The sequence below is a fragment of the Ornithorhynchus anatinus genome, chromosome X1 (genome assembly GCF_004115215.2).
Source record: "Ornithorhynchus anatinus isolate Pmale09 chromosome X1, mOrnAna1.pri.v4, whole genome shotgun sequence".
NCBI lineage: Eukaryota > Metazoa > Chordata > Mammalia > Monotremata > Ornithorhynchidae > Ornithorhynchus > Ornithorhynchus anatinus.
Genome location: NC_041749.1, coordinates 31,807,696 through 31,951,874, shown reverse-complemented (window position 1 = coordinate 31,951,874; position 144,179 = coordinate 31,807,696). Strand labels below are relative to the sequence as shown.

At 42.9% G+C, this 144,179-nt stretch overlaps 1 long non-coding RNA gene across 1 annotated transcript; it reads left to right on the top strand.

The window, feature by feature from the left end:
- The first annotated feature begins 90,234 nt into the window (after positions 1 to 90,234).
- On the top strand, positions 90,235 to 110,911 carry LOC114806366. Its single transcript, XR_003754393.1, has 3 exons — positions 90,235 to 90,335; positions 90,732 to 90,846; positions 110,789 to 110,911. It is a non-coding gene; the product is annotated as an uncharacterized LOC114806366 (long non-coding RNA).
- The last annotated feature ends 33,268 nt before the right edge of the window (positions 110,912 to 144,179 follow it).

The following is a 144,179-nucleotide window of genomic DNA, read 5'->3' as shown; positions in this document are numbered from 1 at the left end:
TAAAATCAGGTGGAGGTGGGGGGGTGGGGGGGGCAGGAAAGTGAAAGCTCCCATATGAAATAACATTAATTGGGGACCCCAGGGAAGGAATCTCTTTGCTATACTGGCATTGTTTGCAAATAACCTTCAGGAAGTGAAATATAAATGAGTATATTAAAGGTCAGACAAAATCTCAGCCATCCAGCATCCCTCAGACTAACACTAAAGCGGTCTTACCACCCAGCCCCACAAGTTCAAGTGAGCAGTATGGTCAGAAATTGTGTTTGAGGAAGCTATTCTCTGGCATACCATTTCCCATTTGATCAGGCAACCCACTCTGAGGAAGCAGGGAGTCATATTCTGGAAAGGTTCAGGCCAGGAAGGCGTTGCCCAGGTGGGATCTGACAGAAGGTAGGGTTACATAGGTCAGTCCTGGAGGAGACTCCACCATGGTGGTAGTGAATGTACAATATATGAGAACCATGAGCCAATTTACCCTGGCAGTATGTCAGCAGGGTGGTGCTTTTTTTTTTAATAGTACTTGTTAAGTACTTACTATGTGCCAAACCAGTACTAAGCTCCAGTGTAGATACAAGATAATCAGTTTTTGTTGTTGTTGTTTTAATGGCATTTGTTAAGCACTTACTAAATGCCATGCACTGTACTAAGCTCTGGGGAGTAGATACAAGATAATCAGGTTGGACACAGTCCCTGTCCCAACTGGGGCTCACAGTCTCAGTTGTCACCCTTTGATAAATTACATGTGGCAAAATTACCATCATTCCCCGCAGCACTGCATTTGGACAGAAAAGGAGGTACAAATGAAGCTAATACCTTATTAAGGTCACATCCCCTCCAAGAAGCCTTCCCTAAGTCCTCTTTTCCCTGGCTCCCTCCCCTTCTGCATTACCTATGCACTTAGATCTGTGACTTTTGGGCATTTGATATTCGTCCAACCCTCAACCCCAGAGCACTTAGGCGCATGTATATAAGCTATATATTATAAAGTCTTTATGTTAATGTCTATCTCTCCATCTAGACTAAAATTTTTGTGGGCAGGGAACACGTCTATCAAGCTCTCCCAAACTCTGTGAATGCAATAAGTATTCAATAAATACCACTGATCCTGATAATGAGCTAAGAAAATACTCTTGAAAATCACCGTAAAGGCAAAAACATATGTCTTTAGGACTCAGTGAGTGCATCTTTTTGGTACTCAGATGGATGAGCACCAGTGAACCAGATGCAGCCATCTCCTGAATGGGCCTTTTGGACAGGTCCCCTCCGAGGAGGTAGGTAGCTCAATCAGGTGGCTGGGAGCCTGTACATCTGTGAATTGCATTTATCTGGCAACTGTTGTTCTTATTTGCACCTCTTCTCTTATGTTTATTCCTGCTGTATGTTTGCAGTTGGTGTGTCCTTGCCTATGCCATTCAGTTGCAAATTTCTCTAGAGCAGGGACAGTGTGTTTTACTTCTACTGAATGTGCCCAAAGTGAGTCCTCAGCTGTGAGGCACTCAGATATTGTTGGTGATAAAGCTGTTGCTGAAAGGCTGTAGGCTGGTACATTGAAAGGTAGGCGGGATGCTCCAAACTGTTTCTCTCAACACACTGCTCACCACCTAGTAAGCACTTAATAAAAACCATAATTGTCCTTCAATGAAATTACTGCAAGAGACTTTTAAAATCAAAGCACATCTGATCCCACAGATCTGTAGAGTTACTTTGAGAACCCAGGGTCTTCCTGGCTATAATCGAAGTTGTCCCTGAAAAGAGCTTATATCCGTGGGCTCAACACTGTGAGGGCTACACACAGTGCTTAGCGCTTACTAAGTGCTTAGTACAGTGCTCTTCACTCAGTAAGTGCTCAATAAATAGGATTGAATGAATGAATACACTGATAGGTTCAGTGTCTCTCCCCACACAGATTTTGGGGTAGCTCACCTTGCCCCTTGGGCATGGAAAGAAGTCAGAGGTAGAGCTAATATGTCCTGTTCTATGATATTTGTTAAGTTCTTACTATGTGTCAAACATGGCAACTGTAGTTCTTGTCCTTGTTGGCAAGACATGAGCTCTGACCCTGGGGACACATGAAGGTGAATCATGCATGTTGCTGCTCCCATAGGAGTGACCTCCCTGCCACAGCCCAACTGCCAGCAACAAGCAAGCAGGACCAGAAGCAGCTGATCAGGAGTCTCTGTGAGTGGGCAGGGCACCAGGAATGGTAGGGCTCTGACCTGGCCTGCGGGAATGAACTAAGGGGCAGAAGATGTAGCTGCTGCTTTTCTGGTTCTCGCTGGGTGTTAGCCACTGGGAGTCTGAGAGGAAAGGCTGTCTGACAGCTTTGGTCCCTGGCTGGGAGGACTTGGGGATCCAGTGAGAGTCCAGGGTCTCAGATTAAAAAACCATGATGGCGACACTGGCCTGTTTCCTCCCATAGCTGCAACCAAAAGCTGCACAGCCAACCGGTGCTGGTTCCGCTCGATGGGATCCATGCACCGCAGCCAGCGGCTTCTATCGCTCCCTCAGCAGGCCAACAGCCCTAACCCCAGGGAATTTGGACAAGGATAGCAAGAGTTGGTTGCTTTTTAACTTGCTAGGGCAGGACATCTCTGGAGTGTCATTCCCGGCTCCTTCTCCCTTGAGCCATTAATGTCCAGCCCAGGGTCACTGGCCAAGTTCCCAAGGTAGAAGTGGAAGAAAAAGAGAAACATGAGTAAATACCTTCCTTTTCCTCCCTCTCCCTGTTTTCCCTTTCCCTCTTTGTCTTTGCCTTCCCATAGATCTTTGCCCCCGATGTCTTGTCCCACAGTGCTCACCCCCAATTTTACCCCACTCTTACAATGAAATATAGGCAACTGGTTTCAGTGTGGGATAATGTATTGTACATTGGATATATTTAGTTGCATATTATGTGTTGAACTACTTTTATTATTTGTGTCTGGGTTCTCTTTTTCCTACTTTATTTTTGGCAGTGTGGGTCCCTTTTATTCACCCACTAGGCTGACACTCCGTGAACACCTAATACACACTAAGTACAGTGCTTAGCACATGGTAGACACTCAATGTTCATTCATTCAATTGCATTTATTGAGCGCTTACTGTGTGCAGAGCACTGTACTAAACCCTTAGAAAGTACAATTTGGCAACAGATAGGGACAATCCCTACCCAAAAATGGGCTCACAGTCTAGAAGGGGGAGACAGACAACAAAACAAGTAGAAAGGCATCAATGGCGTCAAAATAGATAACTAGAAGTATAGATCTATACGCATCATTAATAAAATGAATAGAAAAATAAATATGTACAAATATACACAAGTGCTGTGGGGCAGGGAAGGGGGTAGAGCAGAGGGAAGGAGTAGGGGCAATGGGAGGAAGGGACGCGCAGCGGAAAAGCGGGGCTCAGTCTGGGAAGGCCTCCTGGAGGAGGTAAGCTCTCAATAGGGCTTTGAAATGGGTAAGAGAGCTTGTATGGCAGATGTGAGGAGAGAGGGCATTCCAGGTCAGAGGCACCATGTGGGCCAAGGGTCGACAGCGGGACAGGTGAGAATGAGGCACAGTGAGAATGAGGCACAGTGAGGTTAGCAGCAGAGGAGTGGAGTGTGCAGGATGGGCTATAGAAGGAGAGAAGGAAGGTGAGGTAGGAAGGAGCAAGATAATGGAGAGCTTTGAAGCCAATAGTGAGGAGTTTTTGTCTGATGCAAAGGTTGATAGACACCCACTAGAGATTTTTGAGGAGGGGGGTGACGCCGCGTTGTTGGGTAGGGATTTTCTCTATCTGTTGCCGAATTGTGCATTCCAATTGCTTAGTACAATGCTCTGCACACAGTAAGCACTTAATAAATAAGATCGAATGAATGAATATGCCCCGAGCATTTTTGTAGAAAGATAATAATAATAATAGTAATGTTGGTATTTGTTAAGCGCTTACTATGTGCAGAGCACTGTTCTAAGTGCTGGGGTAAATAGTGGGTCATCAGGTTGTCCCATGTGAGGCTCACAGTTAATCCCCATTTTACAGGTGAGGTAATTGAGGCACAGAGAAGTTTAGTGACTTGCCCACAGTCACACAGCTGACAAATGGCAGAGCTGGGATTCGAACCCATGACCTTTGACTCCCAAGCCCAGGCTCTTTCCACTGAGCCACACTGCTTCTCTATTAAAGGTAATTAAAGAAAGATATCTATTAAAGATAATCTGGGCAGCAGAGTGAAGTAAAGACTAAAATGGGGAGAGACAGGAGGATGGGAAATCAGAAAGGATGCTGATGCAGTAATCCAGTCAGGATATGATGAGAGTTTGTACAAACAAGGTAGTGGTTTCGATGGAGAGGAAAGGGCGGATCTTGGCAATGTTGTGAAGGTGAGACTGGTAGGTTAAGTCTGATCGGGTAGGGTCGGCTCGTCCCCCGACCCTGGTCATCGCCTGCTTATTAACACTATTGTAGTGTGCCTTACTGTAGCATGTTGCTATATTTGCGATCTCGCTTTTTATTGTTTATTGTCGTCAGATTTTGAATTTGATCAGGTCGCCCCTTAATCGAGTCTACCCCCGACCCTGGTCATCACCCCTTTTATTAACACGACTATATTGTATCATACTGTATCATGTTGCTATATTAGCACCACTGTATTGTATCATATTGTATCATGTTGCTATATTACCGATTTTGTTTATTACTGTTTATTGTTGTCAGTGCTGCCACCCACCTCTCTGGCCTCGCCATGTCCCTCCTCCCCCCCTCCCCCCTCCCGCCCCTTCCTATCCTCCCCCTCCCCTTCCCCTTCCCCTCTCTCGCTCAGCTCTTTCCTGCTCTCTCCTCTGTCTCCTCCCCCCCTCCTCTCTCCCGCCCTAGAACCCCACTTTACCAGCGCTACCCCTCTTCCCCCTCCCCCTACTCTTCCCCCCACCTAACCCCCTCTTCACCCCCTCCCCCCTTCTCTCTTCCCCACCCATGCCCCATCCCAGTCCTCTTGTCCCACCGCCACCCCTCATCCCCCTCTCCTCGTCCAGGGCCCCGCCACCTCCTTCCCATCCAAACCCTCCCCTCCCCCGCCCTTCCCCCCCTCCTCCCCTTGCACCCACAGCTACTTTCAAGTGTGGCCTCTGGAACCCCCGCTCTGTTACAGGCAAGCTACCTTTCATCCATGACCTTTTCCTCTCCCGCTCTCTCCTCCTCCTCGCCCTTTCGGAAACGTGGCTCTCTCCCGAAGACACGGTCTCCGCCGCCGCTCTCTCCAGCGGAGGCCTCTCCTTCTCCCACTCCCCCAGACTCACCGGTAAGGGAGGAGGCGTCGGCTTCCTCCTCTCGCCCCGATGCCGCTTCCGCACTATCCCTCCTCCCCCCTCCCTCTCCTTCCCCTCCTTCGAAGCCCATATCATTCGCCTCTACCACCCACTCCAGTTACTTGTCGCCGTCATCTACCGCCCTCCCGGTCCCACCTCCGACTTCTTCAACCACCTTGACCCCTTTCTCACCTTCCTTCTCTCCTTCTCTCTGCCCACTCTGATCCTTGGAGACTTCAACATCCATACGGATGTACCCGACGACTCCTCTGCCGCCCGCCTGCTATCCCTCCTCGACTCTGCCGACCTCCTCCTCCACCATACCGCGCCCACTCACCGACTCGGTCACACCCTCGATCTTGTCATCTCCTACCGCTGCACTATCTCCTCACTCACCAACTCTGAAATCCCTCTCTCGGACCATAACCTTCTCACCTGCCTCATCTCTCACACTCCCTCCCCCTGCAAATCTTCGCTACTGCCCCACAGAGACCTCCGCTCTCTCGATCCTATCCGTCTTTCCAATAGCATCTCGCCTCACCTTGCCGCCCTGTCCTCTCTTCCCACTCTCGACGATCAGGTCTCCGCTCTCAACTCCACCCTCTCTACTCATCTCGACTCTCTCGCCCCCCTTTCCCTCCGCCGCTCTCGCGCCACTAACCCACAGCCCTGGATCACCTCCTCCGTCCGCCTCCTACGCTCCTATGCTCGAGCTGCTGAGCGCTGCTGGCGAAAGTCCAAGCACCAAGCCGACCTCACACACTTCAAATTTATCCTTTCCTGCCTTAACTCTGCCCTCTCCTCCGCCAGGCAAAGCTTCTTCTCCTCCCTCATCGACACCCATGCCCGTCACCCCCGCCGATTGTTCCGGACCTTTAACTCTCTCCTTAGGCCCCCTGTTCCTCCCCCTCCCCCATCTCTCACCCCTAATGATCTGGCCACCTATTTCCTCACGAAAATCAACACGATCAGGTCTGAGCTCCCCAAAGTCACCCCTCCGCCTCTCCCCTCCCCCCCAACAACCCCCTCCCCTACTTTCCCATCCTTCCCTGCAGTATCCTCAGAGGAGATCTCCTCCCTCCTCGCAAGTGCCACCCCCTCCACCTGCGCCTCGGACCCCATTCCCTCTCACCTTCTTAAAACCATCGCCCCTGCCCTCCTCCCTTCCTTAACTTCTATTTTTAACCACTCAATCTCCAAGGGCTCCTTCCCCTCTGCCTTCAAACACGCCCACGTCTCCCCCATCCTAAAAAAACCCGCTCTTGACCCCACTTCCCCCTCCAGTTATCGTCCTATCTCCCTACTACCCTTCCTTTCCAAAATCTTAGAACGAGTCGTCTACAATCGATGCCTAGAATTCCTTAACTCCCATTCTCTCCTAGACCCCCTCCAATCTGGCTTCCGTCCCCTCCACTCTACCGAGACTGCTCTCTCTAAGGTCACCCATGACCTCCTTCTTGCCAAATCCAATGGCTCCTACTCCATTCTGATCCTCCTTGACCTCTCTGCTGCCTTTGACACTGTCGACCATCCCCTCCTCCTCCGTACCTTATCTCACCTTGGCTTCACGGACTCTGTCCTCTCCTGGTTCTCCTCTTACCTCTCTGGCCGATCATTCTCGGTCTCCTACGCTGGAGCCTCCTCCCCCTCCCATCCTTTAACTGTTGGAGTTCCTCAAGGGTCAGTTCTTGGCCCTCTTCTGTTCTCCATTTACACTCACTCCCTCGGTGAACTCATCCGCTCTCACGGCTTTGACTACCATCTCTACGCAGATGACACGCAGATCTACATCTCCGCCCCTGTCCTCTCCCCCTCCCTTCAGGCTCGCATCTCCTCCTGCCTCCGGGACGTCTCCACCTGGATGTCAGCCCACCACCTAAAACTCAACATGAGCAAGACTGAGCTCCTCATCTTCCCTCCCAAGCCCGGTCCGCTCCCAGACTTCTCCATCACCGTGGATGGCACGACCATCCTTCCCGTCCCGCAGGTCCGCAATCTCGGTGTCATCCTTGACTCGTCCCTCTCGTTCACCCCACACATCCTATCCGTTACCAAGACCTGCCGGTTTCACCTCTACAATATCGCCAAGATCCGCCCTTTCCTCTCCACCCAAACGGCTACCTTACTATTACGGGCTCTCGTTATATCCCGGCTAGACTACTGTGTCAGCCTTCTCTCTGACCTCCCTTCCTCCTCTCTCGCCCCGCTCCGGTCTATTCTTCACTCCGCTGCCCGGCTCATCTTCCTGCAGAAACGATCTGGGCATGTCACTCCCCTTCTTAAACAACTCCAGTGGTTGCCTATCGACCTCCGCTCCAAACAAAAACTCCTCACTCTAGGCTTCAAGGCTCTCCATCACCTTGCCCCTTCCTACCTCTCCTCCCTTCTCTCTTTCTACCGCCCACCCCGCACGCTCCGCTCCTCTGCCGCCCACCTCCTCGCCGTCCCTCGGTCTCGCCTATCCCGCCGTCGACCCCTGGGTCACGTCCTCCCGCGGTCCTGGAACGCCCTCCCTCCTCACGTCCGCCAAACTGATTCTCTTTCCCTCTTCAAAACCTTACTTAAAAATCACCTCCTCCAAGAGGCCTTCCCAGACTGAGCTCCTCTTCCCCCTCTACTCCCTCTGCCATCCCCCCTTTACCTCTCCGCAGCTAAAGCCTCATTTTCCCCTTTTCCCTCTGCTCCTCCACCTCTCCCTTCCCATCCCCACAGCACTGTACCCGTCCGCTCAACTGTATATATTTTCGTTACCCTATTTATTTTGTTAATGAATTGTACATCGCCTTGATTCTATTTAGTTGCCATTGTTTTTACGAGATGTTCTTCCCCTTGACGCTGTTTAGTGCCATTGTTCTTGTCTGTCCGTCTCCCCCGATTAGACTGTAAGCCCGTCAAACGGCAGGGACTGTCTCTATCTGTTGCCGACTTGTTCATCCCAAGCGCTTAGTACAGTGCTCTGCACATAGTAAGCGCTCAATAAATACTATTGAATGAATGAAAGGTTTTGGTGAAAGATTGGATGTGTGGGGTGAATGAGGGAGTGGAGTCAAGGATGACACCAAGTTTGCAGGCTTGTGAGATGGGAAGGAGGGTATTGTCGTCCACAGTGATGGGAAATTCAGGGCGAGGACCGGGTTTGGGAGTGAAGATAAGGAGTTCAGTCTTGGACGTGTTGAGTTTTAGTTGGCGGGCGGACATCCAGGTGGGGAAGTTCTGAAGGCGGGAAGTTCTGAAGGCAGGAGGAGATACGAGCCTGGATGGAAGGAGAGAGAACAAGGGAGGAGATGTAGATTTGGGAGTCATCTGCGTAGAGATGATAGTTGAAGCCGTGGGAGCGAATGAGTTCACCAAGGAATTGAGTATAGATGTTGTTCAGGGTGATGATGAGGATGACGATGTGATTGGGTAGTGCCTTTGTGTTGAGTTGAATTTCCCTATTTATTTGTGTATCTTCCCATTTATAAAGATAATTATACCACCTAGGCCCCTGGGTACATGCACAGACTCAGAGTTCAGCTACAGTGAAACAATCCAGCCACAAGACACTGCAACAAAGCTCACAGTGCCATATGCTGCCTCCATGGACAATATTGGTAAAAGCTTCACAGACAGAAACATGTATCTTAGGTCAAGAAAGGTAAACAGGACCACTGTTTATGGTACTTCTGATTGCTAAACAGTGAAGCATCGTTGTCTAGTTGAAAGACCACAGGCCTTAGAAAGGACCTGGATTTGAATTCTGGCTCCACTGATTAGGGAAGCAGTATGGCCTAGTGGATAGAGAAATGGGTCTGGCAGTCAGAAGGACCTAAGTTCTAGTCCTGGCTGCACCACTTGTCTGCTGTGACCGTGGTTACACAGCAGAGAAATTACTTCCCTTCCTCTGTGCCTCAGCTACCTCACCTGTAAAATGGGGATCAAGACTGTGAGCCCCAAATGGGACAGGAATTATATCCAACCAGATTACCTTGTATTTACCCCAGCCTAGAACAATGCTTCACACATAATAAGTGCTTAACAAATACCATAAAACAGGTGTGTGACCTTAGACAAGACACTTAACTTCTCTCTGCTTCTGTTCAGTCATATGCAGAATGGCAATTCAATTCCTGTTCTCCCTTTTACTTAATGTGAGTCCCATGTGGGACCTGATTATCTTGTAACTGCCTCAGTGCTTAGTACCGTTCTGGGCACACAGTAAGCGCTTAGAATTACCACAATTATTAATTATCATTAGACTCATAGGAAAAGAATGGTTTCCATTTCTTACTTTGCAGTGACTTTTGTCATTGGAAAGAAAATGATCGTGTGCCGAAGCTCCTTGAAACAAGAGGTCTCAGCACTCAATAATGTCAGGACTATGATTTCTCCGATGGGGAAATTGGACATCAAGAAGGGATGAGTCAAGAGATTCCACACTCCCCACACCAAGTCTCACTATGGTTTCCAGGTACCCAGGAAGTAGGGACAAAAGGGAAAGTCAGTTACTCAGAAAAAAAATTGGCTGTTAGCTTGGATGCTAGTTTAAATAAAATACAAAGTATTGGCCTGTGCATAAATAAGGAGGTGGACGCAAGTAGTTATGCAACTGAAATGAGAAGGTGGCGGCCGGGGCATTCACAACTGGTAGTGCTCTTGAATTACATTGGTTTCTTCCTGCTTCTGGAAAAGAATCCATAAACTCAGCTTTAGAACATTTACAAATGTGAGTGGTTTTATTAGAGACAGAGATGTTGGAAAGAACAGCATTTCTTGTTCTTTGGTCCATGAGATAACATTCCTGTCACTTAGCACAGGCAATCACATACTATTGCACAAGAACTTTTTTTTTCCTATGCGTTCTGACAACTCATCTACTGTATCTAAAGTTCTTTTTGCTTCTAAATCGAATCTTGGTCTCCTGTGCCTGCCTTCTATGTATTCATTCAGTTCAGTCCATTCTATCCTATCCATATGGAAGACTTGGGCTAGTACAACCCATTGCTCACAATGAAAGGGCTGGGAACACTTACTGGAATGGAATAGACATCCTGGGAGCATTTCATTTATTTGTCGCATAACCGCATACCAGGCTTCATTTTCCTCTGTGCCTCAGTCATTCCCTGGTAGTTAGCAAGTTCAGTCATTAGAGAGGGACAGTCTGTCTTTCATTTAGTGCATCGCTGTCATAGTATCCCAGGGTAGAGTTCTGCACAGGCCAGATTTCTGAGCCAAACTAAACTGGCACCTGCAGACCAAGCCCTGCAGTGGGGCCCTGGGGTTTGATTCTAACCTTGGTCTAATCAGGAATGAAAGAGGTTCCAGGCCACGCTGATCAGTTAGTTCCCAGGATTGTAGAACCATTCCCCTAAGGAGACCACCAGGGGCGCATAAAAGCCCTGGGGCAGCGAATGTGTCTGTTTATTGTATTATTGTACTTAGCCAGGTACTTAATAAGCTGATTTGCACTCAGTAAGCACTCAATAAATAGGACTGAATGAATGATTGTGTAAGTACTCATCCCACTCCCAGCCCACAGGATTTATTTCCTTATCCTTACACTATGCTCTTTTTCCTGTCTGTAATTTATTTTAATGTCCATCTCCCTAACTAGATGGTGAAGTCCTTGAGGCCAGGGATTTACTGTAGTTTATTGTACTCTCCTAAGTGCTGAGTATGGTGTTGGGCACATAGGAAGGCACATAGGAAGTGCTGAATAAATAGTATCGATTGATTGCAGCTGTGGTTCTACTTTCAGCTGCAATTTTGCTGCTTTGTGGTCTGAATCAGATCCTAAGTTGCACTGATAGGTATCTGAGCCTGTGCAAAACTCATCGAAGTTACAAGGAAGCCTGGTCTGTACAAGTCCATAGGTTTGGAACCTGAGGGATAGGCCCAGACTGGTGGCCTGAAAGTCTTTTTTTTTTTTTAAATTGGTATTTGTAAAGTGCTTACTATGTGCCAGGCACTGTTCCAAGCGCAGAGGTAGATACAAGATAATCAGGCTGGTAAGGGCTTAACAGTGGGAGGGAGGCTACGACGGCTGGGGAAGGGCCTACCACTTATTTATAGAAAACTCTATCCTGAGCTCTGTTGCCCCCACCCCCACCCCCCAAGACTGTAAGCTCATTGTAGGCAGGAACTCTGTCTACTTATGGTTATATTGTACTCCCCCAAGCACTTACTACAGTGCTCGGCTCAAAGTTAGTCCTTAATAAATATGATTGAATGAATGAATGAGAAGTTCCATAACAATGGAATGAAATTTGCTCTTGCTCTTTTTTAGAGTTTGTGAGACATTTGCCTATCACTTATTTTACACATAAATTCACCTTCTGTAAGCCCAGCAGCCATCTTTGCGAGTGATATTAATGTGTGACTTAAAGCCTTTCACTGGCAGTTAAAATATTAAGTGTCACCATATCTTGACTCCCTTTCTACCTCTATATTTTTATGGCTAGTGGGTCTGAATTTAGGTGGCTAGGGGGTCTGAATTTAAGCCCTTAACAGATCACAACTGAGTCACAGGTAGAATGTGAGAATGCCATTCCAAAACCGTAAGTTGGTAGACTCACTTGGGTCTGGAAAAATTACACAAAGGTGCATTTACGGTGTACATTTCTTATCCTCCTCTGTCCAATTCACTGGGACCTGCCTCTTCCAAAGAGAAAGAATACTAAATGGAATTGCAAGCTACACCATGTTGACAAACAGTGGTATTGTGGTTGCTTCCTTCATCCCAGCAGGAACAGCCCGGAAAGCTGACACACTCTCTTTTTTCCTCCTGTTTAATCCAATTCCATTGTCTTGGGCAAAACAGCTGCCTCCTCTTACATATGCTACTAGTGCAATGCTAACAAAATGCCAACTTCTGAGATGACTTGAATTTGGGAAGCCCTTGTCAGTGAGCGGGTACTAACAAGTACCCCTGATACAGGAATTAGCTATCCCAACCAAAACCCATTCTGAAGGAAGAACACCATGTGTAAACAGTGTAGAGGAGAAGCATGGCATAGTAGAAGAGTAGCATGGCATATTGGATAGAGCATGGGCCTGGGAGTTAGAAAGTCATGGGTTCTGATCTGGGCTCTGCCACTTGTCTGCTGTGTGACCTGGAGCAAGCTACTTAACTTCTCTGGGCCTCAGTTCTCTCAGCTGTAAAATGGAGATTGAGATTGTAAGCCCCATGTCGGACAGAGACTGTGTCTGATCCGATTTACTTGTATCCACCCCAGGGCTTAGTACAGTGCCTGGCACGTATGTTTTATGCTTACCAAATAACACTATTATTATTATTATTAGATGTGTAAATTGGCAAGGGTGAGATCAAGTGGAGGAAAATGGATCAGTCCTGAGGGAAGCAGTCACATGACCCAGGAGCTCTCCCTGCAGTCATAAATGGCACATCTACTTCTCTGGAAACCATTGAGAATTTGTGCAATTGTTCAGATGGATTAAGATTTTGGATTGCTTATATTAGGGTTCCTCATTTCAAAAAAAATTCTTTTGATGAGGAAAAATCTGCAGAGAGGTCTCTGTTGTCCAAATCGTTTCAGTTTCCTACTGCTAGAAAATAGGGGAAAGACCCTTGGATGTCTTTCTCATGGAGAATAATAATCATGGCATTTGTTAAGCACTTATTAAGTGTCAAGAACTGTTCTAAGTCCTGGGGTGGATACAAGTAAATTGGGTTGTTATACACTTAACAAATACCATTAAAAAAAAGAAAGGAAGAAGAACATCTCATTATTTGGGCTTTTAATAGTACTAGTAATATTTGTGGTATGTCTTTTGCACTTTGTGCTAAGTAGTGCTTGACACATAGTAAATGCTTAACAAATAGCATTATTATTATTATCATTATTAGTTGCCAAAGGAGGTACAATACCATCAAATCAGACATGGTCCCTAACCTTCATGGGGCTTGCAGTCCGAGGGAGAGGGAGAACAGGTATTGAATCCCTATTTTACCGATGAGGAAACTGAGGCAAAGAGAGGTTAAGTGATTTACCCAAGGTCATACAGCAAGACTAGTTTTCACTCATTCAGTTAGCTTAAGTGGTTTGAGCACCGGCAGACTATCAATAACTCTTCAGCAAGCTATGAGATATAAAATGAACAGAGCCACAAAAAGATTCAGACATATTTTAAACAAAGTCAGCAAAATTAGAGCACTAAGAAAAGTGGTGAGGAGGAGTAAACTTGATCTCGAGGAATGTAAATCAAAAAAAATGGGGAAAAAAAGGAGATCATGCAATTCTTCGGCTGTTGATTAATTAGTCTGTGCAATGCTGAGCCGGTGTCTGTGTCTCCATTCGCAAGAACGACTACTCCATTTTTCTGCCTAAATTATATGGCCAATGCACAATGTCATTTTATTTCAACAATTCATTACCTACAGATTGGACAGGGGAGGCTGAATGAGTGGGATGGAATCTGGGAATTTCTTTGGTCTTTTAACTGGTACTACCTATAGGAACGTACCTAATTACTGTGTTTTGAGTGGATGCAAATAGAAATGAGAAAATCTTTGATTTTTTTCTATGGATTGGAGGATGGAACCTGCACAGAGGAATTGACTATAGGGAAGCAGCATGCCTTAATGGAAATAACATAAGCTGGGGTCTCAGTGGGCCTGAGTTCTAATATCGGTTCTTTCACTTGCCCGTTGGGTCTAGCCATTGCCGTTGCTTCTAGCTTCTCTAGGCCTCAGTTTCCTTATCTGTAAAATGGGGATTCCTGTCTACAACGTAAGCTCTATGGTACTCTCCCAAGCATGCTCTGCACACGATAAGTGCTTAATAAATGTCGTTGGTTGATTCGATTGTTCTTCTTCCCCCTTAGACTGTGAGCACTGGGTGAGACAGGGAGTGCATCAGACCCGATTGTCGTGTATCTATTTATCTCAGTTCTTAGTGTGGTGCTTGGCACATAGTAAGTGCTTTACAGATGATATTATTATTATTATTTCTTTATTATTATTATTGTTATAGTGCTAGTGGTTTGTGCAGGACCACTCACACTCCCTCATTTCTGCCAATCATATGGCCACTGAGACGTTGAGTGCAACAAGTGTGATATACTGAAGTGAGTCATTAAGACTGACTGAAAGCTCGTTGTAGGGAGGGAACGTGTTTATCAACTCACATTCTACTCGCTCAAGCACTTAGTACAGTGTGCGGTCACAGTAAGTACTCGCTAAATACCACTGCTGAATTGACTGATTAAAGCTTGTGCCTCATTTTTTCTCCAGCCTAGCAAAGCTGTGCACCCATTTTTCGCATCAGTCATTGTTAAATTTTTCCTGCCTGAAATTCTCTCTTACTTCATTTTTGTCTAACTTCATCCTTCCCCACCATCAAGATCCTGCTAAAGATCCATACTCCCTGAAGGCCTCTTCAGTTAACCTTCCCTTCTGGGACATTCCAGTCACTTTTAATGGACTCGACCAAGTGGCTTGCTACCTGGTAGTCTAGGTAGCAGATGGTCTGAAATCTTTTTGTTTTTCTGTTTTAATGGTATGGTTAAGTGCTTACCATGCTAGGCACTTTCTAAGCACTGGGATAGATACAAATTAATGAGGTTGGAAACTGTTCCTTTCCCACATGGATTTCACAGTCTAAATTGGAGGGAGTAGGATTTCATCCTCATTTTACAGATGAGGCAACTGAGGCACCAAGAAGTTAAGTGACTTGCCTAGGGTCACAAAGCAGATACATGGCAGAGCCTAGGATTAGAACCCAGTTCCTCTGACTCCCAGTCCCATGCTGTTTTCGCTAGACCACGCGGTTCTTGAAGTCAGAGCAGTAGTTGCAGATTTTGCTCCAGCAGTATGGAGGCAGATGCTACCAAGTCATCTTCTTATTTTTTTCATGTGCCTCTGGTGTCCAGACTTCCCGGGCGATTGATCTCATGCTTTAAAGAATATTAAATGGACCTTATTCAAGAAGACATTCCTCCCCAAGGCCAGTAAGATTGTTTTTCACTGGGAAAATTCTGTAGAACCAGGTCAGGCTTATTTCATGGTTGTGGAAATGTACTATCAGTTTACAATGGGCAGCCACTCAGATCTCCTTGCAGGGAAAAGCCCTCTATAGCCCCGCTCTTGTCCCGACCATCAGAATCATCCGTCAGTTCTGGGGAAATGTCAGGTGAGGAAGATATGACCTGTTCAAAAGGACTTAACTGCCAGAAACAGTAAAGCTTCTAAATATCTGACAAGCCAATATGAATTTCTTCCATCTGTGTTTTGCTTTCTCTCTGGCATTTTGGAGTTTGGCAGTGTTGCCTGAGGGAGAGATTTTGGGTGAGGTTTCCATAGAAACTCAGAATTTTTCTCCAGCTGTTCATGCAACTAATTGATTTATTAACAGATACACAGATTTTCCCAAATGGTATTTAGGGTTTTTTTTTTTTTCCCTATGCACTGATATGAACGAAACCAAAGACTTCAACCAGCAATCCTCACTTTGTTTCTTGCCTGCCTAGTCTATCCATCCATCCAAACTTCCATTCCAACTACGACTCATAATTCTGAAATGAAGATGGGTCTGGTTTTCCATCACCTCGGTTGATGAAGAACCAGGACTGCTACCTCCATTCTCCTCATCATTCAGTAGTTCATTGTTTTTTTAATAATATTTGTTATGTACTTACTATGTGCCAGGAACTATACTAAGCACTGGGATAGAGTCAAGCTAATCAGGTTGGACATAGTAAGTGCCTCTCATGGGACTCACAGTCTTAATCCCCATTGTACATATAATAATAATATATGATAATATGCATAATAATTGTTGTATTAAGTACTTTGTGCCAGACACTCTACTAAGTGCTGGGGTGGATACAAGCAAATCGAGTTGGACGCAGTCCCTGTTGCACATGGGGCTCACAGTCTTAATCCCCATTTTACAGATGAGATAACTAAGGCACAGGAAAGTGAAGTGACATGCCCAAGGTCAGATAGACAAATGGTGGAGCCTGGGATTAGAACCCAGGTCCTTCTGACTCTCAGGCCTGTGCTCTATGCACTAGGCCATGCTAATTCTCATAAGCTTCAGTCACATAAGATTTAAGATTGGATTCTTTCAAACAACTGCTTCTGCTTCTCTGGTCTTGAGATGTGCCCTGAGCCAGATATGGTTGGCAAAAAGAGGGGTAGGAGGACTTAAAATCAAGATGGTGTGAAAATTCAGTTTCAGAATGAGGTTTTATGTTATTGGATTTACATTTCTCCAAGGCAACAGGAATAGGTCTTCATGTTTCTAAAAGATTAGTGGGAAAATCTGTAAATTTCCATTTAAAGAAATACACATCCAATTTAGCCAAGAGATCAGTGAACGTGAGTTACTTTGTTAAGCTCCAATATGCTTTTCTGCCTCACCGCCATACTGAGCTGTGATGAAGAATCTAGTCCTAAACCATGGATAAAGGGGCCAGATAGGTGAGGTTCTTGGGTGTCATGATACGAGGGGAAAACTACATAGGGATCAGTTGAGCGAGGGACAAATCTCTGCCTGCAAAAATTAGACCAGAAAAATTAGTTCTGGTTTTTCAGTCTGCCCATTTCTAGCAAATATGAAATTCTAGGAATATGGGTTATTAAAAGGTCTGGTTTTTATGTTTTTATTAGGGTTGTAAATATTGTTTAATTTGTACTGGAAGGGATCCTGGGGCACTGAAAAGCCAGCGTCTTTCTTAATGCTTAGTTGAATTTGTTCTGACCTGAATGTTTGAGTGTGACTGTAGAAGGGAGGTTGAGAGGATGGGGGAGGGAAACAAATTAAGGAAAACAAAAAGTCACATAATCAGGAATAATATTCATGTCTTGCCTGATAAGGCAGACACCCTGGAATCCCTTCTGATATGAATTGAGAAGTAGTGTGGCTCAGTGGAAAGAGCAAGGGTTTAGGATTCAGCGGTCATGTGTTCGAATCTCGACTCTGCCACTTGTCAGCTGTGCGACTGTGGGCAAGTCACTTAACTTCTCTGTGCCTCATTTACCTCATCTGTAAAATGGGGATTAAGTGTGAGCCTCACGTGGGACAACCTGATTACCCTGTATCTCCCCCAGTGCTTAGAACAGTGCTCTGCACATAGTAAATGCTTAACAAATACCAACATTATTATTATTATTATTAATTCCAAATTTAAACTGGAATTCTACCCTGCATGCTCACTATGGGCAGGGAATGTGTTTATTTTTATAGTGTACTCTCCCAAGATCTTAGTACAGTGCTCTGCACACAGTAAGCGCTCAATAAATACGAATGACTGACTTAAAAAACACCACAGTAGGAGTGTACTATAAGACCACCTGGGCCAGGATGAGGAAAGTGATCAAAAATGTTAGTTGAGATGAGGAAAAATTCTAGAACATAGGATGGTACCAATAGTGGGCAAAGATTGACTCTATTGTTGAATTGTACTTTCCAACTGCATGGTACAATGCTCTGCACACTGTAAGTGCTCAATAAATATGAATGAATCAATCAATCAATTATCCTCACAGTGATTGGCTGAAGAACCTATCAGGAGAGGTGGAGCTAATGTTTTGGAAAGTACAAGGGGCTGTTTTTTGAGAGTGCAAATGGGTGGGAGAGCTCATCATAGAGACCACAAAGAAAGCTAATATCCTAGATTTAATGCAGAACAATGAACAAGACCTGCAGCAGGAGATAAAAATGGAGCAGCATGACTTCACCAAAAGGGATCCCTTTGATAAACATTAACATTCATGCTCACTAGGAGTGGCCATGTGGAGAGGGAAAGGCCAAAAAAGACCAACATAAGAACATCTGATTGTAGAAAAGATAAAGAAAAAATGCTCTCTGTTGGGAAAAAGGTGACGAAGGATATTTGAAAAGAAAATCAGGTGATGTATAGGAAAGATGTACAGTGCTGTGCAATTAGTGTATCTTTGAAAATAAAATTGCCACAGCCAAAAATCAAATCCACGTTTGTATTATTGGGTCCAGGACATAATGTACATGGTTAAGAGGCAATGGTACCACTTGATAACAATGTGGGCACTTGACAAAATATGTTAATAGCTCAATAAATACCACTGATTCGTTGATATATTATAACAATTATGTCAAGTACATATAGAATTTACATTATATATGTGTGTGTGTGTGTATCTCTGTATATATAGTCACCCTTCATACTGAAGGATACTATTGAGGACCCTACTGCCTAGACTAGAGGACAGAAATAGAAATAGATACAGAAAGGGGAAATGTGTGCTATGGGGCTGACAGTGACATGAATATCAAGTGATTAAAGTGTATACATCCAAGTTCAAAGTTGGTGCAGAAAGTAGAATGAGAGGGGAAATGAGGGTTTAGTATTCATTCACTCAATCATATTTATTGAGCACTTACTGTGCAGAGCACTGTACTAAGCACTTGGGATGTACAATTCGGCAACAGAGACGATCCCTGCCCAGCAACAGGCTCACAGTCTAAAAAGGGGAGACAGAGAGAAAAACAAGTAAAACAAAACAGTAGGGGAAGGCCTCTCGGAGATGTGATTTTAGGATGGCTTTGAAGGTGCAGAGAGTGGTGATCTGTCTGATATGAAGGAGTAGGGAGTTCCAAGCTAGAGAAAAGAGATGGGCTAGGGGTAGGTTGTGAGATAGATGAGATCAGGGTAGAGTAAGTAGGTTGGCATTAGGGGAGCTAACTGCGTGAGCTCAACTGCAGTAGGAAATCAGGGAGGTAAGTAAAGAAGGGGAGAGCTGATCGAATGCCTTAAAGCAGATGGTAAGGACTTTGGTGCAGAGATGGATGGGCAACCACTGGAAATATTCGAGGAGTGGAGAGACATGGGCTGAACTTTTTTTAGGAAATGATTCATGCAGCAGAGTGAAATATGGGCTAGACTAAGAAGAGACAAGAGGAAGGAAAGTCAGTAAGGAGGCTGATTTGCTGTCTTTATTCGGTCCCCCTCCTCCCTCTTTCTCCCCCCTTCCCCAGCACTTACGTACATATCCATAATTTATTAATTTACATTAACGTCTGAAAGCTAGACTGTAAGCTAGTTCTGGGCAGGGAATGTGTCTATCAACTCTGTTATTGTACTCTCCCAAGCTCGTAGTACAGTGTTCTGCCCACAGTAAGTGCTCAATGTATAGGATTGATTGATTCAAAAACAGAAGTAAATACTGCATGCACCATCACCAAGATGGACAGCAGTAAGAAATAGATGCTATAAGGATTTAGATAGAATCATTCCCTAAGTGATGTCATCTGACACCCCTAAAGATAGCTACACATGCGAGCACGCTTGTGCGCACATGCACACACAAACACACACACAGACACACACACACAGATCCCCGCTCTCCCTCCCTCCCCGCTGCACATATTTTGCTTTGGTAATGTACATTTCCTGGGCCTTGTTCTCTGTTCCTTGCGTTCAATTCTTCATTTCTCAGATCTGGCTGCAAATATTGAGCAATCAAGATCCCGCTTTTTCCTCTCCCCATAAAAATGAAATCAAAGTTCAATTGTTAAAAATATTTGCATGAAAACAGAATCTTTGTTTCAGCACTGTTTATCTGCTTTTGCCACTTATTCCCTACCTGTCAGAGTATCCCTATGTTTATCCTGCTCATTTCCACAACAAATGATTTTGACATCACTAACCCAAGATTATGACTTCAGGTAAGGGGCAGTGCTTTGGAACCTATGCAGGCTTGAACAAAGGTTCTGTTTTCATGCAAATCTTCTTGGCCTAAAGAAAGGAGGAAATGAAAGACAGAAAATAGACTGCACAATGCAGTCCAGAAAGGAAATAGATGGTTTCCCAAAGTTTTCAATGAGGTGTCAGCTGATCTTAAACAAAGGCTCTAATCGGATGGAAAGTATTTTAACAAATGATTTCACTTTCCTTTCCGGTTCCTGATCCAGAATGCGGTGAATGGATGCTGTGTAACAAAGAACAGCAGGTTCTTCTGGAAATTTTGCCTTGAATTTAGAACAGCTGAATCCACTGTTGCACATTTATAGAGTAATGATAACTGTGCTGATTGTTAAACACTTACTGTGTGCCGAGCACTGTGCTGAATCCTGGGGCAAGTACGGTACAATCAGGCCTGATACAATCTCTGTCTCATATGGGGCTTCCACTCTGAAGGGAAGGGAGAACAGGTATCTTATGCCCATTTTACAGATGAGGAAACTGAGGCACAGAGAAGTTTGATTTGTCCAAGGTCACACTGTAGGCAAGAGATAGAACCTTTGAATCCTTTGTCTAGACATGAAATAAAGAAGTCCTGTAGTCCATTAAGCTGCATCCAGGAAGCTCTGTTCTTAAAGAAACTTAAATAGTTTCTAGAGATTATCTTTATTCTATTTTCACAATGATTTTTAAGGAAGAGATTTACACGCCTGCTGATGACACTTGTGAGACATTAGTCAATAAGTTCCTTCCTTTACCTAATTTAAATCTCTGCTGTTGCAATTCAATTTACCCTTGCCACATCCTCAGTGAATGCTGATGAGAAGTCACAGTTCTTGGTATAACTAATGTCTTCAAATATGTGAATGGTTAGGTCATCAGTCAAGCTCTGTATTTGTGAGATAGAGAAGTAAAAACAACCCTAGGGTCTCCTACAGACATCCACTGACTGGCTAAACTGAAGACCAGGAGAATAGTAGAATTGGAAGAGGAGAAAGCTAGTAAATTCACATTTTAATATTTCCTTTGTCTTGGTTGCATCTCCTACTAAACACTCAGCAGAAAAAAAAACAGTAAAAAGAAGGTGAATGTTTTAAAATGTGCAGAGAACAGGTATGTCAATGCTTGTTAGGCCAGAGAGAGGCCAGGGAAGGTCAGGCCTCCAAAGGCTGTCTGACAGACCAGCTCAAAAAAGCTCAAAGAGGAGAGGGGGGAAAAACAACAACAACAAAAAAAATTCTAGGTCAGGTGGATAAAGGAATACGTGCATTTGGTATTTGTTGAGCTTTTACTCTCTGTAGAGCATTGTGCTAACTGCCTAGAGAGAGTACAGTACAGGAGATAGACACAAGGAGCCTACAAATTTACAGAAGCTATTTCACCATTTTCTGTAACTCTGACAAAACACTTTTGGTTATCACCGAAAGTAAATTCCCTCTACCTCTTCTCGGGCAAACCAAAAGCTTTATTTAAATTCCTGGGGATGACAGGAAGACTCTTTAGAACTGTGAGTTCCTTGTGGGCAGGGAACTCATCTAACAACTCTATTGTATTGTACTTTCCCAAGTGCTTAGTACAGTGCTCTGCACTGATTGAATGAGTGGGTTAAATTCCAGCATTCAGGTGGAACTCTTCTTACACTTTATATTGCATGGCCTAGTGAAAAGAGCACTCATCTGTTTTCTAAAGTCTGCTCCACCACATACCTGCTGGGTGACCTTGGACAAGTCATTTCACTTCTCAGTGCCTCAGTTTCCACATCCACAAAATGGAGATTCAATACCTGTTCTCCCTTCTACTTAGACTGTTAGCCCTATATGGGACCTGATTATTATGTATCTGGCCCAATGCTTAGTGCAGTGCTGGGTACATAGTAAGTGGTTATTCTTCTTACTATTATTAATGATGGTGGCCAGAGTGACCAGTCTCCACCCCCAGCTGTGCTTTTATTAGCCTTTCTGATTAGAGTGAACCATGGGCACCTGGGCTGAGGTCCTTGGGACAAAGGCAAAGTGGAGAAGCAGAACTCAGAATCACTTTATAAGGCATCAATCTCCACCTTTCCATGAACCCTTAGAAAAGCAGAAACAATTTTGATTAGAAATCTTATCTGATGCACGTATTTTCTCCTGATGGGCAAATTTTACCACTGGGTTTTTCCAGTGGAAAGAGCACAGGCCTGAGAGTCTAGAGACCTGTGTCCTAATTCCAGTCCTGCCACTTGACCGACCTTGGACAACTCATTTAACTTCTCTGGGGCTCAGTTACCTCACCTGTAAAATGGGGATAAAATATGTGTTCTCACTTCCCCTTAGACTGCGATCCCCTTGTGGGACAGGGACTATGTCCAATCTACTTCATTCAGTAGTATTTACTATGTGCAGAACACTGTATTAAGCGCTTGGAATGTACAATTCGGCAACAGAGACAATCCCTGCCCAATAACGGGCTCACAGTCTAAACAGGGGAGACAGACTGCAAAGCAAAACAGAACAAAACAAAACAAGACAACATTGTATTGACTCCAGTGCTTAGTATAGGGTAAATGCTTAAATGCGTTTTTTTAAGTAAATGCTTAAAAAAATACCCCTACTTCTATTGTTATTAGGGCCAAAGCCAAATGAATTCTAAGGTAGGCCTGTCCAAACAGCTTCCTTGTAAACAATGTGGGTCTAACTGTTTGTAATAGAGTTGCTTGATAGTGGCATCAAATTATTGTAGAAATAATTGTGCATGGGGACCCCTCAATGAGAAATTGCAATATTTCCATTTACCTTTTCAGTTGTACAGTAACCTAGAGGCCTCAGGGCAATGGGAGCATTTTGTATAAACAAATAAAAATAAAATCTCAATTTCTGCTGCCTTCAAGATTTTAGAGTTTCAAGACAGGATGAAAGAGCTACAGATAATTTTATGGCAAGTGCTTTTGGAAAACTAGTGCAAACTAGAACACAGTAATGATGTGTCATATAATGTATCTGGCATAATAAATAGAAAAAAAACGGTGTGGGAAATGGATTTTACAAAGAGGCTGCGATGGCAGTGGTGAGAATGGTGGAGTGGGGTGGGGTGGGAGGGTAAAGGAACCAAAGCAATCTCTATCCTTTTTCATTATGGCTATTATTGGAAAATCTCTCATCTGCGTCATGGAGAAATCACACGCACAACATTTCATGAATAGGAGTTGTCGTTTCACGTTAAATTGATGTTATGTATTTTTTAGTTTTTCATGGAGGGTGTTTTTAAAGCATTATGTTTTTTCATATGTTTGCCTGGGTGTCATATAAATGTTAAGAATTATAGGCCAGACAGAGATGCTTCTTTGAGGAGAAAAACAAAAAAAATCCTCAAAGACAGCCAGCCTTGGAGATGAGCTTGGAAAGGTGCAGCACATTTTCTGTTTGTTTACCTTGTGTAAGTAAATGTGAGGTGAGTTTCCGGAGAGGTCATTTGAGTAATTTCATTCTTCCAGACAAGATAGAGACGAATCCTCTTTACATTAGGAATAACCAGTTGTTTGAAAAAAGGATGCCACTTTGTTATTAGATGTCATTGAAGCACCAGTCTTGTTTTCAGTGCCCTGAAAGGAGGAATGCAGTTTTTTTTTATAGCATTTCAGCTTGGTCATAGCAGGCTAGATTTGTGGAGGTGAGGTACCAGTCCATGAGTTTGTGTGTGAACCACCTAAATGGCCAGGAATTTGTCAAGTGATACACAGCTGATGACCCTGTATCCTACCGAATTGATAGTGGGATTGGAAGATGGAATGGGGAGAATCAACTCTTAAAATAGTCCCTACAAATTAGGGCTACATGGTAACTTTGACATTACTGGGGAGGGCTAACGGTGAGTGCCTCCCTATGGAACAGTAGTGTCTGCCCAAACTAAACATCAGCATGACTCTGGGCATCAGGTTTGTCCTAGGCAGAATCATAGTGAAGTGGAAATTTCTCCTGGAAAACTCACATGGGCGTAGTACAAATCCTTGGGGTAGATTCACCCTCAGCTTCCAGATATACTTATTCTATCTACTTTCAAAGTCCCTGCAGAGATTCCGGCAAAATAAAATGGAGAGGAGAGTAAGTATTGAGTGAAACTTTTTAAGGTAGATGCAAGTTTTTGATGATTGAAGAAAAAACAAGCAAAACTTGTTTTCTGCAGTAAAATCTTTGTTCTTGATTCATTTAGATTAATTTCCTCTTCTCTCTACTATCAGAGGAAAGAGAATGGTTTTAGTCATATAGATACCAAGAAGAACAAGTAAACAATCTTAATTCCTTAATTATCAATGGAGACCTAGTGTATAGGGAACCTTGCTATTTTCAGGTTTAAGCTCATTGTGGGAGGGGATCGTCTATATGTACTCTTTTGTATTGTACCCTCGTAAGTGCTTAGCAGAGTGCTCTGCATTGCTCCTCTAGACTGTGAACTCAGCAGGAAATGTGTCTGTTGGTATCTCCCAAGCACTTCATACAGTGCTTTGCACACAGTAAGCACTCAATAAATATGATTGAATGAAGGGCTCAATAAATGCAATTGATTGGGTGCAGGACTGAGCACCTCACTGTAGAAACAACACCACAGAAGAGGAACAAAGTATTTAAACTTTCAGGGGGATGGAGCAGTATCCATATATAGATACATAGAAAAGATCAAGACTCTTCAGTTTACAAAGATGAAATTTCTAATTATAATTTACTTCTATGGCATATGTTAAGGGCTTACTATGTGCTAAGCACTAAAGTAAGTGCTGGGGTAGAAAAAACCTAATCAGGTTGGACACAGTATCAGTGAGCCCCATGTGGGACAACCTGATTACTTTGTATCTACCCCAGCACTTAGAACCGTGTTTGGCATATAGTAAGCGCTTAACAAATACCATTATCATTATTACTCTGGTCAGCACATACCCCTCTAAACATCAATTCATCAGTTAATTATGGTATTTACTGACTGCTTAATATTGGCTTAATGTGAGAGTAGAATATAATAGAGTAGGTAAACAGGATCTCTGTCCACAGGGATCTTTCAATCTATAGGGAGAGATAGACATTCAAATAAATTAAGGATATGTACATAAATGCTGTGGGATAGAAGGTGTGTTGGAATATCAAATGCTTCTAAGTGTATAGGAAAGGGAGTAGGGAAAACCGGGGCTTATTCAGGGAAAGGCTCTTGGAGGTAATGTGATTTTGATAAGGTTTTGATGGTAGGGAGAGGAATGGTAGGCGAAAAACAAACAAAAATAAACTTTTTACCCCATGGTTGGTAGTAAACCCATGGAATTTGTTAGCTCAAAGTTGGGCAGGCTGAAAACATCAGTAAATTCACAGATCAGAAGTCCACAATAGCCTAATAGAGGAAAAGTTTAGATATACAGAAGGTTGCAGGGACAACCATGATGATAAAGATGAGAAAGTCAAGCAAGGCAATCAGTACACTACATCCTGGAGACAGAATACTCGGAGGCAAATCTTTATCCAGGGCTTGGTAATGCAGAAATAAAAGATATCCATAAAACTAAACTATAACCATTAGGCCCAGATTTAACTGCAGGACCATACAGGCTGCAAGTGTGAAAAAAAATGATAGGGAAAGTACACTTCACTAATGCCACAGTACAGTCTTTATGGTTATACACATGAAAATAGTCTCTGCAAAATTAATTGAATTCCTCAGATATTCACTAAAAGAACAAAGTCTCTAGATAGAGATTTCACTAATTCCAACTCTGATTTGCCTGAGGAAGGCTGTGGTTGGGAATGTCACACTTACTTTACTGATAACATTATGGTGGAGCTTGTTCATTTAATCCCCTGGTTTCCCTAAGCATCGTGAACACTTTTGTTCACCATATCCCAAACCTATTTAGATGACTCAGAAGCAAAATACCCCTTCTATATTGTTTCTAAATATTTGAAATCAAATTTGGTGGCCTGTCAATCCAGCAGGCTTTGTAGTTTGCTTAACCTGATTTTCTTTTCTTGATGACAATACAGTTTAGTATTCACTGGTTACATTTGACATCAGGGAATGCTATATTACATTTAGTCAAATAATTTGAAACCTGCTAAGATGGTCCAATATCCCTAAATATGCAAAGTTTTTTTTTCCCTCTTTCATTATACTGAGTCTGTTTTCTAGCCAATTATAGAGTGTATCTACATTTGGAAGCTGTCAAATACAAAACCTCAAAATGGAGTCAATCTACATGTATAAAATAGGTTGAATTAAGGAGGCAGTCTTGTTTTCCTGATTACTAAAGAATGGGAAGTCTTTCTTCCATAGTTTGAGGCATTGTACGGGAATTTAGTAAAACATTGTAACACCTACCGATGTTTCTATGAATGGTTTTAAATTGTTTGATGTCCTGGATAGACCTCTATTTTCAAGTCTTCTTTTGGGCAAATGGCAATTAATTCAATCAATCGTATTTATTGAGCACTTACTATGTGCAGAGCACTGTACTAAGTGCTGGGGCAAGTACAATACAACAATAAGCAGACACATTCTCTGCCCATAAAGAGCTTAAAGTCTAGAGCGTCCATAATGCTAATTTAGTAAGCAGATAACTGACTTCCTAAAATCTTCTTCTTTTCCCACAATTCGACCCATTCATAACAAAGGCAATTCGGATTTGGGTATAGCTACACCGCTTTTGATTTAAAACCACACCACTTTAGATTTAACAAATATCTTTTCAACACACTGACCATCTTCAACATTCTCCTGGTAGTTGGATTTCATCTTCAGAGTTATCCAAGGAGTAGAAAACCAGCCATTTCAGTATAAATCTAGCCTCGATTTTAAGTGGCACAGTGAATGGCACTGAAGGGAGCTAAAAGCTTGGCACAGATTACCCTGGATCCAATTAATAAATCAGTGTAATTTATTGAGTGCTTACTATGTTCAGAACAATTCATTCATTCATATTTATTGAGCGCTTACTGTGTGCAGAGTGCGTTACTAAGCGTTTGAGAGAGTACAGTAAAACAATAAACAGACACATTCCCTGCCTACAATGAGGTTACAGTTTAGATGATGTATTAAGCACTTGGAAAAATACAATACAATAGAGTTGGTAGACATGAGATTGTCTCTGTTGCTGAATTGTACTTTCCAAGCACTTAGTACAGTGTTCTGCACACAGTAAGTTCTCAAATGCAAATAAATGAATGAATGATCCCTGCCAATAAGAGAATTTCAGTCTATAGGAGGAGACAAGCATTGGAATAAATTACTGGTAAGGGAAAATGTATAGTGTAAAGATATTCACAAGTGGAGGCATGAACTTTAGAATTCAGCTTAACCAAAGCTGGCTAATTTTTTTTTGTTTTGTCACCAAGGACTCATGTCACAACAGGTAGTCGTCTAGAAGGCCAAATAATTAGCCAACTACAGTGCAGTGGATTTTCAATGGACTGGAATTGAGTCTACACAGCCCAAAGTGAGATTGAGCCATGGCAATGATCCAATTAATTTGATTGATGAATACAGCCAAACTGGAAAATTGAAATTTGGGGAAAAAAAGGCAGTTGGGAGCCTGAATTCCAATCAGCTCTAAATGGTTGTTTTGAAGAATAAATTCTAATAGCAGGAAATTCAGCAGAGATTTTGGGCAGGCTAGTTTATAGGAATTCAATTCTTAATGGACTTGGAAATCATCACCATTATAATATTTCAATTATTATCTGAAATGGATTGCTAAAAGGAAGCTATATAATTTCCTTCCTTGGAAGACTTTAAGTGGAAGGAAAGGCCCATGTACAGCTGATGGTTTGGTTGTAGGGGGCTAAACTCCAAGGGCCCTCAAGGTCACTTTCCAGTACTCTGTAATAACATTTTTGACCAAGATAAGTAGAGTAGTTCCAACCCTTTCCAAACAGCAGGCAGTGAACCACAGTCAGAAATAAAGATTCCAGTAGCCTTACTAGCATTTCCCTTAACTAGCTTAACTGAAGAAAATCCTCCTGCCTTTTTCAAATGTTCCACTATTCCAAACAAACTTTTTTCTCTCAGTTCTTCATCAAGGGATTTACCTTCTTTTTTCTCTAAACTATAAACTTATTATGAGCACGGACTGTCTCTACCATCTCTGTTACATCATACTCTTCCAAGTCCTTAGTACAGAGCTCTACACAAAATAAGCACTCAATAAATATGATTGATTTTGTTCACCCCAGTTTCAACCTTTGTCTGTGTTCAGGAAATAAAAGGAACACTCACTATCTTTCCTAGAGCACTCGCAAATGCAAAACCGATCAGTCAAGTGGTATTTATTGAGCACTTAGTGTATGAGGAGCCCTGTAGTAAGCACTTGAGAGAGTTCAATATAACAGTTGGTAGACATGTTCCCTGCCCACAGGGGAGCAGAACTGCAAGATCCTAAACTATGATACCTACTCCAACTACCAGCCTCTGCAAAGTTTCCACACCTTGATTTTTATTTGTCAACATTTAAGTTCCAGGTAAGGTAATTAGAGGTGATTGCAGAGGTTGGAAACTGCAGGAACTCTCTCATAAAACCTGATTTGTATTTATGTTTGAGCTGCATCTGATTAGCGATTTCACAACAGAGACAGAGTGAGCCTCCACTGGGACACTTCCCAGTAACTGGAATGTCCCCCCTCCCCCCTCTCCTGCCTAATTTCCATTTGGGGAAAGGCACTGGTTGGCATCATTAACACATGTTCATTTGTTTTAATGGGAAGTTAAGGCTGATTTATATGGTAGCATTAGAATAAAATCATTCCAGCATTAACAAGCATAAGAATGTTTCAGATCCAGCCAATATACCTTCTAAGGAGGATTAATGGGAAGTTCTCCAGCTCTTAAAAATTCACTTTTAGTGGTTCACTAAGTAGGCCCATCAGCTATGGAAGGCAGTAAGAGGTATGTACAGGAATTGAGCTTGTAGTTTTATATTCCCTTTAAGAGACTGATGTGAACTTTCTCCAAGCAGGCCAGAAAGCAGGAAGAGGAGATTGGTCTTCTGGATTATCTCTGAACAGCCTAAAGAATTCTCCTTAATAAGAATAATTCTATCCCTAATTTCATTGGTAACACTCTAAGATAGTTGCCTAATCATTGTTAATTCTGTTAATATGCATCGTTAACAAAGAGCTGATCTAATTTGATGTTAATCTAGAATAGCAATAGGAAAAGGCAGCTTCAATGGGACCCCACATTTTCTAAACCTCAGGCCTCTTTAAATGTAACCTTTTTTCCATCCACCTTCCTCCACCCCCCACTTCCAAAGAGATATCAATCAGTCAGTGGCATTTGTTGAGTGCTTACAATTTGCAGAGCACTGTGCTAAGCACTTGGGAGAGTACACTGCAAGAGAGTTAGTAGACACGTTCCCTGCCCACAACAAACTTACAGTCTAGAGGGAGACAGACATTAAGTATCTAATTTATAGATATGTACATAAGTACTATGGGGCTAAAGGAGAGGTGAATACCAAAAGTCCAAAGCGTACAGATTCCAAGTGCATAGACAATGCAGAAGGGAAATGGAGCTGAGGATGAGGGCTTAGTCGGGAAAGGCCTCTTGGAGGAGTTATGGCCTTAATAAGGTTTTGAAAGTGCAGAGAGTGGTGGTCTGGCTTATATGGGAGGGAGATGTGAGATTCCAGGCCAGAGGGAGGAATGGACAGGGTACATGTCTATCAACTCTGTTATACTGTACTTTTTTCCCAATGCTTAGTACAGTACACTGCACATAGTAAATGCTCAATAAATATGACTGATTGAAGTGGAAAACAGGTCAGTAGTGAGGTAGACAAGATTGGGGCACAGTGCACAAACAATGTAATCAACCAACTTAGTCAACTATAGCCTATTCTCCAATCCCCGATCTACTTCATGGTGAGTCCAAGTTGAAGCTTTCTCCATTACCACTGAAATGAAGCAGGAATTCGTGGTAGATCCAGTCCAGTTCACCCACATATAAGACATCATGCTTAAAGATCCATCGAAAGAGCCAGAAGTTGGAGTTTGTTTCCAGTCCACTGGAAGATGCTTCTAGCGAGTTATGAACATCTCCAGAAGCCTTCAAAATAATCATCCCGGAACTACTAAATGCAGTTAACTGTGCTCTTGAGTTCTGTTCACACTGAAACATTTGGTACAAGGCTATGACTGACAAATAAAGAAAACAAGTTATGTAGCAGCCTATACTGGGAAACCCCCCACACAAGCAGAGGTCCTCAGTGACGACCATCATTTAATGCTGCTACCGACTTTTGTTACATATGCAGCTTAACTATTCACTAACAGTTGGACACTATGGGAGGCAGTGTGGTCTAATGAGAAGACCCCAGAAACTAGGAGTCAGGAGATTTGGATTCTAATCCCAGGCCTTCTAACAATGATAATAATAATGTTGGTATTTGTTAAGCATTTACTATGTGCAGAGCACTGTTCTAAGCGCTGGGGTAGATACAGGATAATCAGGTTGTCCCACGTGAGGCTCACGGTCTTAATCCCCACTTTACAGATGAGGTAACTGAGGCACAGAGAAGTTAAGTGACTTGCCCAGTCACACAACTGACAAGTGCCAGAGCAGGGATTTGAACCCATGACCTCTCACTCCCAAGCCCGTGCTCTTTCCACTGAGCCATGCTGCTTCTCTATGACCTGCTGTGTGACCTTGGGCAAATAATTTAACCCCTCCGAACTCCAGTTCCCTCACCTGTAAATAATAATGATGATGATAAACACTGGGGTGGATACAAGCAGATTGCGTTGTACATGGTCCTTGTCCCACATGAGCCCATTGTTGGGTAGGGATTGTCTCTATTTGCTGCCGAATTGTACTTTCCAAGCACTTAGTACAGTGCTCGGCACACAGTAAGCACTCAATAAATACGATTGAACGAATGAATGAGTGTGGGGCTCACAGTCTCAATCCCACTTTACAGATGAAGTAACTGAGGCACAGAGAAGTGTAGTGACATGCTCAAGGCCACCCAGCAGACAAGTGGGAGAGCCGGGACTAGAACCCATGACCTTCGGGCTCTCAGGCCTGTGCTCTATCCACTAGTCCATGCTGCTTATGATAACCTACCTCTTTCATCTTCTAAAATTGTCATCTCCATATGGAACAGGGATTGGGTCTGAGTATCTGTATCTATTCTAGTGCTTAGCACAGTGCTTCACGTTGTGGGGAGGGCTTAATATACAATTTAATTAAGTAGAAAACAGAATAAAAGGGTAGCTTGTCTTTGAGAAAATTGCATGACGACAAGGCAGCAGGCACTATACCAGGGTGGTCTGCAAAATGTTCAGGTGGCAGAAATGTAGGGCCAGGATCTACCCAGTGCCATCAGTGCTCACATGTCAGGGCAAGATTACCAACACTAATATCCTTCAATAGAATTGCCAGCATTGAGACATTGGGAAGAAGCATGGTCAAGTGAATAGAGCACGGGCCTGGGAGTCAGAAGGACCTGGGTTTTAATACCGGCTCTGCCACTTGTCTGCTGTGCAGCCTTGGATAAGTTACTTCACTTCTCAATATCTCAATTATCTGTAAAATGGGGCATAAGACTGTGAGCCCCACTGGACAGAGATTGTATCCAACCTCGTGATCTTGTAATCCCCAGTGCTTAATACAGTATCCGGCACCTCTTGTCTTATGCAGTTGAGTCTTTCCGACCCATAGCGATACCTCGGACACATCTGTCCCAGAACTCCCTGCTCTCCATCTGCAATCATTCTGGTAGTGGGTCCATAGAGTTTTCTGGGTAAAAATACAGAAGTGGTCTATCATTGCCGCCTTCCTTGCAGTAAACTTGAGTCTCAGCCCTCGACTCTCTCCCATGCCACTGCTGCCCAGCACAGGGGAGTTTTGACTTGTAGCAGATTGCCTTCCACTCTCTAGCCACTGCCCAAGCTAGGAATGGTCTGGGTGCGCATCTGCTTGACACTCCCTCCCATACCCTAGAGTGGTAGAGTACTGGAAACTCTACAGGTGTGACCTGAGAGGAGACCTGACACATAGTAAGCGCATAAATGCCTTAAAAAATTGCTCTCAGTAACACAGGTCCAAGGGTGGAAAAGGAAAGGAGGATGGAGGACTGGAGGACAGTGAAGCAACTGCTGTAAATTAAACTGAAAGAGGGAACAGTAGAAGCCAAGAGGGCCAAATTTAACATCATAGAGAAGAAAATATGCAAACATTGTGACTTAGTCAACTTCAGAGACAGTACTGCAGCAGACAAACCACTGACAGCCAGCAATCAGGAGAAGGTTCTGTGATTACCAATCTAAAAGGAGCTGGCTCAAAACAGACACAAGCCTTACTTACAAGGGACAAATGCAGCAGGACAGCAAGCTGTATTTATGTGCACACAAATCAAAAAGAATGTTGGTCAAGCATTATTTTTTTTAGTCACATTTGTATGCATGGATAGGGCCTCACTGTCAGGAGATTTTGTATTAAGCCTCCAATAGTCCCAGAAGGAGCAGAGTCCAGGATAGGAGGGTAAACTGAAATCATTCAAGGCATCTCCATTTTAGTCATTCTTGAAGGGTTTAGTGAGAAAGGAGATTGAAACGCTTGGCTACAATGAAAATTTCATGAAATTTCTTTCCTACTGCTCTCTCCACCCTCTGTTTAAGGAGAGAGGCTCAAAAGTTGAAGAAGAAAGGTCACTAACTTTCTGAGGTTGATTCAGGTGCAATACTGTCCAGACACAGATTTATAGATTGCTTGACCAATCATTGTCCCTTTTCGGCCCTGGGATCCTAAAATTCTAGTATCACTTTTGCAACATCTGAGCATTTTTCACCTGGAACACTTTCGATGCTCTGCTACTTAACCACTTGCTTTTCTTATTGAATATAATAAGTGCTTACTATATTGTCAGGCACTGTGCTGAGCCTTTGGGTAGTGTGGTGTAGTAGATAGAGCACGGGCCTGGTAGAAGGTCATGGTTTCCAATCCTGGCTTCACCATATGTCTGCTGTATGACCTTGGGCAAGTCACTTCACTTCTCTGGGCCACAGTTATCTCATTTGTAAAATGGGGATTGAGACTGAGAGCCCCATGTGGGACAGCGATCTTGTCCAACCCCATTTGCTTGTATCCACCCCGTTGTTTAGTACATGCCTGGCACATAGTAAGGGCTTAACAAATACCATGATTATTATTATTATTACCTAATTGGATTGGACACAGTCCATGTCCCTCATGAGGATCCCATCTTAATCCCCATGTTAAGGATGAGGTGACTGAGACACAGAGAAGTTAAGTGACTTTCCAAGGTTACACTGCAGACAAGCAATGGAGCTGAAATAAGAATCCATTTCTTTCTAACTCTCAGGCCTGTGCTCTGTCCACTAGACCATGCTGCATATCCATCTTTCCAATTTCTTCTTCCTTCTTCCTGTAAATTGTGTCCAGCTCCCCTGTTGAATTGATAATAATGTTAATAACAGTCATATTTGTTAAGCACTTACTATGTGTCAAGCACTGTGCTAAGCACTGTGGTAAATACACGTTAATCAAGTCGGAAACTGTCCCTGTCCAACACAGGGCTCACAGTCTAAGTACTGTAAGCTCTTTAATGGGAAGGATCCAGTTTTCTACTACTATTGTCCCATATGCTGTGTACACTGCTCTACTCAGAGAAGGTACTCAGTGAATACTATCAATCAATCATATCTATTAAGGGCTTACAGTTTGCGGATCACTATGCTAAGTGCTTAGGAGAGTCCAATAAAACAGAGTAGGTAGACACATTCCTTGCCCACAACGAGCTTACAGTCTAGATGGGGAGACAGACATTAATATAAATCAACTGTGGATCTTCCCGTAAGTGCTATAGGGCTTGGAGGGTGGGGAGGGTGAATGAAGGGACCAAATCAGAGCAACGCAAAGGGAAGGAGAAAAGAGAATATATCTTGTTATTTATATAATTTTTACATACATATATGAACAGCTTCTTATAGATATTGTTGTCCTAGTAGCTCAATGTTTGTGTATTTTTGTTTCATTCTTCCTTATATGTCACCTCTCCCCTCTCCCTTTCCTCATTTTTGAACTGCAAACCACCTTGAGGACCATGACTAATTTTCCCAACGCTTATTATATAAGTATTTAATAAGTGCGCAGCACTTCGAACAGTGCTTGGCACATAGTAAGCACTTAACAAATACCACCATTACTATTATTATTATTAATGATAAATGCCCCTGCTGCTACTACTAGGTCATGGATTGGTGAGCTGATTGCAAAAATTCATCAGGTTTGTCCCCTGAGCAGTGCTTAGAAGCGAGTCTCTCAGAAAACCCCTTTCCCAAATTCTGATCACTTTTAATCAAAACAAATTCCTTGAAAGGAATGGTAGAATTACACTAGCATTATACATAGCATTTGGGGAGGGCACTCTCCAGTGCTCTCTACCATATAGTGACATTTCTCAGGCAATCCATCACTTTACCCTCAGAGAAGAATCTGCTAGGTACAATCTGAAGATTCATATTTGTTTCTGCCCAGCTCGGTAGCCATGGCAACCATGATGCATATCTATACTGTAAATGGTAACTAATCACATCCTGTTAACTCCCTAGGAGTTAATTATGTGTGCATTGGCATAAGCATAAGGAAGAACTCTGTGGTCCCTTGATCATTCTTCTTTTCCTACAGACAACTCGATCTGGAAGGATATTTCATAAGCTCTGACTGTTTAAGGTTATAAAACGCCTGAGATATTTATGCTCTAATGAAATCTTCTTGGCCAGACAGCCATTTCTGTTGACCTACTTCTTTACCACGTGATTCATAGGGCCACTGTTTTGTCCTCTATCACCCACACAAGGGTAAAGATATCTAGTTCCCTAGAATCTCCAACACCTCAACAATAGCTCTGACTCTCATTAATAAAGTACCTACAACGTAATGATACCCACAGAACTACCAGAGGATATTGGAATAGTCAACCACAGCTTCTACTTCAAATCCTAGAAAAGACCTCAAGTTATAAGCAAAACTGATCCTTTTCACTGCTTTGAAACAGTCATAAACTGCTCTTCTGATCTCTCTAAATTAAGAAAGGATTTACATCTGTAGATATCCCCAAACAAGCACTTAATACAGTGTTATGCACAAAGTAAGCACTCAATAAATATGATTGAATAGTTAGTGTGAAGTAGAATTTATTTTCTCCTCTTTCTTTCAGTCTTGCACCATCAGTAATTTCTCATAAGAATCAGTATCATTGTGCTCCTAACTCATCAGGAAAAATAATGGCCCTGCCAACCGAATTTATTTCTTAGTATGTGATTCCTCACACTGAGGGAGATGATATTTGATGCACTGAAGATGGGGAGAAGATGCCAACTGACTTTCATAAATTTAATTGATCCTGCAAAACTGTTGGAATGATTGTTCTCACCGGTTGTGAAACATGGGATTTAATTTGTCTTTTTAAACTTTCTCCATGCTCCTTTCCATCCATCCTTCATCCTTCCAAACTCTGCCTGATCCTTCCAAGAAAGATCAGTACACTTCTAGAAATCTTTTGGTTCCTTCTTAGTAAGAAGAAAGATTCAGAGGGAGTAATCCAAATGGATGCTTTACTATTCACTATTCCAATTCAAGTTGAATTCCTACAGCAATATTTCCAGACAGGCCTTTAGACCTTTTGAGATAATCAAGATAAACTCATGATTCTGGTTATTCTTAAAGAAAACCTATCTCTTGTATAAGATTTAAAGCCAAATAATAAGTAGGAAATATAACGTTTACCTTAATAAAATATCAACAAAGCAAAGAGAGATATTTGAAACACATTCATTGAGATTCTGAAGCTCTCTCTCGGGAACACATCTAGAATATGAAAAAGACAGTTCTAACTTCCGATTCCACTATAAACCAAACTGTGTGCCAATTGTTGAAATTTTAATTCTGTTTTCAAAGATTGGATACACACACACACACTTACACATCCAGCAAAATACATGAAATTCTAAGCAGAGAGAATCTTTAAGATTCTTCAAAACAGAACAGAGAAGACTTCTAACTGCATGTAGGATTAGGAGCAGAAAGTTTAGCCAAAGCATTTCCTACAATATTCTCCCAGGGAGAACTTAGTAAAGTGAAAAAGGGAACAAACCCCAAAAGACAAATTAATGACCATAGAACAGAAATAGAAGGCTTGACTGATAATATAAAAGATCCAGTGGAGAAAAAGGTTTATGACTACAGGATATCAGGGCTAATAGAGGGATCGAATAGATGGAATAAAGACTTATTCACTGATTCACTGTGTTCTCCCTTAGAACTTGTATCTTTGAGTGTTCCCTTCTTTAAGTATAACAACTTTACCTCTTGTAGCCTCATGGTGGATTTGAAGGTAGTCTAAACCAGTGTGTTTCTTGTTTCTTAGAGGTGGTGCTCTCCAAAATGCTTAGTATGGTTCTCGGCCTTCAGTGGGTGCTTGGTAAATATGATTGATTGACTTATGGAGGTCACTGCCAGCAAACAGCTATTCATTGGTTTAACTCCATCTTTCAGCTAGTGGCCAAATTTCACTCTTGGTGAGTTTGTCACCATCCTTTTTTTATGGTACTTGTTAAGCACTTACTATATGCCAGGCACAGAACTAAGTGATGGAGTAGGTACAACATAATCCAGTAGGATACAGTCCCACATGGGGCTCACAGTTTAAGAAAAGAAGGAGGAGAATTTAACCCTCATTTTACAGAGGGTTTATTTGTAACTGAGGCACAGAGAAGTAAAGTGATTTGCCGAAGGTCACACAGCAGGTGAGTGTCAGAGCCAGGATTAAAACCCAGGTCCTCCAACTTTCACACCCATTCTCTGTCCAGTAGGCCACACTGCCTCTTGATCATACAACAGAGTTTCAAGGAATTTGGAGGTGTTAATGTTTCTGTACAGAAACCTACTAGTAAAATCTAACCATCCAAACAGAGAGTAGGTACAGTTGGGCACTTTTGGGTGAAAAGGATACATTAAGGATACAAAACTGTCATCACTCTTCTCATGGTCACATTTTCACCTGTGCACTTTATTTATTCCAAAGTTCTCTGTGGTCTCTGCATGCTCTTGCAATCATATCAGTAACTTCTGTAAAAGTTACCTTCACCGAGCAGTGGCAGTAATGAGGAAATGGAATTGGGGAAAAAAAACCCAGGTGCAAATTGAAGATTGTTAAAAAATGAACACCGTGCTGGGGAAATGACAAAGGATTTGACTTCCTTTTGCATCTCTCATCAGAAGAAAAGACTTGAGTTGAGCAAAGCACAGCCCAAATATGCATTTTAGACTATGCTTGAAATTCTTAAATTTCCTGTCAAACACTGCATTACAGACTCGGCATTTCCTCCATAATGGCTTATTGCAAGTTATCATCTTGAAGTCCAACCATGTGCCCATTATTCCTGAGCAATTTATATGTCACATTAGCATGGTATTTATGGATACATTTTTTTTTATGGTATAAGTACTTACTTTGTGCCGGGCACTGTACTAAGCATTGGAATAGATACAAGCTGATCAAGTTGGACACAGTCCATGCCCCACATGGTATTCACAGTTTTAATCCCAGTTGTACAGATAAGGGAATTGAGGCAGAGAAGTGACATGCTCAAGGTCACACAGCAGACAAGTGGCAGAGCCAGGATTAGAAACCAGATCCTTTTGACTCCCAGTCCTAGGCTATGATATGTGTAATGATAAACCTTTAGATTGCTTTAAAGGTTTTCTTCCTAGAACCCAAAGTACTTTTGCATATCATATTTATTCTCATTTATAACCCTGTGAGGTTAAGATGCTATTACTAGCCCTCTGAAGCCCAGAGAGGGCAGATAATTTACCCCAGGTCACATGGTTAGTCAGAGGCTAAGCTACTCTCAGTTTTGTCCCCTTCACTACACAAAAACTGCCCTCTGAAAGGTCACCAATAATCTCCTTCTTGCCAAATCCAATGACATCCACTCCATCCTAATCCTCCTTGTCCTCTAAGATGACTTTGACACTGTAGACCACCCCCTTGTCCTGGAAACTTTATCCAACCTTGGCTTCACTGACTCTGCCCTCTTGTTCTCCTTGTATCTCTCTGGCCGTTCATTCTCAGTCTCCTTCGCGGGCTCCTCCTCTGCCTCCCACCCCCTAACTGGAGAGGGTGGGGGTGTCCCTCAAGTTTCAATTCTGGGTCCACTTCTATTTTCCATCTAGACCCACTCCCTTGGAGAACTCATTTGCTCCCGTGGCTTCAACTACCATCTCTACGTGGATGATAACCAAATCTACATCTCCAGCCCTGATGTCTCTCCCTCTCTACAGTCTTGTATCTCATTCTGTGTTCAAGACATCCTTACTTGGATGTCCTTCCATCACCTCAAACTTAACCTGTCCAAAACAGAGCTCCTTATCTTCCCACACAAACCCTATTCTCCCCATGACTTTCCCATCACTGAAGATGGCACCACCATCCTTCCTGTCTCAAAAGCCCATAACCTTGGTGTTATCCTTGACTCCTCTCTGTCATTCAACCCACGTATTCAGTCCACCACTAAATCCTGTGAGTGCCACCTCCACAATATTACTCAAATCTGCCCTGCCCTCTCCAGTCAAACTGCTACCCCATCAATACACTCATCCTATCCCACCTGGATTACGGCATCAGCCTCCTTGCTGACCTCCCTGCCTCCTGTCTTTCCCCACTCCAGTCCATACTTCACTCTACTGCCTGGCTCATTTTTCTGCAAAAACATTCAGGACATGTCATCCTGCTTCTCAAAAAACTCCAGTTGTTGCCCATCCACCTCCGCATCAAAAAGATGTTCCTCACCACTGGCTTTAAAGCACTCCACCACCTTGCCCCCTCCTACCTCAGCTTGCTTCTCTCCTACAACCCAACCTGCACACTTCACTCCTCTAGAGCTAACTTTCCCACTGTGTCTCGATCTAGCCCATTTCGCCACCAACACCTAGCCCTCCTCACATTCAACAGAGAATTACTCTCCACCCCTTCAAAGCCTTATTGAAGGCACATTTCCTCCAAGAGGCCTTCCCAAACTAAGCCCCACTTTTCCTCATCTCCCATTCCCTCTGCTTACCCTGACTTGCTCCCTTCTCTCTTCCCCACTCCCAGTCCCACAGTTTATGCACATATCTATAATTTTATTTATTTGTATTGATGTCTGTCTGCCCCCCTCTAGACTGTAAGCGTGTTATGGTCAGGGAATGGGACTGTTTATTGTTGTAAGTAATAATAATAATAATTTTGGTATTTTTTAAGTGCTTACTATGTGCCGAGCACTGTTCTAAGCGCTGGGGTAGACAGAGGGGAATCAGGATGTCCCACGTGGGGCTCACAGTCAATCCCCATTTTCCAGATGAGGTAACTGAGGCACAGAGAAGTGAAGTGACTTGCCCACAGTCACACAGCTGACAAGTGGCAGAGCTGGGATTCGAACTCATGACCTCTGACTCCAAAGCCTGTGCTCTTTCCACTGAGCCACGCTGCTTCTCTGAGTACTCTAAGTACTTCACTAAGTACTCTCCCAAGCACTTAGTACAGTACTCTGCACACAGTAAGTACTCAATAAATACAATTGAATGAATGAATGGATGCCTCCTAATACTCCTCATTCACTACATTACCTTTCTTTTTGTTTTGTTATGCTCTCTCAGACATTTAGTTTGGGGTTCTGCACTTGTCCTTTCTAATTAATACCACCGATTGCTTTTCAGTTCAACTATCGTTTAGAAGCCATTTTCAGGCCGTGTTGGGTCTCATTATTAACTACCAAACTAAGAAGGATTCACCATTTGGGCCAAAGATAGGATTCATCTAAACCCTGGCTAATTGAAATTCCTGACTTTAGCAAGGAACTATGACAACCTCATGGTTTGGTCTACAAACCAACTGAAGGCACAGTCACTTTGCTTGGCATTTATAAGTTTGCAAGAGTGCAAAACTCAAAATAAAACTCCTAAGGTGGAAACTGAAACCAGGACCAAAATTGCATTTGACCCTGAAAGCTCAAATCAGTTCTGAGAGTTGCAGAAAGTTAAGCGACTCTCAAGCCTTAATGAAAGCATCCACGGAATCCTTATCCAGCACTTTGGTTGCAAAGGGAAAGTTCCATAAGGCATGTCTTCAAAGAGAATTTTAAATTAGTAAAATCCAAATGCTCAGAGAACCTATTATGGGGCAATACATTGAAGGGAGAAATCAGAAATCAAAAACTAAGTATCTGAGGATCACATGGTGGAGGCTGGTTGCTCTCCTGGAAATGCCAGTAATTAAGGATTTGAGCCCCTTCACCACCCAGTTCATGGCTTAGAGAAGCAGCATTGCCTAGTGATAGAGCTCGGACCTGGGAGTCAGAAGGACCTGGTTTCTAATCCCGGTTCCACCACTTGTCTGCTGTGTGACCTTGGGCAAGTCACTTCACTTTTCTGTACTTCAGTTACCTCATTTGTAAAATGGGGATTAAGACTGTGAGCCCCATGTGGGACAGGGACTGTATCCAACACGATTTGCTTGTATCGACTCTGGCACAAAGTACAGTGCCTAGCCCATAGTAAGTGCTTAACAAATATCATAATAATAATTACTATTACTAACAAAATTTAAATAATCTAGAAGACTTTGGCAGATCTCTTTTTTTTTCGGAAGATTCTGCTCTAGCATCACACCTCCTCACTCTCCAAGAATGAAACATTGAAAACTCTAAGAATGTGCAGTGTGAAAAAAGCTGTCCATTGCTTAGAGTAAAGATGAGGGAAAGGCACAGAACCAGCCTCTGGGAAGAAAATTAATCTTATTTCTGACTATACTGAATGTATCTAGAAAGTTCAAATGAGCAGAAAATTAAAACCAATATCCTAAAAGAAAAAAAGATGAAAAAATAATTAACCCAAATATTCCAAATGTGTTAACTGTGGTTTTCAAAGGGCTGCAGATAAATGCGGATGAAACAATTAGGTCCTTTCCCCTGAAGCTGGCCAGCCAAATTGACCACTTGGTCAAAAAGTTACAACCGAGAACAAGCTGCCTGATATATGAGAAAGACAAAACTAAGGAGAGACAAACCTACCAACAGAGAAAAGTTGCTTCCTTGCTCCAAGACAGCAGCAATTATGTAAATAGAAAACATAAATCTTAAGTGCTGAAAGATAATTCACCTAATTGTCCCCCAAGGGCACCCCTGCTGCAAATGAAAAAGCAAGACTACTGGGAATTGGGGGAGAATATATTCCTTTTCACAGCGGCAGGGTCTGGGCTCTTGGTTTGATTGTATTGTTGAATAAATGAAAAGAGGAAGTATCCTCGGGGCAATTGTGGCCAATTGATCCTGGGCCACAGACAAAGAAGCACAGACAATGCTCTCCAAAGAGAGCATTAAAATTAACCAGCTATTTCCTTGTGTGGTTTCGTTTATCCCTTCTCTGTCAATGTTTATCCTGTTTTCATCACTTGCATCACTTATGACAGCTTGGTCTTCCTACCCCAGCAAAGAGACTTTGGAGCTGGGCGGGAAAGGGGCAATAGGCAACAAAGTGAAAAACTGCCAGGATCCCAGATTTAATTCCACTTTTTGGTAGCTCTAGGTAGAAGAGGCTTAAGGGACTTCAGATGTAAATCAATTTAAACACTATCTGACAGGATATTCATTCGTTGCTTCAGCCTGAAATCCATAGCCTTGTTGGTAAGATCAATTGTCTTTTGTAAAACTCTCACAAAAAGTTCCCAACTCCCAATAAGATCATAAGATAAAGTAACTAAGCAAATGGAAGAAAGAGTAGTACAAGAGTTAAAGTCATTCTGCTGAACTCTTCTCTTTTGCCCTAGTTACTTGCCATTCTGAGTAGGGCTTCGATCCTTCCTCCTTCTCCAGTATTCATCCTTTCAATTGTCTTGAAGTGGTTCTTAGGAATATGTTTGATTTGGCTACTAATAGTCTATTCCAGTGAGACTATGCCATTAATGCTGAAAAGAGTTCAGTTCATCTCTTGGGGTAGACAGACTCAGCAAAGACTACACACAATCAGGGGAGTTTTCCTCAGAACCACTTGTTCTGAGAAGCAGCATGGTCTAGAGCACGGACCTGGGACTTAGAAGGCCTTTGGTTCTGATCCTGAATCTGCCAAGTGTCTGCTGTGTGATTATGGGCAAGTCAATTCACTTCTCTGTGCTTCAGTAAAATTCTCAGTAAAATGGAGATTAAGACTGTAAGCCCTATGTGGGATGTGGACTGTGTCCAACCTGATTAGCTTGTATCTACTAGTGCAGTGCCTGCATATAGTAAACACATAACAAATACCATAAAAAAAGCCCCTGGTTGGTGGTCTGTGGGATTGTAGCCCAGTGTTGAGACTCTACTGCGCTTACCTAGACATAAATGGGTTTTGTATGTGAAATTCTTGCAAATATCCCTTTCCATCAGTCTGTCAGTCAATCGCATATATTGAGTATTTAGTATTGAGTATTGAGTATTGAGTATTGAGTATATTGATACTCATATATTGAGTATTGAGACACGATCAGGTCTGAGCTCCCCAAAGTCACCCCTCCGCCTCTCCCCTTCCCCCCAGCAACCCCCTCCCCTACTTTCCCATCCTTCCCTGCAGTATCCTCAGAGGAGATCTCCTCCCTCCTCGCAAGTGCCACCCCCTCCACCTGCGCCTCGGACCCCATTCCCTCTCACCTTCTTAAAACCATCGCCCCTGCCCTCCTCCCTTCCTTAACTTCTATTTTTAACCACTCAATCTCCAAGGGCTCCTTCCCCTCTGCCTTCAAACATGCCCACGTCTCCCCCATCCTAAAAAAACCCGCTCTTGACCCCACTTCCCCCTCCAGTTATCGTCCTATCTCCCTACTACCCTTCCTTTCCAAAATCTTAGAATGAGTCATCTACAATCGATGCCTAGAATTCCTTAACTCCCATTCTCTCCTAGACCCCCTCCAATCTGGCTTCCGTCCCCTCCACTCTACCGAGACTGCTCACTCTAAGGTCACCCATGACCTCCTTCTTGCCAAATCCAATGGCTCCTACTCCATTCTGATCCTCCTTGACCTCTCTGCTGCCTTTGACACTGTCGACCATCCCCTCCTTCTCCATACCTTATCTCACCTTGGCTTCACGGACTCTGTCCTCTCCTGGTTCTCCTCTTACCTCTCTGGCCGATCATTCTCGGTCTCCTACGCTGGCGCCTCCTCCCCCTCCCATCCTTTAACTGTTGGAGTTCCTCAAGGGTCAGTTCTTGGCCCTCTTCTGTTCTCCATTTACACTCACTCCCTCGGTGAACTCATCCGCTCTCATGGCTTTGACTACCATCTCTACGCAGATGACACGCAGATCTATATCTCCGCCCCTGTCCTCTCCCCCTCCCTTCAGGCTCGCATCTCCTCCTGCCTCCGGGACGTCTCCACCTGGATGTCGGCCCGCCACCTAAAACTCAACGTGAGCGAGACTGAGCTCCTCATCTTCCCTCCCAAGCCCGGTCCGCTCCCAGACTTCTCCATCACCGTGGATGGCACGACCATCCTTCCCATCCCGCAGGCCCGCAATCTCGGTGTCATCCTTGACTCGTCCCTCTCGTTCACCCCACACATCCTATCCGTTACCAAGACCTGCCGGTTTCACCTCTACAATATCGCCAAGATCCGCCCTTTCCTCTCCACCCAAACGGCTACCTTACTATTACGGGCTCTCGTTATATCCCGGCTAGACTACTGTGTCAGCCTTCTCTCTGACCTCCCTTCCTCCTCTCTCGCCCCGCTCCGGTCTATTCTTCACTCCGCTGCCCGGCTCATCTTCCTGCAGAAACGATCTGGGCATGTCACTCCCCTTCTTAAACAACTCCAGTGGTTGCCTATCGACCTCCGCTCCAAACAAAAACTCCTCACTCTAGGCTTCAAGGCTCTCCATCACCTTGCCCCTTCCTACCTCTCCTCCCTTCTCTCTTTCTACCGCCCACCCCGCACGCTCCGCTCCTCTGCCGCCCACCTCCTCGCCGTCCCTCGGTCTCGCCTATCCCGCCGTCGACCCCTGGGTCACGTCCTCCCGCGGTCCTGGAACGCCCTCCCTCCTCACCTCCGCCAAACTGATTCTCTTTCCCTCTTCAAAACCTTACTTAAAAATCACCTCCTCCAAGAGGCCTTCCCAGACTGAGCTCCTCTTCCCCCTCTACTCCCTCTGCCATCCCCCCTTTACCTCTCCGCAGCTAAAGCCTCATTTTCCCCTTTTCCCTCTGCTCCTCCACCTCTCCCTTCCCATCCCCACAGCACTGTACTTGTCCGCTCAACTGTATATATTTTCGTTACCCTATTTATTTTGTTAATGAATTGTACATCGCCTTGATTCTATTTAGTTGCCATTGTTTTTACGAGATGTTCTTCCCCTTGACGCTGTTTAGTGCTATTGTTCTTGTCTGTCCGTCTCCCCCGATTAGACTGTAAGCCCGTCAAACGGCAGGGACTGTCTCTATCTGTTGCCGACTTGTTCATCCCAAGCGCTTAGTACAGTGCTCTGCACATAGTAAGCGCTCAATAAATACTATTGAATGAATGAATGAATGAGTATTTACTGTGTGCAGAGCACTATACTAAGTGTTGGGGAGAGTAGAATATAACAGACACATTCCCTGCCCACAAGGAGCTTACAGCCTAGAGGGTGAGACATTAATGTAAATAAATGAATTTCAGATATAAGAAATCAATACCAGATATAATTTAGTCATTATTTAGTCTAAATTTATAATTTAATTGAAAAAGTGAGAGTGATGCTGTGCAAATCACATGACTTCACGCCTGGCTTATCCATTGTTTATGACAGAACATAGAGTCCCGTGACTCGGGGTGAAGAGCACAAGTTGAAGAGGAGAAAAAATGATCAAACATAAAGAAAGACTCGTTTAATTTTTTAAAGTTAAATTTAAAAATTCTAGGCACTTGAAAGTAAACTGTAAATGGACATGTACGCTCTCAAGTTTAATTTTCCATCGCATTTTAAAAAGAGGTTATTTGTTAAACATTTTTACTACATGCCAGGCACTGTACTAAGTGCTGGATAGATACAAGCTAATCAGCTTGGAGAAAGGCCATGTTCCACATGAGGTTCCCTGTCTTAATCCCCATTTTACAGGTGACGGCACTGAGGCACAACAAAGTTAGTGACTAGTCTAAGGTCATACAGTAGGGAAGTGGCATAATGGGGATTTGAACCCAGGTCCTCTGCCTCTTGGGTCCATGCTCTATCCATGAGGCCTTGCTGCTTCCCAAGCCCCTTCCTACCTCTCCTCCCTTCTCTCTTTCTACCGCCCACCCCACACGCTCCGCTCCTCCGCCACCCACCTCCTCACCGTCCCTCGGTCTCGCCCATCCCACCGTCGACCCCTGGGCCACGTCCTCCCGCAGTCCTGGAACGCCCTCCCTCCTCACCTCCGCCAAACTGATTCTCTTCCCCTCTTCAAAACCCTACTTAAAACTCACCTCCTCCTAGAGGCCTTCCCAGACTGAGCTCCTCTTCTCCCTCTACTCCCTGTACCACCCCCCCTTCACCTCTCCACAGCTTAACCCTCTTTTCACCCCCATTTCCCTCTGCTCCTCCCCCTCTCCCTTCCCATCCCCTCAGCACTGTACTCGTCTGCTCAACTGTATATATTTTCATTACCCTATTTATTTTGTTAATGAAATGTACATCGCCTCGATTCTATTTAGTTGCCATTGTTTTTACGAGATGTTCTTCCCCTCGACTCTATTGCCATTGTTCTTGTCTGTCCGTCTCCCCCGATTAGACCGTAAGCCTGTCAAACGGCAGGGACTGTCTCTATCTGTTGCCGACTTGTTAATTCCAAGCGCTTAGTACAGTGCTCTGCACATAGTAAGCGCTCAATAAATACTATTGAATGAATGAATGAATTATATTTCATGAAAAACAAAAGCAAGAATTCAGGGTCACACAAATGGAAGTCATACCAATAAAATTTATTGAACTGGGGCAATGCATTGTTTTAAGCACTTGGGAAGAACAAAACCAAGAAGCGGTGTGGCTTAATGGATAGAGCACAGGCCTGGGAGTCAAAAAAACCTGGTTCTAATCCCAGCTCTGCCACTTGTCTACTGTATGACTTTGGGCAAGTAACTTCACTTCTCTGTGTCTCCTTTACCTCATCTATGAAGTGAGGATTAAGACTGTGAACCCCATGTGGGGACAGGCACTATGTCCAACCTGGTTGGCTTATATCTACCCCAGCACTTAGTACACTGCCTGGAACATAGTAAACACCTAACAAATGCCATAAAAAAGGGACAACGTTTCCTGCCCACAAAGAGGTTGCACTCACAGGGAAAAAGCTGGGAGCAGTTGTTTTTGTGCTAATTACCCAGATGAAATAAAGCCACACTGAATTTCCTGGGGACAGCAATAGATTTTAAGTAGCTCATCCAAAGTGATTGTTTCAGAGATCAATATTGGTCTTGAATCTATTTCAAGAACAAGAGCAGAGAGCATACTAGTGCTGACCAAAAACCTTCTCATGTTACATTATTGAAGTCATTCAGTAAACTCTAAAGTTTACTAGCTAATCATTCTAAAACCTGAGAATAAAATGTAGGAAGTACAAAATGGAAATATTTTGGATTCTTCGCCGTTGTTTTCATTATGGACAAATGTCATTCAGTTCTCTTGGATTATAAATTACTTCCTCCTCTTTCTGTATGTCTGCTTCTCCGTTCTCATAATTTAAGCACCATTATATGCACTCGGTTCTTGGAAAAGAAGAACAGTCTTTGAAGCAGCCAGATTCCGCAGCTGATTGGGTGTAATTAAGAGGCATTTTACTCTAAGAATGAATATGAAGTAATCACTCAAGTATGAAACAAAGAATAATAATTGCAGTATTTGTTAGATGCTTACTATGTGCCAGGCTCTGTACTAGGCTGTGTGGTAGGTAGAAGACAGTTATATCAGACACAGTTAGAGCCCACACGGTACTCCTAGTCTGAGTAGGAGTAAATTGAGGCACAGAAGATTTAGGTGATTTGCCCAAGGTCACACAACAAGCAGGTAGGGAAGACAGGATAATAATAGTAATAACAATAGTGGAATTCGTTAAGCACTTACTCTGTGCCAGGCACTGTACTAAAGGACTGGAGTGGATTCAAGCAGATCAGGTTGGACACAGTCCTTGTCCAATGTAGGGCTCCCAATCTCAATCCCCATTTTACAGGTGAGATAACTGAGGCACAGGGAAGTGAAATGACTTGCCCAGGCCACACAGCAGACAAGTGGTGAAGTTAGGATTAAAACCCAGTACCTTCTGACTCCCAGGCCCTTGCTCTAACTATTATGTCATGCTGCTTCTGGCCCGTGCTCTTTCCACAAGGAAGAAACTAAAGTTGATGTCCTTCTGGAGAAAGCTGATTTTTCACCATTTCTCATGTTAAAGACCTCATGACTTGTGTCATGTAATTGATGATTTTAGTTCGAGGTTCCTGGGCTAATTCCTCATTTGAGTGGGACTGTGCCCTCCATAAATATAATGTTTCTGGTTTGACTTGGCAGTAGTTTTCCCCCTTTTTTAAATTAGTTTTCCAAAAGGTAATAAGATGCATGTCTATTAGGTACTTCTCTTTGATTCAATTTTTTTAATCCTTCCTGAAGCAGAGGTGTCAATTACAGTTAGCTGTCCAGCTTCCAGTTTCACATCACCTCCAGCACTTCCATAAGGTTCTTTAAATTATATTTTGGCAATTGTACTCATAATTATGCATGCTGTTTTTTCAGATCTCCCAAACTTGCTTGTAAGTTCCTCAGAGACAGGAACCATGTTTTGCTCTTCCTCTGGAATATCTCTCATAGCCCCTATTTCCATGATCACATCAGATTTCAGTCCTGAGTAATGATCTTCCATGCTATCTTAGGCTGGGTGAGACTTACCCTGAGCTTGGATCACTTTTGATCCCAACAGCTCTCCTGAGAGATCAGAAGAGGCTCCTTTCCAGGATAGTATGTATTGAGAAGTTATTGAAAAGCTGAAGGTGCACAAACAAGACACATAAAACCATGCCAATATCTGGGGCATCAGTGGAACTGCCATGGTGGTGGAGAGGGCAGGTATTTCCATTAGCAATCAGACACATTCATACCACAAGGAGGGAGTCCCTCCAATCATCAGAACTTGCTCTTCCCCTCCCAGACTTTCCAGAAGTGTCTAGGTCAGAGATAGACCTCTGAGAAGCACTACAAAAATGTACTGGCAGTGGAGTCAAGGGGTCTAATATGTGTCCTACCTACAGTTAATATTGAATGTCATGGACAATCCACTCTACAACTTTGAGAATCAGCATGGCCCAGTGGATAGAATATGGACCAGGGAGTCAGAAGGACCTGGATTTTAATCCAGACTCTTCCATTTGTCTGCTGTGTAACCATGGATAAATCACTTAACTTCTCTGTTCCTTAGTCACCTCATCTGTAAAATGAGGAATAAGATTGTGAGCCCCATATGGAACAGGGACTGTGTCCAAGCTCATTACCTTGTACCTACCCCAGCTACCTACAGTACCTGGCACATAGTATGCGCTTAACAGATACCACAATTTTTATTATTATTATGATTATCTGATAATGGAACATTATTATCCATGTGGATGCATGCTGAACATCTCAGTTCGAATGTGACACTAATGAACTATTGTCCTGTAATTAATAATGACTATTTGTAATAATAATAATTATGGTGTTTAAGTACTTACTGTGTTCCAAGCACTGGAGTAGATAAAAGATGAACAGATCGAGCACAATCCCTGTCACACGTGGTGTTTCTATAGGGGTGAGGAAGAGCAGATATTATATCCATTTTTAAAGGTGAAAAAACTGAGGCACAGAAAACACAAGGGACATAGGCTTCAGGTCCGAGAACAGGCAAATGGAAGAGTCGGGATTAGATTAAAGAAGCAGTGTGTCCTAGTGGATAGAGCATGGGTTTGGGAGTCAAAAGGACATGGGTTCTCATCCTGGGTCTTCCACTTGTCTCCTGTCTACCTCAGATATCTCTAAAATGGGGATTAAGATTGTGAGCCCCAGTGTCCAACCTCGTATTTACCCCAGTGCTTAGTACAGTGTCTGGAACAAGGTGAGTACTTAACAAATACCATTAAAAAAAAAGGTCTCCTAATTCCAAGGCTTGGGCTCTTTCCACCAGGCCGTAGTATAGTGCTTGGCACATAGTAAGCACTTAACAAATACCATTACTACTTTCAAGACCAGAAGAAGAAGGGGGCAAACTAGGGGCATTGTTAGGTGGTGAGGTCACAGCCAAACAGTATTCTTTAAAAATCTTTCAAACAGGCCTGACCAAAAGGATGGCAAGGAAAATGCAGGGAAAGAAGGGCAAGTAAAACTACAGACCTGAAGATGTGAAGAGGCTAGTTTTGCCTACACTTCCTAGGAGCCACTGGGACTTTCTGGGAAGAGTTAGGCTTCTCTACATATACTGGTAGAGCTTAACTACCCAGTGGGGAGATCGGAGTTTTTCCTCAGCAGGAGCTAGGAAAAGAATCATCCATTAGTTTTCCTCTGGTGAGCTGTGCTGCTTTGGATCTGCTCCTGGTTGGTAATTTGGTTTGGCCATGATTACTGAGGCCTTCACAGAGCTCTCAACTGGATCTTGGCTGGGACTTCTAATTCCACATCTTGCTTGTATTGCTCCAGTTTGGTGATATATAGCTAGCAATCCCAATCTCAATCTTATAGAGAAAAAATTGGAGTCTGCTAAAACCAGAGCAGTGATTGGCCTGATTGAGTCAGAAAGGGGAAGACTGAAGAGAGTGCTATAGGGCAGAATTGAAGTGGGGAGGGGCAGGGGCACTTGCGCATCAGTTGAGAAGGGTTGCATGAGGAGACTAGGGCAAGGGCAAAGGGGACATGGAGGGAAGGCGAAAGTTGGAACAGGGAATACAGCAGGCTGATGCAACAGTAACTAAAAAATGACACTCTCTTCACTGGGTACTCCATAGCCATTAGGGAGAAACAGTAAAAGAAATAATAATAATAATAATGATGATATTTGTTAAATGCTTACTATGTGCCAAGCACTTTCTAAGTGCTGTGGGAGATACAAGGTAATCAGGTTGGACACAGTCCCAGTCCCACATAGTGCTCACAGTCTTAATCCCCAATTTACATATGAGACAACTGAAGCACAGAGAAGTTAAGTGACTTGCCCAAAGTCACTCAGCTGACAAGTGGTGGAGCTGGGATTAGAACCTACAGCCTCTGACTCCCAAGCCCATGCTCTTTCCACTAAGCCACACTACTTCCAGCATGGCTTCTTATTCATAACTCTGATTTGTTCATATATCTGAGTTGGTCATTCCAAAATGGGGTCACACTGATTCCACACTGTAATGGGGTCATATTTATTATTATTATCAGTAATAATAATAATTCATAATAGTACTTGTTAAGCACTTTCTGCTATACACTATATTAATTGTTGGATTAGATACAAAATAATCAGGTTGGACATAGTCCCTGATCCACATGAAGCTCACATTCTAAATAGGAAGAAGGACAGGAATTGAATCCCCTTTTTACAGATGAAGAAACTGAGGCAGAGAGAAGTGCAAGCCACACAGCAGACAGATGGTGGAGTTGGGATTAGAACCTAAGTCATCTGACTCCGAGGCCCATTCTCTTTCCACTAGGCCATGTTGCTTCCCCCATTTTGCCCCCATTTCTATTGTTTTTCACCAGACAGGCAGCCAGTTAATGGTCAAACATGTTTCTTCTGATATCCTCAAAATGTCATCCCAGAAGGCCAAAAATCAGGGTTTGGAAATCTCTGAAGGAAAGCTAGATTGAAATTCCTGACCTACTCTGGTAAAAGTTCTCATGAGATGTAGTCTACCTCAATTATTAAAAGCAACTTCTAGGAAATAGGTAATTAGCTGTAGAGTAAATTGACAGGTTGACAAGAGCCCCATGAGTCATTTGGTAGCTGGTTTTCCTGACACCATCTTTCCTTTTAGAAGGCAGCTTGTTAGTGATTCACCCAACAAATACCTTCTTCCCACTCCACCCAAAGACCCACAGAACTGTTTCATAATCCTTTTCAGGAACCCCAGTACTAGCACTATTAACTACTGTGACAAAATGTGATATTTTCTAGTAACTGTTACAAGTATCACTTCTTTTTCTCCCTTGTTATCCTGGAGAGCAGTAAAAATGAAGTGTTTTTCATAGCAACAGGGGCAAATCATTATATATGTTTTTAGCAAGAGGCTCTTTGCTTGAATGTGCTGACTGCAAACATTTGCATAGCTGATGCTGAGTGGCAAGTCTCATTTTTAATCAGCTCTTTTAATTGCAGGGGACGATGAAAACAAAATCAAAAATACACAAAATAACCCGCTTTGGATTCCAATTTAAAAGAAAGTTCCACCCATTTTTCCATCTGGTGCAGTAGTCCAACTTTTCACAGCATGAAGCCTATATCAAAACCAGGAAGCCTGAGTCCAAAGTAGGAAGCAGGCTGAGGAATCAATAGCACCATTTGATGATCGTGGAGCAAAAGGCGATTGCTGAGAATCTCAGTGAATTCTCTCCTTCAGTCTTTATTAAGAAAAAGAGCTAGGGAGATAGATTCATTCAGTCAAATTGTTTTCCATGGCAGACGAGTCTGGGGATATGGAATAGATTGTAGTGATGACACAGGATGCTTCTAGACTATACTGATAAATGTAAGCAAATCACTAGGACTGGGTGTAGCCACCCCAGTGTTCTGAGCCTCCAAAGCACAAGGCAGAAAAGCAGGCATGGTCTTTGCAGCAAGTCACATACAGAAACTAATCAGAGAATAATAATGATAATTGTGATATTAAGTGCTTGCAATATACAAAGCAACGGGTTAAACACTGGGGTCGATACATGATAATCAGAACTAGATTTGGATGTTAGACTAAGCTGCTGCTACTGTAGTCCTGGAAGGGGAAATTGTTTAACCTCTGTGGGTTTCTATTTTCCAGTCAGAAAACAAAAATGATAATAGCATTTTCTAAATATAGAGATGGGAGAATAAATTAAAAATATGACAAAATGATTTGGGAGAATTGTGCTATATTAGTTCCATTTAAACCCAAGTTATGTTCTTGCAAAACCCCAGGTTAAGGCAGTCTTCCACTGTGGTACTCACCCATTCCAATGATATAATGGACTCGCCTTGTCAGACAAATATTCCCTATCAACATTCTAGCTAATGTGCACAGTGAAATCATGCATTATGGCAGAATTGAGTATAATATAATTCAGACAAGTGGCGATGATTGGATTTTATTATATTTTAATTTTGTTTTATTTTGAAAACAGCTGGATTCAGAGCAGAAGAATCTAGAAGACAGAGAATCATATCATTCAGAATGATATTACTCCACTGTAGATCTAAAATACAACAAACCAAGAATCCCATCTGCAAAATACTCCTTCCAAGGATGCTGGGCCTGAGGACTTGGCTGTCTGACTTCAGCAGTGCCTTTTGGTAGTCTCGCTGCAAAGCTCAGCACAGAACATCTCCCAAATGTGAAGCTTCCACTTTAAACACCCAAACAACTTCCCCTCATTATCAATCTTTCTTTGCAATATGTGTAACTACAGAGCAAGAGTAACCCTTAACAAGTTTATATGTGAGAAGGATCCCTGAGATATCCTCTAGGGGTTCTCTGAAGTATGTTTTTAGCAACACAGCACAGATTCAGGCCATAAAGTCATTTGGATGAAAGGCACTAAATAAATGTAGCTCATTATCATTATCGTTAAGCGACTGTTCAGATGAAAGTGGCTCCTTTTCAGTCCCCTGCCATCATTTAGCAAATAAAAAAGACAAGAATGGTTCTCCTCGATTACTAACAGAAATAGCTGTAACAGGAAGCAGTGTGGTCTAGTGGAAAGATAATGGGTCTGGGAATCAGAGGACTTGGGTTCCAATCCCAGCTCTGCACCTGCCTGCAGTCACTTAACTTCTCTGTGCCTCAGTTACCACATCTGTAAAATAGAGTTTGAATCCTTCTCCCTCTGATTTAGACTGTGAACCTCATGTGGGGCAGGGACTGTGTCCAAGCCGATTATCTTGTGTCTACCCCAGTGCTTTGTGCAGTGCCAGATACATGGTAGGCACTAAACAAGTACTGTGGGTTTTTTTTAAAGGAATTATTTTGAGGCCTTATTCTTCAGGCTTCCCACGACCTGAGGGCAGAACCTTATTTCTCAAAAATTCCCTGTGACATCAAGGAGCAGAGCATTTATTCAGTTTTCCTCATGCTTGGTATAAAAGGGGTTAAAATATTTCAGCCTGGAGGGAAGAAGCAGTGGGGAAGAGGGAACTAAGGATGAGAGTGGGAATCTGGTGGAAATGGTATTTTAACAGTCTTCAACGTTATCATGTGGAGAAAGAGCAACAGTTGCTCTCCATTTACACTAATGACAGAAAAACAGAAAATGTTATCAGTCACAACAGAAAAAAAGATATCGCCCTGATGAAAGTTATAAGGCACTGGAATAAAGTTTCAGTTCGAGGGCCAGTTTTTTACTGGACAGTTCTGTTTTCAGCTGGTCTGGCCCCTGTCCAGTCCAGATAAAGTACTGGGCACCCCTCTAGATTGTAAACTCATTATGGGCAGGTAACATGTCAACTGATTCTGTTGCATTATACTCTCCCAAGCGCTTAGTAAAGTGCTCTGCACATAGTAAGTGCTCCGTAAATATGATTGATTGATTCAGTGCCCGGCCTCTATCCACCGTGGTGCCTGCCTCCAGGTTTTGTGAAGAAAAAAAGGAGTTCCAGGGATCCCTGAAGCAACACTCTTGAATCGGGCAAATTCATCATGGTACCACAAAATGGCACTAATGGCATCATTACATTGCATTTCATTCAGAGATCTATTCATGCTCTCCGTGCACAGTTGCTGCTTTGATTTCAAAGAACAATGGGCCGGTTTTCTTTAAGATCCAAAGTTGTCCTGAGCCCTGCCTTTGCTAGTGCTCCTCTGGGTTTTTAAAAGAGGCAGATGTTTGGCAAAGCAGGACTGTATTCTACCTTCTGCAAGGTATCCCTGTCCCCTTGGGAACAACTTACGGATATGATCTCAAGAGTGAAAGGGAGTATATATAGTGATGCTCATTAGAAATTATTTACAGTCTTAATATCATTTTTCTATCATTGCATAAAGGGATTCCCTTCTCAGAGAGCACCTCTTCAGTCTTCCCATCAGCAATGACCTTCCTCTTGCTTTTCTTTATCAGATCCATGGTCTGTGCTTACTCGATAAATTCATATGACTCAGGGATATACAAAGCATTAATGGTGGTTTTCTCTGGAGAATGACTTGAGAAACACATCGACGATTGGGAAGCATTTTGCAAATGCTGAAGTTCTCTATAAAAGCAACGCTCCTGACTAGCAGAGGTAAAAGAGTTGGTGAAGGGGAGACAGTGGTTAAACTTGAAAGGATTGCTCAAATTAACATCTAGCTTGCGCACATCTGAAAATGGACCCAACTGGCCAAGGACAGGCTAGCTGTGAGCATTTTTTAGGAGAAGCAGCATGGACTAGTGGATAGAATATGAGCCTGGAAGTCAGAAGGACCTGGATTCTAATCCCAGCTCCACGACTTGTCTGCTGTGTGACCTTGGGCAATCACTTTTCTTCTCTGTATCTCAGTTACCTCATCTGTAAAATGGAGATTAAGTCTTTGAGTCTTATGTGGGACAGGGACTGTATCTGACCCAATTTGCTGGTATCTACACCAGCACTTAGTACAGTACCTGGGACATAATAAGCACTTAACAAATGCCACAGTTATTATTATTATTAGCTTTTTCTTGCTCCAGGAGAAAATTACCTATGTGTTGCCTGTCTTTCCAGTTGTCTGGGGATTAAATCATTCAGTTAATCATTCAGTATTTGTTGAGTCCCTCCTCTGTGCTAAATAGAGGAATAGCACAGTCTATTGGAAAAAGCACAGACCTGGGAGTTAGAGGACCTGGGTTGTAATCCCAACTCTTCCACTTGGCTTCTGTGTGGCCTTGGGCAAGTCACTTAACTTCTCTGTGCTTCAGTTTCCTCATCTGTAAAGTGGTATTTGATAAGCACTTATTATGTGCCAGGCACTGCTCTAAGCGCTGGGGTGGATACAAACAAATCAGATCCTCCCCTGCCCTCAAAATGGGGATTCAGTGCCTGTCCTTCCTCCTACTTAGGCTGGAAACCCCATGTGGGACAGGACTCTGGCTCTGGCCTGTGGTCTTTCCACTAGTCCATTCTGCTAACCTTTTATTTACATCCACTTGTTCTAGTCCACTTTAAATATCTGGCTTTTCATATCTCATCTCGAGTATGTTCAGTGCGTGCTCAGCCCAGGCCTCACAGATTCTCAAGGACTCATCTCAGAATGTTGAGAACCCCATATCCCCCTCCTCATTTTCTATCCCAAATACTGAATTATCCCAGTTTGTCCAAATAATTCTTGGGTTTTATCTAGAAGAGATGAACAGTATTCTCCAATAATCTAATCACCCCCTTCAGGGACACACCTGGAGAATTTCCAGTACCCTACCACTCTTGACCTCAGGAGGGAGAGTCATGCAGAGGCATATCCATTCCATTACTAGCTTGGGCAGTGGCTAGCGAGTGGAAGGCAATCTGCTACAAGTTAAAACTAACCTGTGTTAGGGAGCAGAAGCATGGGAGAGAGTCGAGGGCAGACATTTAAGTTTACTGCACGGAAAGAGGCAATGGTAAACTATTTCCCTATTTTTACCAAGAAAACTCCATGGATACACTAGCAGAACGATTGCAGATGGAGGTAGGGTGTTCTGGGAGAGATGTGTCCATGACGTTGTTATGGATCGGAGACAACTCGAAGGTGTAAAACAATGACTCTTACCACAATATTTTGTAAATTAGATTAGGCTTAGAACTCTGACTTTTAGTTAATCACCAGTGTGTTAGAATCTGACCTGAACTAAACTTTAATTTTTTTTTCTCTGAAAATCACCAGAGCAGGCAGATTGTTGCCCACTTTGAACTTTGAGTAATTGGGACCAGCCTCTGGCTGGAGATTCCAGTGCAGAGAAACCATCACCTCCCTCCTTCCCTTTGACTGCTCCTTTTTCTGTTCTGCTTGAGATGTGTCAACTGGGTTTCAGATCAACAGCCTGTAGCCAAGCAATCTGGGGAGAGGACACTTCACTGCAACCTCAGGCAAGGGAAAGTATGTGAAAAAAATTGCAAAAACAGGGAGAGAGAAAGGGTGAGAACTTGAGAAGCAAAGTTTAAATATTGCATTTGCATTTAGGCTGCCAATGTCAGAGGTTTGGTGTCAGAGCTGTCATGGGGATTTTTTTCCATGAAGCCATGACCTTTTTTTAATGGTATTAGTTAAGCACTTACTATGTGTCAAACATTGTTCTAAGCACTGCGGTAGGTACAAGTTAATTTTCAGACACACAGTCCCTTTCTCGCATGAAGCTCACAGTCTATATAGGAGGGAGAACAGGTCTTGAATCCCCATTTTACAATTGAAGAAACTGGGGTACAGAGAAGTTAAGTGACTTGCCCATGGTCACATAGCAAGTAATTGGCAGAATCAGGATTAGAACCTAGGTCCTCTGACTCCCACTAGGCCCAACAACGTTGTGTGTGTTTGTGTAGGTAGATAGAGCTGGGGTGGGGAGAGAAGCAGCATCAAAGCATAGACGGGAAATAGGTGCAAGAGAGATAGACAAGCACTGACTGAAACTACATAGCATAAAAATAATGTCAGGTTGAAAACCCATTGCTGAGACCAATGTGTCTTAGTAAAATCTTCTTTTTTAGCCAGGCGTGTAGAGGGGGATTCACAATTAGGACTTTTTATTTTGAGTACAAGTCATGCTAAAATTTCCTCCTTTTACAGGCCCCTCTATTGGACAGGGGACTTCCTGATTGATAGCTGTTGTACAAGTCTGCTATCAGCCCTCAACCCCCTTCTAACTCACACCCATGCTAGTATGCTCAGACACTGCACAGCCCTGAGACTGCACAGAAAGATGTGGGAAAGAGGCACAGGACCAGGGGAAGAAAACTGTCATTCTGGTGGCTGTTCTGACTTCAGGGATTTGGGGGTGGTCTCTGGCCAGTGAAGGGCTAAGCCCATAATATAGTGCTCTGCACACAGTAAGCACTCAATAAATACCACTGATGGATTGAGCCGGACTATTAGCCCACGGCATGACAAACAGTAGGCTTAGCTGCAAAGAGTTATCCCTGCCAATAAATCGTTTTGTGTTTTAAGCGAGTGTGTTTATCAAAGATTTGAACCAAAAAGGACATTTTCACATTTAAATTCTTTTTAAAGTGCATTTGACATTGAGTACAAATGATATTGCCTTGTAAAGAGCTTAAAATCAAATTGAGACAGGTTAGTAAGCTGGTGCTATGTTTTGAGAAAACAAGGGGAGCTGATTGTATGCTTTCTGTTTATATAGGGCTAGTGCATTTTAAAATATGTTTTGTCATTGGAGACATCAATTTTTGGACTAATCTGCATTGGGCATGTTTGAGCTGTTCCATGCTGAATTGTGACATAAAGTATCATTAGTTAATCTCCTTATCATTAGCTGGCTAATAAGTGAGATATTACTGCTGCTGTTATAGTACATCAAAAGCTAGAAGGTTTTTTTTAAAAAACTTGTCATGAGATTTGTCTTGTGCTGACATAGTCCCTGCTATATTTTATCTACTGGAAGCCAAACGAGGACAGAAATATGTAGAACCACTACCTTGCCTCCCATACCAGCAATGTATTTTTAAATTATAATTGCTTGGGATGATATTTCATAGGTCACAGATCTGAAATCCTGTGAGATCTTGGTTGCTGTTCCCTTCCAAAAGCCCTGAGGTATCTGGTGGAGAAATACCAGAATATACACTGTGGGTCTTTTTAACATAATGCAGCATGTATTTTGGAAATATCACCTGGTTAATCAGTGGTACTTATTGAGTGCATCCTGTGTGCAGAGCACTGTACTAAGCACTTGGGAGAGAACAATACATGTTAGTAGACATAATTCTTTGTTGAGATTAGGGAATCAGTGTGGCCAAGTCTCCCCCATTTAGACTGTGAGCCGTTGTTGGGCTGGGATTGCCTCCATCTGTTGTCGAATTGTACATTCTAAGCGCTTAGTACAGTGTGCTGCACATAGTAAGTGCTCAATAAATACGATTGAATGAAATAAATGAAGTGGAAAGAGCATGGATCTGGAAGTCAGTCAGAAGACCTGAGTTCCAAATCCAGCCCTGCCACTTGTCTGCTGTGTGTTATCTTGGGCAAGCACTTAATGTCTCTGTGCCTCAGTTATCTCTTCCGTAAAATGGTGGCTAAATCCTACTCTCTCCTACTTAGACTGTGAGCCTCAGGAGGGACTGGGACTGTATCCAACCCAATTAACTTGTATTTGCTCCAGTGTTTAGGACAGTGTTTGCACACGGTAAGCATTTAACAAGTGCTATTAAAAAATTCCTGCCCGGAAAAAGCATTCACAGTAGAGGGGGAGACAGACATTGAAATAAATACAGAGAGGGGAAATGGCAGAGTGTAAGGCTATGTCCATAGGTTCTGTGGGGCAGAGGGTTGAGTGAATATCAAGTGCTTAAAGGGTACAGATCCAAGTGCATAAGAAGAAAGAATAGGGGAAATGAGGGCTTTGTCAGGAAAGGCCTCTTGGAGAAGATGTGATTTTTAAGAGGGCTTTCAAGATGCCAGAGGTGCTGATCTATTGGATATGAAAGGGGAGGAAGTTCCAGGGCAGATGCAGGATGTGGGCAAGAGATTTGTGGCAAGATAGAACAGATCGAGGTATAGTGAGTTGAGTAGGTTGGCATGAGAAGAGCAAAGTGTGTGGGCTGGGTTGTAGTAGGAGATAAGCGAGGTAAGGTAGGAGAAGGAGACTCTCCTTTAAGGAGGCTTTAAAGCCAATGGTAAGGAGTTTGTGTTGGATGCAGAGGTGGATGGGCAACCATCGGAGGCATTTGAGTGTTGGAGAAACATGGGGAGAACTTTTTTCAGGAAATGATCTGAACAGCAGAGAGAATGATGGGCTGGGAGTGGGGAGAGAGAGGAGGCTGATGCAATTGTCAAGTCAGGGGAGCATAAGCATTAGGATCAGCATGGTAGTTTGAAAGAAGAAAGGGTGAATTCTATAAATGTTGTGAAGGTAGAATTGAAAGGATTTTATGATAGATTGAATATGGGTTGAATGAGGGAGATGAATTGAGGATTATGCTATGGTTCTGAGCAGGAGATTGGTGGTGATTCCTACGGTGATGGGAAAGTCAGGGAGTGGGCAGGGTTTGGGTGTGAAGATGAGTAGGCAGACATTCAGGTAGATTTGTCCTGAAGGTAAGAGGAAATATGAGAAAGCCAGAAAGGAGAAAAATCAGGGTTGTAGAAGTTAATGTGCCTGTTATATTGTACTCTCCCAAGTATCAAATTGTACTTTCCAAGTGCTTAGTACACTGCTCTGCACACAGTAAGCGCTCATAAATATTACTGAATGAACTTAGAACTGTGCTCTGCACACAGTAAGTGCTCAATAAATACAATTGACTGACTGACTTATCCATGTAGAGATAGTATTTGAAGCTGAGAGATGGTAGATAACAGTACCGTGGCCTAAAAGAAAGCCTGGGAGGCAGAGGGCCTTGGTTCCAATCCTGACTCCTCCAATTGCCTGCTTTATGACTTTGGGCAAGTCACTTAACTTCTCTGTGTGTCAGTTTCCTCATTTGTAAAAATGGAGATTCAATACCTGTCCTCCCTCCTACTTATACTATGAGCCTCTTGTTGACCAGGGACTCTGTCCTACCTGATTAACTTATATCTACCCCAGTACTTAGAATGATGCTTGATACATAATAAGTGCTTAACAAATGCAATTACTGTTTATAATTATACGTTAATAATAACATTACCATTTTGTGCATAGTTTATTCTATTGTAATTGAATACACTTTTATTCTAGACCAAAAAATAGGTGATTTTCCATTTTTAATATCCCAAAAGTTGTTCTAATTCAAAAGCAGTTCTTGAAACTGAAGATGGAGAGTGGGAAAGACCCCAACTGCAGTGTAGAACACCCAGTCCTCCTATAATGCCCGGGTTGTGCTCTTGGAAAAACATCACACTGAGGAAAATTTGTGTTGTAGTTCTCACCCGTTTTGACACTATGTGCACACATGTTCAGGGAGGCCAAGTAGAAAGGCCATGGAGCTGGGAGTCAGAGAACATGGGTTGTAATGCTGGTTCTACCACTTACATGCTGCGTTACCTTGGTCAAGTCACTTAATTTCTCTGTTCTTTTATTTCCTCATCTCAATCAATCAATCATATTTATTGAGCCTTACTATGTGCAGAGCACTGTACTAACTGCTTGGGAGATCTGTAGAGAAGCAGTGTGGTCTAGTAGTGGACCTGGGTTCTAATCATCGCTCCACTACTTATCTGCTGTGTGACCTTGGGTAAGTCACTTCACTTCTCTGGGACTCAGTTATCACATCTATAAAATGGCGATTCAATACCTGTCCCTCCTCCTGTGTAGATTATGAGCCTTTTGTGGGACAGGGACCTGATTATCTTGTATCTTTCCCAGTGCTTAGAAACAGTACTTGACACATAGTAAGCACTTTAAAAATACCATTATTATTATTATTAGAATTATAGAATGGGGATTAAATGCCTATTCTTCTTTCCCTCTGAGCCCCATGCAGGACAGGGACTGTGTCCAACTTATTTACTTTGTATCTACCCTAGCCCTCAGTCCTTGGCAGATAGTAAATGTTTAACAGATATTACAGATATTATTGTTATGTGAGAAGCAGCATGGCCTAGTGGCAAGAGCACGGGCTCGGGAATCAGAGGATGTAGGTTCTAAGCCGAGCTCAGCCACCTGTCTCCTGTGTGGCCTTGAGCAAGACACCTAACTTCTCTGTGCCTGTTACCTCATCTGTAAAATAAGGATTAAAACTGTGAGCCCCATGTGGGACAACCTGATAACCTTGCATCTATCCCAGGTTAGAACAATGCTTGGCACATAGTAAGTGCTTAACAAATACCATCGTTATTATTACTCTTATGAAGCAGTATAGCATAGTAGAAAGAGCCAGGGCCTGGGGATCAGAGGATCTGGGTTTTAATCCCGGCTCTGCAATGTGTCAGCCGTATGACCTTGAACAACTCTCTTAACTTCTCGGTGCCTTATCTGATCAAGTTGTATCTACCCCAGTGCTTAGAACAGTGTTTGGCACATAGTAAGCGCTTAACAACTACCATAAAATATTACTCTCACACAATACAATGAACCCAGACAGGCTCATGTTATAGGAAGAAGTTCTCAGATTTCTTAATCATGTTCTCATAAGAACACATATTGAAAACTTACTTTATGGTCAAATTATACTTTCCCTATTTAGAAATGAAGCTGAGTTGGGGAAAATATAGTGGAGTAGGGGAAAATATAGTGGAGTAGGAGATCCTAACCTTTCCCCCCTTTCTTCTTTCTCTATAATCATCCTCTCTCGGTCAAATTCCCCCCCAATTGTCTTTATCTAAATGCGTTAGCACTCAACTGCAACAGGGAGAAATCTCTAATGAAAAGGTTTCAGTTCAGCAAACTCAGTGCCCTTGGCAGATTTTTCAGCAGTTTAATGAACGTGCTGTTCAGTGAAGGTTCAAGGGCTTTCCATTTGGTGATGGGAAAGGTTTTGCTGGAAGGAACTGCCAGAGTCAATCTCTCGACCATCTGCAGATATTTAACACTGAAATCTTTAAAGAACATGTAAGGCATTGGGTTTTTCAAATTTTGCAAACCATTTCCCCTGCTACTGTTACCTTCAGAGACCTAGGCAGACAGTTCCTCCAAAAAGCACTCCTTCTTTTAAGCTCCTTCTTAGTTATATCATCCTATCAGCCACCTGAACTCCTATGTGCATAGTCTCTTTATCCAACTATCTTCATTTTCCAACTATCTTCATTTTTATCATTTGTATCTCTTACTCTTTGACTAATTTTATGTGTACTCATTTATGTCTGCTTGCTTCCCCCATTGGACTGTAAACTTTTTGAGGATGGAAACAGAATCATTTACTTCTACTGTAGGTTCCTTAGTGCCAATAATAAGGTTCCTAGATTGTGAGCCCTTGGTGGGACAGGGACTGTATCTGTCTGGGTGCTCCTATAATACCTCAGTTTGCTACAACGCTTGGCTGAGGGTAGGTACTTAAAAGCATTCCATATCTAAGTAATTCTATAGACAGTTGTTGCTTAATACATGCTTCTGGTGACACTAAAGCTGCCCGAGGTTCCACAGATCCACAATTTAGTGCTCAACTCACTTCAGAGCTCTGTGAGAGCCAGGGCATCTTTTTGTCCGAGTTGACAGAATCTTTCTTTGAGAGGTCTTCTCAGGAAGCATTATGGTTTAGGCCTATTGCCTCCTGGGAATAAGAATGGATAGCTGGAGAAAGTGGGAACGGGTATGAACATTTGGTCAGCTTGACTCAAAAGCCTCAGAGGTTTTCTAAATTCCTCCTGTTCTTTTCCCTGTTAGAGCCACAGGAGGAGGTTCCTTGTGAACTAAAAGAGAAATGAAGGCACAGAACATCTGTTTTCAAGGCGGGAAAATATTGGGGCTTCTATTGCTTCAGGGCTCCACCCTGCATTCATATAAAGGGAGGAGGCAAGTAAATCACTCTTTCCAATTTGTGGATTTGAGAACTATTAGACTTTGTCCTCATCAAACTTAGAGTTTTGGGGTTTTTTTGGGAGGGGAAGGGAGGGAATAGAGACTCTAGCTTTATTGTGTCTTTAGAATGATCTCCAATTCTCATTTAGAACACAAAGAATCTTCAAATTTGTGCCTCCTAGTCCCTTTCTTAGCTCCATCTTTCCAAATCAGGAGTCTCCTCAGAGCTGTCAGAGCCACCAGCCAATGCTAATCCTTTTGTGGTTGACTTGTGAAAAATGTGGCTTCCCCATCTGTGTGGTCGATTATCTCCTGGTTCCACGTTGGTTGCAAAGTTCACCATGGCTAAAATGTTCATGTGCCCAAAGTGTCAAGGCAAGCCAGGTGGCTAATTAGCCAACAACTTCATTTGCTCTTGCACTTTCAGCTGAGAGAGAACAATCAAGAGATAGGACTTAGCTCTGAAAATAAACACATCTGTGAAAGATGGACATGCAATTTGAGAGAGCTGACTGAGGTCTGTCTCTAAATATGACCTCACAAAGTTTGGAAATGATTACGGTGAAGACTCTACACAACAGCTCTTACAATCTGGAAAGCAATGAATCAAGACCATTGATTCCTTTCCCTCACAACACAGCTGCTGTGACCCCAGCAGTCACACTTAGCATTAATACATCTATCAATTTTTTTCCATTTATTGAGTCATTTATTCATTTTATTTATTTTATTCATTTATTTTAGTCATTTATTTATTCATTTTCCTATACCTTTTCTATTTTATCTCTTCCCAGATATGTCTGCCTGTATCCCCCTAGAGGTCGTATGTTCCTCCAGGGTAGGGGAAATAATTTCTATTTCTTTAGGGCTCTGAGAACAGTAGGTGCTCAATAATGGCTAATGAAAGAGTGTATGGAAACAAGGGAGAGAAAGACCTCTTGGATTTGTTTTCCTCTTTCATTTCAGTAACCTGTGAAGCAAGATAGGATTTTTTGAATCAGTCTATTCAGGGATGTTAAATCATGCTGCATCTTTGGGGTTGTTGTTGCTGGGTTCAAGTGTTCCTTTTACAAAAGATAATCACAGAACATTACTAATGTAGATCGCAACCTTCCTCTGCCTCACACTGACTGTTTCCCCTTCTGTCTCAGTGGTGTTTAGAAGAAGGAGCAGAATAGGGAGTCAGGCTTCTTGTCAACCCCCCCAGTTTAATTCAGGTGAACAGCTCATTTAGCAGGGCAAGTTAACTGACAACTCAGTGATTTCAAGAAAACGTGGCATCGCTAAAGCAAACCACTGAGAGGGAGATGAAGTACTGAAGCAAGGTTATCAAATTAGAACTCAGAAAGAGTCACACCTGAGCCCTTCCAAAGAGTAAAACTTATTAATTTTAAGGGCCAGTTGAGCTTTCTAAACAAAATTATTATTCCCCTAAAGTGGACAGAGTGATAGAATAGTAAATGATGTGCCTTGGGACCCCCATAAAGCTTATCGATTTTTTTTTTCATTTTGTTATAGTATTCCTTTTGAAATGTTGTGTTGAGAGGGTTCATCACAAAATCAAAATGGAAACTGACAGTCAAAATGAGAAAGTGGGGTTGAGGTGGGGAAAACAAACCTGGATACATAGCCTGTAAAGTCTCATAGTTTAAAGCAAAGAGTCACATTTATATACCGAGATTTGAAAAGAAAAATCACACTTTCACAGCCCCTTTTGTTAGATGAACTTTTTCCAAGTTCCTCTCAGTACATTATTAGACAACACTGGGCTCTGCATTCCTTTTTTCATTCCTGTGACATTCCTGGGGTGGCTACAGGAAAATGAAATGAGACATTTCACCTCTCTCCACTCAGAAGCAGCAGTTCCTCCCACAACTCAGGTATTTTTGTTACCATCTGTACCTTCTGCTACCCCCAGGGCCATTGTTTCCAGAACTTGTGCCCTTGCCCCTTTAACTGAGGTATGGATGGGCAAGCAAGAGTGAAGAGGTCAAGAAATGGGGCCAGATGATGAGCCCCAAACCCCCATATTATGTGTATGCTGGAACTGTCAATTTCTATGCTCTGAGGTAATTGGAATGTGAAGAGTAGAAGATTCTGTGTTCCTCTAAAAACTTTGGGAGGGGAAGAGAGGATGACTCTGCCTCTCTCTCTCTCTCTAGAGGCACCTGAAGAGGGAATAGTCCCCAAACTTTATTTTATTCCAAATTGAAAAGCAGCATGACCTAGTGAAAAGAGTATGGGCCTAGAAGTCAGAGGACCTGGGTTCTAATCTAGGACCTGGGTTCTAATCCAGCCTCAGCCACTTGTCTGATGCGTGACCTCGGGCAAGTCACTTAGTAATAATAGTATTTGTTAAGGACTTACTATGGGTCCAGCATTGTATAATGCTGGGGTAGATACAGGTTATTCATGTTGGGCACGGTCCCTGTCCCACAGAAGGCTCACAGTCTAAGTAGGAGGGGGAAGGATTGAATCCCCATTTTACAGATGAGGTAACTGAGGCACAGCGGTAAGTGAATTGCCCAAGATGACACACTTCTCTGTTCCTCAGTTACCTCATCTATAAAATAGGGATTAAAACTGTAAACCCTGTGTAGGACGTGGACTGTGTCCAGCTTGATTATCTTGGATCTATTCCAGTGCCTGGCACATAGTAAGTGCTTATCAAACACCAACAAACTCATATTGTCTCCTCATCCAGACTTTACCAACTTTCACTTATTTCTAAGCCTTCCGTTCTGCACAATCTTTCATTTTCCTTCCCTTTTCTGAATTTCCTTTCATTTGAATCCAATAGCCTGCTCAGTCCTAGGGCTCCTGGTTCACCATTATTTAATGAACCAGTGCTCAATTCAGTTTAGGAAGTTATAACAGATTTTCCCCAGGACCTTGTTCATTGTTCCAAAAGGAGAAGTCCAAGGGATATTCTGTGCTTCATATCCTGACAGAACCTTAAGGATGACCAGATTCCAAAGGGAAATCAAGGAGTTGGGAACTGGGTCAGTAAAAAAGCTAGACATGTCAGTAGTGGCAGTTGGAAAACATGAATTTAGCTCTTCAAGGGAGGGAAGAGGGTATGAAGTGTGTGAAAATGATTCAGAGTGGGCAGGGCTCTAAAAATTAGGCTGAAAGATTAGAATGGGGCAGAATAATGTGTTTTTCCTTAGTAATTATTAAATGCCAGAAAGGAATGCCTCTTCTCTGGCTCTTCTTATCTAGAACTACTTGGTGGGCCTCGGGGGGAGGTGTCAAGTGAATATTTCTTATTTCTTCTTTTACGTCTCCACAGCATCTGTAGGACAGGGTTCTCCATACAGAAGTTGTTCAGCAAATATTGAGCCTGATTGAAAAAGATAGTCCTAGGTTTGAGAAGTCCAGAAAAACCTAGCATTTTCCAGTTCTCAAAACAAGCCCATATCTGTTGGAGGGCAAATTGAGAAAAGCATATTCCCAACTCCTGGACCTTTTATATTCCCTTTTCCCGCTAGTTTTCACTTGTATTTGGCCTGCCCGTCTTCATTTTTTGTCAATAAATACTCTTGCATGCAGTGATTGAAATGGACTCAGTGCAGATTCATGACAGTGTGACCAACTTAGCAGGGATTTTTCCTATTAAAGGAATGAACCGTGCACAATTAAAATACAATGAAAAGAAAACATGACTAGCTACATTACTAATGGCATTGGCATGGTGCCCAGACTTCTTAAGGAAGCTGTACCAAGGATAGCTTTGAAAGAAAGTCCATCTCGCTCAGGAAATGGTCATTTTACAGAGGCTTTTGCACCCTTTGCAATGATATGTATGACATCCCAAATAGCAAAAATAGTTTTTTTAGATATTCGAGTCACAAATTAGTCCATATTCTGATGCAACAATATTGCCATTGGTTATCTCAACTAGGGAATCAAAGTAGGCTCTCACCATAATGGTTGTCATTTTCTGTGATGCTTAAAATTCATTCAACTGCAAAATCTATTCCATTTCTGGGCTCCCTGACATGCTTGAAACGTGTCCACTTTGCATATTGAATGAGTTCATTTTAAAGCAAAATGATCGACAAACTAATCATGTAGATGAGACATTGCCATTCCTTGCTTCAAACCGTGCAAGGTCTCTTCTAAAATATAGTATAAAAGGTCTCTTCTAAAATGGGCGTTTATTTTTCCCAGGAATCAAAAACTCTAAAATTCCCATTAAAGTCAATCAGTAGGTAAGGGGCCAAGACAATTGTGTTCCAAAGATTCCTCACTCTTGACTGGTAACCCTCTTGCATCTAGACCTCAGAATGGCAGAATGAATTTACTCTCTCCCAAAACACAGACATCTTATTCCAAATGTGCAGGGTGTGGCTGTAATATCTAGTTCTAAGAGGCCAGGAAGACATGACATTGAATGATGGTTTAAAAATATTTTTAGACTTTCTAGGGTCTTTAGACCCTGCTCTTTCATCTTTCCTCAGATGTTGCTGCCATTTTCCATACAGAACTGTCTTTTGAGAATTTCCCCGTTAGGTCCTGAAACAGACTAAGGAGAATGCATAGGAAAGACCTTTGAGCAGTTGGCATGTAAGGATTTCAACATCTTCCTCTGCCTTCCACATCTTCCTCTCTATCCCTTGATCCACCAAAATCTTTGTTCAAAGAGAGCAGTGCCTCTCCTAATTGTACTACAGTTTTGGAGTATCCCATGTCAGTAGAGTTATGTTAACTCTCCATACTTTCTTACAGTGGCTACCAGCATAGGAGAAGCTACATCACTTAGAACAGCACAGGTCTAGGAATAAGAAAGATACTGGTTCTAATCCCAACACTGGGGAAGTCACTTAAACTCTCTGTGCCTCAGTTACCTTATCTGTAAAATGAGGATTAAGACTGTGAGCCCCATGTGGGACAGGGACTGTGTCCAACCTGATTTAATTTGTTTCTACCCCAGTGCTTACAACAGTGTTTTGCACATAGTAAGCACTTAAGAAGTACCATTATTATTTTTATTATTATTACCTGCCACATATATCTTACGTATTATATATCATATTCTCTAGTCTTGGTCCTTGATCAATGATCTTTGTCTGTGACAAAGACGGGGGCCCAATTCTGGATAGATTTTTTTTTTCCTGAGGACTCAAATTGCCATTGCATCTTACTTTTTGGGGTTGGCTGAGAAAACTTTTCCCAATTTATCTGAGCTTTTGCTTTTAGTAAATGTCTGGAATACACCATACTAGTAAGAAATTTCATGGACTATAGAATGGCAAAACTACTTCTTCTTCTAGAAGAATTAGATTATCCTCCCGACCTTCAGGAAACAATTCAGTGATTCCATTAAATTATAATTGTCCAATGCCAGGAGTTCAGGTGGGCTAGTCTATAAGTTAGCTGTTTGAATAGGGAAGGAATGAAGCACAAGGGGAAAAATATCTCTCTAATAATATACAATAATCTTGACAGCACTTCATTTGTCAGGCATTTGCAAAAAAAACACTTTTTTCTCTTCAGAAAAATATGTGTGGGTTGGGGAGGAGGGGGGCTATTTATCAGATGTGTTGGGCGGTTTTCGACAGTCTATTGATGATTTGCCTGGGGCTCTGCTTCTATGACACTGGATCAGATAAATATAATAATGACTACAGCATCATGTAAAATTATGCTCTCTGAAAGGCTAGTGAAGGCATTATCTCTGCCTCCTCTGGATAATTGGAAAGTCTGTCTCAAAAGCTACCAGTTGTTAACGCCTGATAAGATTCAAAAAGGGCAAATCATGCGGCCCCAGTTGGAAGCCTCATGGTTTGAAGCTCCTGCAGAACTGATGGCAGTGTCTCCTCCTATAATCAGAGCAATAGAATTGAGAGGGCTGGACACGAAGATGACTTTGAGAGGTCATTCCTTCTCTACCTTTACCTCCAAGCAGAACCGCAGTTAAACCATCCTGGATGTTTTAGACTATCTGGAGGAGGGAGATCTTATCTGGTAGCCTCCTTCACTGATTAGAACCGGCATTTAGCAGTTGGGACAGTCAGAAAAGTCCTCCTTTCAGATATGCATATTACATATGTTAAAATCCTCAAGTTGCTTATGTTCCAGAAAATCAGTTGAATGGGGAGTCCAGTGAAAGGCATAAATGATGGTAGCTTTGACCAAGGGAAAATGTGCTCATATGCAGACAAAGCAATGTGCACAGACAGTATATGACAATAAATTTTTCCTATAAATCAATCAATCACTCATCTATTGAGCACTTACTGTGTGAAGAGCACTGTACTAAAGTGCTTGGGAGAGCACAGAATTAGAGTTGGAAGATATGTTCCCTACCCACAACGAGCTTACAGTCTACAGTCTGTTGATCTGGATCTGTCTAGAGGTGGGAATAACATTATATAAATAAATAGATTGTGGAAGCTTACATAAGTGCTGTGGGGCTGAGAGTGGGGTGAATAAAGGGTACAAATCCAATTGCAATGGTGATGCGGAAGGGAGAAGGATTAGAGGAAATGAGGGTTTAGTTGGGGAAGGCCTCTTGGAGGAGATGTGATTGTAATGGGGCCCTCCAAATGTCTGTCCTGGGCAGTGGGGGCAGATTGGGTGGGAATCTAACCTTTTCAGATGACCTTCTCCTCCCTCTTCCTCCACAGCTACTCTACACTGTCATCCTAACATCTCCAAATTTGAGAGAATGGATAATCTGTCTGGTTTTGTCTACTGCTTCCAGGTGACATTTGGAGGGGGTTTGTTCTGGAACCAGTGACTTTTTAGAGATGCAGCAGACCACTAATCCTGGAAGTTTTATAAGGCATTTGATAAGTGCTTGCCCTGTGCCAGGCACTGTACTAAGTGCTGAGGTAGATAAAATAACTGGGTTGAACATAGATCCTGTCCCACATAGGGCTCACAGTTTTAATCCCCATTTAACAGAGGGGTAACTGAGGCACAGAGGAGAAAAATAACTTTCCCAAGGTTACACAGTAGACCATTGGCAGAGTTGGGATTAGAACTCAGGTCCTGTGAGTCCCAGGCCTTTTCTCTTCCCACAGACCATGCTGGTTTTCTTAGAAGCAGTTAGAACGGTGTCACCTGTTCGTTCCATGGCACTTGATGAGAACTTGATTTGGCTAACTGGGATATGGATATGGGGTCAGGAATCTTGCATTGTGTGAGAGAATACTGAATATCAGACCTTGCACTGTGCCACTCAAGAAGAACTGGCAGGACCTCCAAAATCCCTGCTTCTGACTCAGAAGGCAACCTGCTCTACTCTCCACCTTTGCTACTCTGCTGGGAGCTGTGGAGCTACTTGTTACAGTTCCTGGCATAGCTGACACAAGGTTAGAGCACGGACCTGGGAGTCAGAAGGACCTGGGTGCTAATCCTGGCTCTTCTACCTCTCTGCTGTGTATGACATTGGGCAAGTCATTTTACTTTTCTGTGTCTGTGTCTAGAACACAGGATCTTGGGCAAGTCACTTTTCGGTCCCTCAGTTACCTCATCTGTAAAATGAGGATTAAGATTGTGAGCCCGATGTGGAACAGGAACTGTGTCCAACCTGATTATCTTGTATCTACCCCAGCGCTTAGCACAGTGCCTGGCACATAGTAAGTACTTGACAATACCATAAGCCCTGAGGTCTAAAACTGTGGGAAATGGTAGCTTTAGTTTAGATCAGGACTGCCGAGTTCCGAGTAGGAGTCTTTAGTGGGTTAACTTGTGGTAACTGTTTGTCTGACAGTCAGTCAAACTTACTGAGCGCTTACTGTGTGCAGAGCACTGTACTAAGCACTTGGAAAAGAACAGTTCAAAGTGTGAGTAGACATGTTCTCTGTCTGCAACAAGCTTAAAGTCTAAAGTCTGTTGATCTGAATCTATGTCTTTCTGCCTCTCTCTGTCTCTAGCCCTGTTCCATTTGCCTGTTGCTGCCATGGTTACTGATGGAGCAGAAGGATGAGGGTTCTCTGATTTTGAGTGTGTCTTTGCCCTTCCTGTTTCTTTCTGATTATTTCTCTGCCTTTGCATCTCTCTACTACTTTGCCTTTCTCTCTTTGCCTCTCTCTTTTTTGTGTGTTATTTGTTAAGTGCCTATTATGTTACATGAACTGCATTAAGTGCTGGGGTAGATACAAACATCAGTTTGGACACAGTCCTTGTCCTTCATGGGGCTCACAGTCTTAATCCCCATTTTACAGTTGAGGTAACTGAGGCACAGAGGAAGTGAAATGACTTGCCCAAGGTCACATGGCAGACAAATGGTGGAGCCAGGATTAGAACCCAGGTCACTCTGACTCTCCTTGCTCTCTATCCACTTGACCATGCTGCTTCTCTCTTTTCCTGATCATACTTGTCTTTGAAGGCCCAGCATCTTCTAACTGTAATCCTACAGCTTTGAGCTGAAGAAAACATGTTCACTAGTGAAGAATAGTGAAATTCACCTGTCAAAAATCATACTGTAAAACTATAATTTCTTATGAGGGGAAAAACATGAGATTTAGATTTCATGGATTGGCTCAAATTTTATCCTGGTAGTGTCTCCTCATGAATATTCGACTGGCAAATAAGTTAAAGGAAAATGAAGACACTTCCTCATTTGTAGGGCTAACAGTATCGGCTGCTCTCAGTCTCCAAATTATGGACTCAATTGCCCCACCTGAAATTCCACCTGAAACATGAGACCTTGTTCATTGAGTGTACTCAAGTTCTCATTTCAATATAAAGTGCGTTCCAACAGATCAAAAGAGATGAAATATTTAATAAAGCTCCAAGCTGAAATCACATATTCTGAAAATACAGAGGGGAGACAAATGGGACAAAACAAATTCAAAGAGTTCTTCTCAGAAGCTGCCAAAATGAACAGTTTTTAATATATCAACAAGATGAACAATTCATTCATATTCAGTGGGGGATAATGATTCTGGCTGAAGAACCAAGGGGCTTCTAGACTGTAAGCTAGCTGTAGTTATGGGACTTTCTACCAACTCTGTCATATTGTACTCTCCCAAGTGCTTAGTACTGTGCTCTGCACATAGTAATTACTCATTAAATACTAAATGATTTCAAACAATGCAATAATCCATGGCATTTGTAATAATAATGATGTTAATTGTTAAGTCCTTACTTTGTGCCAAGCACTGTTCTCAGCTCTGGGTAGATGCAAGTTAATCGTGTTGGACATAGTTTCTGTCCCACATGGTAACAGGCGTAGAGAAGTTAAGTGACTGGCCCACGGTCACACAGCAGACATGTGGCAGAGCTGGGATTAGAACCCAGGTCCTCTGACTGCTTGGCCTGTACTCTATCCACTAGGCCATGCTGCTTTGAGAGTTTACTGAGTGCAGGGCACAGTACTAAGTTCTTGGAAGAGTGAGGGCAGTAGCAAGACATATGTTCTTGGCTCCAAAGGAAGTTTCACTTTACTGAGGGAGACAGATAATAATTACTTTCAAACAGCGAAAAGGGGAGGAACATGAACAAGTATGAAATAAGCTTCCTGGTGTACTGTTCCCTTCTGCCCTTTCTACTCCTACCACTACTAGTGTTTTGCCCTAACTATTGACAGTGTCTCTGAGTTAGGGTTAGAAGTGCCTTTTCCCTTCTCTTGCCACTTCCTGCTTAGAAATGGTAGAGTAGAACTAAATAAGAAGAGTCATTTGGATTTTCTTTCAAAATATTTAGATCACTTTCACATCTATTATCTCAATTTAGTGCCTAAATATCCTTTGGTATGAAAAATATCCTACTTCCAATTTTGCCAGTGGAAAAACTGAAGTCAGAGAGGTTGAGAAACATTTGTTAAGTCAAACAGTGAGTCAGTGTCAGAGCAGAATCTAGGAACTAAGTCTTCTGAATCTAAGACCCTTCACTGAATAGGACCGGGCAGGCCAGAGAAGCAGTGTGGCCTATTGAGAAGCAGCATGATCTAGTGGAAAGGACATGGGTTTGGGAGTCGGGGGACCTGGGTTCTAATTCCAGCTCTGCCACCTGTTTGTGGTGTGACTTTGAACAAGCCACTTAACTTCTCTGTGCTTCAGTTCTCCAGTTTTTCCTAATTAAATAAATTTGGTATTTGTTAAGCGCTTACTATGTGCCGAGCACTGTTCTAAGCGCTGGGGTAGACACAAGGGAATCAGGTTGTCCCACGTGGGGCTCACATTCTTAATCCCCATTTTACAGATGAGGTCACTGAGGCACAGAGAAGTTAAGTGACTTGCCCAAAGTCACACAGCTGACAAGTGGGAGAGCCGGGATTAGTCAATGAGGCTCCTGCGGTGCAAGAACAGTGTCCAACCTAATTAACTTGTACCTACTCCAGTAATTAGAACTGTGTTTGACACTTAGTAAGCACTTAATTAAAATACACCCCCCCCCAAAAAAAAATTTAAAAGGCACTAGGAAAATTCTGGAGGGCCAATAGTCTTTTGGGTCATTTTGGGCCAGTCTGAGCCAAGTTTGTCTCTAAATGGTTCTTTATGGGCTTGAAGACAGGGGCAAGCAAGGACCTGCTCAGAACCAGATAGGAGAGCAGCAGAAACAAATAGAAGAGGGGGCAGATAGAATTCCTTCACACCCCCACCTTTTCCCATGTACTCCACATACTGGGATTTCTGGGTAATGATTCTGGAACCACTTCAGCTCCCATCCTGGGGGCTCTGGAAGGAAAATTCAAGATGAAGGATATTAAAGCAACACCCTGAAAGTTTTTTGTTTTCTTCAAACAAGAACTCTGAATCTAAGATATTCACACATCATGTTCCACTACCCAGAGTGCATATGTAGCCACAATATTTCAATACTCCCTCATGTATTTGGGTTCTGGGTGCTTTAAAGGGCTAACTAAAAATTGAAAAACAGCATGCTGTAGTGATAGATCACGGGCGTAGGAGTTGGAAGGTCATGGGCTCTATTCCTGGCTCTGTCACTTGTCTGCTGTGTGACCTTGGGCAAGTCTCTTCACTACTCTGGGCCTCAGTTACCTCATCTGTAAATTGGGGATTGAGACTGTGAGCTCCATATGGGATGGGAACTGTGTCCAAGTCGATTAGCTTGTATCCACCCCAGCTACTATATAATAATATAATTACTGCAATAATAATGATGGTATTTATTATTATGGTATTTGTTAAGTGCTTACTATGTGCCAAGCACTGTTCTAAGCGCTGGGGTGATTGCAAGGTAATCAGGTTGTCCCACGTGAGGCTCACAGTCTTAAGCCTCATTTTACAGATGAAGTAACTGAGGCACAGAGAAGTTAAGTGGCTTGCCCAAGGTCACACAGCAGACAAGTGATGGAGACAGGATTAGAACCCACATCCTCTGATTCCCAAACCCATGCTTTTGCCACTGAGCCACGCTGCTTCTCCCATTTATTAGGCTTTTACTATATACCAAGCATTGTTCTAAAGCACTGGGGTCAATAAGAGTTTATCAGATCCCACATGGGGTTCACAGTCTAAATAGGAGAGAGAGAAGGTATTGAATCCTCATTTTGCAGATGAGGAAACTGAAGCACAGAGAATTGAAGTGACTTGCCCAAGTTCACCCAGCAGGGACATGGAGGAGCTGGGTTTAGAACCCAGATCCTCTGACTCCCAGGCCCACAGCAGGGTAACTACACAGCCTCCAATCAAGCTTCAGCAAGATGGTTCTAATAAGGATAGAAGCTCCTCTAAATGGAATTCCCAACACTTTAGCTACTGCAGTCTTCAGTGGCAATCAAAAAAATGGCATACTTACAGTCCCCAATGGATACTCCATTTATAATTTAGCTGAAAAGTTAAAATTGAGCAAAGAATATGACAAATGGTCAAAAGTCACAGCAGATCCACTCCCCAAAGATCAGACAGGGATATTATGATGGCAATTATATTTCATTTGAAACTAAGAGGTCCTTTATTTTCACAGAAATTATTATCCTTAAACCCCTTCATCAAAATTTGAAGAATGACACTGTTTTAGGATCGGATTCCCGTCACAAATAGCTGAGTTGACTCTGATGCGCTGACCAAGCAAAAGTTATTCTTTGGTGTCTAACTTGAGACATTTTTTGTGTGTTTTTTTCAGCATCACTCTAGCTGTCCAAAATGTCTTTGTTCCAATAGAATAATAATCAAATTCTTAGTTCAACAGCTGTGTGCTATGAATATTAAAAAGAACATTTTGAATTACTCTCCATTTCCATTTTTTTCTATTCCACACGGCTTTTCAAAGTTGATGCCATCAAAACTGAACAGGGGGAGTGGAGAGAAAGCACTGGAATGAACAGAACAAGAAGAAATTCTCTTGGGAGACTATATTTGGATTTGAGGATTAACTCTTTCCCTTGCGAGTAGCAGTTCAACCTATTGAAAGCTTTCACACGAGACTGCAGGTTTCACTAACCCCCCCTGACCTTTTAATTTGGCTCCAACCCTGTCCCTTTTAAAGTGCACTGGCTTTGCCTGAGCTTGAAGCTATTGATTCTAAGAGTATTTCTCAAAAGACTCTGTCATTCAGTAGCAATTTCTCAAAATGTATCAGCTGCTTGGGCATGGCAATCAATAGATCAATTCCCCCTATTATTCAATCAATCTGCCTAGTGGAAATGAACATGTAGACAAACATGCAGGCCTTTATGCACTCAGTAGACATAGTTCATTCACAACCTTGAATAATCAAACTTACTTTTTTAGAAATGAGATTATAAACCACACTGCTCTGCTCTCCTCAACTGTCTTTGAAAAGAGCCATGGGAGATCATTTCCATTTGGATAGCCACCAGAGCTGAGCGCAACGTAAGCTTTGTTCATATTTATCTTGGAGATGATATTTATCACACCGTTTTCCATGGCAGGTGACACGGCAAAATAACAGCCCTATTTAAAAGAACAATCTGTTGACTTTGCTTTTTCAATAGGATTTTACCTAATTGATATTTGGAAAATGTCAAGTGAATAGCAAATAGATAAACATTGTTTGATCTTCCGAACTATGGAACTGGGAAAGACAGGTCATGTAGAAGAACCAAGATTTAGGAAATAGAATAACAGTAGTAGTAAGAGTCGGAGTAGTTGTAATGAAAATATTTTTTGAGCACCCACTAGGTTCAGGGTTCAATGTATACTAATCCACTGGAAAGTACAAAACACTAGGGGCTTTTACTCTAAGGACACAGATAAGCAAACCATATTATTTTGATGAAAATAGTCACTGGGAAGATCATCCCACGCTTATATGACAAATCCTCTTGATGATTCTGAGACTAAGGTCTCTATTCTCCAAATCTCAGAATGCTATCAAACCTAAACTGAACATATGTTGAATGTGTTCAAGGTTGTAAGTGGAAGGTCAAGACTCTAAGGTAAATAGCAACTGTATATTGGTGTAGAGCAGGCTAGCCAGTTTAGCCAAGGGGGCGAGGCTGAATTTGGAACAATAATCATTCTTTTTTCCAAAATCACTTAGGACAGTTGATAAAAATCCACAATTGACCTCTCCCAAACAGGACATACGATAAGCCTTTCTGTAAGGTTCATACCTAGGCTTGTGGGAGTTATGTATGTAAAGAGACAGAAATCTCTTTATTTTAAGGCCATTCCTATTCACAATTAATGCAAAAAGATGATTTAGTTAATATTTTAACATTATTGGTACTGTCCATCAGCTCCAGTATTCTAGTTGAATGAGATGTTTTAGAACATGATGCAGTAACTATTTGGGAAATGCAGCTATGTATAGCAGAACACTCTCTTTATAAACCTTCATTTGTCCTTTGCACATTTTCTTCTATTAGGACATTTTTGAAATGGTATTTGTTAAACACTTACTCTGTGTCAAGCACTATTCTAAGTGCTGAGGTAGACACGAGTTAATCAGGTTGGACACGGTCCCCATCCCAAATGGGGCTCACAGTCTACATATTGAATCCCCATTTTACATTTGAGAGAACTGAGGCACAGAAGAGTTAAGTGACTTGCTCAAAGTCATGCTGCAAGCAAGTGACAGAGCTGGGATTAGAATCCAAGCCTTGTGACTCCTAGGCCCAGGCTTTTCCCACTAGGCCATGCTGCTTCCCTTGGATGCTCTTGTGTGTTGTTCCTGTCCAGGAGCTGGAAATAGTTAGCCAAACCACATTCAGACACTTGTTTGCTCCAGAAGCATCAAAAAAGATTCCAGTTCCATCCATGAGCTTTTTAGTTCTGGTTGGCATAGGTATGACACAAGACTTCTCTGGGGGAGTCTATTCCAACAAGCAGGGGAACTCAGAGTCTTAAACAAGTCTGAGCACTCCTGACCCTGAGACTTGACTCGCTCTCAACAAGAACCACTAAAATACAAGCTGGCAGCACCATGAAGGAAAGGATGCTCTGTAGCTTTAGATGGATTTTCACAGTAAGCATGTATTCAAATCTTGAATTTAGGAGCCAGAGAAAAGTACCTACTATGTTTTCCATTATCCTTCCATTCTTAGTGAATCAGAGGAAAAGGGAAATCAAGAAGATGGTCTTGAAATGCCTGGGAAGTACTGATTAAAAAAACAAAAATCAGAGGGTAAACCCAAATGGAAGTGCATCTTATATATTTATTCTCTTTGATTTTCCTCTCAACCCAGCAGGTTTTACTTTTGAAAATAGGGACAGTATTTCTTTTTTCTGCAATCCTTTTTCACACAATTTCCTTTGAACTGAACCGAAGTTGCTTTCACACAAAATCTTTTTCTAAAGCAACTTGTCATGGCATCTGCATAACACAGCTAAGGACTGATTAATCAGCTCACCACTACAGGGACTTGAATCTCCAGAAGTCCAAATTTAAGCTCTTTTAAAAAAATCCTAAGAGGAAAAATTCCTGAAATGATGAGGGTTACCTTTCATCAGCAAAAATAAAATAATCTACTATTTTATTTTCAAGATACTGCCTTTTCGATGTCAGTAAATTGCAGGTAAGTGTAAGAATCATTCTTTAGGCTTTACTTGAAATGGGAGTCTCCTGTAAGAGGAAGGATTGATGAGAGGTAGGAAGAGAGTGTATGCAGGGATTCTGAGATATATTTGGTATCACAGTTTAGACAAGCTAGGGGTTATCGTTCTTGCATTACAAGTGTCATTAGTAATTCTGTACCACCAAAGGAGAATGTACGGCACATTTTTGCCTCCTATCGAGTTCCCAGAAAAGCCAATAATTTCATTTGGAGATGGAAATAATTGAAGGTTATTGTATTTAATCTACATTGCTATGATGTTAGTAGTCAGGTAAAAGCCTTTATTATAACATGGAAGCCTGCTGAGAAAACTAGAATTTTATTGTTCTAGGGTTTTAGCGTTTTATTATGATTATATGAGAAAATAGGTCTACTCTTATCCATAACCCAATTGTCAATTGAGTTTTTGGTTTGTTCAACTTCCCTTAACTGTCTGTAGACTAGTGTTCTCTTGTTTCTCTCTCTATTGAATTTGGGACTGCAAAATTCAAATGGATGAATGGGAAAATGTTGACAGTACTGGTTAGCTGTGATGCAGACCTCTAAGAAGCAGCATGGCCTAGCAGAGGGAACATGGGCCTTGAAGTCAGAAGGACCTGGGTCCTAATCCTGGCTCCGCCACTTGTCTGCTGCATGTCACTTAACTTTTCTGTGCCTCAATTACCTCATCTGTAAAATGTTGATTAAGACTGGGAGCCCCATGTGGGACAGGGACTGTGTTCAACCTGATTAACTTGTATCTACCCCAGTGCTTATTACAGAGTCTGGCACATAGTAAGTGTCTAACAAATTCCATAAAAAAATAAAATTGACATATCTGCTTGGAATGAATCTCATGTTGTCCTTCTGCAGATGGAAGGATGGACTCACTGACAGCCCTAGCACTCTTGAGAGTCTTTCTGGCCTTATAGCTGCTGAGGGTGCATAAAATATAAATGAATTCACAGCGGGAGAGATACTTCTTAAGAGGAGAATGTTTTCTTGGGTGATTGACATGAGTGAAGGTTTTAAAATGTGAGCTTAATATTCAGGAAAGCCACATGCCATAGGAGAAACTTGCTTTGAAACCCCTGTGAGTTCAATCCCAGAAATTCAATTATTCCTTAGCCTTTAAATCTGTGAATGATCACATTATATACATTCTAAGAGTTAAGCATCAAGCTGGTTTCCTTCTCCATTTGGCCTCATACAATAGGAAAGGCTTTAGAGAGGATTTAGGCTGGACAGAGGAAAACTGTCTGACAATGGAGGGTAGTTAAAGGCAGTAATACTATTTTATTAAGAATCTATTGTTTGCAAAGGACAGTATTAAGTGCTGTATTAAGTACATGGATGAAAATTAGACTTGGTTCCTGGCCCCTAAAGGGCTCACAATCTAAGAACAAGGAAAAAAGTTGGCGATGGACATATAAGGAAAAGAGAAACAATAAAAAACTGAAAAACAGTATAAAAGGACAGGGACAAAAAGGGGCAACAAGTGTAGTGCGCTGCCTACAGTAAGCACTCAGTAAATACCACTGATTCATTGACTGATTGATTGAAATATCAGGGCTGTTCAGAGTCTCACAGTCACCAGAGACACAGGCACGACCACCCCAACCCCAGTGTTCTAAAAGTTCTGAAGTACTCATGCTGCTGCTTCATCCCCACCCTACTGTAGTGAAGAGAGCAGGATGTGAGGCTTGATGTAGAAGGGAAATGGCAGCTCTAAGATGTTTTCCGGGAGGTCAGGCCCTATGTTGTCATTTGTTCTCCCAGGTAATTAGAAAAGAAGAATGAGTTGACTGGGATATGGGATAATCTCCCCGCCTGGCAAAACAGTGTAGCCTAGAGCATAAAGAAGCAGCATAGCCTAGTGGAGTGAGCACAGGCCTTGGAATCAGAAGACCTGGTTTTTAATCCCGACTGTACCAAATGCTGGCTGTGTGACCTTGGGCAAGTCACTTAACTTCTCTGTGCCCCAGTTTCCTCAACTATAAAAGGGTGATTAAGTACCTCTCCTCCCTTCTACCTAGACTGTGTGCCCCATGTGTGACAGGGACTGTATCCAACTTGATTAACTTGTAACTACCCCCGCATTTAAAATAGTCCTTGACACATAGTAAGTGCTTAACAAATAAGAAGAAGAAGAAGGAGAAGGAACAGTTTTACAAATACAGCAGAAGATTTGGGAGAATCATCTAGAACTCGGGAGTTGCATTCTTGTAAAATCCTGAATTAAGGGAAATTTGTGATGGAGGAATCACTCGTGTCAAACACCACACTCACTCACCCAGACTGTTTTTTCCCACACTGGGCCACTGAATCTGAATTTGGTTTACAGTATCCTAGACAAAATGTGAGTGAAGAGTCACAATATGGCAGGACTAAGTGTATTAAATCTGGTGGTGTAATTTCTTCTGAGACCAGAGATCCATATTGAATAGCATCTTGTGATTCAGGCCTAAATCAGGTTGTCATCATTCCTCCTGTAATCCGCATTTTCCTTGACAAAATAAAACCCAGTGTTTACTCCCTGGAGTAAACTGGCTAATTTCCCCAGTTAAGAGCTTCCTTTTCAATTCCATAGGGTGGTCTTATTCGTTAGTGGAACAAGATTTTAGTTTTCTGCCTAAAGTAAACTGCCTTTCATCTTCACCAAAATTTGAAGTAGGAACAAAAATGGTTTATGTTTTATTTACCAATTTCTCTGGCAGGGAGTTATTTTGATGTTAGCTTAGATTCTATTTCTCACATCATGCAGGCTGAAATCTAAAGCCATAATGCTATAATTTATTTCCTGCACAGGAGTCTCTTATGGCTATATCATTCTTTCCCATTTCCAATGATTCCAAAGCAATAAGCCTTTTTTTTAATAGATAGGCAGGAAAACTAATGATTGAGATTCTTGCTTAGTGTATCAAATGCCCCCCTCTCCCTCTTCTGCCTATGTCTTATGAAGCAGGGAGGGTAACTCCAGGAAGAAGCAGCATGGCATAGTGGATAGGGCAAGGGCCTGGGAGTCAGATGATTTGGGTTCTAATTTTGGCTCTGGCACTTGTCTGCTGTGTGATCTTGGGCAAGTCACTTAACTTCTCTGTGCCTCAGTTTTCTCATCTGTAAAATGGGGATTAGAACTATGAACCCCGTGTGGGACAGGGACTGTGTCCAACCTGATTATTTCTTATCTACCCCAGCACTTAGAACAGTGCCTACACAGAGTAAATAATAAATACCACAATTTTTGTAATTGTTACCTCCAGAAGCATTACAATTTGGAGGCCGGGGTGCAGGGAGAGAATCATTTCTCCCACCTAAACGTAGGTGTGATTCTGGGCTTCGTTGCACATTCTCTCACAGACATTAAGTCATGCATCTGGCCCAGGGAGGAGAGGGCAAAGATGATTCTGCAGATTTTGGCTTTTGCTCCTCTAAGCTCCCTCAATTAGGAAGAACTCATCTCCAGATGTCCAGGTGGTATAGAGGCCCTGGTCTCCAGCTGCAGCACCTCCTCCAGTTTAGCCCAGGCTGACTCATGGAGATAAACTATGACAAGATGCAAGGATTCACCTCTAGATGTCCAGGAGGAGTAGGAGACCTGCTCTCCAACAGTCATAGAGTCCTCCAGTCCAGCTGTGCTAACCCAAAGAGATGGTAGACCATGACAGGGTCCAAGGACTCACCTCCAGATGTGTAGGTGGCGTAGAAGGCTTGCTCTCCAGCAGTCATAGAGATGGAGCATGTTCCCTATCCTGCCTGTGCTGACCTATGGGGGTTGGTGGATCATGACAAGGTACAAGAACTCACCTCCAGATATTAATAATTTTTATAGTAATAATAATGTTTTTTGTTAGGCATTTACTATGTGCCAAGCACTGTATTAAGCACTGGGGTAGATATAAGCAAATAGGGCTGCACCCAGTTCCTTCCCCACTGTGGGGCTCGTAGACCCAATCCCCATTTCACATATGAAGTAACTGAGGCCCAGAGAAATGAAATGACTTGCCCAAGATCACACAGCTAATATGTGGCAGAGTCAGAATTAGAACCCAAGACCTTCTGACTCCCAGGACCAGGTTCTGTCCACTGCACCATGTATAGGAGCCCTGCTTTCCAGCATTCATAGAGCTGGAACATGTCCTCCAGTCTAGCCTGTGCTAACCTGTGGAAATGGTGGCCCATAACCGCTGTCCAGATATCCAGGTGGTGTAAGAGCCTTGCTCTCCAGCAGTCACAGAGGTGGAATATGTCCTTCAGTCCAACCTGTGTTGACCCATGGAAATGGGGATCTGTGACAACGAGAAGCGGCGTGGTAGAGTGGAAAGAGCATGGGCTTGGGAATCAGAAGACCTGGGTTCTAATCCCAGCTCTGCCACTCAAATTTCTGTGCTTCAGTTACTTCATCTGTAAAATGGGAATTAAGAATGTGAACCTTTTGTGGGACAGGAACTTTGTCCAACTGACTTTCTTGTGGTCTACCCTAGTGCATAGAACAGTGTCTGACACATAGTAAGTGTCTAACAAATACCATTTAAAGAAAAGTGCAAAAAAAAGATGCTTCCTCCTTTCTGTGCATGGAAGGCACATGATAGATCCATTCTATGCCAAATGAGGGTTAGAAATCCTGATGTTGAAGCAAAGTGCAATGTGAATCTCATCTTCTCACAACTTCTTAGGCACTCATTTCCTACTTACTGTATTCTCCTGCTTAAAAAGATTGGCTTAATATTTGTAAAATGTTCACCATATTTAGAACTACCCACACATACAAAAATCATTTTCTTCAAGATTGAAATGTGTCCATGTTTGATTGTAGTGCAGCAGCTGTTTAGCAGTATACAGAAACACTCTTAAACAGTTGGGATATTATTCTATAATAGGGGAGAGGGCACGTGCTGGAACAAACATTATGTGAAACTCTCGTGAATCAATTCAACGATTTTATTTTTGATGGGATGTACAGGGCCTGAGCTACAATAATCAACATGAAATCATTTTTTAAAAAACAGATGGTGTTAAAAAAATAGTTCCCATTTATTTGAATATGCACAATGAAAATGAATATTCTGATGACTGAATTGTAGAGTTACCATATTATCATCGTCATTGCTTTAAGGTCATTTCAGAGCTGCCAAATTTATGAGGCTTCAGATGGGCTTCCAAATGATTTAGGGTAAGCATCAAAAAAACCTCTTGCAAATGGCTTATCAGCCATTAATAACACTGAAAAGCATGTTGGGTAAAATGTACACTTGATACTTGTTTGCCCAGAAAACATGAATTTAATGAATCCCAGGAAATGGTTCTTCTTTTCCTTTTCTGTATAAGCAAATACTCTAGCCAATTCAGGATCCAAAATACACATTGACTAGAATTATCCAGATCATTTGCTGATAGAGACCCAGTCTAAAAGGAATTCAAAGAAACAGCATTTACAATTGTAATTTCTTTAACCTTGCACATTGCTTGCATATCTGATTAGGAATCTGAAAAATCCATCGACCTTTACTTTAGAACTTTAAAATAAATGTTTAATGTGATCATGTCTGAGAATAAGATTAGAATACTCTGCAATCGTGGGAGTTTTTTGCAAAAATTACAATTTATCATTTGATGAAGCCACTCAGCTGAATTTTCTGAAGTATTACTTACTTTTCTTGGGAGGGCAAACCAACTCTGAAGTATTCCAACTACCTTTCACGGGTGTACCTATAGATTTAAATAGGTATCTTCCTGAGAAACATGCTCAGCAGAAAAGAAAATCAAAAGTTGAATGTTTCCTTGTCCAAAGGTGAGGTGTCACAAGAGAAGTCCTTTAAGGGGAGACCTCTTCTTCTTCTGGGTGTTTCAGGAGTCATAGTTATAGTATTAATTAGACTGTAAGCCTGTCAAAGGGCAGGGACTGTCTCTATCTGTTACCGATTTGTACATTCCAAGTTCTTAGTACAGTGCTCCGCACATAGTAAGCACTCAATAAATACTATTGAATGAAGGAATATTAACTGAGTGCCCACTGGGGAGGACACTCAGAAAAATACAAGAAGTTCATGAGGATCATTTTCTGCCCTCAAGGTGCTCCATCTCATTCAGTCAATCAATAAACCATATTTATTGAGAACTTCCCGTGTGCAGAGCCCTGTAAGTGCTTGTGAGAGTACAATGTAACAAAGAGAGTAGGCATGTTTCTGTCCCACAAGGAGCTTGGAATCTAGTGGGGGAAAGAGACATAAATAATTATTACAGATATGAACGTAAGTGCTGTGGGGCCAAAGGTGTGGTGAATAAAGTGCACAGATTCAAGTGTAAGGTGATGTAGAAAGGAGAGGGACCTGTTTAAGAAGGGTGGTTTCCAGCACTTTCTAAAGGAAGCTTCAGGGACATATCAGATGGACGGAAGATTGGGAGTTGCAGAATTTTCTAACTCCAAAGTCCTTTTCTTTCAGGATGTCCACAACAGACTACTGTGCCTTTGTCTCCTCACATGATAGCCGGCATTTGGAGAGAAGAGAGAGTACAGGTCACAATTCAGGTGCATTGGCAAAGCCCCATAAAGAGAGCTTGAATAGAACCTGCTCACTGTGAGTCCTATTCTACTGAAAATACCTTTGACGTGGGGCTTCAGCCACTGCAATAAGTTTTTCATTGTCAGGAACACTAATTTTGTCACAAAAACTGAATCAGCGTTACCAGTTAAACCGTGGCTACAGGGAGTCCTCTGAACTGAATCTATTCCTCAGATGAAAAGAGCTTCGAATATGAACAGAATTTAAAAAATAAGTTTTTATATTCATGAGGGACACGAGCTCTGGAGGCCACAGTAATAGGTTAGGATCACAGCTCTGATTGATTTGAAAGTGAATATTTTGAGCAATTGGACAGACCAATCCTAGGGAGGAAGAGAAATAAAAGAATTGGGCTCTGAACAGAGAACATTTAGTATTTTCTTTTTAACCTAACCATGAAATTAAACAGCTCCCCAGGGTCTGAATGCCACTTTTGAAAATCGAGAGGAAGGGTGGAAGCAAACAGTTCAAGATGTTTGTCCATTTTGAATCTGGCTTAGGATTGGGGGTGGGAGAGGACCCTCCAAGAAGGAGAACTACCCCTCGATGATCTGTTCAGTCAGTCAAGGGAGTATTTAATCAACTTCCCAGGGTGCCGAGCGCAGCAGGGGTTCTTTCTGTTTGAGTGAAATATCATCCGATTTCCCCTATGCTGCAGGCAAAGGGAACAAGGTCTTCCCATACAGTTCAGGCAGTAGGATGCTAAGTGACCCCTGGCCTAGCCAATCATGTGTGCTGTTGTCTCTTCCGGCTCCTGCCTCCCCCACCACCCTGCAAAGAGCTGGGCACTAGGGTTCATGCCAGGCCACTAAGATATGGAGCATTGTGGATGGACTGTAAGTGGGGAAAAATTCACCCCACTTGAATTTGTGATTTTGTGAATCTTTCCCCCTCTCCTTTCAATCTGTGCTGATGTGCTGGCACATATGTGTCTGTGTTTGCTTTGCCTCTCAAAGCAGGAGGTTTGGGTGAAATCAACATGCATAATTCCTGGCATAGGAAGGGACCACAGGAGTCCATGTACTCCAGTCTCCTTCCCCCAGGAGGGTGAAAGACTAAACCACCCAGGACTGGTTTCTTTTTATTCTTATTTTAGAGTTGGAAAATCTTCTGCTCGAACCCTATCCCACCTTAGTGGCCTTTGACCCCGAGTCAAAAATTTCTAATGCCTAACCAAAATCCTCTCCCACTGAATTCCATGTCCATTTCTCCTTGTTTGATTATCATGGACAGGAACAGCCAGCTAGTAAACCCTGCACCCCCTTAAAAATCTGTATTTCTTCCTGGAAGTTTCTTTGGACTATATCAGATTCAAGAGCCTGGGGGACACTGATCAGATTGTTGTAAGAATGTAGGCCATTAAATTTTTTTTCACCCCATAAGAGGCGATTAAATGCTCTGAGACTGGTTCTCTTCTTTCAGCTTCAGTTAAATATAGCTAAGGCCCAGCTAAGCAACCCTTGACACCACACAGCCTTGCTGTGGCATTTCCTGAGCCTGGCCCGGAATCAGGAAAACATCTGGCACACCTCAGGATCTCAGGCAGTGAGAGCATTCTTTGTTCCCTATGTGCCCTCTAAAAGTGCTTCTAAAGACTCACCATCCAACCAGGAATCCCCAAATTTCCAAGAAAGGAAAGAGGAAGTGACTATTCTACCGAACTACTCCCACCCCTTGAGAGCCTTGGATACTCTGTTTTTGTCAGGGATTCAGGTCCCAAAAGAGAAAGGTACCAGAGTCTTTTCAACACTATTTTTTGGGCACTGGGTCATGTGGTCTGCCCATTCCTCCCACTTCACTGACTGTGGGTTCAGAAAGACTCACCTGGGGATGGCTCCACCCCCTTCCCCGGTGCTGCCCTCATCCAGGGGGTTTCCAGAGGGTTGTTGTTGATGAGGAGAGGAGCCACAGCAGAAGGGTGAGAGAAACGGAGGGAGTGAGAATGACACAGGAGAGAATTTTAAAACTCCTTTTCAAAAGGAAAGTGAAGAGAGGGAGAGCTGGGGACAAGGGAGGAAGGGGAGGAAAAAAGTGGAGAGGGAAGATTGGGAAGGAGAAAACAGGGGAGGATGAGAAGGCCTGTAGAGATCCCTGTGGTTATGGGATTTTTTAGCTTGTTTTCTTTTTAAATGATATTTATTAAGTGCTTACTATGTGCCAGGGACTGTACTGGGGTAGCTACAAGACAATGAAATTGAGGACATTCCATGTCCCACATGGAACTCAAAGTCTAATCCACAGTTTACAGATGAAATAACTGAGGCACAAAGAAGTTAAGTGACTTGCTAAAGGTCACACAGCAGTGACTGTTGAACTCTAAGCCATGAGGAGCCTGAAATTCCCCTCCTCTAGCTGTAATACCCTACTTTTCTTTGTTTTCATTTCATGCCTCTTTATATTAGGAAGCAGCGTGGCTCAGTGGAAAAGAGCCTGGGCTTCAGAGTCAGAGGTCATGAGTTTGACTTCTAGCTCTGCCACTTAGCTGTGTGACTGTGGGAAAGTCACTTAACTTCTCTGTGCCTCAGTTACCTCATCTGTAAAACGGGGATTAACTGTGAGCCTCACGTGGGACAACCCGATGACCCTGTATCTACCCCAGCACTTAGAACAGTGCTCTGCACATAGTAAGCACTTAACAAATACCATTATTATTATTATTATTATATTATTGTAGAGGTTTTTTTTCTCTCCACAGGTGTCTTTTGTTATTATTCTCTCCCCCATTATTTTTTTAGATTATTATTAATTCATTCATTCAATAGTATTTATTGAGCACTTACTATGTGCAGAGCACTGTACTAGGCGCTTGGAATGAACAAGTCGGCAACAGATAGAGACAGTCCCTGCCGTTTGACGGGCTTACAGTCTAATCAGGGGAGACAGACAGACAAGAACAATGGCAATAGAGTCAAGGAGAAGAACATCTCGTAAAAACAATGGCAACGAAATAGAATCAAGGCGATGTGCATTTCATTAATAAAATAAATAGGGTAATGAAAATATATACAGTTGAGCAGACAAGTACAGTGCTGAGGGAATGGGAAGGGAGAGGGGAAGGAGCAGAGGGAAATGGGGGGAAAAGAGGGTTAAGCTGTGGAGAGGTGAAGGGGGGGCGGTAGAGGGAGTAGAGAGAGAAGGGGAGCTCAGTCTGGGAAGGCCTCTTGGAGGAGGTGAGTTTTAAGTAGGGTTTTGAAGCGGGGAAGAGAATTAATTTGGCGGAGGTGAGGAGGGAGGGCGTTCCAGGACCATGGGAGGATGTGGCCCAGGGGTCGACGGCGGGATAGGCGAGACTGAGGGACGGTGAGGAGGTGGGCGGTGGAGGAGCGGAGCGTGCGGGGTAGGCGGTAGAAAGAGAGAAGGGAGGAGAGGTAGGAAGGGGCAAGGTGATGTAGAACCTTGACGCCTAGAGTGAGGAGTTTTTGTTTGGAGCGGAGGTTGATAGGCAACCACTGGAGGTGCTTAAGAAGGGGAGTGAAATGCTCAGATCGTTTCTGCAGGAAGATGAGCCGGGCAGCAGAGTGAAGAATAGACTGAAGCGGAGTGAGAGAGGAGGAAGGGAGATCAAAAAGAAGGCTGACACAGTAGTCTAGCCAGGATATAACAAGAGCCTGTAGCAGTAAGGTAGCCGTTTGGGTGGAGAGGAAAGGGCGGATCTTGGCGATATTGTAAAGGTGAAACCGGCAGGTCTTGGTAACGGATAGGATGTGTGGGGTGAACGAGAGAGACGAGTCAAAGATGACACCGAGATTGCGGGCCTGAAAGACGGGAAGGATGGTCACGCTATCGACGGTGATAGGGAAGTCTGGGAGAGGACCGGGTTTGGGAGGGAAGATGACGAGCTCAGTCTTGGTCATGTTGAGTTTTAGATGGCGGGCCGACATCCAGGTGGAGACATCCTGGAGGCAGGAGGAGATGCGAGCCTGAAGTTGGGGGAGAGGACAGGGGCAGAGATGTAGATCTGTGTGTCATCTGCATAGAGATGGTAGTCAAAGCCGTGAGAGCGAATGAGTTCACCAAAGGAGTGAGTGTAAATGGAGAACAGAAGAGGGCCAAGAACTGACCCTTGAGAAACTCCAACAGTTAAAGGATGGGAGGGGGAGGAGGCGCCTGCGAAGGAGCTGGAGAATGACTGGCCAGAGAGATAAGAGGAGAACCGGGAGAGGACGGAGTCCGTGAAGCCAAGGTGAGATAAGGTGTGGAGGAGGAGGGGATGGTCGACAGTGTCAAAGGCAGCAGAGAGGTCAAGGAGGATCAGAATGGAGTAGGAGCCATTGGATTTGGCAAGAAGGAGGTCATGGGTGACCTTAGAGAGAGCAGTCTCGGTAGAGTGGAGGGGACGGAAGCCAGATTGGAGGGGGTCCAGGAGAGAATGGGAGTTAAGGAATTCTAAGCAGCGATTGTAGATGACTCGTTCTAGGATTTTGGAAAGGAAGGGTAGTAGGGAGATAGGGCGATAAATGGAAGGGGAAGGGGGGTCGAGAGCGGGTTTTTTTAGGATGGGGGAGAGGTGGGCATGTTTGAAGGCAGAGGGGAAGGAGCCATTGGAGATTGAGTGGTTAAAAATAGAAGTTAAGGAAGGGAGGAGGGCAGGGGCGATGTTTTTAATAAGGTGAGAGGGAATGGGGTCCGAGGCGCAGGTGGAGGGGGTGGCACTTGCGAGGAGGGAGGAGATCTCCTCTGAGGATACTGCAGGGAAAGATGGAAAACTAGGGGAGAGGGTTGGTGAGGGGCAGGGGAGAGGCGGAGGGGTGACTTTGGGGAGCTCAGACCTGATAGTGTTGATTTTTGTGATGAAGTAGGTGGCCAGATGATTATTAGCCCCCTGAGAGACAGGGACCATGTCTAATTTGCACTTGTGTGTTCTTTTCCAGGGCTTAGAATGGTGCTCCGAACACAGTGAGTGGTTAGTAAATTATATTACTACCACACTTACAGGGCCTGCTAAGAAGGGTTTGTGTAGGAAGGTAATGGCCTCCTGTCACCTTGTCCTGGTCCAGTCCCTGGTGATATTTGCGAGCACACTGGACCAAAAAATAGAATGGGCACCACTGTACCCAACCTTAAACAGAAGAAGGTATTCTCTGTTGTTGTCTGGAGCTCCCACTAACCAAGAGGAGAAAGGGGTTCACAAGGGAAGGTATTCTGGAAGCTCATCTTGCAGTAATTTGCCTCATCTGCTCCAAACTTTTGCAAGTGTGCAGAATTACCCACACACATGTAGAAAACCTAAGTCTACAAAAACAAAGCAGTATATTAAAATCAAATTACACTGTGATTAGTCCTTCTTTAGCTAGGAAGTGATAGTCACTTCTTTTTCATCATGCATCTTGTGCATCATTGCAAATTAACACAATTAACAATGAAATAAGCAACCAATCTGTTGAATAATTACCTCTCGACAGCTAAATTCACTAATTAAAGTTCATGTTCAGAGGTATTGCTGTAGCAGCGTCTTCCAAGCTGTCATATCCCTACGCTTCACCCTGTAAGGCTTTTCACACTTTAGGGTTGTGTTTCATGAGGCTTGGGGCTATTATCTGAAATATTCTCTTGAATTGCCCTTTGCCTCTTTGGATTTTCATTCACCTCATCTTTAGCAGTGGGTGGACTGAATCTCAGAGAGGCCAAAAGACTCGCTTGAGCCCTAGAGTGGACACGGTTATGCTTGTAAATTGATCAGATAATTAAAGCTTCAAAATACATTGTGGCCTTAGTTATATGAACAGTTCAGAAAACTACTCAAATTATAGGCATCACCTTGCAAGCCCTTGCCTGGAGCAACCTCGCCTCTTTCCCCCGACCTTGCCGCAGAGCAGACTCTGTCTCCAGTAGGAACAGTAGGCAAAGGAAAAAAAAAACTTTTTAGAGCTTTTGGAATAACTAGAAACATGAGAAAGTGGTGGAACTCCATAGTTCCTGGAGGTATGTCAGGAATGCCTCCTCCAAGTACTGTTTATCTTCCTATCTTAATTCTTAATTTTGGATGCTTGTATTTTTCTTTATGCATCCATTCTCTAATATGTAATCACTAATTCATTTTTCTTTTCTAGGTGACTGCCCTTCCCTACATAGATTGTGAGCCCCTTGTGAGGCATGGAGTGGGTCTGAATGTTTATCCTCTCTCTACCCTGACAATTGGCAGAGTGCTTGGCAAATGGTAAGTGCTTAATAAGTAACAAACTAATGTATAAGTAGCTATCAAGAAACAATGTTATCAGTAGAGGGTAGGAATTTAAATTCAAGGCTTAACTCTTACTACAAGATGGTTAAAATGTGAACATTTCCATTTAAATCTATAGAGTTGCCTTCGTAGTGCCCTTGAAGGGGGATGGGTGTGAGTGTGTGGAATCCACAGTCAGCATTTTAACCATACAAAAAGGTTGTCTCTTATTGTATTGCTATATTTAGTGTTGGTTGCTCCTGTTGATGTTTTCTCCTTTGCCTCCTTACCTCTCTTGTCCAAATATATGTGAGGATCACAAAAGTTTCTGATTTTTTATAGTGATTATTCAGTCATTTCTGCCATAATGCTGGTTTTCCTTATGCTTTTCAGAAGGGCACTATTAGAGATTCAGCGGATGTTCTTCTGATAGCCCAGACTTTGTGGACTCAACGGGCTGCACTTTGGCAGGAAACTACTTGGTCACAGGTGCTTGGCAGTGGAACAGGTGAGTACTATAGTAACTGTTTATGTTAATCTGAGGCTTTGGAAGAATGAATCTCATATCTTTCAGGAGAATTATAAATAATTGTGGTTTTTGTTTCTGAAGTGCTTAATATGATGATGGTGGTATTTGTTAAGCACTTACTATGTGTCAAGCAGTGTTCTAAATGTTGGGGTCAATACAAGTCCCTATCCCACATGGGGCTCAGATTCTTAATCCCCATTTTACAGATGAAAGGCACAAAGAAGTGAAGTGTCTTACCTCAGGTCATATGGCAGACAAGTGACCAGAGTAGGATTAGCACCCAGGTCCTTCTGTCTCCCAAGCCCATGCTCTTTCTGTTCTAAGAACTGGGTTAGATATAAGGTTCTCAATTTGAACACAGTCCCTGTCCACAATGGGCTCACAGTTTAGGTTGGAGGGAGTAGGATTTAACCTCCACTTTACAGATGAGTAAACTGAGGCACAAATATGTATTGGTACTTACTATGAGTGCAATGCTGAATTTGGGGTTGCATACTTTACAAAATAATGAGCACCAACAATGGGATGTGCTATAAGAAGAACCTGGAGAGACAGGACATCTATAGCAGAACTGGAATCCATGAAGATCTGCACTATGCATAAAGGTTGAGAGGAGCATAGAAAATGCTTTAGAGAATGGAGTAAATCATAGTGTCCCATGATAATCGATGGAAATTTTGGCCAGAATTACTAAATTATCCAGTAAGGGGTCAGAGCAAATTAAAAAAGAAGAAAAGAGAGGAATCCAGGCAAAATGGGTCAAAGTCTTCCTGCCGGGAGAAAGTGCAGAAACAAACTCCAGTCTGGACTGTGGGATAGTCCATGATCCACCTTAATTTGAATGTTGTCTTTGTATTAAACCATCAGTAATTAAATTATGCCCTGACACACGGTTACTAAAAATGAATGGATTATAAAATAGCTTTACTGGTTAGTAAATTCTTTAGTGGCCTGGGATTTTCCTACCATGCTGATAAGCTTTTTCCCAGTACTTCACTCTCCCCTCATGGTTTATTAAATATGAAGCTGATTCATGTTGGTTCCATCTCACAGTTTACAGCATTAATATAACAGAAGAGCATTTGAGAGGCCCTGGATAAACTAAAGCAGTGTTTTACCAAATTGGAGGCCTGCTATTTAATTCCCCACCTAACTTCTATTCCAAAAATCAAATTGGAACTCAGAGGAGAGGTCGGCAGCCTTGTATCTTCAAGATGGCTCTCTCTGGGAAATCTCAGATGTGTCTGGGGTGTCCTCATATCCCAGTTCCCAAAATCTTCTCATTTCAGACAGCCAGACCCTGCTAAGAGAAAATTATTACAAGGTGGGGTTTTTTTCCCCCTTTCTAAATTGAACGGTGGGAGGTAGCGTGTGCTGAACTAGTACATTTCTAAAGACAAAACCCCTAATGTTTTCAGGCATCTTTTTTCCTCTCCATTATCATGTTGCCAAGCAACATTTTTACAGTATCAGCAGCTGGATAGCTAAAACCTGAATGTCTGTAAGCAAAATCAAAGGGAAAAAGAAAGGATGTTTATCATCCATTTTATTGCCTTCTTTTTGGCATTTGAGAGGGAATAATCTTCTCACAGATGTTAAAGCAGGGTTCATCCTGCAACTACCTCTCAATTTATTTGACAAGAATTTTAGCATTATTACTGTTTCTTTTCTCCTGGATTGTATTCATTAGTGGAAACTTTCTGTGAGCTTTGAGCCCAAGAGTCCAACCTCTCCTCCCTGCTTCTCCCCTCCCCTGCTCAAATCTCTCCACGTGAAAATCTTTGGATGGTCCAGAGGGATCCTCTCCTAGAGATTTAATGCCTTCTCTCTCAATGGGAAGCAGTGTGGTCTAATGAAAAGAGCATGGGCCTGTGAGTCAGAGGACCTAGGTTCTAATCCCAGCTCTGCTACTTGCTTGTCATGTGACCTTGAACAAGTCACTTAACTTCTTTCTGCCTCAGTTACCTCATCTGTAATATGTGGGCTAATCCCTCCTCTCTCCAACATGGACTGTGAGTCCCATGTGGAACAGGGACTGTGTCCAACCTGATTATCTTCTATTTTCCTCAGTGCTTAGTACAGTGTCAGACACATAGAAAATGCTTAGTAAGTGCAATAAAAGTATCTAAAGCATCCTCAATTCTAAAGTCTCAATTTCATGAGGAGTTACAGTAGACTAAACTGACTAAAGGTCCCAATCTATTTGTCAAGTGCACAAACATAATGATCAGAGAGTCATGCCTTTTGGCCATTAGGGAGCTATCTATACCTGACAAAAACAGGCCACGGTTTCCACCTTCATTCAGGATCACAGAGGCATGTGACAAGATTCACAATCTTGCAAGATTTTCATCCATCACCAGGTTGTTGGAGTTTTCTATTGGGCACAGGGGTAGAGCCTCAGTCCTGATTGCTTCAGGAGAAAGAATCTACACCAAGGAATTGATCACAGTGCTTGTGAGTTGCATCCTGCCACTCACGTACCCTCACACACTGCCAGTTATGTTCCCACTGGGCAGGGAGTAGAAGGGGAGAGGTACAGCACATTGTTAAGGGTTTTTACATGCAGGACCCATGTATGGCCATAATGGCTACATCATAACACTAGTGGCACAGGGAACTTCTGGTAGTTCTTTTAATTTCCTATCATAGGCTCTAATTGGCTACATTACATATCCATGAATGAAAATTAACAGACTCCAGTTTTAGACACTATCTTTTCTTCTGCTGCATTTTATGCTTCCCACACCACAAAAGCGCTTGGAATGTTCAGCAGCTTTAGTGTATGTGAAACAGCTTCGATTCCAGACCAACAAAGGAGGGATTTGCAGTCATTTCCTCTATTGTAGTTACCCTGTATTGACGAAAAGCTGTTCGTTTGATCCTCTGTGGATGTGGATATTGTTTGATCTTCTGTGGATATGAACTCATGTTCATGGTCAGGAGCACCTCCTAATTGACCCGGAATCAGTCTGATTGACAACTGCATGGAAGAGAGGCTTTGCACTTCTTCCTTCACCCTGTTGGTAGCCTACATGGATCTCAAGGAAGGCAGTGAAATCTCTCTAGGGATGCAGTAAGGTCAGGGGTCAGGACTGGGATATGGAAAAAGCATGGATGGACTTGGGCCTCAAAGTATGATAAAACAGGTCTGGTCCTCCCTCCACATTCCACTCTCCATAACCACTCTGCAGATAGAGCTTGGGCCTTGGAGTTAGGAAGTCATGGATTCTAATCCCTGTTCCACCACCCCTCTGCTGTGTGAACTGGTTCACATCACTTCACTTCTCTGTCCCACAGTTACCTCTTCTGTAAAATGGGGATTAAGATTGTGAGTCTCATGATGGACAAGGACTACTTTCCAACCTATTTGCTTGTATCAAACCCAGCATTTAGTACAGTGGCTGGCATTTAATAAGTGCTTTACAAATATCACACTTCTTACCTAGCCCTGCTCCCTGCAATGAAACTTTCCATTCTGGCGACCAAGCCTTTCTTTTACTCATAGCAACATGGTAGGGAAAATTAGCCAGAAAGATGCTTCCCACACAAGCCCCACCCATTCCACCTAGTATCTAAACACTAAAAGCCTGCTCTAATCAGCATCATTTCGGTCAAACTGCTAAACTTGAAAAAGGAACTAAATTCACCGCAAAAATGGGTCAGCGCCTGGTGCTTGTGCATGCACCTTCAGATAAAATTCTTCACTCCTTTTGGCGGAGAAGCACCCAGTCCTCCCCCAAAATCTGAGCACAGTGTTTTGCACACATTGAATGGTCAATAAATAGGATTGGTTAATCAGCTGTTTGCAGAAGGTCCATGCCATTATATGCATTGCATGCAATTGGATAGTATGGATAAGGGTGGGATTTTAGAATCATTTTAGGTCTGGAGGTGCATTACAAGTGAGCACAGAGAACTCTCCTTAGGGGAAAGCATGAAATGTTATTTGTCTATAGTCAGATGCACTAATATCATGGCTCATGAGGCAGACTCTTGGGAGGGATTCACTAGTGCTTCTCAGATATCATCTCTGTCAGTCTCATACTCTCCCAGAAAACACTATTATGGATCCAAACTTTAGAGTTGGCCTATGTCAACTGTTCAGAGATATCTTCTTTAGAGAAAAAAAATCTCAAAAATCACCCACCCCATACAGATTTGGACAGAGACTTGTTTAGAGATATTCTTGAGCCACAGATGTCCAAAAGTGAACTACTTATCTTCCCACCCCAAAGCTGTCCTCCTCATGTCTTTCTCATCACTGTGGATAATACTCCCTGTCTCATAAGCCCGGAACATTGGCATTGTCCTTGACTTATCTCTCTTGTTCTACTCACATATTCAATCTGTCACCAAATCCTGTCAGTTCTATCTTCCCAACATTGCTAAAATCTGCCTTTTCCTCTCCATCCAGACTGCCACCCTGCTGATTCAAACACTTATCCTATCCTGCCTTGACTACTGCATCTGCCTCCTCACTGAACTCCCTGTCTCTTGTCTCTCCCCACTCCAAGGCATACCTAATAATAATAATTTTGGTATTTGTTAAGCACTTACTGTGCTCCAGACACTGTTCTAAGCACTGTGGTAGATATGAGATAATCAGGTTGGACACAGAAGGCTCACAGAGGGCTCACAGTCTTAATCCCCATTTTACAGACGAGAACACTGAGGCACAGAGAACTTACATGACTTTCCTAAACATGACTGCTGTGTCTTGTCACATAGCAGACAAGAGGCAGAGTCAGGATTAAAACCCAGGCCCTTTTGACTCCCAGGCCCATGCTCTATCCACTAGGCCTTGCTGCTTCTCTTGAAACTCCCTCCTTTCTCACATCCAACAGTCGATGGCCACCCCCTCCCCTCCTAGAATCCCACCTCCTCCAACAAGATATCCCTGATTAATTTCCCTGAGCCACATCATCCCTTTAGCCAACCTTAGCGTTTATGAACTCACTTACATCCTCCTTAGCACTCATGCACATATTTCCACTTCATTTATTTTTGACTACTCTAGCTGTAAATATTTTTTTACATCTGTCTCCTTGTGGGCAGGGAGTGTGTATCACTTTGTTATTCTGTACTTTACAACTGTCTCATTCAGTTCATCCATTCATTCAATTCATTCAATTGTATCTTTTGAGTGCTTTCTGTGTGCAGAACACTGTACTAATTGCTTGGAAAGTACAATTCAGCAATAGGGACAATCCCTGCAAGTGAGAGCTCAATAAATTTAATTACTACTGCTATTACTATTACTACTAAAGGCATTCTATTCAAGATTATTTGGGGTGTGTCACCCCAACATTAGGGAAGCAGCATGGTCTAATGGAAGTCAGAAGTTAGACCAACTGGGGAGTTAAAAGGACCTGGGTTCTAATTCCACCTCTGCCACCTGTCTGCTATGTATGAATTTGGGCAAGTCACTTCACTTATCTATGCCTCAGTTACCTCATCTGTAAAATAATAATGTTGATATTTGTTAAGCACTTACTATGTGCAAAGCACTGTTCTAAGCAGTGGGGTAGATACAGGGTAATCAGGTTGTCCCACATGACGTTCACAGTCTTCATCCCCATTTTACAGATGAGGTAACTGAGGCACAGGGAAGTTAAGTGACTTGCCCACAGTCACACAGCTGCCAAGTGGCAGAGCTGGCATTCGAACCCATGACCTCTGACTCCCAAGCCCGTGCTCTTTCCACTGAGCCATACTGCTTCCCATGGGGAAGATGGGATTAAAATGGGGATTAAGGCTTTGGGCCCTATGTGGGTCATGGATTGTGTCCAACCTAATTAGCTTTTTTCTTTCCCAGCCTCGTGTACAGTGCTTGGCACATAGTAAGATCTTAACAAATACCATTAAAAGAAAAGATTAAATGAAAACATGAATTTTTCCAATAAATCAAGGATCCAGGATTGGAAGGACATTATCCTTCCTCAGTAAACTGCTGAAAAGTTTTCAAATTGCATCTGATGGTATTTGACAAATTATCCCTCCAGGTAGCAAATAGGATGAATCGAAACACTGATTCCAGAGAAGAGTTTGAATAACATCCTGTTTGAAAATGGCACATAGATGATTGTACATAGCTCATTGTTGCTGCAAAGAGTTAAGATGATGGAAATAAAGCTAAGGGATCACTGCCATTCAATGAGCTATATTAAGATTCAGTTAAACAAAAGAACCTTAATTTAACCATATGAATGGACTCAGTGTATCACGCCTTTTGGTTTGTGGAAAAAGGGATACATTTAGTCCTCATAGAAGTTTCAGTCAGGTGCAGGGGCTCTGTCTTTGTAAAGACTCAAAAGCTCAGCTTTTCTTTCCATCTAGTGCATCTGTACATAAGTGCTGTGGTGCTGAGAGTGCCTCAGGCTTCCTTCCTCATCTGTGAGGGTTCAGTATCTGTTCTCTCTCATACTTAGGCTGTGAGTCTCATGTGGCACAGGGACTGTGTCCAACCTGATTATCTTGAATTTACCCCAGGGCTTATTCCAGTGCTTAGCACAGAGTAAACAATCAACAAATACAGTAATTAGATTCATTATTATTGAAGCTATTTGGGGGGGGGCGGTAACAAATTTAGGGGGGCCAGAAATTGCCAACAGCCACCATCTGTGAACCCCATTTCCAATTTCAGAAGTTCAGTAGTTAAGAATTAGGCTAGGTTTATCTAGTATGCTGAATAAGAAAATTTCAAATAGAGATATGTTTATGTAGAAGGAAGAAAATGTCAGAGAGGCCCTGGTGTAATATGTAACTAGGGGGTGGGAGGCTGAAGGTGCTGCTTGGTTAACAACAGAACTCTCCTGAGACATGTTACCTGTTGCCCCTGAAACATCTATGTGGTGATTAGACTCCATTGTCTGGCATTCAGTCTTGTGCTCACCCTTCACTGTCTCATTAATGTTTTCAAGTCGAGTCCCATAAATATCTCAAATGTATAAATCCCACAGAAACGCTAATAGCACTGAGTCACTTCTCCAACCTGCTGTGAGTTCCATTCACAGCTCTTGGTTTTGCCATATGACAGAGAGCACAGCAACATGGTTTAACCCCCTGCATTCCATAATGTCAAATAGGGTTTCCTTTGGTAGTAGACAATCAGAATAGCAAGTCAAATCTATGTGTGTGGTGGCCATTTTGAGCTATATCTTCACTCTCTAAATGCAGGGGGCATATTTGGAAAGATCATTCAAATCACTAGCTTCAAAAAAGATGTAATTTAGTTTGAATTTTGTATTTACTTGATTAACTGTCCCAATTTTTGCCTTAATTTTGGTAACGTCAAAATAGGGGAGGGGCTACTACATGGGGAATTAGGTCTAGTACTAAAGAAAACAAGAGGAAAAAGAGAAGAAAAGGAAGAGGAGGTAAGGAGGGGAAAAGGAAGAGAAAGGTAAGGGGATCCTGGAGACTATCTCTTCTACTACAAAACCAAGAGGGGGGAGTACATAATCAATTATGCAAGTGAATGTGATATAAGGCATGAGGAAGGCCAAAGAAGTTCCCACTATTCACTACAAGGAAGATAATAATAATTACTAATAATGATGGTATTTTTTAAGTACTTTCTATGTTCTAAGCACTGTTCTATGCCCTGGGGTAGATACAAGGTTATCAGTTTGGACACAGGTCCTGTCCCACATGGCACTCAGAGTCTAGGTAAGATTTATTCCCCATTTTTACAGATGAGAAAAGTGAGGCACAAAGAAGTTAAATGACTTGCCCATGGTCACACAGCAGACAGTGGTGGAACCGGGATTAGAACTCGGGTTCTCTGTCTCCCAGGCTCATGCTCTTTTTGCTAGACCCCCCCCACGGTTTCTATTAGCCTCTCTAAAGTTAAGAAACTCAACTGCTCCAAAGCCATGCATCTGACTATATTTTTCTAATAGGAGAATTTATTTTCAGTGATTTGTGTTTAAGGATCTGGAGAACATTTGACAGGAGAGGGCAACGAGGACCGGAGTGGGTGTCAGGGTGGTGCTAAGGAGAAGAAAGGTGCAGGCTCTAGGTAGAAGGAGCATGGTGACTAATCTTAAAGGCACAGCAAAGACCCTTTTTGAAATCTGATTTAAAGGAGATTTGGGCTCGTCGTCCCGCATTCTTTAAGGCAGTCCCAAGAAATCCCAAGAAGACAGAAAACCCAAAAGGTAGGGTGGGATATCTGATTACTTGATGAAATTTGTAATTTCTTTCACCCTTTACTCACTCTTCAGAAACATACATTTCAGAGAAGCAGCATGGGTTAGGTGGGTATAGAGCACAGGCTTGGGAGTCTGAAGGACCTGGGTTCTAATCTCAGCGCTGCTATTTGTTTGCTGTGTGACCTTATTGCTGTGTGACCTGTGTGACCAAGTCAATTATCTTCTCTATGCTTCAGTTATCTCACCTGTAAAATGAGGATTAAGACTGTGGGCCCTGCATGGGACAGGGATGATTGTGTCCATCCTTATTAACCCCAGCTCTTAGAACAGTGCCTGGCAAATAGTAAACACTTAGAAAATATCATCATTTTATTGTTGTTGTCATTTTTCAAATCCATCCTTATTAAAGCAAATAATTTGAAACTTCTTATCTGGGACCCTGAATGCCATGTTATTCTGTAGTTTGAGAATTTCCTAAACAGTCATGATTTCATTGGTATGATTCAATATCTACTGGTGCTGGGACTGTGATGGGATCCAGAAGGAGAAAGTATGAAGTTTACATTTGATATTAGTACTGATTTATCCACAAGAAAAATAATTTTATGCTGTATTGCGCACAAAATCAATCACCCTATGCTCACAAGAAACTGAAGCTGGTGCTGAGTAGCAAAGTCATGATGGGATTTTATGTTTGTACACTCTAATACCCTCTTCTTTGGAGAGATAAACAATATGGAAACCAATAAGATCCTGGTCTTCAAGACTAGATTTGCCATGTAAAAATTGTTCCCTATTAATATGGTGATGATGGGTACAGTGTAGATTTTGATTTTATTTTCTGATTTCCAAGGGACACTGTGCCGCACAAAACATCTTTTTTGGGCAAAAGTATAAAGCACCCAGAAGGTAACAAGAGTGGAGGAAAGTGGGGACAGTAATTTATTTGAATTCCTAATCCCAAGATCCCTAAAAATGAATCAGAAAACAAGAACCAACCAGTTTAAGAAGGAAACCAAATTCAGAGTCAGCCTCTAAAGTCCTGACTGTAATCGTAGTTTTTTAAAAGATTGCAGATCAGCAGCAAGCAGACATCCAACTCAATTATGGAACCAAGAGGCAGAGAACCCTACCGTGCTGAAGCATACAAACTGGCTGCTGTCACTCATGAAGCAGATTAAGTGCCATATGTGGCCATGAACTGAGAGCCCTGAGAGCTTGGAGTTCAATCCATGAAGGGTGGGCATCACAATCTGTTCAGATTCCACGCTGGCAGCTGTCTTTGAAAAAAGCCCCAACTGATAGGAGCCATCAGTCTCCACGGCCCTTTTGTTTTCCTGACAGGTGAGTGGACCATTCAAGTCTGGTCAAATCCAACTGACAAACCCACAGACAGAGTTGAGGGCTGGAATCCCTTCCAGAATGATTCAGCGCTGACACTCCAGTGCTAATCACTAGACTGCTTCACAGGAGAGCAGCAAGGAAGTGTCAGCAAGGGGGAGGTCATTAAACAGATGACCCACTGAGAGTGGGCCTTTGTTGAACGGACTCCAGGCAGGAGCAGGTATTTGGGGGATTGCATGAGCTCCCAATGGTTCCACCCAAGCTGCAGTGTAACAGCATTGGAATCAGCTGGAATATTTTCTGACCCTTCCTTCTGAGATCTACTATTCCTGTTCTGACCTATGAGAATCTCGAAAGAAAAGATCAAGTGTGACCTGGTTTTTGATGCTTTGGAAGGAGGTGGAGGGAAGGGGGAGAGTTCAGCTCCCACTCTCAGGCTTGATTCTTTTGCCTATTCTCATTAATTGGGCTAAGAAAACCTAACATTGAATTTCACTGCCTCACAGTAGAGAAGCCTTTAAATTCATATTTGACTTGTCGTGTCTAATAGGTTCAGAGTGGCATGGGAAATTATTAGTGCTCTGATCTGTGGAGAGGAGATTTAGGTGGAATAAGAATTGCAAAATCGGGACACAAACAGTTAGGGCAGGTCCAGGATGGTCCAGGGCCAGGATGAGTATGACTGAATGAGCCTTTGTCCGGGGTCTCCTTCAAGTCCTCCATGGACCTCACATGCAAACACGCACCCACCTGCAGCTCCCCCCAAAGTGGCACTGCCTTGCTTTAAGCTGTGTATGGGGCAGTGGCCCTGAGACCCCAGAAGCCAGTGGTTTCATCAGGTCTGGGCTCTGAAGAAAATGCCATGTAGCATAGCCCAGGCTTTCTCCCACAGTCTCTTCCTCCCTTCCAGTGTGGCGGCTCAAGAACTGAGCTAGCAGGACCCCAGATGACTGTGAAATCGGAGCACAGCCGCCTTGGGATGTTATCCAGATTGACATTCAATCAGTGGTATTTGTTGAACACTTACTGTGTGCAGAGCACTGTACTAATCAGCTGGGAGAGAACAACAGCATTGGTAGGCATGCTTCCTGCCCATGATGAGTTACAATCTAGAGGAGCTTAAGGTCTAGATATCACCTGGCAGATATGGATCACCTGATCAATCAATCAACCTAAAATTAAACAACCAAGTTCTCCTTTAAAGCAAGTGTTGCATATTTGGAGAACTAAGCAATAAGGAAAACTTGTATGCCAGGAGTTCCCTGTGTCTAGCTCATCATGGGCAGGGAATGTGTCTATCAACTCTTTTATATAGTACTTTTCCAAGCACTTAGTACAGTTTTCTACACACAATGAGGTGCTCAATAAGCACAGTTGGTTGATTGATTTCAATCTTCCAACACCAAGTTGAGTGGTCTTCAGGCAGGCAAGCAATGTTGGAAGAGCATTACCTAATCCTGTGATTACTTTTTATTTCTTTTTATTCAAAATGCTTAGAGGAAACACACATTCTGTCAGAACTCACTGTATCTTGGGAAAAACAAACACAAATGCCGGTTGAGAAAAAACTGGCAGAAATTCAGCAGATAAAGAACTGGGAGTCACTGCTGACCAGAAGCTGAGTATAATTCAGAAATGCAGAGCTGTTTTGTAGAAAGCTGCCACAGAACTGAGAAAGAGTAACAGAAGGAAGACAAGCAGTATTAAGGAAGTGATTTTTCCCCAAGTTTCCATACCAGCAGACCCTTATTATAGTATTATTAGTGTGCTCAAGATGCAGAGTAACTATGGAAATTAATCAATAAATAGTATTTATTGAGCTTCTCCTGAGTGGAGAGCCCTATATTAACCATTTGGCCAAGTATAAAAGGCATGATCTCTGCCCTTGATAAGTTTATAAGCAATTAGGGGCCTAAATAAAAGATCCCAAGAGGAAAAGTTATAGGAATTGGGTTATTTAGCCTATAAAAGGATAAAAAGTGTCTTAATCACTGCTTTCAAATCTTAGGAGAGGTTTCCTGGGGACCACTTGTTCTATGTATCCCTTGAAATAGGGTAGGGGAAATTGAATTAAAGCAGGAGAAATTTTGGCTGAAGAGAAGGATTGTCAGGGTAATAATACACTACAATAGGCTCCAAGGGAAATGCACAGACTATTTCCACTCATTCATTTCCTCCACAGATTCTGAGCTCCTCCAATAGCCTTGAGGGCTGGGATCATGACTACCAACTCTATATTACTGTACTCTCCCATGAGCTTAGTACATTGTTTTGCACACAGTACTACTGATTGATTAATTTGATAATTATTATTGAGCACTTGCTGAGTGCAGAGCACTGTACTAAGCATTGAGGAAGAGCACAGTGGAGTATAAATTGGACATGGTCCCTGGCCCATCCATAGGTGAAGAATCAAAGAATAAGAGAGCAACAGTGGAGAGAGGGCAAAGATGATGGCAAATGTTGAAAACAACATCCTAAGAAAACCCAACAATAATATAAACAAGAAGAGAATGTAAGCTGTGGAAAAAAGTCCTTTTCAGGCTCAATAATAATAATGATTATGGTATTGGACAAGCGCTTAACATGTGCCAGGCACTGTACTAAATACTAGATTGGATACAAGCAAACTGAGTTGGACAAAGTCCCTGTCCCATGGGGGGCTCACAGTCTCTGTCCCCATTTTGCAGATGAGGTAACTGAGGCACAGAGAAACAAAGTGACTTGCTCAAGGTCACACAGCAAATAAGTGGCAAAGCCAGATTAGAACTTGTGACCTTTTGACTCCCAGGCCTGTGCTCTATCCACTATTATAGGCTTCTCAGTGTTACAAGAGACCAGTCTAAAGTCCAACAGTTAATGATTTCCACCACGTTCCAAATGTTTGTGCGGACTACAGCAGCCTCTGCTAGGTCCTGCCTGGACAGGAGAGGCCTCTGATGATGATAGTAGTCAAAGTAGGAGTTGCAGTATTTACTGAGTGCCCACTTGATGCAGTGCACTGAATGAGATACTTGAGAAGCACACAATAACTAAGTGACTGGTCATTTAATTCTCAGTCTTTTGACTTGATTTTTTGATTCTTATTCCTATGATGCTCAAGTAATTTCACTCTCGGTCTTAATTCCTGATAAGTGAAGCCTATAAAGAATATATGAAGCAGCATTGCCTAGTGTAAAGAACCCGGGCCTGGGAGTCAGAGGACCTAGGTTCTAATCCCAGCTCTGCCTTGGGCAAGTCACTTAATTTCTCTGAGCCTCAGTTTCCTCATCTGTAAAAAGGGGATAAAGAGAGCGAACCCCACATGGGACAGGGACTCTGTCCCTGTGTCCAACTAGATTTGCTCGTATTCACCCCAGCGCTTAGTGCCTGGCACATAGTAAGTACTTAACAAATACCACAATTATTAATAATTATTATTATCGTTATTCTCTGTGGACAACTTCCCTATCTGTAAGGAATTTACAGTCTAATAGGGAAGGTGAACCTACAATTATTTATAACTTGGGTGAAAATAATAAACAAAATTGAATGAAGGGAGGCTTCACAGACTTCTAGGACCTCAACAGGCTGTGTGCTTTGCTAGAGGGACCTCGGCTTTGCTTGCTGAGTTCAGATAGTGATTGTTAAGAAAAGACTAGGAAATAATTTGAGACCTTCCTGGAGCCTGGGAGCTGGACCAGATGACCCTTGAAGCACCTTCCAGTTCCAGGATTCTAGGGTTCTATGATATGCCCATGGATCCTGTATTCTTAAACCTCACTCACCCTCCCCAATCTCCTGTTTTCACTGTAGCCATCCTGAATTGAAGACACTTCCTAAGACTGCCACTATTTCAGATATCCCTTCAGATATCCCTTCAGATCTTAAGAGCTCCACCATCTAAAATTAGGACAGCCCTCTAAAATATAGCACACTAATGATAACATTACGCCCTTCTCATTTCCCCATAAACCAGTGACTTCCAACCCCTTTTCAAAGAAGAGCTGAATTCATGTCCATGTTTCCAAGTGGAAGAAATAGTCACAGCACAGCCCTCTTAGTTAAGCTTGCCCCACACCATCTGTTAAAGTGAAGCCAAAGAAATCATTCCTTGTTCCCACCTCCCAAGTTCACACCCTGTGTGGGATGTAGCTGTTTCCAGTACATATGGATGGTTCTGGCCAGGCGAGCAGAGTCCCACTTAGGAAGACCAGTGTTAGGGTGGAGCTAGGAAAGTAGCAATCAGAAGGGAGAGAGTAGCAAAGACGGTTTTGAAGAAATCTCTACTACTCAGGACAAAAATATTCCTCCTCCATCTAGGTTACAGGGCAGATGTTTTAGCAACTATAGCGACATATGCAATTAGATATAATTATAATGCATACGTATGTTGATGATGATGGTGGTATTTAAGTGCTTACTATGTACCAGGCACCATACTAAGTAAGCGCTGGGGTAGATACAAGCAAATCAAGTTGGACACGGTCCCTGTCCCTTGTAGGGCTCAAAATCTCAATCCCCGTTTTGCAGATGAGATAAATGAGGCATGGAGAAGTGAAGTGACCTGCCCCACGTTGCACAGCAGACAAGTGGTAGAGCGGAATTAGAACTCAGGTCCTCCTGACTCCCAGGCCCATGTTGTATCCACTACGCCTTGCTGCTTCTAGATATAAAATATCTGTAAAGATACAAACACATTAGGATCTGAAATAGCAAAAGCAGAGTGTCTTGGCCATCTAAAAGCAAAATTTCCTATTCTTTCATTCATTCATTCAATCATATTTATTGAGCGCGTACTGTGCAGAGCACTGAACTAAGTGTTTGGAAAGTACAATTCAGCAACAAATAGAGAAAATACCTACCCAACAATTGGCTCACAGTCTAGAAGGGGGGAGACAGACAACAAAACAAAACAAAAGTAGACAGGCATCAATAGTATCATATAAATAAATAGAATTATAGATAAATACACATTAATAAAATAAATAGAATAATAAATATGTACATGTATACACTGTGCTGTGGGGCGGGTAGGGTGTTAGAGCAGAGGGAGGGAGTAGGGGCTACGGGGAGGGGAGGAGGAACAGAGGAAAAGGGGAGCTCAATCTGGGAATGCCTCCTGGAGGAGGTGAGCTTTCCCATGACAGTGAACATCTGCTGACTTGATTCGTTATAAAAACTTTCATTTTTTTCATCAGATTGGTCATTGTGGGGCATGTGCTTTGATGATGGTAGCAAAGAGCTCTTAATTTTAAAAGTCAATCAACATTTGGTCATTCATACTCCTGAGCCTATTTGGAAGGCCTGAAAGTAGCTGTTGTGAAAAGGGAAGAGAACCCCAGAGCATAGGGCAGAAATTGTCCCTTTGAGCTGTCTTTCATCAGGAAGTCTAGTTTAGCAGTGGCTCAATGGCAGGAGCCCGGGCTTGGGAGTCAGAGGTCATGGGTTCTAATCCTGGCTCCCACCACTTATCAGCCGTGTGACTTTGGGCAAGTCACTTCACTTCTCCGTGCCTCATTTCCCTCATCTGTAAAATGGGGATTAAGACTGTGAGCCCCATATGGGACAACCTGATTGCCTTGTATCCCCCCCAGCACTTAGAACAGTGCTTGCACATAGTAAGCACTTAACAAATACCATCATTATTATTATTATTATGACAACTCAATATATGGTCAGTTAAGTCATAACTGCCCTTCTTTTGGGGGGCAACTGTCCTCTTCGATACATAGTGTTCTGATGTTCCATGTTATGCTATTTTTTTTTCTTATTGTTTCATTAATCTCTGTATGTTTTGGAACCTCAAGAGTAAGATGTTGACCTTTCTGGGCCTTGGGCAAGCCCATTTTGGTTTTGGTGACTCAGGTATTTTTAGGACACCTTCTCAAGGCCCATTCCCCATATAGAGGGAGAAGCAGTGTGGCCTAGTGGAAAGAACTTGGGCCTGAGAGGCAGAGGATCTGCGTTTTAATTCCGGCTCTGCCACCTATCTGCTGTGTGACCTTGGGAAAGTCATTTAATCTCTCTGTGCTTCAGTTGCCTCATCTGTAAAATGGGGTTTTAAGCTGTGAACCCCATATGAGCTGATGATCTCTTACCTACCATAGCGCTTATTACAGTGCCTGGTACATAGTAAGCAGTTAACAAATATTATGGAAAAAAAGAGAGAGTGGGAAATTCCTAAAGAGGCTACTCAGAGAACCAGAGCACTACCAAGTGGTGCTGTGTCTTCAGTAATGACCTGGCATCAACATTATGGCCTTCTTAATAATAATGTTGGTATTTGTTAAGCACTTACTATGTGCCGAGCACTGTTCTAAGTGCTGGGGTAGACACAGGGGAATCAGGTTCTCCCACGTGGGGCTCACAATCTTAATCCCCATTTTATAGATGAGGTAATTGAGGCACCGAGAAGTTAAGTGACTTGCCCAAAGTCACACAGCTGACAAGTGGCCGAGCCGGGATTTGAGCACATGACCTCTGACTCCAAAGCCCGTGCTCTTTCCACTGAGCCACGCTGCTTCTCTTAGTTCTGATTAAAGAATCACAACATCAGCAGGGTATGTGTTTCTAATAGTGGTAGGAGTTGTGCTGAGATACCCAAATAATTACAATAATAATAATGATAATAATAATAATATAGTAATGATGAGGCACAGAGAAGTTGAATAACCTGTCCAAGATCACACAGAGACAAGTTTCAGAATCAGGATTTACCCAGGTCCTCTGACCCCCCAGGCCCATACTCCTTCCAGTAGGCCAGGCTACTTCCCTGCTTCCCATCAATCAATTAATCACCCCAACCTGCACCCCAAAAACACCTAGGTATATATCCTTATTCTCTGTTACTTCCCTTAAGGACCATTTCCCCCAGCTTGACTGCAAACTCCTTAAATGGCAAGAATCATTCATTCATTCATTCATTCATTCAATAGTATTTATTGAGCGCTTACTATGTGCAGAGCACTGTACTAAGCGCTTGGGATGAACAAGTCGGCAACAGATAGAGACAGTCCCTGCCGTTTGACGGGCTTACAGTCTAATCGGGGGAGACGGACAGACAAGAACAATGGCAATAAACAGAGTCAAGGGGAAGAACATCTCGTAAAAACAATGGCAACTAAATAGAATCAAGGCGATGTACAATTCATTAACAAAATAAATAGGGTAACGAAAATATATACAGTTGAGCGGACGAGTACAGTGCTGTGGGGATGGGAAGGGAGAGGTGGAGGAGCAGAGGGAAAAGGGGAAAATGAGGCTTTAGCTGCGGAGAGGTAAAGGGGGGATGGCAGAGGGAGTAGAGGGGGAAGAGGAGCTCAGTCTGGGAACGCCTCTTGGAGGAGGTGATTTTTAAGTAGGGTTTTGAAGAGGGAAAGAGAATCAGTTTGGCGGAGGTGAGGAGGGAGGGCGTTCCAGGACCGTGGGAGGACGTGACCCAGGGGTCGACGGCGGGATGGGTGAGACCGAGGGACGGTGAGGAGGTGGGCGGCGGAGGAGCAGAGCGTGCGGGGTGGGCGGTAGAAAGAGAGAAGGGAGGAGAGGTAGGAAGGGGCAAGGTGATGGAGAGCCTTGAAGCCTAGAGTGAGGAGTTTTTGTTTGGAGCGGAGGTCGATAGGCAACCCCTGGAGTTGTTTAAGAAGGGGAGTGACATGCCCAGATCGTTTCTGCAGGAAGATGAGCCGGGCAGCGGAGTGAAGAATAGACCGGAGCGGGGCGAGAGAGGAGGAAGGGAGGTCAGAGAGAAGGCTGACACAGTAGTCTAGCCGGGATATAACGAGAGCCCGTAATAGTAAGGTAGCCGTTTGGGTGGAGAGGAAAGGGCGGATCTTGGCGATATTGTAGAGGCCATCAGGAAGCGGGTCGGCCGACAGCGTCCAGGCAGAGGAGGGTCTAGAGCTCTGGGCAGCCCGGGCTGCCAGGCGGGGGTAGGACCCGCTCCTCGCTGCTCCCGGCTCACGGAGGACACCCTCAGAGAGGTCGCGCCAGAGACTAAGTCCCACCAAAAAACGCGTCGCCGAAAATCTCCGCACACATTTCTGACCCTTGGTGTGAAAAAACTGCCACCCGCCTCGGCAGCGGGGACACACGACAGGTGGAGGCCGGGTCCGCGGAACGCCACCCCGGCGCCTGGGACCCGACCTGGACCCCTCAGCCGAGGGAGGGACCGGAGACGCGTCGGGGGGCGGCCCGCGCGCACCGGCCCAAACGCCCCAGCGGGTCCTTCGAGCGGGCAAGGCCGCGAAGCGACTAGGTCCCGCGGGGGAGAGAGGTGGGGCGGCGGGGGCAGGGGTGGTGGTGGTGGTGGTGGGGAAGCCGGCTCGCGCTGGGACGAACGGGTCACAGGCCCACACACACACACACACACAGCCACCTACCCCGCACACTCCCCCCCGGCCACTCTCCGCCCCGGCGGGGACCTCCGACACCCTAGGCCATCAGGAAGCGGGTCGGCCGACAGCGTCCAGGCAGAGGAGGGTCTAGAGCTCTGGGCAGCCCGGGCTGCCAGGCGGGGGTAGGACCCGCTCCTCGCTGCTCCCGGCTCACGGAGGACACCCTCAGAGAGGTCGCGCCAGAGACTAAGTGCCACCAAAAAACGCGTCGCCGAAAATCTCCGCACACATTTCTGACCCTTGGTGTGAAAAAACTGCCACCCGCCCCGGCAGCGGGGACACACGACAGGTGGAGGCCGGGTCCGCGGAACGCCACCCCGGCGCCTGGGACCCGACCTGGACCCCTCAGCCGAGGGAGGGACCGGAGACGCGTCGGGGGGCGGCCCGCGCGCACCGGCCCAAACGCCCCAGCGGGTCCTTCGAGCGGGCAAGGCCGCGAAGCGACTAGGTCCCGCGGGGGATTCTACCCCAGGTGCTTAGTACAGAGTTCTGCATAGAGTAAGCATTTAGTAAATCCCATTGATTGGTAGAGTGATAAAATACAAGAGCACATTACAAATTTTCTGAGCTAAAATCTTGCATATAAAGGAGCAGACAGAAAAATACTTATAAAATAGTGGAAGAGTAATTTCTCTTCTTCTCTTCCTCCAGAGTCTTCCATTCTGAACAGTAGCATCTGTCCATGATTTGATTGGTTGGGCTAAGAGTGCAGAGACTGAGTGGGAAGAAAAATAACAGGGCGAATCCACATCATTTCAGGCCCAGAAAGAAAAGAAAAGGAGAAACACCTGCTGTTTTCTTGTTATTCCCAAATGCCTGCCCAACACCAAACAGCCTGAGGCTCTTCAACCTGGTCTTGTCCCCAGTGAATATTGGTTTGGGGGCATCTATGATTCTAAATCATACCCTTAAGCAGAAGTCTGCCTTGTTCTGTTGCAGTCCTTTTTATTTACTAATGGAATCTATCCTTTCTGGAGCTAAGTCACTCCTTGGTAATGGGTTTGGTGCCTAGGGAGATCCATTTGTTCTTTTTGGCCAAACATATGCCATTTAGGGCCCTGGAGCAGTATTGTAGGAGTGTAGGTTTTGGAACCATTTGCTTCAGGTATACAGGCCTTAAATCCAGTAGGTCATCAATGAAAATTCTATGCTTCCTCCTTCTCACTCTCTGATACTAGTTACAATCAGTTTTCCAGAGCAACTAGCAGGTATGTACAGGGAGATGGACTGCTATTTTCTATGCTATTTGTTATGCATTTATTATTTGCCAGGTATTGTACTAAGCACTGAGATAGATGCAAGTTAATCAGGTTGGACGCAGTGCCTGGCCCACAAAAAGTTTACAGTCTTATTCCCCATTTTACAGATTAGGGAAATGAGGCACAGAGAAATTAAATAGCTTGTCCAAGGTCACACAGTAGACAAGTGGTAGAGCCAGAATTAGAACCTATGACCTTGTGACTCCGAGGCCCATGAACTATCTACAAGGCCAAGCTGCTTCTCTATTAAACTTATTAAATTACATCAAACCCATTGGATGACAGCCTGCTTGTTGCCTTATTAGAATGAATCATTTAAAGTTTCACAATGCCACAGTACCAAGATGATCTAAAATATTGCTTCTCCACAGAGTTTTTAACATTCACTGACTAACCTCCCTTAGTTGCTTGATCATATTTAGAGGATGCATTTGGAGGATGTTCTTTGCCCAGTCTCTGCTGTTATGTAACTACCTTCAATTTTTCAACTTTTCTAGAATTTTTTTTCACAATGGGGATTTTACAGAGATCCCTCATCATCTAGGATTGTCTCAGTCCACTCACCTTCAAGAAGCTTTAAAAACCACACAGAGTCCCCATGCTGAAGAGCACAAACATATGGAGTGAGGAGCTAAATGATTGCCACAATTGCTTCTTGAATTTGTCCTAGTGTCTCTGGACACCAAAATCTATCTGAAATACCATGAGCTGACTCTCCAAGTAAGTATTGAAATAGAAATCATTAGGGCTGGTTTCCTCTAAGTTCTCTTGATGTATTTCTCCTCAGCTACCCTGGCCTGGAAATGGATTAAGCCCCCACCAGTGTTTAAAGGAGCCATTAAACCTCCACTTCACTGCAAGAGGAGAAACTTTCCCAAGAGACAAGCCTAGAAAACAAGACAACTATAATCTGCAGGTATGTGATAGGAGCTGGAAATTAATCCCGGTAATTTGTGTTAAGAGAAACCAAAGTATGTTGGAAAGCCCTGCACTGGATATGTAGGAGAGAGGTTCTTTAGTCAGAGTAGTAGCTAAATTCCTTATCTTTGTTCTTTCTCTGGCTCCCACTATTTATAAACAGTGTTTGTCTGCCACCTCCATTAGACTGGAAACTTTTTGAGAGCAGAGAGCATCTGTTTTACTTCCACTGTACTCACCCAAGCACTTAGGAGGGTGATTTGCACTCAGGAGGTACCACTGATGATGATGCTAAAAGGAATGTGTAATATGTGCATATATATAGGATGCTATGAAGCTAATAGATGGAGGGGTGCGCTGTACAGTGAATGATACAAAAGGAATTGAAATTACAGGTACTGATCCATCAAGGAGTTAACTAGGTAAAGTTGAACGTATTAAATAGAATATCTTCAGAATGAAAATGAGGATCCTTCCTCCCAACTTCCCACCCCTCCGTGAGTGCTGTAGCCTGTTTTTTATTACAAACTTTGTCTATAGTATGATGGCAGAATTAGGGAACATTCTTCTCCCAACAGAAGGCCATTCTGGTTTGAGGCAATTCACAGTTGGCATGAGTAGATTAGGTGGAGGATGTGACCCTGGGTAAGTCATTTACCTTCTTTGTGCCTTAGATTCTTCTTCTGTAAAATGGAGATTCAACACTTGTTCTTCCTTCTATTAAGACTGTGAGGTCCAGACAAATAGGGGAAATAAGAGAAGCATTGTGACCTAATGAGGAGCAATGTGGCCTCACAGAAGGATCGTGGCCTTGGAAGTCAGAGGAGCTGGGTTCTAATCCTGATTGTACATGTCTGTGAACCACAAGGGCAAATCACTTCACTTCTCTGAGCCTCAGTTTGTCTCATCTGTAAAATTGAGATTAAACCTATCTCACTCTGATTTAGACTGTGAGCCCCAAGTAGGGCAGGGTCTTTGTCCAACCTGGTTATGGTGTATCTACCTCAGTGCTTAGTACGGCATTTGGCACGTAGTAAGAACCTAACAAGGACTATAATTACTACTTATTAAATAGGGTGGTGAAATGAGAGATTAATTAGGGAAGACCTAGAAGAGATATGATATCAGAAAGGCTCTGCATATGGATTTAAGTAATAAGGTATATAAAAATGTATATAAGTACCAAGAGAGATTGAGTGCTTAAGTCTTTAGGTGTTGCAGAAGTGCTGATATAGCAGTAGGACAGTGATAAACTAAAGAGAGATTCAGAAGGGCTTGGAATCTAGGAAGAGCTCTCAGGAGTTCCAAGCAGAGAGGAGGGTGTGAGATTAGATCGAGAGGAAGGAAGAATGTGAATTGGGGTGAGGTGGGAGAAGAGAATGCATAATTCACTGCTCTTTATTAATTTGTATTCATTAACCAGAGGGAGAGTGCCTTAAACCAATGCTTCAGAGTTTCTGCTTGATCCTGGAGGAACGACACCATTTGAGGCATCTCAGGAGTGGGAAGTTGTGTAGAATGATACTCTTAGTGGTTAAGAACATTCTTTTCTTTCACCATCTTACCTAGTCCCTTTGGGTTAATGAATCTCTCTATTCTCACTATTTTTTCTGGGACCCTCTGGCAGAAATTAGCTCTTTTCCCTGGATTTCCAAGACATTTTTGCCACCATCAGGTTTTTTTTAATAAGCCTCAAGGTTATGTGTTCCTTTTCTTATTTGGATGTTTAGAAAGAATGATAAATGAGACTGGCCCAGTTATTTACATATACCAAGACCTGGGCCTCATTTATCTAGCACATACAATAATCCCTTTCATCATGACTGACCCCAAAGAGCAGTTAGAGATATGGAGCTGATGCTGCAGTCTTTTCCTGAAGAAAGTCTATGGAATTTCCAAGCTTTTATTCAGATTTCAGAGGAAAAGATGACATGAACAGTCTGAGGAGTTATATCTGATTTTCCCCATGACATTTCTCCCCTTTGAGAGGTTCCCAGGTCTCTATTTTTCAAGATCCTACATACCAGGAGGAGAGAAACTGAAGATTATGGATGGAATTTTAGGTGGGTAAAATGCAATTATTGAGAGGGTATGAGAATGCTTGAATGCCCACTAAAGTTTATCAGAATTTCAATGAATCTCCAAATGGACTGAAATTTTAGTTAACTGTGGATTGTGGGTGGCATTTGAGGGCCAATCTCTGTCAGCCTGAGTCTATTTATTTCAAGTAGTTCCTGTTCCCCTCGTTGGTTTGTATTAGTTAATCAGCTTCCTTGAAATGGACTGATCCAGGTCCTATAGAAAGCAAATGAATCACAGACTCTGCCCAACAGAAATGGCTATCCAACACAGACCATTACACCAACTTGGGCAGACATAGGATAAATGGGAAAATGATATTCTTCCAAAGACAGTAGCATTCTAAGAGAAAAATAAATAAAGGCCCAGAAGAAATAATTATTTAAACTGCTTAGTTTGAACAGAGAACTTATTTACTAGATCTGTCGTACTACCCAAGTGCTTAGTACAGTACTGGGCATGTAGTAAGTGCTCATTTAAGACTGTTGTTTGATTGATTCTATATCACTTCTGGGGTGTGTGCTCTTGGTTTTTATAGACCCAAAGTGCTGTACGTTTACATGCCCTTTAAGGTGAGTCCAAGTTGGTTTAGAGATATAGCTTCACTGACAGTTTCCTATCCGTCACTCTCAAGCCTGTTGCTGGCAATGATCATTGAAATTTGTAAGAGTGGGGTAGAACATACTGTCTGCCTTCCAAGAGAGGACATCTCAAATGGCCTTGAAACAACCTTTTTGTTTGTTTTTGTTGGTGGTGGCGTTTTTTTTTAATTACATTGGTTTTTTTTTTCCCTTGCAGCACTTGGTCCTTTCCTTAAATTCTCTACTCCACCTTTTTGGTCAAACATAGTTTGCTTATTTTATGAGATCCAAGAAGATCACAAACTGATAGAGCTGGAACTTATTAATATTTTCCACTTTACTTTGCAAAGGCTTTAATGATTTGCTTGTATTTTTTTTCATTTCTTGGAGAACTTGATTTGTAAGCCATTTTGCCTTTCTTTAAGCTTAATCTCACTTGCATCTCGAAGCAGTTCAGTATACAGTAGACACATGTTACTTAACTAGCTGAAGGTTTATATGCTTTTTTTCCTGCACTATAAAACCCCAAACTTCCCTAGGAAAACATTAAAGTGCAATTATGATCATAAAAGAGGCTCTGCAAAAATGGTATCCTAGTGTTTCATATTTATTCTCTCTTCTTGCATTCCACTTGAAATTGGTTTTGTCTTCATAGGTTCCAACCCATTATTTTTCCCTAATTGCTGGATCTGCACATGCAAAATCCAATCTGACAATTCCAAAGTAAGACTTCTCCCCTTCATATCTTTCCAGTCATATTTAGATTATTGAATGAGAAATTCAGACATCAGGTCTGTGGAAAATGGTTCCTGATTGGTCCAGGAGAATTCACAATGGGATATTAGGTTCTGAGGGGAATTTGGACAAGTTACGTCACTTTTTTGTGACTCAAATTCCTTAGGAAAGAAAATAGCATCTTCCATTCCAACATCTCCATGAATTGTTGAAGGGACAGTTGAGATCATTCGGCTGAAAGTGCTTTAATGAAAGGACATACTTTTTAAAATTCAAGGTGTAATCGTATTATTTTTGTTAATGTCCGCAGCATGTGTTTTCCAACAAAAATGGAATCCCAAGGTCACAACAGAGATATTCAGGCAGGATGGTGTGGGAAACTGGCTATTTCTAAATGAGATGCTAAGATCATTAATTCAGCATTGTTTTTCAGTAGTTGGTTTGCTTGAAAATCAAATTTTCTAACAAAAAGTCCAACTAACTTCACTGTTTAATGACACTGCTTCCAGTGAAATAAGGTGTACAGTTCTCTTGAAGTTATTTGGGATTTTTGAGACTTCAAAAAAAATACAGAGAGAAGCCTGTATTTGTGAACAGGAGAAGCTTATTAATAGTTGCTTAGGTGAATGATCTTGCTTTGTTCTTTTCTAAATCTGGTGAATATTCTTTGTCAGCATTTAATTATGTGCTATACTTTGAAAAATACATATTAAAGAAATATTAGCTTTCATGATGGATATGTTGCATTCTAAAAAAATGGTTTTGAGCTCGTCTACTGCAGTCTGGAAAAGCAAATGAACAAACAGATAATTTTTCAATTGAAAATCATACATACCACGATACAGTGGTGTATTTAAAGCCAACTGTTGTCTAAAAGTGCAAGTAGGCAAACGTATGACATATGTATACTCATAAAGTTAAAACTCTGCACTAGATTATGGAGGAAATCTAAATACAGGTTCTTTTGGAGTAAGAGTTTCATAAGCAATAGCAGACAAGAAGAAAACTCAGTAAACAGCTCAAAGCCCTGCAGACATCAAACAAGGCAACACAACAGTGGACAGATTTTTTATGCACAGGATGTGTCTAGGATTGTGTCCCACCTTGGCCTTTCCATTCACATGCCCTCATAAGTGAGTTTCGCTGTTGCCAGCCTCTTCTTTGAATACAAAGGCCACGTATACAATGTTCACTGTACACAGTGACAATACGTGAGAGATTTATTTGAAGTTAGCAGTAATAGATTTGGTAGTAGCACTGCATTGGTAGTAGCATTGGTATTCAACTAAGCACTTACTGTGTGCAGAGCACTATGTTCACCACTGAGGAAGAAGATACACAGGTAAAAATTAGAAATGGTCCATGTCCAGGTAAGGGGCTCAGAAATCTAAGAATAAGGGAGAGGAGAGGATTCAGGCAGCAGACACGTAAGGAAGGATAAAGCAGTAATCCCAGCTCCGCCACCTGTCTGCAGTGTGACCTTGGGTAAGTCACTTAACCTCTCTGTGCCTCAGTTCCCTCATTTGTAAAATGGGGATTAAGACTGGGAGTCCCATGTGGGGCAACCTGATTTCCTTCTATCTACCCCAGTGCTTAGAAGAGTGCTTTGCACATAGTAAGCGCTTAACAAATATCATCATCATCATCATCACAAAAGATAATGAAAGACCAAGACGATAAGAACAATAAATAGGATTGACTATTGTGACTTAAAGGAGCAGCTTTTCAGGCTCCTTGCAGCTCATTCAGCAGTTTCTGCCACGGCTGCAGTCACAGTCATGGTAGCAGGCACAGCCTTCCCAACATTCTGAATCTTAAGAAGACTTTTTGCTGCCTCTGCTTTCTCCCCTTCCTTCCAAACCAAGCTTTAGAATATAAGGGACCCAAACATTATCCAACCTTGGCTTCATAGACACTGCCTTCTCCTGGTTCTCTTTTTATCTCTCTGACCTCTCATTCCTAGTCTCATTTGGGGGCTCCTCTTCTGCCTCCCACTCCTTAAGTAGGTTGGGGGTGGTTCCTCATTGTGCAGTTCTGGTTCTCTTTATATTCTCCATCCACACCCATTGTCTTGGAGAACTCATTCGCTCCCATGGCTTCAACTTCCATCTCTATGGGATGATACCCAAATCTATATCTCCAGCTCTGATCTCTCTCCCTTTCTGCAGTCTCACATTTCCACCTGCCTTCAAAACATCTCTACTTGGATGTCCTCCCATCTCCTCAAGCTTAACAAATCCAAAACAGAACTCCTGATCTTCCCACCCAGACCCTGTCCTCCCCATGACTTTCCTATCACTGTAGATGGCATCACCATCCTTCCTGTCTCACAAGCCCATAACCTTGGTGTAATCCTTGACTCCTCTCTCTCATTTAATGCACATATTCAATCCATCAGTAAATCCTGTCAGTCCCATCTACACGACATTGCTAAAATTTGCCCCTTCCTCTTCATCCAAACTGCTACTACATTAAAACAATCATTAGTCCTATACCTCCTGGAATACTGCATCAGCCACTCTGCCAAATACCCAGCCTTCTCCATCCGGTTTCGTATTTCTTGGGGTCGTGTACTGACTAGGTATCCAGATTGCATGCTGGCTTTAAGTTGTGTATTATTCTTACACATCTTTGGATGTTGTAGGGTTCCCATAGCAAGCTGCTAGGTAGCCCCCAGTCCATTTCACATGCTATCTCTGCAGAGAGATTCATGATCAGCTATAAGTTTTCTTAAAAATATGCCTCAAGAGCGTAACATTGACATCCATTGGCAGTTCCTGGGTGATTGTCTCATAGTCTCTCAGTTGCTCTTAGCCTGTTGTGTTGGAAGTTTCCAAACATCAAAAGGCTAACTTATTTCCCAGTGGTATAATTAGGCTGCAAAGCAATTTCTAAACACACCATCATCCTCATCATCATTATTAGATACAATTTATTGAACAGTCACAGTCGACTCTTGTTGCTGTTGCCTTTGAAATATGAATTAGATACTTCTCCCACTGGGCTGCTCCGTGGTAGCATCATTAGAAACAAATGATCATCATCTAATACACTAACCCTATCCAAGGAGATCTAATGCTGTGCTGCAACTAGCACTTACTTTTAGACCCGCTACTGGCTTGAGGCTTTTTGTGCTCACCAAGTCATTATTGAGATTAGCCACCTGCTCTAGGAAGTATGATTGCTGGAGAGAGTAAAAATGCTTAGTAAATAATAAGTAAAAATTATTTTTAAGAGTGTAACCAAAATAGCATTTGATTGTGGGGATTTCTAGTGGGCAGCTCTTTCACTTAAAATCAGGGGAAATATTCAATTCATTCAATAGTATTTATTGAGCGCTTACTATGTGCAGAGCACTGTACTAAGCACTTGGAATGTACAAATTGGCAACAGATAGAGACAGTACCTGCCCTTGATGGGCTTACGGTCTAATCAGGGGAGACAGAAATATCTGATCTGGAGGTTAACTTCTGACATCAGAATCTGGTCAACTGCCCATTCCCACCATTAATCTCACCCATATATAGTTGTCATTTGTTTTTGAAGACAATAGTACTGGCGGTGACTTTGGGGGTAAATAGTGTGGCCTAGTGGAAAAGAGCACAGGTCTTGAAGTCAGAGGGCCTCACTTCTCTGACTCAGCCATTTGCCTGCTGTGGGATCCTGGGCAAGTCACTTAACTTTTCTGTGTCTCAATTTTCTCCTCTATAATATGGGGGTCAAATACCTGTTCTTCTTTCTATTCAGACTGTGAGCCCCATGTGAGACAGGGACTGTATCCAAACTGATTAATATTTATCTCCCCCAGTAATTGGCATATAGTAAGCACTAAACAAATGCCATAATTTTTTTATTCCTATGGATGCGACTGTGACTGAAAATGCTAGTACCGAACTGACAGCTCTAATAACCACTTTTTTATCCTATGGTAAGAGGGTGACTGAAAATGGCAGTGCCAACCTACAGCCCCAAGCACATATACGCACGTAGATTGCCCCTCACTTGTGCTGGCATGTTTGCTGTCATCCCCGTCTGGTGCTGTTTTCACATTTGCCTTATCTTCTTATGATCCTCTCAGAGTTTCTGCGTAAAAGAGGTACCTTTTCTAGATTGCAGTGTGCCACACTTTCAGCTAGTAATACAGCACTTCCAGTAAATCACCCTCACCCGGCCCTGGCTATGAGGAGCTACTAAGATGAGGGAAGCAAGAACTAGGTCTGAGCAGACATGGTACAAGGATAGGATAAGAAACAGTCAGTGCCTCCCAGCTTCAACGACCACAGGTAGAGAAGATGCCTGGGCGTTTTATATCTGGCAAAAAGAGAGTCAGTCAGCTCTCTGCCCACTCACCTCTCATACTTGGGGGTCTCACTGTAGCATTTTTACATTGTAAGAGCAAAGAACAGAACAAGGGAACCTCTTGCCTTCTGATCGGGTAGCCTGACCAGAATATTTAGTGGTCGGTGGACTTTATGCCTAAAACGTTCAAGCTCCGCTGATGGTTTGCCATTTCACTCGGGATTCACAGAGGCTATGTCTCATCTCCTATGATAAGCCACTTGGACCCTCTTTCTCTGGATAAGAAAAGGTCTCTGAGTCATGCTTTCTTGAGTTTGATACCTTTCTCTGCCGATCTCACTTCCTCTTCAGAAGCAGCTGTCGGTGTAGGCACTATGGGCTTTGGGTCTGATGAAGAGGACATTGGCACCTCATCTCACAGATGGAGAGGCACCCTGAGAAACATCTGAATTGGCCTCAGCAGAGTGATATGCCGAAACCGTGTCTTTTACCCAAATCCATACTAACAGTTGGTATTTTTCTACAGCTGATGGAGAGCTTCCAGAAAACACAAGACGGACTAAAATAAACTCTTTTACTGGGCCAGTACATTCAGATTAAAATCTAGGCAGAAAATTCAGTTCTACTACTAAAGAGCAGAAATAGAGTTGGATCACTAAGGCTGATTATTGATGCAGATTCTCTTGCTGATTGTACAATCCCAAACACTTAATACAGTGCTCCACCCACAATAGGAACTCAATAAGTACTATTGATTATGACCTTATGGGATACACTGGAATAGACACAGGGTAGAGCCTAAGGGATTACAGAATGCAAAGGTGGTTCTTTAATGACATAGAAAACTGGGTGATTTCTTGGTAATTTTGGAAATGGTCCCCTAACAACAGCAGTCCCCTAACCCCTATGGCCCTGGAGGCAAGGAAGGTTTTAGGACGAGGGGAAGCTCAGTGGGAAGTTGGTACTGGTGATGTCAGTGGAGGTTAGCAAGTAGGCTTTCTGTGGCAGATGAGGGGTTGGATCTTTCCGGGGGGAGGGGGGAGCATATGTATCTATCTTTTTGTAAAAGCAGTGTTTTGATAATAATAAAAATAATAATTATGGCATTTGTTAGGACTTTAAGCCAGACACTACACTAAGCTCTGGGGTGGATACAAGCAAATCATATTGGAAACAGTCCCTGCCTCACGTGAGGCTCACATGCTCAATTCCCATTTTAAAGATGAGCCACAGGAACCTACAGCTTTCATTTTATTTTGGTATTTATCCATGACCTCAACTTTTATTTAGACTGTATGTTTTTATTGCTTTTATTCTTTCCTTAGATGGTCATCATTTGTCTCTTTTCCCCCTTTAGACTTAGATTGTGATTCCCCTGGATGGCCAGGGACTCTAATTCTCACTCATTAATTCATTCCCATAACTTAGTTCATTGGTTGGCACAGAGTCCTTAATAAATACTCCTCCTACTACAGAATACTCCATTTCATTCCCCAACCTGTAATGTATTTTAATGTCTTCCTCCCTGGCTGTAATTTAAGCTCCTTCAGGATAGGAATCATGTCTCCTGACTCTATAGCACTTTCCCAAGCGCTTAGTAAGTGGTCAATAAATAGTATTAACTGATTGATAGGGGAACTGATTGATAGGGGAACGAAGAAAACATGGAACCTGCAGCCCAGGGACTCCAGTGGAGTGAAATGGGAGAGACAGTTCCATCCAGGTTCAACCTACTTTCATGATTGGTTCTTTTGGAGGTCTGTTGTGCCTGCAATAGGTCACTCTCCTTCCCTGGGAGATTTTAAATGCTTCAGGCTACTGTCAGTCAACTGCATCTATCGAGTGCCCTGTGAGCACCTTTTGTGCCGAGAGGGGTTTCAGAGGAGTAACTCTTCTTGAGGGATCTCAATTTAATAGGGAAGATAGTTCAGACAAATAAACAAACATACACTTAGACGTAAAGTGCAAGTGACAGAAGAAAAGAACATAAAGATACCTGACTATAAAAGAACATGACTAAATTAACAGGAGCAGATTCCCAGCTACGAGAGAAATGTAAAGGTGCTGGGCATAGCTAGAGTGATGGAAATGACCAGAGTCGGGTGGGGTTAATTTGAGGTTAATGTTTCCTTCTTGTTGAATATTTAATGTGCATCCATAATGTCCTAAGCACTTCTGCATTACATAGGTAAGTAGATATCAAAACAGCACATCCAACAAATACCTGACAGCAGAATGTATCGTACCTTGTATTGTACGTCTCGGGGTTCACGAGGAGTAGGGGAGAGACCCCCCTGCAAATGAGCTGAAACCACAGGTGCCACATTTGCCCAATAGCAGTTGTACTACAAAGTTTATCTAACTGCTCATTACCACCTGGGATTTCCAGGGGAGTAGGAGAGAGATGTCCAGCCAGGCCCTGAAGAGACAGGGTTCAGGTTGCTGGTGACCGCAGACACAGAAATAATAATGGTAATGATGGTACTTGTCAAGGGCTTACTATGTGCCAAGCGCTGTTATAAGCACTGTGGTAGATGCAGGTCAATCAGGTTGGACAATTCCTGCGGGGCTCACCCATTTTACATATGAGGTGACTGAGGCCCAGAGAAGTCAAGTGACTTGCCCAAGGTCACACAGCAGACAAGTGGCCAAGCCAGGATTAGAATCCAGGTCCTTGTGACTCTCAGGCTCGTGCTCTATCCACTGAGCCTCTATCTACTGAGCCACATTGCTTTCCTAGACTAGGATAAATGGTCCATATGGGGATCAAGCCTATGACCTTGGCACAATTAGCACCACACTCCATCCAGCTGAGATAACCAGTTGACCCAGGATGTGGGGCAGGGCCACGGCCTATCGCTGAAGCTTCCCCCCATCCGCCCCACCGTGGGTCTGGGTTCTATAGATTGCCAATAGGCAAAACTGAGAACAAAAATCCTTGAATACCAAGGAGTTACCATAATTGTATTTTGGGCAATCACAGTTTCAACCTCTGGGTGACTGCAAATCTAAAATAAGAAAATATAAATCCACATTTTATTCATAGACTTCCTTCTTGCTGGTGAACCATCAAAGGGGAAATAAACTCAGGGGACACACCCACACACACCACACACACCACACACCCGTCTGTAAAAGCCATAATTCAACTGACCTAGAACCATGGAAAAACAAAAGTCATATTTCCTTTGGGGGTTAGGTTAAAAGCCTCTGGAGTCTGCATTCACTCTTTCATACTGCCAGGCTACCAATCGAGAAGATACCAGTTCAGTGTCCCCAATAGAACAGCCCCCTTCCCTCCCGGGCCCGGTACCCAGTAAGCAATGCCATTCGGCTTCCCGAGCTAATGTCTAATGTTCTCTTATGGAGCAGATTAGGCCGTGGGAGAATCTGGCTCTTGATTTGAGCTGAAATGTCCTGGGATTCAGTTCAATAATACATATTCAGGCAAGAACAAAATCCATCAAATACATAGTTGTCTGAGAGGAGAAATAGTGCAGGGTTTCAGCAAATAAAAAAATTGTTTTAGGAAACAGAAGCCCTGGCTTTTGCATCACTTGTAGTTAATGTACATTGATTGGATTAAAATGTGTCATTAAAATAAAAAATAACTTGGTTATAAAATGAAACTCCATCGGTTTCAGTGACAGAGGGAGCATATGTATGCAGGGAGGGAATTAGTTTTGCTTAATATGCTCTGGGCTGAGTAAGGTAAGGGCATTGATTTTAGCTATTTCCCTGAAAATACATTAAGAAAATGCAGTTTTCAAGTTAAACACATTTCACTTGAGAAGTTTGGAAATATGTATCTTCTAAGCTTGTGTATCGGTCCATGTGTGCCTCAATTAATTTTAAAATAGCGTTTAACTAAAAACAATTTTTTTATGGTGGCGGTCTATCTGATAGAAATTAAAATGTGTATTCATTTGTACAAGTGGCTATACTGTTGGGAGGTAATATGCTTTAGTTGCTGTAGTAATAAATTACGATCATTGTCACTTTCAAAGCATTGGTGCTTGGGTCTGCCTTATTCGAGGAATGTAGGTGGTGAAATATCTTTTTTTCCATTCTATTTCTGTGCTCAGTCATGTCTAGCAGGCATAGCCCGAGCCTTATGGAAAATGCAGGGTTTTGTCGACATGGCTCAGGATTTGAGGTAGCTTCAGAACTAAATGAGAAACACGGTTGACTACCAAATAGACAAGCTCATATGATCATGAAAATCCTGTTGTCAGGTTAAAAAAGACAGAGACACCATACGCTAAGTAAACATCCTGCCAGCGCCAGGGATCGGATAAACATACACTTTCAAAAGAAATTCTGCTTGGTTGTTTGTTGTTTTTTTCTAATTATGTAAATATGTATTTCTCCGTTACCTTTTCTTCTCCCCGACGCTGGCAGGCTTTGCACTACTGATGGTATGTTTTATTCAAGAGAACAAAACAGGAAACCCAGACTTTAGTGAATAATAAATTGATTTTGACTTGGCCTTTTAGCTCATTATGAATCTTTTAAACGCTGAATGTGCCTTCCTTCATTCCCTCCCCAGCACTCCACTGTCACATAATGGACTTAGAGGAAGTTGGGAAGAGAGAGAAAGAAAGGGTCTTTCTGTTTAGAATCCGGAGAACCAATGGAATGACAATGGAGCTGTCCACTTAAGGAGGATTGAGCTTTCCTCCCTTCTTTGGGTCACAGAAAGCTCAATCCTGGCTACCTGCCCCAAGGAATAAAAATGACTTCGAGCATCTGAAAATTCCACAGTCACTTGGCATGGCTTTCCAAGTCCTAGCTGAAAAGTGTTGCCAGAAAATGCTTGGTGAAAAAGAAAAGGACTTACAGCTAGTTGTGAATGTTTTTTTCTGAAGCACAAGTGTGGTAGCATTTCTTCCCCGTGGACTCAACCCAAAAATGATCTTTTGAGGTTCCCTGTGTGGTACGCATTCCCTAGACACTTTTAAAGTGGCCTCTGGGACATTCCCCTTTCTGTCCGTCTTCCACTCTTTCTCTCATCTGTTTATGTGTACATTTCTTTCAAGAAAATCTTTATAACAAAATCAAACTGATTGAAATAGGTGCTTGAATCTAGGTCTTCTGCTCATCTCTCTGTCCATCAGCTATTGTGATTATCTATTTGGAACCCAGGTTTTTCCTTCACATTTTGGGTCAAGGAAATGATTGCAAGAAGTACCCCTATGAGAAGCTTGCATTAAGAGTCTCATTGTTAACCTTCCTGTCATTTTTTCTCATGTCTAACTTTATCTAGGACTTCTTCAGAAATCATAAGCTTATCTAGAAATTGGAGAAATCACTACTGGTTGGTTAGTGCTAAAGAGTACTAACTTTTTCTTTCTTTTTCTCCCTGTCTACTTCCTGTTTGGGAGGGTGTGCTGGGAAATCTTAGTGGGGTGGTAAGTTTTGGTGTGTTTTTTTCCCAAGCCTGAGTTCATGCAGTGGGCATGTGGAAAGGGAACATGCCTAACCAACCAATTAATGGTATTCATTGAGCATATACTATGTGCCAGAGCACTGAACCGATGTATCATACTCTCCTAAGTGCTTAGTACATTGGTCTGTTATTATTATTATTATTATTATGCACACTGTAAGCATTCACTAATACCACTGATTGATAAACATAGTCAACAATTGATAAACATAGCCAAGAAATTCATAGAAACGTGTGAATCAGACATGTTCTTCACACAAGGTGGATGTCCCTACGTGCCACCAGCAAACAGAGCCAATGTTCTCTTCACATTCTCCCATCCCTCACCTTCCTGAAAACTTTAAATGAATACCACAAATCTCAATTTTGAGTAAATAACTTTCAGCTTAGTTCCACAGTACCTCTTTGCTTAGAGTCTATGCAGTGTTAGAACTTAACATCTCAGAATAAATATACTCTCCCAATTTATAGCAACACTACAGTAAGGTGGATGTTGGGTTACTTATGGTCTGTACCTTTTTCATCAAATTCTCAGTTGGGCTCTTTTTAGATGATTTCCAGCCCCCTGAGTTTTTTCTTGATGTAGTCATTAAGATCTCTAAATAGGAGTAACTAAAAGCTTTAATTTCTCTGCCTCCATATTCAATTGTAGGCTCCAGTGAGCACCACTGAAGAACAACAGCGGGAAAATGGTTTTCACCCTGATGATAACCCCCAAAAAAAAACCACCATCTGCTGAGCAATGCCACATCCAGCATCAGCCTTACCTCTACTGTTTCTCTAATCGTCTTGCTCCACGTGGCCAATTAGAACAAATAATTAGCCCAAAGGAGGTCAGTAGGGGCTCATTCCATTTTCCACACTGTGTGTTTTCATCTGGGACAACTGCTTATGCCATCCGTTAGGGAAGTATGCAACAGCCCTGGAGAGTTTGGCGTTCTCTGGAATAGCTCCTGGAAAATGTTCCAGTGAACTCTGGCTTTTTCTATCATTCCCAAGCATCCCATATTTTCCCCAGCAGGAGATGGTATGTGCAATTACTTACAAAGCCGAGCAATTTGTCGCTGGCTTTCCAACAGCTGAGTAAGTGGATTCAGGAAGAAACGAAAGAGAGGAAAGAGAACCATTCCGAAATAACTTTCTTTGTAATTATGCCCTGCGTGACCACACGTTTGGTTTATTCACAGATGTTTAATTTTTTAGAACATTCCTTTTCCTGTTCTTCAGTTTGCTATTGATGCTTATTGAATTTAGCTTCTCGGCACGCCTCTAGTTGCAATGGTGAAATCCCAGCATCAGTCACTTGGAAGTCTTTTTTGCCTCAGCAGTGTTAGCCAGGATGCCTCCAAAAATGGAGCTCATGGTCAAAGTCATTAAACTGTTGTAATCTATAAGCCCAGGTCTGGAGGAAAGGAAAGGAGAAAGGCAGACTATTTTCAGGCTATGAGATGGAAAAGACAATAACGAGGACCCTTTGGTGGTAGACAAGAGTTAAACTTAGTGGCAGATCCCATTTCCCTCAGGTGCTGCATGACAATATTTTAGACCATAGTGTTCCTTCTATAAATGCTGCCCCATAATTAGGATCTAGAAAGAGGGACCATTGACCATCTGACAGCAATCTGAGTCTTTCTTTCAGGATGGAAAGATATCTGTCACGTAAGTGAAGTGAAATTATCAGTGTGGGCTGGGAAGTTGGAAAGGCACATATGGCTCTTTGCCCTGACTCCTATTGCAACCACACTCCCATGACCATTGTTACATACAGATTTTCTGGGCAGAGCTACAACAACTTGAGGGGAACCCAGGGGAGGTATAGAAAGTTAAAGATGCGTGGATACAGCCATGCGTTCTTTCGCTCTGCTTCCTCCCATCTTTGGCCTGCTCCACAAGACACACCCATTCTAGGTTTGTAGACCTGGATATCAGAGCTATTCTGTCTGGTCAGAATAGAGTCTCCATGGTTTTGGGGAGGTGCTTAATACAAAAGTTAAAGGAGCTATTTGCCTGACATTCTGTACACATATTTTGGTAGTATGAGCTGGTGTCAGGTACCAGAAACAATCCCCACCACCCTTTTTTGTTTGAAAATTGGTTCATTTTCTATCTCTGCTTTGGTTTATTACTTTTTGGGGGAAGATTTTGGTGATAGATTTTCACCTGTCTGTTTATTGCTATATTGTAGTTTTCCAAGCTCTTAGTACAGTGCTTTGCATACAGTAAGTGCTCAATAAGTACAACTGAATGAATGGCACTATCCTTCTAGTTAATTAGGGTCTTCCAGTATTCTGAGAGCAGCAGGAAGAGAATCCACTGGAGAAGATCAAACTGACTGCTGCGGAAAAAAAAACACCAATCAATGGTATTTTCTGTGTGCAAATCACTGTACTAAAGCACTTGGGTATTTGAGTTCTAGTATCTCTCCAAGTGTGTGAGTGCAATGGTGGGGAAGGCTACAGTGAGGGTAAATAATATTCTTTCGGTGTTCCTATGCTATGCCACATCAGGCAGACCCACATTGTGCAACCTGGATAGAAGCATAAATAAGGAAGAACCAGTGGTAGAATAACTTTCAAGGCTAAGGCTTGATTTTAAGCTCTTTGAAAGCAGGGATCAAGACATCTAGCTCTATTGTCCTCTTACTACAAGCGCTTAGTACAGGGCCGGGCATGGAGTAAGCACTCAATAACTACTACCTATTTAAAGAACAAATAGCTCCTCCTCAAAGTGGGAAAGATTTTTGAGAATTCATACAGGAGGAGCACCCCAATCCCTAAGAATACCTGGGCTGCTTGGAGGGTCCTAGAACCAAAGCACTTACTACATGCTCTGCATACAGTAAGCACTCAGTAAATGCCATTGATCAATTGACTAATTGGTTGATAGAAGTGGGGAGGATGGAGAAGGGAGGGCTAATGCTCCACATACTAAGCCCAGTAGTGTGCTTAGCTTTCATTTTCATTGTCAACACAGAGCTGGAGCCACACTTCCCCCCTTCCTTTTAACTTCTCCCTCCTCTTCCCCACTGGGAGAAATTACCATTTCTCATCCTTGGGTTCTGCTTGGGAAACAGATTCATACATGAGATGAGCTTGACTGAAGGTAAAAGGTGTATTCTTTGCTGACCTGTGCCTTGTCCCTGAAAATCCACTAAGAGAGGCACATGTTCTCCGTTAGGACCATTTAGTGTATTTTGACTGAGAGTCGGGGAATTTGGGTTCAAATCCTTGCTCTGCCCTGAAGATCAGTGGAATTGGGGTCAAATCATAGCAGTTAAAATACTATATATTTTATGGGTCTGAAAGGGTAAGCATACCTATGTGAGCACCTATCAGGGAGGGAATGAGCCCCGGAGAGAATCTGATTCAATGTACATAGTGTCAAAGAGGAGCTGACCCAAAACACCAGAGAGCCTGTTCAGTTCAGACCTGGGTATTTTTCTTATTGCCCTTTGATGAAATCAAAGTGGACGCTGTTCTGAATTCTTCTTAAAGGGCTCCTGATGCCATTTTTCAGGCCGACATGCCCTTTCCCTAAATGACAACTTTATTCTAATGGGCCTTCATTCTGGAATTTTAAAACACAACCAGCTATTCTGGCAAATGGATTCTCTTGTGCTCCAGCATTATTTTCATTGTCTCCTCTGTAATGTCTTTTAATCCCCTGGAACCCCAAGGGTCATAGAATGGTCATTCCATTTCCATTTGAATCAGCCTCACATGGCATGGGGCCCTTTTGGTACCATTTAGTTGGTGGTGCATCTGATGGCAGTGGTTAATGAGCAAATGTGGACATATATTTTTCTACGATATTAATGATGGGCTAAACTATATAATAAGAATGAGAATAAAATACTAATATTAATAATAATTGTGGTATTTGTTAAGTGCTTACTATATGCCAAACTGAACACTAGGGTAGATACAAGATTAGCAGGTCCCATATGAGGCTCACAATCTAAGTAGGAAGGGGAAGAGGTACTCAATCCCCATTTCACAGATGAGGGAACAGAGCTCAGAGAAGTTAAGAGACTTGCCCAAGGCCATAGAGCAGGTACCTGGCAGAGTCGGCATTAGAACCCAAGCCCTCTGACTCCCAGGCCTGTGCTCTCTCCACGAGACCATGCAACTTCTCTGGAATGGTAGCAATCAGGTAACAAAAGAAAAAACAAAAATACAAATAAATGGTGGTAGATGTGTGTTTGACTCACCAAAATTGAATATGCCTACTCCAAACAATGATCAGCACTGAGCAGATGAAAAAAGGTGACAGGTGACTCTTAGCCAGAGGCACCACACTGATAGCATGACACTCATTTCTTTTGTTCCGAGATGGATGCTTCCCTCAAGGTAACTTGGGCAGTTTAACTCCCAAAGCTAGAGAGGGGCAATATGTGAACAAATGAAAAAAATATACAAATAAATCAGCGGGTACAAGGTACACGACAGTTAACTTCCTTCCCTCATTTAGATTGATTCTAATTACCAGCAAGTCAGTCGGTTGTGTTCAGATTTTATTTATGATCAGATCTGATTATATAAATTATGACAAATGAGAATTAGGTTGTAAATAGCCGTAGGCAATAAGCTCCATGTTGCTAGGTAACAAGCCAACACAATTTTCAACCGCCTAAGCAACAGGGAATAAGTGAAATAACTGCACTATCAGTGTGTCTCTTCACCCATTTGGTGGATTCTGCTGTTTGAAACTTGTCGAATTTCCATCAGGGTTTCTCAGCCTCATCGAAAATGGGGGTCCACTGGGAGAGTCTGTGCTGTCAGCCACAAGAGCAGCCTAGTAGGTACAGATGGTAGAATATTAGAAAGCCCTGTCACTTCACTGTATTCACATGGATGAGTCTGCTCTTATATTGGACTCCTAACAAAAGCCAATTATAGGGGAAGGCTTCCCCCTTGGACACCAGGGTTCAAATCCGAGACAGAATTAAGTACCTGCAAATAAGACAGCTTCAAATCTGAGACAGAATTAAGTACCCGCAAATAGGACAGCCTTAGTTCTGTGTCCCAGGAGTCATCTTGTCAGACCCCCCAAGCTGCTGTAAGCAACAAAGTAATGGCTTAGAGAGGAGGTGAGGGATGGGTCCTGTGGGACAGGGAATTTCATTGCTGGAGTTCTTTCTCTCATTCTAACAAGTCATTAAGTGAAGTTGATGATGATGATGGTATTGGTTAAGCGTGTCTCAGCTGCCTGTGACACTGTCGAGCATCCCCTTCTCCTCAACACACTATCCAACCTTGGCTTCGCGGACTCCATCCTCTCCTGGTTCTCCACTTTTCTCTCTGACCATTCATTCTCAGTCTTCTTTGCGGGCTCCTTATCCCCCTCCCATACCCTAACTGTAAGAGTTCCTCAACGATAAGTTCATGGTCCCCTTCTGCTCTCCATCAATACTTTACTACCTTGGTGAACTCATTCGTTCCCATGGCTTCAACGATCATCTGTACGCAGATGACACCTCTGTATACATCTCCTCCCCTGTTCTCTCTCCCTCCCTCCAGGCTCATTTCTCCTCCTGCCTTCAGGACATCTCCACCTGTATATCCACCCGCCACCTAAAACTCAACATGTCCAAGACTGAGCTCCTTATCTTCCCTCTCAAACCCTGTCCTCTCCCTGATTTTCCCGTCACTGTGGACAGCATTACCATCCTCCTGTCTTACAAACCCACAAACTTAGTGTCATCCTTCACTCCGCTCTCTCACTCACCCCATAAATCCAATCCGTCACCCAAACCTGCCGGTCTCACCTTCACAACATCACCAAGATCTGCCCTTTCCTCTCCATCCAAACCACTACCTAGTCGGTATAATCGCTCATCATATCCCAACTGGACTACTGCATCAATCTCTTTTCTGATCTTCCATCCTCCTGTCTCTCCCCACTTCAGTCTATACTTCACTCTGCTGCCCAGATTATCTTTCTACAGAAACACTCTGGGCATGTCACTGCCCTCCTTAAAAATCTCCAGTGGTTGCCTATCAACCTCCATATCAAGCAAAAACTACTCATTATTGACTTCAAAGTTCTCCATCACCTTGCCCCCCCCCCCCCAACCTCACCTCCCTTCTCTCCTTCTACTGCCCAGCCCACACACTCCGCTCCTCTGCCGCTAACCTCCTCACCGTGCCTTGTTCTCACCTGTCTTGCCGTCAACGCCTGAACCACGTCTTACCTCTGGCCTGGAGTGTCCTCCTCCTCACATCCACCAAACTAGCTCTCTTCCCCACTTCAAATCCCTACTGAAAGCTCACCTCCTCTAGGAAGCCTTCCCAGACTAAGCTCTCCTTTTCCTCTGCTCCTTCTCCCCTCCCTATGACCCCTATTCCCTCCCACTGCTCTACCGCCTTCCCTGCCCCACAGCACTTGTGTATATTTGTACATATTTATTACTCTATTTTATTAATGATGTGTATATAGCTATAATTCTATTTATCTATTTTGATGCTATTTATGCCCGTCTACTTGTTTTATTTTGCTGTCTGTCTCCCCCTTCTAGACTGAGCCCGTTGTTGGGTAGAGATTGTCTCTATCTGTTGCCGAATTGTACTTTCCAATCACTTAGTACAGTGCTCTGTGATAAATCGATAAATTCAATTGAATGAATGAATGCCAAGCACCATTCTAAGCACTGGGGTAGATACAAGGTAATCAGGTTGCCCCACATGGGGCTCAGAGTCTTAGTCCCCATTTTACAGATGAGATAACTGAGGCACAGAAAAGTTAAGTGACTTGCCAAAGGTCACACAACTGATGAGTGGTGAAACTGGGATTAGAACCCACAGCCTCTGACTCCCAAGCCTGTGCTCTTTCCACTAAGCCACGCTGCTTCTCTTGATCCCCTCAGGTCTCCAAACCTAAGTCTACTAATTTTTTAAACATGGATTTTCCCAAATGCTTCCTCAGGGATGTGTTGGGAGGTCATGTCCTAAGCCTCTTGAGAGGAGTGAGGTATGAATGTCCAGTATTCGCAACCATTAGTGGCTAAGGCAGAGGAGAACTTTGCCATGGAAACTCTCACGGTGTCTGTTGGTACTGGCTATCCAGAAAAGCTCCTCTTGATACAGGGAACAATGGTCAGGAGGGTTTGGCCCAGCTCTGAGTATAAAGTGAGTGTCTGTGGATGCAGAGGTTGGGAGACAGCCCCCGCCTCCTCCTTCAGAAGAGGCATCGGGTCCCAGCCAGAGTCAGAACCATGCCAGGCGATGCTCAGAAAAAGATGGGCGAAACGGCATTTAATCAATCTGAAAATAGGCTGAACAGGACACCAAAGTATTTTCACTTTGAAGAGATGTCAGGAACACTTTCAATCTTTTATCTCCCCCTGAACAGCAGGAGAATTGTCACTGGAGTAAGCCCTGTAATTTCTACTCTGTAATTATACCTGTCACCATTTCCGACAGAGCAGATATAAATAGCCAATGTTATCTTACTTTTTGGTATTTTTTTAAAAACATATACTTCTGCCTTGGATGTGAGCACTGGCGTGAGATGTGTAAAATAAATGAAGCATTCCAAGTTATGCATTTCTCCAGAATTCCTAAATGCACATTACTTGTAAAAACAGCAGATTTAGTGCAATTTCATTTGTTTCATGGAGACTGCAAGATTTATGATTCTTTTTTTTCATATTTATTAACCACTTACCATGTGCAGAACACTCTACTAAGCATTTGGGAGTGTGCAATACAATAGAGTTGATAGAAATGTTTCCTGCTCACAGGGACCTTACACTCTAGAGGGGGAGACAGGCTTTAAAATTAATTACAAATATAATTTATGATTTGTGATGAGGTCAGGGGCATATGGAGACCAAAGAAAGGACTTTTGCTTATTATTTTGGTTTGCATCAATGTATAGGTGGTTTTTTTTGTTGTTTTCTTTGGGCTGGATTGTAGGAGGAGAGGAGTGAGATGAGGTGGAGGGGCGCAAGGCGATTGAGAGCATTAAAGTTGATGGAAAAGAGTTTTTGTTTAATGAGGACATGGATGGGCAACCACTGGAGGTTCGTGAGAAGTGGGGAAACACGGACTGAACTTTTTGTAGAAAACTGATTTGGGCAGCTGAGTGAAGTATTAATTGGAGTGGGAAGAGACTGAGACAGGGAGGTCAGCAAGGAGGCTGATCCAGTAATCAAGGCAGGATAGGATAAAAGCTTGGATTAACATGGTAGCAGTTTGGATGGAGAGAAAAGGGCAGGCTTTAGTGATGTTATGAAGGTTGAGCCAACAAGATTTAGTGATAGATTGAATGTGTAGGTTGAAAGAGAGAGAGGAATCAAGGATAACACCAAGGTTACAGGCTTGCAAAACCGGAATGCTGTCTACAGTGATGGAAAAGTGATTGGGGAGAACAGGGTTTGGGTGAAAAGATAAGGTGTTCTGTTTTGGATATATTAGATTTGAGGTGACAATAAGACATCCGAGTAGAGTTGTCTTGTAAGTAGGAGGAAATGCAAGACCGAAGAGAGGGAGGGAGATCAGGGCCGGAGATGTAGATTTGGGAATCATTCACAAAGCAGTAGTAGTTGAAGTCATGGGAATGAAAGAGTTCTCCAAAGGAGTGGGTGTAGATGGAGAATAGAAGGGATAAATATCATTTTGACTGATTCTTTCTTCCCAGTTCTTAAAGACTACTGTCAAGCAGAGGTGGAAACAAACTGCAGGTGAGTGTATGTGGGAAGGGGGATGCTGTGGGAATGGGACACTGAAACATGTAAGTGAACACTGAGGTACTCAGGGAAGCAGAATGGTTCACTCCTTGTTTACTGAGCCAGATACCACGCCAAGGAGAAGTATTTCCTGAAGTGAGACAGGTGAGGAAGTGGGTGCAGCTGCCAGTTTTTTCCTCAGTGATCGATTATCTAGGGTGAAATCTCTGGCTTTATTACAGTCCCAAGTGAGGCCCAAGCTATATTAAGTCTGCAGAATTGCACAAATAACTCTTGGCTGTTGCAGAGCTATCATTAACCAACTCCTAATTTGATGTGAAACATAGCTAAATTTTCTACATAAAAAATGGTTCCATAATATAGAAAATAACAATTTGTTTTCCTCAGAAAGATTCCTTTTGTAAAGAAAGATGGTGTTCAGGCAGAGGACAGCTAAGTGATACATATGGTTCTGTATTCATTCTCCTGCAAGCCTTCTCAATCTCATTCTTGTGCCAATAGGCCATGCTGCTGTCATACTTTACTAAGTGCTTAGTACAGTGTGTTGTACTGGAGTGCTCAGGAAATACCATTACTACTATTTCCCACTGCACAGTGTCACAGCAGGAGGGAGGCTGCCCTCTCCCTGATTGACTGAAGTCACAGTCATAGTAGACAATTTGGTGATATTTCTTCCTAAACAGTGAGAGAAAAGGAAATAAAAACTTAATCATGGAAGGGCTCCTGGAAGAGATGTGCCTTCAATAAGCCTTCGAGGGTGGGGACTAGAAGCTCCCGTGTCTAGAATTTGGGGGCTGGGTCCTCCAGAGGCTGGAATCCCCAGGACACCAGAAACTCTGAGCCAGAGACCCCGGGAACCTAGGACCTCAATGATCTGGAACCTCAGGATTCTAGAACCCCTGGAGCTTAGAGCTTCGTGAGTCTGGAGTCTAAGAGCTGAGGACCCCAGGAGCCTCAACAATCTAGAGCATCATGAGTCGGGAGCCCCCAAGAGAGTGGAAACTCAGGAGCCAGGGCCACTCGAAACCTGGAACCTCAGCGATCCAGAACCTCAGCTATATAGAACTCCACAAGTCTAGAACCTCAATGATTTAGAACCTCAGTGATCTGGAACCTCATGAGTCTAGAACCTCAATGATCTAGAAGCTCACAAGTCTAGAACCTCAGCGATCTAGGACCTCACGAGTCCTAGGTTCTGAGGGGCCCTGGTTTCTGAGTTTCCACATCCTTGGGGGCTCCAGACTCATGATGATCTAGATTATTGACGCTCCTGGGGTCCACAGCTCCTATACTCCAGGCTCATGTGGCTCTAGCTAGACTGCTGAGGTTCTAGATTTGTGAGGTTCTAGATCACTGAGGGTGGGGTTCTGAGGGGGCCCTGGTTCCTGAGTTTCCACTTCCTTGGGTGCTCCAGACTCATGTTGATCTAGATTCCTGGAGTCCCCTGCTCCTACACTCTAGACTCATGTGGCTCTAGCTAGACTCCTGATGAACCTCACGAGTTCTAGGTTCCGAGGGGCCTTGGTTCCTGAGTTTCCACATCCTTGGGGGGGGCTCCAGACTCATGATGATCTAGATTCCTGGGGTCCCTAGCTCCTACACTCTAGACTCACGAGGCTCTAAGCTCCAGGGGTTCTAGAATCCCGAGGTTCTAGACCATTGGGGTCCTAGGATCCTGGGGTCTCTGGCTCCAGAGTTTCCGGTCTCCTGGGGGTTCCATCCTTTGGAGGATGGAGCCCCAATTTCTCGACTTGTGAGGTTACTCTCTTGGGGGCTCCAGACTCATGACATACGAGATTGTTGAGGTTCCTGGGGTCCCCAGCTCCTAGAGAGTGGAAACTCAGGATCCAGGACCCCTCAGAACCCAAACCCTCAGTGATTTAGAACCTCATGAATCTAGAACCTCAGGAGTCTAGCTAGAACCACCTGAGTCTAGAGTGTAAGAGCTGGGGACCCCAAGGGGTCTCAAGAATCCAGATCATCATGAGTTTGGAGCCCCCAAGGATGGGATGGTATAAAAACCAGAATCTTCTGAACCCCAAATTAAAGAATGATGGAACTGTGGAACATCCGGGGTACTATGGGTCAAAGTGAAGCACTTTCCCAGTAAAGAGAATGGCACTTTGCTTCTTGGAGTTAGATAAATTGGAATCTACATAATTCAGTGCTCTAGGTGATACGAGCTCACAAACTAAGAGTATGGAAAGGGCAAGCAGAAAATGATTGTTCACAAAATCCTTCAACACCAGGACAAAGGGTTGTCCACTGAAGCTTGGAAGGGGTAGATTTAAAACATACAGTGAGAGCTATACATATGGAACTCATTACCACACAAATTGTGTGGGCTGAAATGTTGATAGGTTAAAAAGGTTTTGGATAAATTACTCAAGGAGAGATCCATAATTGTTCCTAATGTGATAGTTTTTGGCTTTAAAGGAAAAAGTGCTGACTATTAGGTGGGCTATCTCTAGCCATTAGGATAGATAGAAAAAAGGAAACCATCACATGGTTTCTATTACCAGTCTGTTCATTCATTCAATAGTATTGAGCGCTTACTATGTGCAGAGCACTGTACTAAGCGCTTGGAATGAACAAGTCGGCAACAGATAGAGACAGTCCCTGCCGTTTGACAGGCTTACAGTCTAATCAGGGGAGACAGACAGACAAGAACAGTGGCAATAAATAGAGTCAAGGAGAAGAACATCTCGTAAAAACAATGGCAATGAAATAGAATCAAGGCGATGTGCATTTCATTAATAAAATAAATAGGGTAATGAAAATATATACAGTTGAGCAGACAAGTACAGTGCTGAGGGGATGGGAAGGGAGAGGGGGAGGAGCAGAGGGAAATGGGGGGAAAAGAGGGTTAAGCTCCAGAGAGGTGAAGGGGGGAGGTAGAGGGAGTAGAGGGAGAAGGGGAGCTCAGTCTGGGAAGGCCTCTTGGAGGAGGTGAGTTTTAAGTAGGGTTTTGAAGCGGGGAAGAGAATTAGTTTGGCGGAGGTGAGGAGGGAGGGCGTTCCAGGACCGCGGGAGGACGTGGCGCAGGGGTCGATGGCGGGATAGGCGAGACCGAGGGACGGTGAGGAGATGAGCGGCAGAGGAGCAGAGCGTGCGGGGTGGGCGGTAGAAAGAGAGAAGGGAGGAGAGGTAGGAAGAGGCAAGGTGATGTAGAACCTTGAAGCCTAGAGTGAGGAGTTTTTGTTTGGAGCGGAGGTTGATAGGCAACCACTGGAGGTTTTTAAGAAGGGGAGTGACATGCCCAGATCGTTTCTGCAGGAAGATGAGCCGGGCAGCGGAGTGAAGAATAGACTGGAGCGGGGCAGCTGTTGGCTTTGAAGTGAATGGACCATTGGTCTGACTTAGTAATTACATTTATATTGTTCTTATCATTTAGCTTTTCAGTCTCATTCACTCCAGTTATTTTTCTCCTTTCAGGATCACCATCTATGTGTGATTTGAAATCTATTAAATCCAACTTGTCGTCTAACTCAGCACTGCGATCTTTCTTCTCAATAATAGCATTTCTGAAGTGAATTTATACTAGGTATTAATAGTATTTCTGGTTTAAGGGAAGGTGTGTGGTCATCAGCCCTCTTGGGGTCATATCTGGAGAGTTTCCGGTACTCTACCAGTCTCGGCTATGCGAGGGAGAGTCAAGCAGAAGCATACTCATTCCATTCCTAGCTGGGGCAGTGGCTAACGAGCGGAAGGCAATTTTCTCCAAGTCAAAATTCACCTATGGTGGGCCGCAGCACCATGGGAGAAAGTTGAGGGGTAGAGTCTCAGGTTTTCTGCACAGAAGAAGGCAACGGTAAACCACTTCCATATTTTTACCAAGAAAACTCTATGGATACGCTACCAGAACGGTTGCAGATGGAGGTGGGGCTTTCTGGGGGAGAAGTGTCCTCACCAATCTTCACTAGTGCATTGGGTCATGACTGGAATATTTGAAATGAGCTAGAAGTCTGGGGTGACCGTACCTATGAGTCTTCACCCAGGGTGAAAGACTTCTAAAGAAGGTGTATATGGCACTTCTTTATCTGACATTTTCCGTGGCTCAGTGGAAAGAGCCCGGGCTTGGGAGTCAGAGGTCATGGGTTCGAATCCCGGGTCTGCCGCTTGTCAGCTGTGACTGTGGGCAAGTCACTTAACTTCTCTGTGCCCCAGTTACCTCATCTGTAAAATGGGGATTAAGATTGTGAGCCTCACGTGGGACAATCTGATTACCCTGTATCTTCCCCAGTGCTTAGAACAGTGCTCAGCACATAGTAAGCGCTTAACAAATACCAACATTATTATTATAAACCTCTCACGGACAACCTGATTACCTTGTAAAACCCAACGCTTAGAACAGTACATAGTAAGTGCTTAACAAATACCCTAATATCATTACTCTATAAAATTATATTATTTTTAAATATTATATTTATATTTTATATATCCCAAAATATTCTTTGACCTCAGTTATTCAGAAAATTGTTAGGCCTGATCCAGAAAGAAACCTGGGTTCCGTAGGAGGTTGTGGGAATAAGGGATTCTTTTCCTTTAGGAAGAAACAGAGGAAAATGGCTCCCAGCTGGTAACAGAGATGATAAAACCAGGAGAATATATGAAGTCATAGAGGTGGCTTAATATAAAAAGGTGCTTGCATATAGACAGGAAAGTCTATTTGAGAAACCCCCCCATTCCCCAATTGATACATTCATAGTTTAAGTGCTGGGTATGTCCCCAAATTTTCCTATTTTCCTTCTAAATAACTTTACCCATGAAGAAATGGTGAGTAGCTAACCTCTAGAAAGAAACATCAAGAAATTATTAATAGATTGATATATCCAGGGCAGCTATTTCCTCCAAACATATGTTCACATTTATTTTTACCTTGCAACTCAGATCCTATTACCCTAAATGTGGGATTGACTAAAGCATTTTTGTGTTTGCCTCTTTCTTAAAATGAATATCAACTTTTGGGATGAACTGCAGTTGGGATGGATGACTCGACCATCAGCTCCCAGCCTTACTTTGCCCTCCATGTTCCTGGAGTTAGCCGCTTTGACTTGATGGTCCAAGTTTTCCCTGGGGAATCCTATAAAAACTTTCCAGATAGCTTCTAGTTCCTAAGCTGGGAAAAACAAGCTAGTCTGTTCAAGTGTCATGATAGAGTCATTCTCAAAATGTATCAGGAAATGTCTTACCGTAACATTCCAGTTCCATTTTCAAAGGAATAGTGAAAACAGCAGTCATTAAACCAAGCTTTCATCTCCATAAGAACGTGATGCTCCAACTCTCGCTAACCAACATGGCAGATGTCAGGCTAAAGCCCCCTAACTCTCTGAGCATTGTTAATCTCTTCTGTTATTCTCAGATAATCATGAGCATTCATTCAATAGTATTGAGCGCTTACTGTGTGCAGAGCACTGTACTAAGCACTTGGAATGTACAGTTCGGCAACACGTAGAGACAATCCCTGCCCAACAACGGGCTCACGGTCTAAAAGTAGGGTTTGAAGTTTGATTCTGCTGAATAGCTGAGTACCTAAAAGCTTATTAAGGGAATCAAGGTAACATTTGTCATACTATATAGAATACTAAGCAGAAAGACAACAGGGAACAGTGCACAGAACTTCAATTAGGCCTCTTGGTAAGCCATCCAAAAGTGCAACTTCACTAAACAAAATTGGCTCTGCAATGGAATGAATAATGAGTGATGCCGTGTCCACAGCCATAGAAGGAGCAAAGGGGAAGAGTTTTTGCAGCGCCCAATGTTCCAAATCTTAGGTATCACCACATGGTCATGCTGTAACAGCACCAACGGCTGGGTCGCAATTTAACATTAATGTCTACATTGCATATTTTGGTTAATGTTATTTTATTGTAAAGTGATGAGTGTGCCTTAATTAATCTCTACCTCCAACTGAACTGGTAATATGAAAGGAACATCATTCAGTGAATCCATATTTTTCTAACCACAACATATAACTGCTTACTTTTAAGGTGATTCCTATTCCTTAGTGCTTTCCTCAATTACATATGTCCAGGAACATAGGACTGTGTACGTGTCAGGCATAGTATTGCCAAATTGTCAAGTTTATGAATTCTAACACGGAAAGGTTTAGGAAATGTGAAAATGAAGGTTCTGACGTTTGCTGATTTGGAGGGAACTAGAATCTGTTATTGCACGTGGACTTGAATTCCCTTCCATTTCACTTCTAATTTTGTATCTGGACAAACTGGAAAGCTCACAGCTCATTTGGGGCAAACAACTTTAATTTGTTGAGCTACAGTTCTGTTCCTCCAAGAGTGCCGGGAGTTGGAACTTCCTGCTGGGTTGTGTCAATATTATCCAGAGTCACAAATAGCATTCAATGCTCTGGAAGCCTTTCCATTTTGAAAGGTGTATTGCAAATTGTATTACTTCCCACCTGGGGAGAACAGTTGGCAAATCCCATCCTGGCAACTTATTTTTGAAACTCTAGACTTCAAGGGATGGGGAACATGGAAACCCATAACTTAGGAACGCTTCACAATAGAAGTTAGACCTGTTAGATGTCTTTGGGAATCCGGCAGCAGCTGGTTTTGTTGGGATAAGGACTTTCAGGAAATGAGAATAGGAAAGAAGACATGGATTCTCAATGAATACACTGTCATGTATAATTAAACTCTCCCATTTGTAAAGCTGTATTTCTCTTTATAAATACCGTATATCCCCCTGCTGGTCTCCTTCCAAAACAACAATATGAGCAAAGCCGGTTGGAAATGTTGAACAGATTCGATTATTTTTCTTCCTCTTGTGGGGTGGGGAATCTCAGAGGATCGCAGTGGGGTGAGGCGGAGCGAGAAAGGGGCTCCTATTCCCAGCCTGCCCACCTTCCCCAGTAATGCCACTTCCTACTGGATCGGAGAACAAATGACTGACCATTCTTCCCAGTTCCTGGACAGCAACCTTCATTCCACTCCCACAAAGAACCATGTGAAAAGTTAGGTCAATTCCTCCTCCTTTGTGCAGTTGTCCTCTGCTAACAGGTTAGAGTCTAGAATTCTAACACTGGGAGTAGTTAATTTAGGGAAATGTAGATTGGAAAAAAAACTTTTCTCATCTTTTCCATTGCTTCACCTTCTTCAGACACTTCCTTCTCTCCTCCTTGCTTTCCTCATTGCTTTCCCCGGTGACGTCCTCTCTCCCTTCTCCTCCAGAACCCCAAAATGTAAAACAGATGAAGAAGGCTAAAAAAATGATTGGCAACATGATAGCAGTAGAATACTCATGGATAATTTTTGACAGCTAATAAAATGCCTGTTTGGGTTTTGATTTTATCTCCTTTACAGATCATTAACTCCTGTTGCAGGGGGACCACACATCCAATTGACTGAATCTGAGTTTATCCTTGGGATCAAAACAGGCTCTCATACCCTTCCAAGCACTTAGTATAGTGTTCAGGATAGAGTATGCACAAAATAAATACCCCTGAATAATTGGTTGAATGATGGGCCCATAAGGAAAATGTTAAATGAAGTCTTGGCTATAAATGTTTCTGGGCTGGCTTTGTGTAAATGCAGGGGAGACAGATTATATGAATGCTGGAGGTTGCTTTCTGTCCTTCAACTTGTAACAGCAATAGATAATATAGAAAAATAATAGCTGCTCCTTTGACCATTTTACAAGCCCCGGTGCTCTAACAGAGACCATGACATTTGAGTTGAACCTATGTCACCTATGTCAAGCCTTTAATTTCTACCCCCTTCCCTTTGTCTTCATTTTTGCCTTCCATCCCTAGTTTCCTCTGAAACATTTTAGAATGATAATCTTTTCTTTCCCCAATCCATTTTTGAGCATGAATAACCATACTGATTTACTCAAGGTGAAAGTGAGCTTAAGAATTCATTATGGATTTTTTAGCCCTGCAGCAATCCCACAAGGCATCGATTGACACGAATATCACCATTTTTTGGCAGCAGCTGATGGACACTGTTCCATTAAAAGGTGAAGAAGCTGAACAATCCAACATAGTAAATCTAATGACAATCATGAGGGGGTCTGAAGAAAGGGCCTCTAAAGAGAGGGTTTAAATAGAAGCAAAAGAAGTGAAGGATCCTTAGAGAACTCCTCTCCTTGACTGCAAACAGAGAATAACAATGTACCATCTCCACAGGGGTAGGCATTGGATCTCAGATGGAAGAAAGATTTGGAGGATCACTTAGTCAATAAACCTTCATGAAGGAGGAAGTAGAGATAATTAGAACCCTGTGTATTCTCCCTTGCACTTAGTACAGTGCCAAGCATTTAGTAAATTCCCAATAAATCAGATTGATAATAATAATATTGGTATTTGTTCTAAGCACTGGGATAGATACAGGGTAGTCAGGTTGTCCCACATGAGGCTCACAGTCTTAATCCCCATTTTACAGATGAGGTAACTGAGGCATTGAGAAGTGAAGTGACTTGCCCAAAGTCACAGAGCTGACAGGTGGCAGAGCCAGTATTAGAACCCATGACCTCCGACTCCTAAGCCTGTGCTCTGTCCACTGAGCCACACTGCGTCTCTATCATAGTGTCCTGAATGGACAGATGAGCTTATATTGAGTGCGAGAAGTAGTTGTAAGAGAATCCTTTCCAGGAATGAAAGTTTGAACGCTACTGAGTAGGGAGGGCAGTCCTCTAGACTATAAGCTTGTTGTGGGCAAGGAATGTGTCTGCTTTATTGTTATATTGTCCTCTTCCAAGCACTCAGTACAGTGCTCTATACTAGTAAGTGCTCAATAAATATGATCGACTGACTGAGCAACAAAAAAGGAAGGAGGAGGAGAATGGAGCCACCAAATCCATGAACTGGTTAATAAGCCCCTGTGCGGACTGTTCACTCCCTTTGATATTGAGTTCAATTCATAGAGCAGCCAGAGGATTTTCCCCTCTGCCTTCGTTCTTCATATCCTGACAGTCCAGGCTCTCCTCTCCTCCTCAGTGATGTGGTTCCTACTTTCCCTTGAGGGGAAATGGAGTTCTTTTTACAGATTTCTGACAGTTTTCACTCTCGGGAAATTTTCTCTATCCCCAACCTAGCAATTTCGTAAAATGCATGCCATTACTTTCAGGGACACAATCTTCCCCGAGCAGTCACTCTTCTCCTGGAGGAGTCACAATTTTCTTACACTAATAACAAAGTCAATCAAATTTATTGAGTGCTTACTGCATGCAGAGCACTGTACTAAGTGCTTGGGAGAGGACAGTACAACAGAGTGGATAGACATGTTCCCTGGCAACTAGGAGGTCACAGACTAGAGGGGCTGCTGTGAATTCCTCACCACCCAGATTTAGCTACTTTTACCTTTCCTCTTCGGTCGCTTCAGGCCCTACATTTGTTTGAATTGACTTAGCTATAAATTCCTTCTCATTTTGGTATATTTTTTCTAACCAAAAGTGACATTCCAAATAGGCTCATGCCAGGGCCAGTGAAGGACATAGGTAGTTATGTCAATGGCTTCCAATGCTCTCATGGGTTTTCATCTTGAGAGCAAAGTCATTTCCTCTCCGCCCTCAGACACCATCATCATGGGCAGGATTTACTGCCTTGTGCCTCCCAGTCACCTGATAAGCCCTGAGAGCTTTCCAGTAGGTCTGAAAAGACACCTAAATCAGCATTTAAAGCCTATCTACCATTCCAAGCCCCATCCCTCTGGCACACCACCTTTTCAATATCACCCTCATCGCAAAACCTGTATCAGAGAAAGGAGACCAGTTTGACCACATAGTTCCCTCCTCTGTAAAATGGGGGTTAAAACAGCTGTTCTCCCACCTACTGAGACTGTGAGTCCAATGAAGGAAAGGGACTGTGTCCAACCTGAATACCTTATATCTACCCCGTACTTAGTTCAGTGCTCGGCACATAGAAAGTCTTTTTTATGGTATTAGTTAAGCACTTACGATTTGCGAAGCACTGTACTATTAATTCACTCGGATTTATTGAGCATGTACTGTGTGCAGAGCAGTGTACTAAGTGCTTGGAAAGTACTATGTGCTAGGGTAGATACAAGTTAATCAGGTTGGACACAGTTCACATCCCATATGGTGACCACAGCTTTAATTCCCATTTTACAGATGAGGTAACTCAGGTACAGAGAAGTTAGGTAACTTGCCCAAGCAGACAAGTGGCAGAGCCAGGATTAGAACTCAGGTCCTCTGACTCCTAGACCCTTGCTCTTTCCACTCACCCATGTTGCTTCTCCAAATGCAAGATATATATATATATGTAGATAGATATTTTCATATGTTCCAACTCTTGGAAAAACCTTCTTTCTCACTGAAGGTGCCATGATGGGACCTGAGTTAATTTTTGAGGTTCAGCAGCAGCTTGGAGCTTCTAACATCTGGGCACACATCACATCACCAAAAACATCCTCTTTGAACCACGTAAGACCTCTGATAAAAGTTGACCAGTAAACATGTCCCCTGAGCAGCCTGAAAGAGAACCAAAGAACAGATTTATTATCGAGGAAAAATTAAGGCTGTTTAAACCTTCACTTTCCTGCTCCTTTTTCTGTTCAACAGCAGCAGACTCTCCCCACTCTTCCCAAAGGCCCTTCGATTTCCTCAGCTGCCCCCGTCTCTGTCTCTGTAGTGTTCACTTTTAAAAGAAGCAAAAACTGGCCCAGTGTGGAAGGAGAGGGAGTTTTAAAGGGCCAGAAGCTCTGCCCTGGGCTACATCACTGCTTCATTCTCCAAAGCAGTATGGTTTTCCATGCAGAGTATTAGACTGAAAGGAAAATGTTCACACTCCTGCAGTGATTGAAAGTATTAACCTCGGTATGACTCTAGCTGTGGGCCATGCCTGAACAGATAGAAAAGGAATTTCTTCTGGAAAATTCATTTTTCAACTTATTAGTTGATTAGTCAGCAAGCTAGTTAATTATGGTGTTCATTAAACACTTACTTTATGCCAGGCTCTGTGCTAAAAACCCTGCAACTGATTAAGAGATAAACAGTCCCTATCCCTTGCGTTATGCTGTCGAGTCGTCTCCGATCCGTAGAAACTCCATGGACTCATCTCTTCCAGAGTGACCCACTCTCCATCGACAATCATTCTGGTAGTGTATCCATAGAGTCTTTTTGGTGAAAACACAGAAGTGGTTTACCATTGCCTTCTTCCATACAGTAAACCCGAGTCTCTGCCCTCAACTCTCTCCTATCCTGCTGCTGCCTAGCACAGGTGAGTTTTGACTCGTAGCAGATTGCCTTCCACTCACTAGCCATTGCTCTGGCTAGGAATGGAATGGGTATTCCTCTGTTTGAGTCTACCTGACAGCGTGGCTCAGTGGAAAGAGCGCGGGCTTGGGAGTTAGAGGTCATGGGTTCTAATCCCGACTCTGCCACTTAGCAGCTCTATGACTTTGGGCAAGTCACTTCACTTCTCTGGGCCTCAATTCCCTCATCTGTAAAA